This window comes from Copadichromis virginalis, linkage group LG9, assembly GCF_057382275.1.
Source record: "Copadichromis virginalis isolate Kocher_CV1m ecotype Utaka linkage group LG9, C_Virginalis_male_GT1.1, whole genome shotgun sequence".
NCBI classification, from domain to species: domain Eukaryota; kingdom Metazoa; phylum Chordata; class Actinopteri; order Cichliformes; family Cichlidae; genus Copadichromis; species Copadichromis virginalis.
In genome coordinates this window covers 23,986,725-24,129,717 of record NC_140626.1, presented here as the reverse complement: position 1 = coordinate 24,129,717, position 142,993 = coordinate 23,986,725, and the positions used below count along the sequence as shown (strand labels likewise).

At 40.7% G+C, this 142,993-nt stretch overlaps 8 protein-coding genes and 1 pseudogene across 16 annotated transcripts in view; 4 read left to right on the top strand and 5 right to left on the bottom strand.

Annotated features, from left to right (window-relative positions):
- Positions 1–3,656, top strand: part of csrnp1b (cysteine-serine-rich nuclear protein 1b) — a 12,495-nt gene extending 8,839 nt beyond the window's left edge. The window contains exons 4-6 of the mRNA XM_085468306.1: positions 1–91; positions 187–483; positions 588–3,656. The exon at positions 1–91 is cut by the window's left edge and continues 169 nt beyond it. Coding sequence (XP_085324432.1) covers positions 1–91; positions 187–483; positions 588–1,580 — 1,381 coding nt within the window. The 3' untranslated portion in view covers positions 1,581–3,656. The remainder of the gene's footprint in view (positions 92–186; positions 484–587) is intronic.
- A 2,119-nt stretch (positions 3,657–5,775) lies between these two features.
- LOC146701900 (chymotrypsin-like elastase family member 2A) lies at positions 5,776–7,474 on the bottom strand (annotated as a pseudogene). The gene is made up of 8 exons (XR_014922253.1): positions 7,399–7,474; positions 7,214–7,308; positions 6,966–7,072; positions 6,698–6,819; positions 6,439–6,575; positions 6,204–6,346; positions 5,944–6,093; positions 5,776–5,856 (listed from the first exon to the last, which is right to left on the bottom strand). The product of XR_014922253.1 is annotated as a chymotrypsin-like elastase family member 2A (transcript).
- Positions 7,475–8,817: 1,343 nt separating this feature from the next.
- On the top strand, positions 8,818–14,833 carry LOC146701899 (Golgi reassembly-stacking protein 1-like). 4 transcript variants are annotated; one of them, XM_085468304.1, is made up of 9 exons: positions 8,818–9,097; positions 9,639–9,719; positions 10,286–10,489; positions 11,253–11,339; positions 11,452–11,582; positions 11,682–11,826; positions 12,156–12,267; positions 12,359–12,481; positions 13,885–14,833. In XM_085468304.1, the coding sequence occupies exons 1-9, from the start codon at positions 9,032–9,034 to the stop codon at positions 14,115–14,117; spliced, it is 1,182 nt and encodes a 393-aa protein (XP_085324430.1). In that variant the 5' UTR covers positions 8,818–9,031; the 3' UTR covers positions 14,118–14,833. The 4 variants fall into 4 exon arrangements, with proteins under 4 accessions (XP_085324430.1, XP_085324429.1, XP_085324428.1 ...); XM_085468303.1 differs by having other exon boundaries at positions 8,820–9,097; positions 11,682–11,796; positions 13,849–14,833; XM_085468302.1 differs by having other exon boundaries at positions 8,820–9,097; positions 11,682–11,820; positions 13,849–14,833.
- Positions 14,834–47,227: 32,394 nt separating this feature from the next.
- slc35g2b (solute carrier family 35 member G2b) lies at positions 47,228–50,509 on the top strand. The gene is made up of 2 exons (XM_085468300.1): positions 47,228–47,915; positions 49,042–50,509. The coding sequence occupies exon 2, from the start codon at positions 49,068–49,070 to the stop codon at positions 50,316–50,318; it is 1,251 nt and encodes a 416-aa protein (XP_085324426.1). The 5' UTR covers positions 47,228–47,915; positions 49,042–49,067; the 3' UTR covers positions 50,319–50,509.
- A 2,010-nt stretch (positions 50,510–52,519) lies between these two features.
- LOC146701897 (SH2/SH3 adapter protein NCK1-like) lies at positions 52,520–75,797 on the top strand. 4 transcript variants are annotated; one of them, XM_085468296.1, is made up of 5 exons: positions 52,520–52,913; positions 63,913–63,963; positions 64,289–64,529; positions 73,716–74,467; positions 74,560–75,797. In XM_085468296.1, the coding sequence occupies exons 3-5, from the start codon at positions 64,304–64,306 to the stop codon at positions 74,758–74,760; spliced, it is 1,179 nt and encodes a 392-aa protein (XP_085324422.1). In that variant the 5' UTR covers positions 52,520–52,913; positions 63,913–63,963; positions 64,289–64,303; the 3' UTR covers positions 74,761–75,797. The 4 variants fall into 4 exon arrangements, with proteins under 4 accessions (XP_085324422.1, XP_085324424.1, XP_085324423.1 ...); XM_085468297.1 differs by lacking the exon at positions 52,520–52,913 and adding an exon at positions 52,988–53,236; XM_085468298.1 differs by lacking the exon at positions 63,913–63,963.
- Positions 75,798–79,617: 3,820 nt separating this feature from the next.
- Positions 79,618–82,964, bottom strand: bdh1 (3-hydroxybutyrate dehydrogenase, type 1). Its single transcript, XM_085468293.1, has 5 exons — positions 82,672–82,964; positions 82,248–82,358; positions 81,117–81,258; positions 80,876–81,028; positions 79,618–80,255 (listed from the first exon to the last, which is right to left on the bottom strand). Exons 1-5 carry the CDS (start codon positions 82,882–82,884, stop codon positions 79,789–79,791), a joined length of 1,086 nt encoding a protein of 361 aa, XP_085324419.1. The 5' UTR covers positions 82,885–82,964; the 3' UTR covers positions 79,618–79,788.
- Positions 82,965–86,704: 3,740 nt separating this feature from the next.
- LOC146701895 (glycogenin-1-like) lies at positions 86,705–100,152 on the bottom strand. Of its 2 annotated transcripts, XM_085468294.1 has the most exons (8): positions 99,923–100,151; positions 97,674–97,809; positions 97,380–97,554; positions 97,121–97,283; positions 89,934–90,060; positions 88,633–88,849; positions 87,944–87,982; positions 86,705–87,683 (listed from the first exon to the last, which is right to left on the bottom strand). In XM_085468294.1, the coding sequence occupies exons 1-8, from the start codon at positions 99,927–99,929 to the stop codon at positions 87,525–87,527; spliced, it is 1,023 nt and encodes a 340-aa protein (XP_085324420.1). In that variant the 5' UTR covers positions 99,930–100,151; the 3' UTR covers positions 86,705–87,524. The 2 variants fall into 2 exon arrangements, with proteins under 2 accessions (XP_085324420.1, XP_085324421.1); XM_085468295.1 differs by lacking the exon at positions 87,944–87,982 and having other exon boundaries at positions 99,923–100,152.
- A 1,707-nt stretch (positions 100,153–101,859) lies between these two features.
- cpb1 (carboxypeptidase B1 (tissue)) lies at positions 101,860–106,228 on the bottom strand. Its single transcript, XM_085468291.1, has 11 exons — positions 106,116–106,228; positions 105,796–105,871; positions 105,593–105,717; positions 105,381–105,480; positions 105,184–105,285; positions 104,432–104,536; positions 104,231–104,341; positions 104,024–104,114; positions 103,455–103,657; positions 102,535–102,619; positions 101,860–102,229 (listed from the first exon to the last, which is right to left on the bottom strand). Exons 1-11 carry the CDS (start codon positions 106,178–106,180, stop codon positions 102,042–102,044), a joined length of 1,251 nt encoding a protein of 416 aa, XP_085324417.1. The 5' UTR covers positions 106,181–106,228; the 3' UTR covers positions 101,860–102,041.
- A 1,181-nt stretch (positions 106,229–107,409) lies between these two features.
- agtr1b (angiotensin II receptor, type 1b) lies at positions 107,410–112,957 on the bottom strand. The gene is made up of 2 exons (XM_085469217.1): positions 112,645–112,957; positions 107,410–108,592 (listed from the first exon to the last, which is right to left on the bottom strand). Exon 2 carries the CDS (start codon positions 108,499–108,501, stop codon positions 107,410–107,412), a length of 1,092 nt encoding a protein of 363 aa, XP_085325343.1. The 5' UTR covers positions 108,502–108,592; positions 112,645–112,957.
- Positions 112,958–142,993: the final 30,036 nt, after the last annotated feature.

Sequence of the window (142,993 nt, the reverse complement as noted above, 5' to 3'; positions counted from 1 at the left end):
CGCAGAGTTTGCCGTGGAGCAGCGGCTCCTGCGTCGGGAAAAACTCCTCAACAGACTCAGGGAAGAGAAACTGGAAGCTCTCAAACTGAAGGTGTGCACCATAAAAGAAATGCAGTGGTTAAGGGATCTATGAAACTGTGCCTGTTCAACATGACAAATAAACTTTGTTCCTTTTGTTGTGTTCAGCTGACAAAAAATGGAACCCAGGAGAGCGAGGAGGCCGAAAAACTTACAGTGGATGACATCCCAGAGCAGGATATTGACATCAGTGGAGCCAACGTCGACGAGGGCTCTTTTCTCCAGCCTTACACGTCCAAGCGCCGCTATGCGCTGCTCAAAGCGGCTGGTGTGAAGAAGATCGACAAGGAGGAAAAGAGGCAGCTGCACGAGCTGAGGCTCTCCAGGGAGAACTGTGGTTGCGACTGTCAGGGGTTCTGCGAACCTGAGACTTGCAGCTGCAGCCTGGCTGGCATCAAATGTCAGGTAAGAGCCCCAACAATTTCATGCTATCAAGAGCACCCGGGCAAGACACAGCAACTTAGGAGTTTCTGTTGCATGATTTAAGAACTTTTCTTTACTTCTTGCAGATGGACCACTCCTCTTTTCCATGCGGATGTACCAAGGATGGATGCGGAAACATGGAGGGCCGCATTGAGTTCAACTCCACCAGGGTACAGACGCATTATATCCACACTATAATGAAGCTGGAGCTGGAGAAGAGGCTGGAGGAGCAGTCCAGCACAGAAGAGGATGAGGAGAACACAACCGGTGCCACCCCCTTACCAGCAGTGCCCTCCTTCCCCTTCAGCTCAGAGATGACAGCAGCTGGGGAGAACAGCTGCAGCAGCGATATGACAGACTTGTCGGACTCTCAGAGTGAGGACTCGGAGGCAGGCGAAGGTCCGTGTGAGCCCAGCGCCCAGCTGGATGTTGATGAGAAAGGCCTGAGCCGCATACTGTGTTTCAGTGACACAGAAAACTGTTCGAGAAGTAGCAAGGACAGCGGCGATAAGAGCGACAAAGACACTTGTTGCCCAGAGCAGCAGCAAGAGCAACAGCAGCCATCTACGGAGGCGTTTAGTAGCTTTAGTATGGTGGACTTTGCAGATGAGAATGACAATATAGACGCTGCACTGCTGGACTCTTCGGACGATCAAACAGACAATCGAGCAACAGCCATTTCAGAACTTTTGGATGAGAATGCCAACCAGGGAAACGCTCTCTTCCATAGCTGTAGTGTTCCACACACGCCCTCTCCCACAGTCGATCGCTCAGCTAGCTACGACATGGAGCTGAGCCTCTCGTCTGAGTCAGACCTGGAGTTTTTCGATGGCTTCCCCTGTTTGGGGCCCACCTCCCTCTACAACTCCCTCAAGGAGTACGAGCACATGGACAACTTTTTTCAGTTTCAGTTGCCTAGTTATCCCAGTTTCCCTGCAGCCAGTGACCCAGGGACCTGCCTCCTGGAGTCGCTGATTGGCCTTTCAGAGTCCGTCCCAGAACCCCCCGCCACTTTTACAGACAATCAGCTGTTGGAGGAAGCCATGAAATTGTCTGTGATGGAGTCTGTGAAAGTTTGACCCACGCAAGGCGAAAAATTTGTGGACAGTGCAAGAAAAACGCAGGTTTGAAAATGCACATAAGATGTCAAAGTGTTGGAGGAAGCTGTGATTGCGTTTGATTTTTTTTTTTTTTTTTTTTTTTCCCTCTCGCCTAATAAACGTTCAAAATTCCAGACTTGCCTTCAAAATTGTAAGCAAAGCAGTTTGGAATGATTGCTGTGTGAGACGGCAGCTAGTGTTGAAAGAGATACTAAACGTATATCAATTTGATCAGGCATATTAAAAATAATAATAAAAAAGATGTGGTGGCTCTCAATTCCTAAGAAAGCTTGTTTAACCAAACCAAGATCACCAACCATACGCTAAATGGGAATGAACCCTCTGGGGCCAGGTTGGGAATCTCAACACAGCTGAATGTGCACCTCAGGGATTTTTTTTCTAGCTTTTGGAGGCAATGTACCTTTGCTGTGATGGCCTTCATATGAAAACCAGAGTCAAATGGTAACCTGTTCGCGCCCTAGATTTTAGGCTAACACCCGGACGACTTGAGTAGAAGGGGTCCTCCTCGTGTTAAATCCTAAAGCTAGTGGACTCTTTCTCCTCAAGATCTCTCCCAAGGGTCTTTTATGGTACAAATAAAATCCCTCTAAAATCTCCTTGATCAGCACTTTATCTGTGAAAAAAAATAGTTATGTATGAATAGGCATTGTTTTGGTCGAACGGGATCGATTCAACAGTTAAACGCTAACATGACGGAGTTTCATATTTATGAGCAGGGTAACTAGATATAATGCTCATGCCATTTAAAAGCTGTAGCTGTATTGTCTTTTTACTTTTGTTTTAAATTATTTCCTTTTATGAATTCCTTTTATTTATTTCTGATGAAGCCTACTTTCACTCAAGCAGCACTGTGGTTTGATATTTCACCTGAAAGTGCAATCTTCCTTCCTGTTTTTTTTTTGTTTTTTTTTTGTTTTGTTTTCCTTGTCCATATCACATTTAGGCATTGTTATGGGAAATGGGATCACAAGTCCATCAGCAAGTATTTAATATCTATTCTCTTTTACAGTTTAACTATTTTCTTTTTTTTTTTTCTTTTTTTTGGATAACTTATTATGTCATTATTTCACTAGTTATTTAATTTAAGACGCCTGGCAATAAAATGGGGTGTTGTAAAGTTTACTGGATGTGCCTGCTTATCGGGGGGAGCCATGCATGCTAATAGAGTGTGCACAGCGCTTCCATTTAAGCTTAACTGAAAACTGTGGAATCTCCCTAATCACTGAAACTAAATTATGGTTCTGTTGTATTGCTGCCTATAATGTAAACATAGAAAATTACACTAATATTTTCTAACTAATTTATGTAGAATGACAAAAGAATTCTAATCACTGACAAATTGAATATTTTATTAAGCAAAAGCGAGTAATTTTCAATCTGGGTCGACCTTTGTAATATATGAATTATAGAGAAATGTATACTTATGAAGGTTATTGCTCTCCAGCATTCTGAAGTATTTTTCATAGGCAGCCTTATGGTTCGATATCTTAGAGACATGCCACTAAAACTAAGTAAATTGCGAAGATCAATTTGATTGTACTCTGAATTTCTTTGGAAGTCTGTGACTTGGCTTACGATATGTTATGACTTACACATGTAAAGGGTTTTTGTGCATAAAAACTGCATATATTATACAATTTTTATCGCACGCGCAAACCCTGAAAATTGAAGAGTTGCCTCATTAATTATTGAACGAGACCTTTCAAAGGTGATTGTGCTGTCACCTGTGTGAAGAGCCGAGGGACACTAGAGAGTCAATGTACATATCTCACCCTTTCTACAGCTGTTTCAACAGCCTTTCTGGACCCTTTAGAAATTATGCATGCAGGTCCTGTTTGTTAAAACTTGTTCTGATTAATTGTATACTTTGAAAAAGTGCCGAGTGCACATTTTGGAACTGTATTATTCGCTTTTTTGCCTTTTTTGATTACTTTGAAGTCCATCCAATATATGTTCTTATGCCATGAAGAGGGCACTCATTTTTTTTTTTTGCAAGCAGGCATTTGATTCTCTTGTATAAAACATCAAATCTCATGAAGAAATGGCAACAGTGAGTGTTCAATGTAATGTATTACAGTACAATTTATATTGTTTTCAAAGAAATTGTCTTACTTTTTTTGCCTTTTGTGTTGTACATATTTCTGCTTGAATGGTCCTGCAGAGCAAACAAAGCTGCTTTAATTTTTTTTATTTTTTTTTTACATACTCACACATTAACCTGCTGTTCAGAAACAGTGTCTTTCATCTACGCCATTTTGACAGCCTGTCCCTCCAAATAATAATAATAATAATAATAATAAAAAAAATGTTTTCTAAATCTTTGACTGTTTTTTGTCTTTGTAAAATGCTGAAAAGTAAACTTTTTGCATTGTTGGGGGAAAAAGCATGGACAAAAACTCCTAGGGGTATTATTTCTAGCTTTCTTTGGTGGGAGGGGGTATACTTGATATATTAATAATATATTTTAGCGAATAAGCCAAAAATATGTGTTATAATTGGTTTAACCCTTTCTAGACCAGCAAATAATTGCAAGAAGTGTAGCGGTTTGCACATCTGTTTGCCAAGCAAAGGGTTTCTGGTTCAATTCCAGCCAGAGACACAAACCCTTCCTGGGGTCAGGGTTTGCATTAAACATGTGAAGCTAAAAGTAGCAAAAGTAAAATAAGCACACTAATGTACTTTCAAATTATGTGTAGCTCAGGTAATCTACAGTACACTGCTACTTTACACCAGTGGTGGTGAAACCTCTAGCAAAGGAAAAAAACTAATTGTGCTCTCCATACTGCAGTTTTTACCACTCATTACAATAAAAACACAGGATCCAAGTTAATCTAGTTGTTCATTAGAAAAGAACAACGATTACATTACAATTGACAATTTGTTACTAGATCTGTCAAACAGGACGTATTTGGTGTTTTACACAAATGTGTAAACCCTGGGACGACCGTAACGTTTAGTAAAATGCTTCTGTGCGAAAGTTCAGGGGACAGACGCCATCTTTACTTTTAAGATTAGACTTAAAGCTAAATCTGAAAGGACTGTGATCCTGAAGTATCCCTTGGTTATGCTGAAGCAAGCTCAAACTGCTGGGGGACTTCCCACAGGTGCTTATATGCCACGGCTGCATGCCTTTACATTGTGTCATCTCTCTCCCATAGTTTGTGTTTTTTCCTGTCTTCCTCTTTCCCAATACAGCTGCTCTTCCCTGAGCCTGGTTGTGCTGGAGATTTTTGTCCTCTTAAAAGGGAGTTTTTCCTTCCTGGCGTCATGTAGTGCTTGTTCATAGAGAATCATATGACAATTGGGGTTTTCGGGTCTTTACGTTAGAGTAAAAAGAACCTTGAGGCCTTGTTATGTTGCCAAATGAATAAACTTGAACTGAATGAAAAATTCAGAGGGATCTAATTGCTTACTAAACTTTTTTTTTATATTAGTTTAGCTTCTATTTGGGAAACCATTAAGACCATTTTCTTCTACTGTATTAAAGAAAATTGACATTTCTCCTTAAATCTATTGAAACAACATTCCTGTTAGGTTCTAATGTAAACCACTGGAATGTATCTGTGGTTTTTGGTCTCCATGGTGTGGAGAAAAACACTTTATATGATGTCATGCAGAAGTCTCCTGACTACTACCACAAACATATGGCCAGAAATTCCAGACAAGAAGGAAATGTTGAGCCTATGACTACATATAGCATTTGGCCACAATTAAAAAGAGAGGGAAAAAAAGGTTTTCTGCTTGTTGGGACAGGGTGTTCAGGTACACCATGCAAGAATATTCCAGTTGTCCTTGTAATTCACTGCTACTTAAGCCTGTTTTTTTTAAAAAGAGGTTCTCAGTTTGAAACATCCTTAGAAATTTTCCATCAACTAAAACTGTGGTTCAGGAGGTCACAACCGTAGCCGCTGTGTTGGTATTCAAACAAAAACTGTGGCACATGTATGGACTGGTCGCAAAAGGAGTACACCAACAGCAAATGCATTCAGTAGAAAATGTGTTTCTGAAATTGTGGGAAAGTACCGGAATGCCATTAAAAGGATCTGATTCTGAGAGAAAAGCAGGACGTCGTTTGGTCAGAACATGAGGTGGTTTTGCCACCCTTTGGCAAATTCAAGAACTACAGGCAAATATCTGCTGCGCAGAACATGAATGAGATGCACATCAATTTTATTTTGCAGGTTGCATTTGAGAATTGTAAGGAATGCGGTGCCATTTAAGCAAGACCCATAACCTGAAAAAATAAATAGATAAAATAATGAGTCACGCTTTATAAGATTATAGTCGCCAAACAAAAGCACAGAGGCATCAAGAGACTCACTGAAAACATCCAGTCTTCAAAGGAAGAGACTCTGGTGAAGACCGTGGGTTTGAACACTTGGTTGCACATACCAGATGGGCCGTAACTGACAACACCGTGGACTCTCCAGGCTCCATCAGTAAAGCAGTTCAGAGGACCTCCAGAGTCGCCCTGGGACAGATAACAATAAGAACATAGCGTGCAATGACTGTGAGAATGTCTTAACACAGTATTGTTGTTAACAATATGATAGTTGCAGCATGAGGCGAAACCTCCTCTACCTGGCAGCCTGCTATGATCCCATCCCCTCCGGCACACACCATGGTTTCTAGAGCAATGCTGCCCCACCACTCGGGCTGGGAGCAGACCGAGTGCTCCACCACATTGATGGGAGCCACCTGTAGGATGGCAGGGCTACCTCCATCTGATTCAGTGGAGAAAGAATGCAGGAACCTTTTTATTACATCCACATATAGGGTGTGTATATGTGTACATTTAGCACCCAGGTGTACTCACAGTCTACTAATCCCCAGCCGGTGATGTAACAGGTGAAGCCATGAGGCAGTGTCTGGTCCGGGTAGGGGAGATTAGCTATAGCCACGTAACCACTGTCATAGATGGGACCAGCGAGTCTCAAGAGAGCAATGTCATTTCTAAGAAAAAATAACCAAAGATAGAGTTGTATAATTTTAATAGTTGCTTGTTTGCTGAGATTAACATTTCATATTTAAATGAGGCTTAATTGAGAGAGGTGATCTGACATGCTGCCACTTACCCATAACGAAGATCACCATTCCAGCCACTGTAATTTTTTCCACATGGATGAACTGCTCACTGCCTTCTAACTTATACAGGTCATACTCACCCACCACTACACGGTACTGACTAGCATCTGGGCTGAGAAGGACATGGAAAAAACATAAGTACAGTGCTTACTTACACTCTTTTGTTCAGCCCAGGAGACACCAAGATCGACTTTAAAATATTACAAAATGCACAAAGGAAATGGTGTCATTAAGAATAATCATGGTCAGAGCCCAAACCTGAGGATGCAGTGAGCTGCAGTCATGATGTGGAAGCTATCAACAACAGATCCTCCGCACATGTGGTAGAATGAGCCATCATAGAATTGATCATACTGCACAGAAACCTGTGAAATATTAAAGATATATGAAAATATGGTGGAGATGGAGTTTTTTTTCTAAATCTAGTATTTTAAAACTACAGTACAAAACCTATTTGCATCAAAAGATAGAAAAATAAAAATATCATTAGTGTTCAGAGGATTTACCTGCCATTTCCATGTGTTTGGTTGAGCATTACTGCCGCCTATCACCCTCTCATTGTCAACTTTGTAGTTGAGAGGTTCTTTGGCACAAATCAGCCCTTCAGCACACACATGGACAGATGTGGTAATATAGTTTTAACGTTCAGAAAATATAGGCACAGAAAATTATTTAAGTCAGGTGGGCTTACCAATACAGGACAGAAGAAGCACAAGCCGCATCATGTTGGAGCACTGATGACAAGCTGCAGTTTGCTTTTATACCCATTTGAGATTGGGAAACCGGGCAGATGTTAAGTTACCAGCCAGTATCAATAGTCCATGTGGATCAATTCACATTAAATGTACTGCTATGAAAAGCTGAAAGTTTGAGAAGTGTGAGACTTTGTGTGGCAATCCACCACTGTGTGAAACTCTTACAAATACAGACTTATGTACATTTGCATTTCATTCAACTCAGAAAACTTTAAGGACAAGAGAACTTTATTAATTAATTAATTAATTAATTTATTTTATCATGGTGGGAAAAGAACAGGTGCTGTCTAGTGATGGCAGAGTCGACCAAACCATCTGTGAAAGGTGTGCATTCAAGACAAATATTACAGCAGATAAAAGTCTGAAATGATCGACGGCCAAGGTAAAGAAGAAAATGTTCCGCTGCCTTCTGTCTGTACACTGTACACTCAACACAAAACAGACAAAAGCAGAATATTCAATGAAAAGTTAAATCATAATTCAATAAAAATACACACGTGTATTCATTATAATAAAAAATGTACAGTATAACTACCGTATACAAAAGTGTATACATGAGTTCTTTTTCTTCTGCTTATCTAATTCTCGGTCATAGGGGAATTAGAGCCTATCCCACTTGTTATGGAGCAAAAGGCACAGTACACCCTAAATGGATCAGTCTATCACAGAGATACAGACGTCCATTAACAGTCACATTCACATCTATGGATCTAACACATTCACACATGTATTTGGACTATGAAGCCAGAGTGCCCACAAGCATGCAACCTCACATGACCTTCTTGCTGTGAGATAACAATGTTGACCATCACGATGTTTTTATTTAAAGATAGAATAAATATATAAATGGCTTCTCCATCTTCAAAGGAAAGATGCCATACAAAGTTAATTGCATCGTTCATGAGGTTCACTGTAAAAATGTTTTTTTCTTTGTTTTAGACTTAAATAAAATACTCTCTCTCTCTCTCTCTCTCTCTCTCACACACACACACACACACACACACACACACACACACACACACACGTGTGTGTATTGAAGCTCCCAGGACCCGAACTTGAAGGACAGACGAGGGGCGAGAGGAATATGAATAAGAATAGTATTTCGTTTTCATAAATGTTGTCATCTTTAATTACTTTTCCCACAGACATGCGCAGTAAGGCAACAAACTGTCAAATCTATGTAATATTTATTTATTTATATATTCGGTAATTTATTGTTTTGTTTTTTTATTGCCTAAAATATCTAAATACTTAACAGGAAGTGGCATTTTTTTTATGAATGAGCATGGCGTTATGTTTTGCTAAGCAACCGCGTAGAACACCCTGTAAAGGACGGCTAATCGAACTCAGCTTGTTTGCTGCTGATATGAAAATCGGGAAGAAGAAACTCGATTTTTCTGTCATCATTATTTATAAGCTTTGTCTGGCTCTCCAGCGCCTGCTGTCAACCTATGTCAGCTGCTGGCTAGCTAGCTTGTATGCGGAGTGTATGTACCAGTAATGACTCCTGAAATAAGTCTGCTTTAGTGACATTTAGTCAGAACTAGTAAAACGTAACTGCTGAAGGCAATGGGGCTACCGCAGAGCTCGTTACTGTCGGACGGAGGAGCTAATTGTGGATATCATGTCCACGGGGTACGTTAGAAAGTAGTGCAAGGTTACACGTCACGCGGTTTGTTAGTCCCTATAGCTCACTTTTCATACATTTTTTGCTTAGTGACTTGTTAACTGTGCTTTGAACCATAATTGCTGCTTTATCTATCTACGCAGAGCCTGACTGTAATTGACAGGTTATCGTGTAACTGTAGTTACTCGTGAGCTCAGCTTGAATGGTGTCCGCCCATGATGATGTTGAAGATGAGGTGGCATTTGGCACACTTCCAACCCGCGTGCCTTTGTTGGGAAATGGAATAGTTTAACAGTCACTATAGAAACTTTCTTTAGTTATGGCACGTTTCAAAGTTGCATATAACATATTAACCGCGCGAGAAAGCGGGTACCTCGTCTCATTGAGAAGTCCCAAATTTTGGACACTGCAATATCTTAGGTTGACACACGGGGGGCGATAATATCACTGTGCTGTTTGTTAGTCAAACCAAATGTCAAGTTTTCTGTTCTGTGTTTTAAATTATTATTAATATTTTTAATTATTTAAGTAATTTTATTTTATTCTCAGGTTCAAGAGGACTCTCCTGCTCTGAAGGCTGGTCTGGAGCCTTTCTTTGACTTCATTCTCTCTATAGGAAACGCCCGACTTGTGAGTAGACTCCTGTGTCACTACACTCCTGGTTAAAATGAGTAACTAGGTGTCAAATATTGACTTCTTCTATCTTTATGACATTTCAGGTATGAATTGTAATTGAAAATGACGAGTTGAGGACAAAATGAAAATGCCAAAAAAGCCCTGCAACGTAGCTGTGAATGTGGCATATATTCAATTGTATTTGAAAGTATGCTAAAAACTAAAACATTTTTAAATTCTAAACTTATTTTAAAAGGCGTTATGAAGCTGAATAACATATTTATAGATCTCAATCAACTTAATAGGACAAAAGCAAGTTGTAGTCTGTTTTGAAACCATCTTCAAGACCCATTTTTCTGTATATAAAGCAAAGTACTCGGCAGGTAGGACACAGCAGGCAAACACCGATTTCCATAATTTTGAGGTACTGCCTTTATGAGATAATCCAGTGTTTTTCAGTGCTTTATTAATAACCTCATTTGGAAGAGTGGCAGTAATTACATTTCATGTTCTTTTTCATGAAAGAAAACGCATCTGCACAGTTGCAGCTGGAGTAGCCCTTTTTCCTTTTGTTTCTCCAGAATAAGGAAAACGACCTGCTGAAGGATCTTCTGAAGGCAAATGTGGAAAAAGCAGTCAAACTTGAAGTGTATAACTCCAAAACCCAGCGTGTGAGGGAGCTGGAGGTGACACCCAGTAACATGTGGGGCGGTCAGGGTTTGCTGGGGGCTAGTGTCCGCTTCTGCAGCTTTGAAGGAGCCAATGAGAATGTGTGGCATGTCTTGGTAAGTTAAATCTACCTGTCTTCGCTCAGGTTTCACCCTTTGCTGGTTACTGTAGGTTAAAGGCCTTTGCACACCGAATGTATGCGGAAAAATGGCTAAAATTCTGATTTTAGCCATTTTTTCTAAAAAAAAAAGCCTGTTTTGGATCCAAACCTGCCGTATAACAGATAAACACAACAAAAGTCTTGCTTTGTGTGAAAAAATGAAGTTGAAAGAAATGATGAGATGATTCTGATGTTTCTAAACAAGAAAAAGAAGAAAGTGAGAATCCGGGTTCATCCAATTCTCAGGCGAGGACAGCAGCAGGGAAAATTTCTTGGTTTGATCCAGGAGTTGAAGCTGTATCTCGACTGCTTTCTCTTTTTGGCAAAATTGCAACCACATCTGAGGACGTACAGAAATAATTTTAGAGAGCTGATTTAGCCGGAGCAGTGTCTGGCTGTCTGTCTGAGGTAAAATAGTATTATTTTTACTATTTCCATATCATTGCACATTCAGTACTGGTGCATACGCTGAGCAATGAGCACACTTGTTGCCAAATGTAGTGGTCTGATTGGTCAGATCTGTTTATTCCTATGTGGAAAAATATGAAAAATCGAGCTTGATCCGAACTATAAAAAAAATAAATCCTGCAAATTTGAATTGAACAGTTGCCTTAAGAATAAGTGAGTCTGAAAAATCATTGCATTCTGTGTTCAAAGGCCTTAAAATTGCAAATGTTAATAATTTTGGTAGATTTTAGAATTTTTAAAAAAACTTTTAGGAAGTGGAACCAAATTCTCCCGCCGCTCTCGCAGGCCTGGATGCATACAATGACTTCATAGTTGGAGCTGACCAAGTGTTACAAGATGTAAGATTTCTTGTCTTTTGACTTTTATTCCAAATAAGAAATAATTGTTTTAACTAGCAGACATTATTAAAAGAAATAACAAAAACCTTATTTTTGTGTGAAACGTCTGCAGTCCGAGGATTTCTTTTCTTTGATTGAAGCCAACGAGGGGAAACCTTTGAAGCTTTTGGTGTACAACACTAAGACGGATCAGTGCCGAGAGGTAGTGGTGACTCCTAACGGAGCGTGGGGAGGCGAGGGAAGGTTGGCATTGATTTTTTTTTTTTAATCTTTATTTAAATCAAAGCATGTAGATAAATATTGCCATGTCAACACCCGTGGGTTTTTTTCCCTATTTTTTAGCTTAGGCTGTGGGATCGGCTATGGATACTTGCACAGAATTCCAACTCGTCCAGTTCAGCCTAACGCCCAGAATAAAAATGTTCTTCAACCAGTGCTCACTGGCAGCAGTGAAGAGGTAGTTGCAACCGAGCACACTGAGGTGAAGGTTGTTGTATCTTATTCTTGCTTATTTATTAAGCTGTGCAGGATGTAATGGCATCTATTGGTAGCAAGGGATCATGTTGAGAAGTACAAAAAGAATAATCTTTTTTATGGCTTAAAATGAGATCCACCTTCTACACTAGCTCAGTTTTTTTTCAGTCGGGGGTGACGACCTAGTATTCACTTACATTTTTAGAAGCGGAAGGTGAGGCCAGGTGTATTGACTTTGTTGTAATCTGCAACCTCACCACTGGATGCCACTGTATCCCACAAACTGCTCCTTTAACTGTAACTTGCTAGAGGTATTTGTGACCTCCAGTTTTCTCTCCTTAGGTGCCTTCTACCGATGAATGTAGCCCATCTACCGAAGCAGCACTGAATCAAAGTGAGAAAAGCATGCAAGATCAGTCTTTAATCTCACCCACTCAGCAGCCACCAGACCGAGGTAACAGGATCACTTCAGGACATTTTCATCCATTTGACACATTATGCATTTTCACACGGAATAATGGGCATTTGCTTTGTACTTATTTCAGATGCTTTCACCATACTCGATGCACCGACTTCAGATTTATCAGCCACTGTTTCCACTAACGAGGAAGGCAGCAGCTCCATGTTTGCTAATTATGGAGATGACTCAGGTGATCAGAGTAGCTTGGGTAAGTACTTCATACGTGATTAAATTGTGTGGCTAAATAGAGCAATTACGTGTTTATGATGGCATCCCGATTGAGAAGAAAAATAAGCACGATTAAAACCAGCTATTGTTGATACGCCTCTCAGTTAAGGAGTCATTTAATGCAGTGGTTTTGTATTAGTCTCTTTTACTGCAGAATAAAACTACTCCAGCCAAATGTGTTAAGTGTTTTTTCACAGATATACGTTTTACAGCAGGTAAAGTGGTCTATACTGAACACTTCATTAGGTAATGGATTGGACCCCATTTTACCTTGAGAACATTTTTAATTCTTCATGGCAGAGATTCAACAAGGAGATGGAAACATTTGTCAGAGGTTTTGGTCCATATTGAGATGACAGCGTCACACAGTTGTTGCAGAGTTGTGAAGTCCATTCGACTAAGATCTGGTGACTGGGGAGGCCATTTCAGTAAAATAAACTTATTGTCATGTTCAAGAAGGGAGTTTAAGATGACTGGAATGGCGCGTTATTGTCTCAGAAGCAGCCATCAGAAGGCGGGGTACTGTACTGATACTAACGAGCCCAAAGCGTGCCAAGAAATTTCCCCCACCGTCACAACACCACCACCACCAGCAGCATGAACAAGGCAAAATGGATCCAAGCTTTCATGTTGTTTGCCCCAGATTCTGACCCAACCAGCCGAATGTCACAGCAGAAGTGGAAACTCATCAGACCAGACAATATTTTTCAAAACCTCTATTGTACAGTTTTGATGAGCCTGTGTGAATTGTAGGTTCAGTTTCCCATTCTTAGCTGACAAGAGTGGCCTTCGAAGTTTGACACGTTGTACGTTCACAGATGCTCTTCTGCATACGATGGTTGTAAAAAGTTGTTATTTGAGTTGCTGTTGCCTTCCTGTCACCATGAAGCACTTTAAATATTCTCATCTGGCATCAACAAGGCATTTTCAGCCAGAGAAGTGATGCTCACTGGGTATTTTCCCTTTTACAGAGAGTCATTTAAATCACCTTTCTTCTTCATTCTGATGCAGAGCTTGAACTTGAGCATATTGACCATGTCTATGGGTCTACATGCACTGATTTCCATGTGCCATGTGATATCAGTTATCAAGAACTCAGTTAGCATTTTAAACAGTAGGTGCAGGTCAGTCCTTTCCATCAGTGGTCACGGTCTGAAATGCAGCAGTCTGAGCTTTGGTTATGTAATCTATTGAAGTACAAAAGTCATAAAAGGATGCTCAGGAGATTTGATCTTAATTATTGTTAAATATCTCCTTACAGACCAAGGAAGTTGAGCAATTTCCCATGGTTTCACCATCCATAACCTTAACAATATTGTATTATTCTTTCTTTTTTTTTATTATTAGATTATTCATCTTTTGACCAAAGACCTTCATTTCCAGAGAAGCAAGGAGAACCAGACATCCAGGAACCTGAGCAGAAGCTCGGTATAGACCTGACTGCCAGCACTTCTCCTATCAGAGAGACTGCTGAAGACATGGCTGGCCTCAAAATTACCACCGAAAACCCGAGTATCACAACAATCCCCAAGGTACCAGATGCTAACTCTGAGCCCTTAAGCTCAGTTGAGGTTGTGAGCGAAGAGATGTTTGAGCCTGCTGGGCCAGGCAGTTAGCTGACTTTCATAAAGAATATTCAAGAGCACACCATGTTACAGAAAAGCTGCCGTTAATGATTGTAAGCTGTTATCACTGGGGCTGTTTTTTTTGTTTGTTTTTGTAAAAGAATTGCATTTGCATACCAGTGCCACTGCTGCATGCTAAATTGCACATTTATGTTGACTTGAAATTCTAGGAATGCATACAGTTAATACACATGAATGTATTCTGTAGTTTAGGCGTACTGTATGTTTCAACATCAAACAAGATGAAGCCTTAGTTAAGATGTCATGCTGCTTAAAACCATCCTGGTGTGCACATTAAAAGCCCAAGGTAAAAAAATAATAATTACCCTTACCTTGTTGCTCTTACAATAACCACTGTAACACAGTACACACACTGTAGATTAATGATGTTTGACTTAAGTGTCACACCTGGACTTCTTTTCCCTTTTTTAAAAAAGAGGTTTTAATTAAAGTTTGTTTTTACTTTCTCATGGTTACTCATACAGAAGGATTTAATCGCAGGCGTTTCCTATTTAAGCCTTTTTGCCTTTAATCTTGGTCAAAATCTTCTGTCTAATGTGAATGAGTGGGCCGTGTGTGACGCAGCTCTCTGATTGTTTTCTGTTTCTTCTCTTTTAATCGATTTTAGTTAGATCATGTCTCTGATTTGTATGGAAGAATTGAAAATATACAGCTATTTATAAATATATGTTCAAGATGAACCTCCATGAGTCTGTTTTGGTTTCTGTTCTTTCTTTTTTTGGGTGGGGAGGTCCATGCTGTTGTTAAATCAAAATGTCATTAGACATATTTCCTGTGTCTAATATGAGTCATGTCCACCCAGCGGAGTTCATATTTTGAGGCAGCAGATGTCAGCAAACACCTCACGATACTTCTCCACTGAGCTGGCGCCAGTTTATCTCCCCTTGCAGCTCCTAAAATTCTGTCCAATCAGATTGCACATTTTCATATATTCAATGAGTCATAAGATGTTTCTGAACTTTTATTTTAATAAATCACATCTCATTCTTAAAATTATGCAGGAATTATTTATATTTGTTGTTTGATCCGGCTGCTTTCCTCTTCCTATTGACTTTGGATAATCCAGTCTTGCCATGAACAAATACTTGGTCAGTTTCAGGAACCTATTTAGCTGGAAAAGAAATAGTTTGAGGTTTCAGATATTAAACAATAGAAATTTACTGATGGGAACTTGAATGGTTATGTAGTCCATTATTTACATTTCTTTAAACTGATCCTATATCCAGCAATCCGTGTGTGATCATACGTGGGCTCCAGAAGCTATTGATCAGAAAACAAAGCACAATTTATTTTCATCACTTTTTATTGCTAGATCAGGACAACCAAATATTCTTTGGAAGTATGCCAAAAGAAAAAATGTAAATAAATAAGCATTAGGGGGAAGCTACAGTAGCAGACAGGGAATATGCCTCAATTATTTACCAGGGCACTCCAATCCTCCGCTGAAGAGGGGGATGGGCATGAAGGGAAAGAAAAGACTGTGCGTGGGGGGAAGAAAGACGAGAAGGAGATGGATTTGTCTTTTTTTTTTTTCTCCCCAGAATGAGAGCTGGAATGGTGTTCCTAAGGAAGCTTTCCTCTGGCACACCTGTGAATCTGTTGTATTTCTTATATAAATAGGAATTAACTTGGTGGCTTTGGGTCCACTCGCTGTTGGAGATTTAATAGCAGCAATGTGGACATCTCCCAGAAATGTCAGGCTTGTCAAATCAGCACGTTTTAAGTGCAGGGTTGGATGGTGTTTGCGGGTGTCCATTGTAAGTCTCACTCAGGAGGGGGAGATATGCTATTTCTTCTCTTCTATGTGAGGTTAGATGAAGCAGCCCAAGGCAAAAGCTAGCAGCTGCATGCCAGGAGGAGTGTAAGGAGGTGCCACCTCTGGAGGAACATGCCTTGCCTTCCTTTTTTCCTTTTTTTTTTTTTTTTTTCTCCCTGAGACTGTTTCAAAGGACGCTGTGACGCAGCTGAACCCACACGTCAGCTTAACTTTATCTCAACCCCTAAGAGGCTCGGCTCACAGGCACCAGCATAGTGCCCGTTGCCTCAGCCTATCGTTGCAGCATGACAAATTGTGAAACAGAATAACTACAGGGAAGGATGGATGGAAGGAAAGGATGAAAAAGGTATAAATACAAGGGGGAAGAGAGTGAACATACAATTGGTGCATGCACGTTAGTCACACGTCTCCACATAATGCTGTTCCTGTGGCTCGGTTAATGTGCGGCGCTGTCACATGAAGTAGGTCAGATTTGGATGTGTGGATGTTCAAGGGATATAAAATAAAGTGTTATAGTGACTTCTTAATGTAAAAAATAAAGATTAAATACTAAAAACTGCTGCTTTTCTGTTCACGTGTGGTCACAAATCCACACCACGAACACGCTCGTCAACTTCTATTTTCTGCTTTCAGCACCTTCCCACCCTAATCACAAATATTTTGTCGGGATGGAGACTATATTTGGAAGTGCTGCGAGGTGTATTTGCATACATGCATCACGCGGTGTTCTTCACAGTGTGTTCTCTCAGAGCCTGGGAATAATCCTGGAAAGTGCCTGTGTGTCAGACCACCAATGTACAGGCTGTAATTACATTCATTCATGCAAGGGGACTGTCACTCTGAGGGGTTTGAATTCATTAGGAAGTTGTTTCCACCTCTTGCCGTCATTATCAACTGGCTTTATGCTTCTAATTGAGCAGGAGATTAGAATTGCTTCCAGTAAACATTACCGTAGATTTGCTTGTAAATTGTTGTTCCACACATACTTTAGCCCTTTGGACTGAAAGCAATCTTCTATAAACAAGTGGGTTATATTTCTTTAGTCTGCACTGTGTATATACCAGTCTTTGATGTGTACTGTAGAAAACTGACTAAGAGGCAATACTTTTTGGGGAGAAGTGGAAAGTAGTTTGGTTAAATCAAGGTACAATAACTACATGCAGAAGAAAATCCAGTATACTGCCCCAGTTAGGTGTCATGTCACACCAAATCTCCTTTAATGCACTTTGGAATTGATTTTTCAAATCCCTGGAATTTTACTAGAAGGGTTAAACACCTTTCTTCTACACAATCCCCTCATTATATGCTGGTGATGGAAAATGCCATCTATCACATTGGTCCAAACTCTCTTAAAGGTGTTTAATTGCGGGGCTACAAAAGCCGTACCATATTAGCCGCACCATTTGCATTCTGATCGAACCATTCAGTCAACCCATTGAAGAGACCACTCCCCTCAGGGCAGAAATGCTTCATCACTGGGTAAACATGATCAATTATAACAACTTCAAACTGATTCACAGTGGCTCTTTCCTTCAAGGAAACAAGACGTCCATATACGCTAAACTGTACGTGAGCTTGAATTCTTCCCTTTAAAACTGCTGATCGTCCCACGATATGTTCCCATCCCTTTTCTCTCTGTTATTGTAGGGTGACTTCAGGTGACTGTTGCTATGATTTGGCTCTGTATAAACAAAAGGGAATTGGACTTAACTGAATCCTAAGGCATTATCTGCTGCCACTGGTATCTCAGAGATGCACATGAGGCGATGTAGAGGAGCCCTCGTTCTTATTGGAAAGGGAGAAAGACTGTTTGTTGGTGGTTGTTGGAGAAAGTCACAGGTTTTTCGGTCAGGTACCAGTGATATGTGCCCTGTTTGTTTTCACTTGTATTCCACTTTCACTCGCTAATTAGATGTAGGCACTATTTAGATAAGCCTGGGCACTGAAAACTACAAGATTGGTTTAGGAACACAATATTATCTGGCCTATAGAAAAATAACATTTACCCAGTTTTAAAAATTATTTATATCAATTTTTGTAAATACTTTTTAAAATGTATTTTTTTATTATATATTTTATTTTTGTATATTATTTTTAAATACTTTTTACAGTTTTATTTTTATTATTTATTTTATTGATTTATTTATTTTTAATGATGATGATTATTTTTGGGTTTTTTTTACCCAGGGGGTTTAAATGTGAGGGGGGTTTAGCTGGGAGTGAGAAACCTGTGAGAATTCGTCCTAACACCATTGCCACAGGAAACCACGTGTGGAATAATTTTGAGACACTGGTGGTTTTGACAATCGGCAGCATTTCACACCTTTTGAATGAGACCAGGGTGATTACAAAGAGATGTGTGTGCAAATTTAAAAAAAGCTGCCATATTGCACCAAAAGTCAAAATATTTCACTTGTGATATTTTCCCAGTTTATGTGCACTAGATTTAGCTCAACATGAGTCTTTGCTGCTCTGAAACACAAGCAAAGGAAAGTAGGACAAAAGCAACTGACTTATTGTTGCATATTACAGCATATAATGCTAGTGAAAATGAAAACAGTGAGTGTTAGAGAGAAAAATCATGTCAGCAATAAGAAACCCTAACATCCCTTATGTATGACTCATAACATCCCCTATGTTTTTGGTTTTAAGAACTTTTGTGGAATTTTACCACCAGCCCCGTACTTCTACCTTGTTTCTGAGAAATGACAGTTATTGGTCACATGAACACAGGAAGTTGTTAGTCAGAAAAAAATAAAATAGCTGTTTAAAGAATTGTCAGTTTCACTGTTTTTCTGCTGAATTCCACAGACATGCTCACAGCTCTGTGTAGCTGCACGAAGCTCAAATCAAAAGTGCAGGTGTAATAGTACGGTCGCCATCTTCATTCAGTGCATTAGAGTGCTAACCATTCCTGCAAAATGAAAGCAAATTTAAAAAATGAGCTTAGAAATGATTATAATATTATAGCCAAGAAGCACTACGAGAGCACAAACCTCCTCCAAGACAGTTCACTGTAAAACTCTGTATATGTTAATTTTTCATTCATTTTCTTCTTTGTTATTGTAACACGTAGTTTTTAGAAGTTCGAGGTGGTGATAGTGCAGTAAAAACAAGCAAAAATGCAGGTTTGTGTAATTTTCCCTGTTGAAACCAGTTTTTAACATGCTCGACATAATTATTATTATTTATACACATGGATATGCTACGTGTGTAGCATTCCTTTCATTGTTTAGTACAGTTCATTTAAATGCTTAATTAAAAAAAAAAAACTTTTTGAAAAAGTTTGTTTTGTTTTCCCAAAAAAAAGCTTATTCAGAAACATACATGTTATAACCTGTTACTGTAATTCACACCACAAAATGGATAATAGGCATGTATTTGTGAATAACAATAAGCTTTTTACATAATAATTTTATACCACAGTATATTTTTAAGTAACTAGGCAAACAATGACAAGAAGAGTGGACACACAAGACAATATAGATGACAATAACAGAAACACATCAATTATATTGCACAAACCCTAGTATTGCACATGCCCTGACTGTCCTGAAATTGCACTGACCCATTATACTAATAGTTGTTTCCCTTTTTTTAATACACTAACTCTTTTTCACCTTCAATATAAAGCATGATTATTAAATATGATCACATGTTTGTGTGCCCCTCAGCCACCCTTTTAAGTGACTCTTAAAGATGGGGAGACTTGTACTTTCCCTCATTGACAGTAGAAGACTATTCCAGAAGCTCACTCCCTGATATGACAGAGCATTCTGTGAAAAGGTGGTCTGTCTAAATGCCAATTCACAATCACCTCTAACAGTGGCCCGGCAACACTGCTAGACTTTTGTTTAACAAAATCACTCATTGGTGGAGGCGCCAGACCATGTATAACTTTGTATATTAGACAGGCAGATTTAAATAATTTGAAATTAGTAAAATTTAGAAACTTGTATTTATCGAAAATATGACAATGGTGATATGAAAAAGGTTTCTTATCTAATATTTTCAATGCTCTTTTGTAGCATACCTCGATTGGCTCAATAGCAGCAAAGCTCTTATAGGACCAACTTGTAATACAATATTCAATATGAGCCAGTAATCGCTGCTGTGTCTGTTAATGATGTGCAGATATGTCTAAAGTTCTGTTTAGGAAACATTCTTATTTCCTATTGTAAATTTTTAAGCATAATTTTAAAGATGAATTTTTTTTTTTATCAAAGTCTAAAGTAACAGGATACTTAACCTCTCCATATATCATTCCCTACATGCCTTATATGGATTATTTCTATGTAGGACTTTTCCACTTGAAGCACTGCTTTCATTTTTTTTTAATCATCTAATATGCACAGTGATGATGATGAATGCAACTTGGTGTTCAGGATCTTGCCCAAATATCCTTAGGTCCAAGGATATTTGGGCAAAATACTGGCATGGAGCTGGGAGCAGCCAGGGATCGAACCGATCTTCTCCGATTTGTAAATGACCAGCTATACCTCCTCTTTTAAAAAACTTTTTTAACAAACAAAACACTACTAAAAAAACCCTTCTCGGTTAGAGAGGGAATGATAAAATGACATGCAATCATACCACTCCATAGTGATGCCCAGTGAAAAGTTGGGGGCCTTCTGAGTGTTTATCAAAAACCTTCTGGACACCATAAAATTCTGCAGCAGTCCTTTTGGGAGTAAACAGATATTTAATCTTGTACAATTTCCAATGGTTTCCTGATGACAGCAGAACTAGAGATAAGGCAAAAAGGATGCCACAGCCATTAGGAAGATAAGTGAGGATGCCCTGCTTTATTTCCATTCTAATTGCCACTCAGCAGGGGTGAGGAGCTGGCCACACAAGACAGCACATGTTGTTCTTCCGCCAGGATGACCCCGCTGATACCAGGCCTAGACCCATCTGCTAGTGTGCCCGTCTCTGAACCTGGAGAGGAGATGCCACCGTTTTTGTTAGTCCTGCGTAAATATCAAAGACAAGACAATTTTTCAGTGCTTGACTTTTTAAATCACTACCAAATGTCTCCCTCAGGTGCATTAATTAGTTTTTCAACGTACTGAAAGTCCAGCTAATTTGATGTTAAGCCATAAGTCGTTCTCTAGCGGATGCTCATTCCATTTCTTTTTTAAATGCAAATTTAGATTTTTCATTACGTTGTAATGATGTAACGTTCTGGGGGCACATCTTCAAAATTACTGCATCTGTTTTCATCATGTCAGAACATTTATATTTATAAAAATAGAGATTTCAGAGTCTGCAGCTTTTCTTGCTCCCGGTTTTCTCCCTTTCTTGTCTGACTGATCAGGAAGCCCATTTGTTCTGGTGAGCAGCAGATGAGGCAGAGGGATAAAGGTTTAGCTCAGCCTCTCACTCTGAATATGATCAGATGAAGAAACACGCCTTAGCGCGTTCCCTGCTGCTTTCCTGTGCCTGTGACATATTTGCTGTGACATCCCCACCACCACCCAGGCTTATTTTTGACCCGATGGGGAGATGTCTCTTAGTGTTACGCTCATTTACTAGTTAACTATGACCCCACATGGTAATGCACGTAGAGTTTTGGCCTCCTCAGTCACAGTATATAAACGTGGACATGCACACAGTATAACATACCATTTACAAATGCATGCATAGCCTGAAAAGCTATTTTCCGAGAATTAACCGGAATGTCAGAAACATAGGACAATGTTTTTATCATTCAGAAAATATAATATATCATCATAGTATTGTTAGGTAAGGGTGTGACACAACGGCACAACACAGCCTTTATCTAAGTGGCCTGCAGAGCTACAGACATATTAAAATCTCCTATTTATGTAAAACATAACACCTTCAATAGCATGATTTATCACCCTCTAACGCAAACATCCGTTTTGGCCCTGCTCAGCATGTATGTGTGTGTTCACACATGTAAAAACACCACAGCCTGAGTATGACAGCAGCAGCATTTGTGAAAAACATAAAAGCATCAATCTACCTGATAAAATGGGGTATGGGAAAAATAAGTATGTTCCTGCAGGGAAGAGCTGGCAGTATGATAGAGAGGAATGAAGTGTGTCAGCTTTTCGTCGCAAAATAGAAGCACCATCTTACTACGCCAGGGAGTGGGGGGATTAGAGGGAATGGTGACGCATACAGATTAAAAAATGTGGAAAAATGATTCTGTAGCTCTGTCAGAGGTGTGACGCTGAGTGAGGGCAAGCGAAGAACTGCCTATCTGCCTCTTCAATTCTAAATCTTTCATGTTGGAAAATAAACCAATTTAAATAATTCACTTTGCACATAAAATATGAAACATTCAGCACATTTATTCTGTTAAAAAAGAACATTGCTCGGAATCTGGTAGACATACATTATGTTGAATGTGTCATAAATACACATAAAAAAACCAAAAAAAAAACCTGTCTTGAGTTCTCTGATCTCTTGGCTCGTTCAGTAGCACAGGATCAAACAGCAGAATATCTGAGAAATCCCTTCAAAGCTTTATGATTATTTTTGGAGTAACTGTTGTTCAGTAATGCTGGGTTTTGCTTGCTGTGGTTCTGTGTGCCACATTATTTTCACAAAACCTGAGCCCACAGATACAGAGGGTGTAATAACATTCATACAGAGCGGGGAGGGGGTGAGAATTGACAGGGGACGTGCAGAGGAGCATTTGAAAACAATGGCAAAAAGTGGAAAATCGTTTGAGGGAGTGTGTGTGTGTGTCTGTGTACTAAAGTGAAAATGTGCTGTTATCAGGTTAGGCCAGAGCCACATTCCCCAATAGCAGCTGAGCTGCACAAACACTCGGCACCCCCTTGAGATTCCCTTTTTTGTAATCACTTTGCAGAGCAGGGCGATGCTGCATGTGCTTTTCTCCCGCTCTCTGAAAGCTTTACGTCCATCTTCCTCCTGCGTTTAAATGGTCCGACTTCTCTCAAGAGCTTTTCCATTAAACGTTTGTTCGGGTTACTAATGTAACCATGAATTTCATTTGTTATGCATCTCATTAAGCTGCTGTTAGAAGAGCTATCAGTTGATGACATTAACCATCTGTCATAATAATAGTCTCTATGAATGGGTAGGTTTTGCATTGGCAGATAGCATTATTCAGCTTTCCAGAGTCCATGGGGGACAGGAAGAGGCCCATATACACCAAAGGCTATATTTACCCAGTGAAATGCAAACAGAAATGGCAGTGGGTTCAGGTTGCTGCCTCCACCTGTGACTGCAATTACTGTGGAAGATAGAGATCAGTGCACTCAGGTGACTCAAAAACAGCTGGACAATCACTTATCTGGTTGTGAGTCATCAGGAGCCCAGGCTGTCAACACCAGTCCATCAGCTGGAAGGAACATTGCGTTTATGTTTGTGGCTTCTGGATGCGCATGAATCTGTGTTTGCTTGTGTGCACATATGTGTGGGATGTTTCGAAAGTGCTGATGGCAAGTTAGCACAATGGTTATCTAGTGTCCTTTGACAATGTGACTGTGGTCTTTTTAGTGTTTTCGCCCTACCTGGAGATGCATGTGTCTCACAAAAATGAAGATGAAGACACAAAGCTCTGGCAGGAGTGTTACATTGATTTAGAGGTGAATATCTACTTAGTACATTGTGTTCTCTGCGTGCACTTTAGTAGACAGGACTCCATCATATATAGTGAAAAGGTTAATTAATACCTTAGCATTACCTTAATCACTCTTTGTCATCTTAATTAGTCTTTCTGTCTTTAAAAGCCAGGAAACTCAGACAAGCTTATATAATTATTCAAAATTTATAAAAGAAAGAATGCATGGTTCATGCATAAGTTCAATATTTTGAATTAAGTGGAGCTTCCCAGTGCAAAAACACTGTAACAAGCCCTCTCTATAGCATAGCAATACTGTGTTCTGTCTTTATTCTTTTGAATAATTACTTAAACATTACTGCTTCCAGCAGACCAAAATGCGTGCTTTAATTGATTACCTTGTCCCTGTCCCCATGGCAACTAGAAATTACCAGAAGGACATAATCATAGGCTTCTGCAAGATATCTTGAAATCTATGGAACTGCTACTTTTTTTAACCTTCCCTTGTTATATCCAGTTACACTGGTTGAGCAGTTGCTTTGTTTTTAAGGTTTGACCTGTACTGCGCTATATCAGCAAAGTACACAACCTCCTGAAAGCAGAAGAAAAAGATGGAGATATAGGTGTTGATGGGGTGTCGCAAGTTTTTTTCTTTCCAACCATAATGTAGCTCATTTGGTAGGCGTGACTTCAGCACTTTCCCCTGAAGTTAGCCAGCTGGCAGCTGCTGATTTTTCTCTTCCTTTCCACTGCTAAATTGCTGCCCTAGATTCCCACCCTGACATTTCAAGCAGCATAGAATTCCAGTTTGATATGTGAAACCAAACCCATACTCATGTATGCAGTCTTTACCAGCACTTACAGTGTAATGATGTCTGATGATACATTTAAATTCATAAAGTGAGGGTAGAGCACTTACACAAAAGAAAGCCTCACAAAGTAGCATTCTTCTGTCCACAAAAGCTGACAGAATAATTGAAGACCTTGTCTTCCCAATATCTGAAAAATTAACTATTTTGCTTTTTGTCTTGTGTGTCATAAATTGATGTTAAGGCATTAATAGCTCCAAAATGCCGCATTTTTCCAGACTTAAGCTTTGAAAATCTGAAACAGTAGAAAAGTATTTAATATACACAACATAAACTGCTACTTTATTAAAAATTAATTATATTCAGCATTACATTTCTAATTCCATCCTTGACCACATTTCCCATTGCACTCTGGTTGCATCCAACTCCCTTCCTCTCCTGACCCACTGGTAACCTCTGAAGGCTGTTCTTGTCTGAAACAATCAACTGATCGAAAAGGATAAGTAGGATCCATTTACGTTCAAGTAATGGCCTTTGGCAGATTAAAGTGGTCTTACTTACTGCATGCTCTACAGTGGTGAGAGGCTTTTGGACAAGACAAGTGAACAATCATGTGGCTAAAAATGGAGCATAATGAGCTGGATGAGAAATCAGAGGGTTCGAAGCTTCTTAAATGAGGTGCTAAAGATTCTCTATATTTTATAATACAAATGTAAATGCCATATATCTGCCACACATTTCACATTTGGTTTCCTTTACAAGAATCAGATGAATGAAAATATTACTATCAATACACTAAAATCCAACATATAGACTAAAGACCAGCTAGTTAGTTTAATTTAGCACATGCATCAAAAATAGTTCCTGGTATCAAAGTGTCTTATGTAATTCATGTGCTTTAAAAGAAATTAATCAACATTTTGGGAAGATTTTTAATATGAATCATAGTGTTAGACCAGGGGTGTCGAACTTCAGACCTTGAGGGCCGGTGTCTGGTAGGTTTTAGATAACACCCTGAGTCAACACACCTGAATCAAATGATTCGTTCATTAATAGGCCTCTGGAGAACTTCAAAACATGTTGAGGAGGTCATTTAGCCATTTAAATCAGCTGTGATGGATCAAGGACACATCTAAAACCTGCAGGACACCAGCCCTCGACACCTGTGTGTTAGACCATAAGATAAAAACAACTCTCATACACAGCTAGCAGTGTCTTATATATAGCTAGCAGTTGACCAGCTTGGCTTGCTCTGGGTGACTTTTACAGAAAAGTAAGGCACCTGTCTGCTTGCACAGCTACAGCCTTTTTTTACAGAAGCATGGGCACACCCATGAAAACAGCAAACCATCTTCAGTGGTTTGTCAAACAGACAAAAACAGGGAAAGCCCAGAGACGATAGCCAACTACAGCCATGAGATGGCAGTTATTTAATGGATGGATACAAACAGGCAATACATTTCATAACAGAGCTTTTTCTGGCATGTGTGGAGAGAGATTGTGTTCACTTTATTAGTTTTGTACTGATGTTTATTTTTATATTTCACTGGGCAAGCACTGCCTGCCTTGCTTGCCCTAAAAGAATGCCACCTGCACAGCAGGAAAACACAATTAAAGACATTACAAACTCTGTTTTTTCACCTCCATCATACAATTCGATAAACTGTTTCTTCATGCAGATAAATAGATCAAGTCACTTGTGCTCATACATTAAATGACAAGCCATTAACTTCAGTTCTGTCATGTGTAGGTATATGAGAAGTAATTAAGCATTAATAAGAGGTTTGCAAACTCAGGCAGAAATAGATCCAGGTGTAGAAAAAGGTTCAAAACAGATGCTTTCAAAGTTGTATTCCAGTAAAAAAACAAAACAAAACAAAAAAAGCAAACAGTCAGTTTCCTTTTATGATGCAAAAAGACCTCAGCTGGCTTTCATGTAGTTAATTATGCAAATTATGATGTTGTTTATTTACCTTGGGAATTTGTTTGTAATGTGTCTAAAACATGTAAGATCTTTTTGACATTTCATCTTTATACTCATAGCAACCAAACTAATTAAACTAAAAAAACGAAACTAATTAAATTCATATATGGAAGTTATGCTCTATGAAAACATCTGGGTTATTTACCCCCTGCTTATTTGCCCCTATGATTGGATTTGTCTTCTTTGATAATGTTGCTTTCAGACTGCTGCCAGGAGCTTTTATCTATCTGCAATTCAGTGTGGACTAAAGGATCCTTTTATCTTCCCTGCTGATTTAATAATAACATGACTGTAATGTCTACTCATCACCACACACATGAGAACACTGACATGGAAAAGTTAATCCATATCTTTGGCTCAAACGTGTGTAGTGTATTATATTGTAAGTATTGTTTGGGACAAGAAGCCAAAGATATGGTCTTACTATGAAGCAGCAAAAGACAAACAATCTGAATACACTCTTCCTTTAAAAATGCTGGGATAGCTGAATATGTTTCTGCAGAGCTTGGCATTTTAACTCATGTTTTAAGCAATGTCTCAGCAGATGTATATCTAGTGTCCAATGATATCCCTCAAGCCACGTTTTCCCATTTTTTCCAGTCCTCATTGTCAGTTTTATGTCTTTGTCAAATGCAGAATTTATTTAAAATCGATATTATTTTTTAAATGAGCATGTAGCAGTGTAGCATTATGGGTAACACTGTACAATAATGCCTCTTCCAATTCAGATATTAATATCTGACTCACAGTCAAGACAGAAACACCCAAACAAATAGAAATAACAGAGGAAGTATACATGAATTTATAGACTCCATCTGCCACGATGCTTTGCTCTGCGTGACAAGTCCTGTGCCAAGAATTAAAAAGCTATCATAACACCGCTGCAGAAGAACATATAATTAAGCTCTTCTTTTCCTCTGATTCGGTACATTAGATTCAGTGCGTTTGTCAGCTCCATTAAAAACCTAAATTCTTTTCCCATTTTCACACATTCACTTTTTGTTTCCTTCATCCCTGAAGATCAGGCAAGGATAATTGAAAGTGAGTGGAGGCTATACTCTGTTGTAAGCATTTCTTTTACTAAAAAAAGACAAACAAACAAACAAACAAAAAAAAAAACAATTTTAATAATGTTCTAGGCTTCTTTGCCTTTACTTTTGTTTTAATTAAACAGGGGTCCTCACAGGTGTTCTTCTAGTTTGAGTTACAGCAAGGTGGAAACATAGTTGTGTAATGGTGTAGGGTCTAGTTTCTTGGCACACTTTGGGCCTATTAATACTAAGCACCAAACTCTACCTGTGTGTTGTTCTTGAGTCATTATGACTACACTGTACCCATCTTCTGAAGGCTGCTTCGAGCAGGATAACACACCGTGTCAGAAAGAGACAATGAGTTCGTTGTACTCAAATGACCTCCACAGTCCGCAGATCTCAATCCAGTACAGTCCCTTTTCGATGTGGCGGTGCAGGAGATTCTCATCATGGATGATGGATGTGCAGTACCTGTGCAACGCAATCATGTCAGTATCAACTGAATCTTCTGAGCAATGTTTCCAGCACCTCCCTGAATATGGGTCATAAAGAATCAAGGCCGGATCCAACCCAGCACTAACAAGGTGTACCTAATGAAGTCTCCAGACAGTGTACACTGTCACCTTATAAAGTCGATCTGGTAAACATTTTTGGACAAATGGCTGTTTACGCTTTATTTTTTTAGCTCAATTTTTGCTCCTGACATTAATCACTTAAATGTCTTTGGAGGCACTAAAAGCTACAATTATTAAGTAGTCATTAATTCCATTGCTCTATCTTTTGGTGCTAAGCAAGTAGCCCACAATGGATTCAGGAAGGATTTTTACTTTATTTTATTTTTGTTATAAATCACAGCTGAGATGGCTGACAAGAGCTTTGAGACAATAAAACAGTAACATAAAAGATGCAAAACACTCCATAAAACTGAAGGCAGCTGCAGTGTTAGAGATAATTCTCTATGGATCAACGTAAGCTGCTTTTTCACAGTACATCAGTCATTTGATTCACTGTTGCTGCTAATTGAAGCTGTTTTAAACACACGAAACATTTTCAAGTTACAGTGTGTTTCTATCTTAATACTATACTACACTCCAAGTAGGTCTAACATGAATTTTTAGGCTTCAAATAATTTCTGATTGGGGATAATGCCACATCAAGCAGCAGCAAATATACCATAATGCAACAAAAGGAGGAGAGTTACAGCACTCACTGATTGGAGAGTCTTGCTTCACCTTATTGTTCAGATAATGTGACGAATCTCCTTTTTGCCTGCTGCCTGTGGCTTCTTGTTTACATGGCATGGGTGCTGCTTACCTGACCCGTCCATCTGCGTCACCGTCACCATGACTCATGTCTCATTTTGTGTGACTATTCTGCCTCCTTCAACCCCCTCCTCTTCATTGCTCTCTCCCTCCCCTTCTCTCCTCACTCAGTCCCCATGCCTCACAAACACATTATTTGCAGGCACAATGCTGCACGTGTTGACACGACCTTTGTTTTTCATTGTATGTCTTTGATAAGGTCTAATAAGGAAAGATGAAGACACAACTGTGAATTTGAGGAAAAATAGATGCACTGAAATGAGACTATAATAATATTTGATGACATTTTTAGAGGGTGGGTTGTTGCCTTATTAGTGAAAACACAATAAAGCAGCATGACCTGATTACACATCCACTGAGCATATGCTGTTCAGTACAGTGGCATGATTTACTCCCTCCTGAGCTTCAATTTTTTATTCTGTAGAGTCCTAGAAATAGCTTTTTTACATTTCAGGGTGCTTTGCAGTCTGCCAGGCTGTCCTGTTGACAGCTGCCTGGTCACATAAATAGGATCATTCAAGCCAGACCCACACAAGAGCAAGCGAATAACAGACAGAGAAAGAGGATGGTAACTTTTGGTTGGGTATACATCTGTCTTATTTTCACATGCACTCGGGTCACTTCATGATGCAAAGAGGACACGGGCTGGAAATGACAGCAGGCAGTACTTCAAAAACATTTTTTAATAGAGCACAACACCTCTCTGTGTTTGAGTCTGCATCAGGAGAAATGTCTCTGCCAAAGATCTATCCTCTCTAATGAAGCTATCTTGGGATAAAGTAACAGATGAATCAAAATCCCTTCACAACCAGCAAATACTGTTATGTTGGATCCAACAGGAACTTCAGCAACAGTGTGTCTTTTGTAATATTCCATGTGTCATTGTGAAATACCCTAAATTTCTTCTTTTTCGAGCATATTCTAAAGTATTTTTTCCAGCGATAACAGCACCAGGCAGGAGTCCAGACATGGTTTTCTGTGACTAACATTTTCAATTAGTGACAGGTTTTATGTGAATGAGTGGGAAGGAGCTAATCCATTACACAGACACTGAGACCTACAGACTGTCCTTTGGTGAGTAGACTCAAGCCTGTGAACAAGACTTCTTAAAAACCAGAAGATGAAAAAAGCAGCAGAAAGATACTAATAGGAATAGAAGCAAATAGATATTTATTCCGTAAGTATGTTTTGTTACAGCATAAGTGGAAACCTAAAGCTCCTGGCAGTAGTTACTGACTTTTCTTTTTCTTTTTTTAAAAGCCAAAATCTACAGCATCCTGGTAATGGCAATTATAGGCACAGTTACACTGTGAGCTAGCATCAGCTCATCACATTATACTGCATTAAATCTAAACACATTAGAGGAGGATTTCACAAAGGTCCTAAATCAGGTGATAAGTATGGTTATTTCACGGGCATATATATATATACTGATCAGGTATAACAGATGACCATTAATTATTCACTGAAGTGAATAATACTGATTATCTCTTCATCATGGCACATATCAGTAGGTGGACTATACTGGCGAGCAAGTGAACATTTTGTACTCAAAGTTGATTTTAGAAGCAGGAAAAATGGTCAGGGATAAGGATCTGACCAGGTTAGACAGAACAAGAGTCAGAGCATCTCCAAAACTGCAGATCTTGTGAGGTGCAGTGGTCAGTATCTATCAAAAGTGGTCCAAGGAAAGAACTGTGGTGAACCAGTTCCAGGGTCATAGGTGTCTAAACCTCACTGATATTCATGTGGAATGAAGGCTGGCCTGTGTGATCCAATCCAATAGATGCACTACTGTAGTTAAAATTTCAGGAGTTCCTGCTGGTGCAATGCAAAGTGCATTGCAGTTTGTTGCATGTGGGGCTGGATGGCTGCAGGACCAATCAGGGTGTGCATGCTGACCCCTGTCCACTGCCGAAAGTGCCAAGAATGGACATGAGCATCAGAACTGGATCACAGAGCATTGTAAGAAGGTGGTCTAAATAGCTATGCAATCTTTTAACTCACGTGGATGGCCGGGCGTGTTTACATGGGGAACATCTGGCACCAGGAATGCATCTGGCCATGATGGTCCGGCCATCCATGTGAATGTTACTTTAAGACTGGTAGGCTTTGCACATCTTTTATATAAAGTTTATGTAATTAATGCTCAACACTGAGCGGAAACTGATAGGAGTGTCAGTATCAATTTGGATATATTGGAAAATTGTATTGGAAATATATAAACTGTGGTGAAAGGTCGGCCAGTTCAGGTCCTCCTGGAGAATACAAATGACTGCACCAAATTCCACCTTCCCAGCATGTAGCCTTATCCTATCAGTCCTCATTTGAACAGGTGATTGCAGCACATCTATTCTCTCCTTTTCTCATTGTGCTGCCTAGTTACAGCCAACAAGCCTTCCTCTGTAATTTGTGCATCCTTGCAGCATGTGATGCCACCCATCTGTTCACACCAAGGCAGTCTATGTTTTTCTTTCTTTTTTTTGTGAACACTGGCTCCATCTGGTAACCATGCAGTGAAGCTATTGGCCAGCAAGAAAGGTAGCCAGTCAATAGGGCTTGTAGCTCGTTCTATGGGTCGATGAAGGTTTTTGGCTCTTTCTTTCTCTCGCTTGGGAAGATGGCGCATGAGCAGTGACACATATTTAGTTAGTGGGGTGGCTCTCAAGTGATTGATGGCAAAACTGCAGAAAAATGAATTGCTGGAGGACATAAGTGGCAGTTTATTCAGACTCACATAATGTACAGATACTATTGAAACAAATCTTGGGTGATATCTTTATTTCGGTGTCGAATTGACTTGACAAATTCCCAACAAAGCTAAGAAGGAATCAATTAGGCATGTGAAAAGTGCTGCTGAGACTCTTTAATAACACCTATTTTTAGTCTCATTAAAACATAGAAACAGTCTCATGCTAGCAGACTACCTCAGAGCGTTTTTCACATTTTTTCCAGTCCATTATCTTGTGGCGTATGCATGGAAACCCTGCTATTATAAAGCACTAACATTTACTCAGTATGATTTATATCCTTGCCCCATGCCATTATTCACTGATTAAAATGCATCGGTGCACAAAGCTATTGTGATCCGTTTCAGTTTGACATACTCATAGCATATTTTGGCAGTATTTTATTCCCATATATTATGCCAGAAGCATCCCTGAAAACAACAGATGCTACATATTCTTGCCACGCCTGACTAAAATATCGAAGTTTTATGCTGGTTGGGTTATTTCACATCGTTATCTGATTCTTGTCAACCCTTGTAGCGCAGATACAAAAATTAGCTCTGCAGTGGCTTTTACGCCATGGCAACTGTGTTTGCAGAGATAAATGTAATGGGTTGAGCTGCTTAGATCAATATTCACCAAAATCAAAATAGAGTGTCCCTGGCCAAGGTCTAATACACGGAGAGAACATCTTCATGGGTGTTTCAAGCAGGCGGTCCAAGGACAAGAAGTTTTGCTCAATTTAAGAGCTTGATTGAAAATGAGTGTAGTCAGGGGTAATGACAAAAAGCCCATATTACAACTTTATCTTTATTTTTCTTGAAAACCAAATAGCCTGTAAAATGGCAGATAATTGGGTTCTTCTGTTACACATTTAATTACTAAGTGTTGAGTTATTTTGTGCTGTCTTTAAATCTCGTGAAAAAACAAAAAAAGCTGCACTCTTTTTGTCTGTTTCTCTGTATTTTGTGACTCCCGAACTCATCTCTGACCATCTCAGCCCAAATCCTCATTCACTGCTTCAAAACCAGCCACAAAAGACAAACAATACAAATAGTTATTTTTTTAAAGGTCAGCGCCAGAGGACAATCTTTGTTTTAAACTAAACCGTAAGGCAGAATATAAACTGCAGCATCCATGCCAGTATCCATAGTAATAAAGAAAAGTGTTACTCCTTTCAAGCCTGTGGCTCATTTGTGTATTACTGTGAGGTGGTAACACAGTGCAGTTTTCAGACTGAAAATTGATCTTCGTGACATTTATGTTCCTCGGAAAAAGATGCTAAGTGACATTTTTAATCTCCTCGTGAGATTCGCATTTGTAGTTTTGAGTGATGTCAGTCCCTTTTAGATTAAATAGCAATAATTGAGGTGGCATGTAGTGTCATCATCGGGTCAAAACCAGTTTCTACAAAAGTGGTTTATCATTTATTTCATGTCATCATCCATCCATCCAACCTTCTTCACAGCTACCTCCTTCAGCTCTATCAGTGGAGAGCTATCCAAGGGTGCTCTGCATTCCCAAGCCATCCAAGAGCTCACCATTTTTGGGGGGGGTCTATCCTAGGGCCTCCTCCAAGAACATGCCCAGAACACCTCACCTAGGAGGTGCCCAGGAGGTTCCTTTCAATGAGCAGCGGCAGCTTTACTCTGAACCCCTCTGGATTTATCCAAGCTCTTCACTTTATCTCCAAGTACGCACTTTAGAAGAAGTTCTTCCACTTGTATCCCAATTCTTTCAGTCACTGCTCATAACTCGAGGCCATAGATGAGAGTGGGACCACAGATAGACAGCAATCTCTTCATCAACATCACAGCAGGCACTGCATCAGTACGACTGGCTATACATACATATATATTCTTATAGTTTTACATGTCAACTATTTGCATAGTAACCTCCTAAATTAAGATGATCAACAATCTTTTGGTCTACTTCCTGTGAGGGTTGGTAACATATTGATATCAGCATTTGAATGAAAAATCTATATTACTCTTTCAGAGCCCCTGGCTATTCAGGCAGTGCTTTTTAAAAGGACTAATTATTGTTTTATTTTGGCCATTTCATTAAGATACATAGCAGAAGAGCTGATCTTAAAATAAACTGGTTACCAGGAATCTAAACCACTTTCTGAAAGCAAGCTTCACTGCCAATCCAAGTTTGGCTTTCCCATTTTGAGCTATTGTGAACATATTGTATATTCTCTATTTATAGAGTGGCAATATCAGTGAGCGAGCATGCACTGACGAATGGAAGGATTTTTGTGTCTGTTCCACTGTTTGGCTCTGGCCTTGGGTATCACACTTCTCCTTACCAGCCACCTTGTTTTCTAAACAACACTGCTGTGATGCAGAAGACGATTAATTCCCTATCAAATAACGGAGTGTGGTTCTGTGATATTTGCCTCCAGATTAAGCCATAATTGCTATTGTGTCTCTCGGCACTGTCACAGCAGTTATATGAAGGGAGCTATCATGTAAATCATCTTTCTTTCATTGCTGTTCTGTCTGCCGAAAAAGTGAGCACAGCAGATACTGAACTTGTTAAATGTAATCTGTGATGTAAAACTGTTGTTTTTCCTAGCAGACTTCTGGCTTCACAAAGGACTTTGAGGGAAACATTTGTTCTCAGGTGCTGCAGTCAATCTAATTTCCATTTGCTGTTGTTTGACATCGATTTTACGCAGGCCCTCGGCAGTGGTGTTGTACGCCTCAGTGGACTTTTCTGTGAAACCACTGAGGTGTAAAACAAAATATCCTATTGATTGAGTTCCTTTTTAGAATAGTGATACTGCTTGATACCACATAGCACCAGTAGATTATAAGCAATTTCTGCGAATCTGACTCTGACTGCTGGTCTCCCAAGTGGCAGCCTTTTCACTTTTTAAATCCACCTCTTCAACCCAAAAAGATTCATCCAGTGTCAGTCTGCAGCCATTAATGTGCTGAATTTTATCCCTCGTTGTAGGGATTTGTAACAACAGTAGAAATCTCTCAGGCTTTTGCCCATACCATTGAAACTAAATGTTTTATAATAGGTATATTTTCCACTGCTGCCTTTGATGTCAGGCTCAGGTGAAAACTGTTGGACCTGTTAACGAGATTCAAAAGGAAAATGTTAACAGTCTTTGGTGTTCTCACCTTTACATAAAGCAGTAAGGCAGAAGTGTTTCAGATAAAACCAGAGATCTTGATGTCTCTGACTAAGGAACTGGATGCTGTCTGGTGTGTGAAGTGTTCTTGCCAAAGGCATTTGCATACCACTCACGTCAATTTCACAGTTTCTTTCCAAGTCAAAAAACCCAAAATGAAAGTGAGTGAAGCTTTCTAACAGAGGAATGTTTTGAATTCAAATGTCGTAAGGGTAAAATATTAATGTTATGGATTAATTACATTTTTACTAATGTGAGAATCCTATCAGCCTGCTTATCAGTGGGTGGGTGGGGGTTCTGGGTGGTGGGGGGTTGAGCCTAACTTTGGTTATAACTAGCTTGTGATGTCGTAGCTTTCCCTTTGTCTGGGTGTATAATCGGCTGACCGCTGCAACAATCTCAGGAACACATAAGCATGTTTATACATGTTTATACATGTTTATGCAGCCACCTCATCTCCTGTCTGGTGAGGAGGAAGATGATGAGGTGGAGACAAGGGTGGAAAGGGAAGTGCTGGAAGATGAAGATAAAGATAAGCAGGAGAAAGCAATGATGAAAATATAATGTACAAATATTAATTATATGTTATGGCCATTTGTGATCTTTCAATTAACTCATAATTGACACCTTTCAACAGTTTTTTAACCCTTTAAGACCTACCATAGAACCAAGTCCGCCAGAGCTTATACTATATTTTTACATGCTGTGGAGCCATTTTTGGGAGCATTTCAAGTTGCTATCAATACAACCATTGTAGCCCAGATTTTAATAATATGTATGCATTAAGTGCATAGTAATTACATAAATTGCAAAAATATGCAATAAACAACAAAAAACTTGAAAATCGTTTTTGTTTTTTTTAACATATAATTCTAGTTAGAGAAATTTAAGAGGCTTATCCCTCAAAACTGTAAATACAAAAAAGTTGCACCACAGGAAATTTATTTTGAGTGTCTTCATAGTTTTGTTTTTGAAATACACCAATTTTTATATACTGCAGGAGAAACGAAAATAAATATTATAATGCAAATCTGCAAAAAAAAGCAGCATATGCATCAAAATAAACTATTTCCAGCAGTGCAATATGAGTCCTCAGCATCCCAGAAACAACACAGAAAGTCATAAAGTCAAACATAACTTTTAAAAACACCAGTATAGGCTTATAAGGCCCTGATGGTAAAAAACAAAACAAAACTACATTTCCGCGAAAATGATGTCACTTCCGGTTTTGGGCAGGTAATGGCGGGCATGCGATAGTTCGCGCTGATGTCTATTCCCACTAGGAAGTGTTACCAACAGCTGATCGGATCGGCAAAGCTTGTTTCTGGAATATTGTGTTTTTGTTGCTGCAAGTGCTTTATATGCAATTTTTGCAAAGCTATATGTGGAAGGAAACCGTGACCTAGGACAAGCTGATGGCATAAGATGTAAGTACAACTCCTCCAGTTTCATATACAAAAAAACTATCGTGCTAGTTTACGTGGTTGCAGTTCTACAGGGATTTAAAAATAGTTATGCAAAACGGAGCGTGTCCGCTCCGATCGGCTCTAAAGGGTTAAACTAAATTTAGGTTTTTAGCGAGTTCATCAGATTTCCCATTTTTTTTCTAGAAGACTTCGTAGAATTCCGTTGGGGTATAGAGACTTAAATAGGACTTGCTTGTAGTAATTAAGAAAATATAATTAATAGGAAAGTGTTTCCCAAGGTCACATATCACGTGAGCAAGATTGTTTTCTCACAGATGTCTATACAGTTTGTCATCTTTTTTTGCAAGCGGAGGAGGCATCCCTTAGTGGAAATGAAAATGGATGCTAGTTTATAGTGCGTCTGCATTGGCATTACCTTTCCAACCCAAAGGAGTGTCCATCCTTTACATACAGTCTACAGCTATTGCCACACATGCACTAACTCATGAGAGATGAAGCTGGATTAGACACTAAATGGTCTTTATCCTGGCAGCTCCTTAGTACAAAGTCCATCTGATGCTCATTGTTCTCCCTGTGAGAATACTGAGGGTAATTATCTAGAAATTCACAATGACCAAGTCCCACTATGTGTCCTGCCTCCTGCACGCTCTACGCAGAAAGCTCACTCATCTAAACCGAACAGAGTATTTCCAGCAGTGACAATGTGTCTGACACAGAATATCTCCTGCTGTGTGCTGTATGAGTGAAATGGACAGTGTCCCAATCTGAGAATCCCAGCACTGCGTGGAGTTCATGCGTGAAAATGACTTAAGATATAAAGATATCTTAGAGCAATGAAAATGCCCCTAGACATGGTTTGTTTTTGTGTCTGGAAATGAGCCCCAGATCCAAAGATATTAAGCTCTCTAAGTGGTACTTGATCTACGGAGCTTCACGAATTCCTTCTGGCATCAGATTTATATTTTGGATATAAATACTGTTTTTTAGGCTCGTAATCAATACCACTGTTGATTTAGTTTAATCTAGTTTGAACTTAAGGTGCAACTTGCTAATTTACAGCATCACACTAGAGCAGCACCACTGTTGCAAAACACGTTAATCAGTGGTGTTATTGTTCTACCGCCTGTAGTGCTCTCTCACACAGCATGTGTGATTTGTGCTGTCACAGTTTGCTTCATTTTGCACTTCATAATTTGACTGAAGCGTGTTCACCATAACTCAGTGGATGCACTCTAAAAGTTGCTGTAGTTCCTGCACGACGATGAAAATAAACACAAAACAGCATCCTGTAATCATCTATTGTGTTACTCTCTCTCTCTTGTTTGCTTTGAAATACGCTGGGAAACAGACAGAGTTTTAAATAAAACAGCATCTCTGGCAGTGCAATCCATTTACACATTTTCATAATTGTTAATCTAATAAATTCAGTTGAGCATTCGCTTTTGATATGGGATCAGAGGAGATGTAGCTTTCTATTGGGTAGACAGATGCAAAGAAAAGGGCTTTCTCCAAAAATCACCGCATGCATTATGGATCAGTGCACACACACACTGGTACACACAAAGGCTGCTGCATCAGGCCTTGTGGGACAGTGTGTGGCAGCAATCCAGGGGGTTTGAGGCACAGGCTAATCAAAACCAGAAATGACCATGTCTTAATCACAGACTCTGACGTAAGGTCGAGCCATCTGGGGTTAAAAAATAAAATAAAATAATGTTTCTGTTCTAGTCAGGCTTTCCAATTATATTTTTTTCAATGAACTTTTCCTTTTGGATGCGGTTGTTCTTCTGTGATGCTTTATTTTATTCTATGATTAAACTGATTTGATTCTGTTGATCGTAATTAAGGGTCCTCTGTGCAGCCAGACATAAATATTCACTGCGCTGCACGAGCACAGAGGCCACACGCTTAGTCATTCATATGCTTGACTTGACTTAACTATTTCTGTCCGTGATGAAAACTGAAGATGTCTCATGCACCAAGATAGTGCAAAATGATGCTTCTTCGTGTGTAGTCAGGTCCGCCACCGCTGGACACTCTGTCTCACCTTAAAAATCTCTCTAAGCACCTCTCATAAGATTCCTTTCAGCTTGAATCCAAGATGACAGGTGCTCGAGAGATTGCGTCATTTTAGCTAGTTGATCAGTGTGTTGCATATTTGGTTTCTGAATGAGAAAGTTTTCTGTATTGCCTTTAAACTTTTATGTTTCCCTTGCAGAAACATTATCTCATAAATTCCAACTTAGAAACTGTATAACTTGAAGCCATTTACAGCTTGGAAACCAATTTCCTCTCATGCCTGCAAATGAAGGTGTTTCAAAAAATGAAAACTGTGTAGTAAAGTTGAAAGATGTGTTCATTTTTTTTGTCTCGTGTACTATGGGAATAAAAAAAAACTTGTTGACTTATGAATTTATTATTATAGCAGACATGCATAGCAGGGAACCATTCAAATATGTAATGCGTGTGTTGGGAACTGGAAAGCAAATTCCTCTGAACAAGAGTAATGGGGGAGAAACAGCAAAATGTCTCCCAAAAGGTTTGTATAGTAGTCTAACTTTGATGGAAACAATGTCCCAACACCATTTGGTTGCATCCAGAGTTTATGGTCTCAAAGTTTTGAAATGGCTATTTTTTATTTATACCAGTTGTAAATTAATTTCACAACAGCCACTGTTGGACAAAAGATTAATAGAAGCTAAATAATCCTTGACTTGTTTGGATTAGACTGCCTGCATAGAAAATACTGTTTATTAAATGTATAAAAGAACAATTTGTTAAAGCTCAAGTTCACTTGGGTTTGGGTAGAGGTAATATCATGTGATATTCTTGGCACAGCCTGTATTAGCACCACATTTTAGTCAGAAAAACATGGTCAGCTTAACCACTTACCACAAGGGTGGTAAGTTGTGAGTGCTGGATGTCGGGGCATATCAGGAGTACATGAAACACACACAAGAATACATGAGGCACTTATATTATGCACTCAGCAGAGAAAAGCATGCAAACAAATGATAATAATAATAAAAATAATAATAAACATAAAGTGTACATGAACTTGAAGATTCTGATCCGTCATTGTTTGCATGAGGAGTTCTACTCTGAGAATTAAAAATGTGAAGATGTTCGCCTGCCAATTTATTAGGTACATGTTGCTAGTTCTAGGTTTGGATCCTGTTTTGCCTTCTGAGCTCCTTTCATTTTTCATGACATCTGTTACGACTGTGACCGTAATTGTGTGTGGATTTGAGTGTCTAGGTGCTCCTCCGGGGTATGTTACGATTTGGCGTTGGTATTGTATTGTTTTTGCGTGACTGTTATGTGTTTCCTACTTTATTTTGAAAGTCTATGTTATTTTAGTGTGTTCAGTTTACGTTTCCCTGTCTCGTCAGTTCTGATTTGCCCCAGCTGTGTTTCCCTCCTGTTGTCCATTCCCTGATTGCTCCCTCCATGTATTTAAGCCCTGTGTTTCTGTATGTCATGGTCGCGATCTTCTTCCCCCCCGTTGTAAATAGTTTGGCGCCTTGTGTGTGATGTAAATAAATATTGTGTTTTGCTTTAAAGAAATTAGTTGTTGATACTTTCGTTTTGGGATGATTTTGGCGGAAACCCGTATTAGTTTTTTCTCGTGTGTTTTTCCTTATTCTTATTTTCCTTATTTTTATTTTTCTACGTTGCACCCCGGTTGCCTAGGCCGGGGTGTAACATGTGGGGGCTCGTCCAATCACTGTGGGGTCCGAGGGCCGCTTCAGCCGTTCGCCGTTGCTGGAGGGTCCGGGGGAGGGACCGCTTCAGCCTCCGTCTGTCTTCGCTGGAGGGCCCGGGGACCGCTCCAGCCTTCATCCGCCTTCGCTGGAGGGTCCGTGGGACCACTCCAGCCTTCGTCGTCTGCTGGAGGGTCAGGGGGACCGCTCCAGCCTCCATCAGTTTCATCTGCCTCCGCTGGAGGGTCCGTGGGACCGCTTCAGTCTTCATTTGCCTTCGCTGGGGGGTCCGAGGGACCGCCTCAGCCTTCGTCGTCTGCTGGAGGGTCGGGGGGACCGCTCCAGCCTCCATCAGTTTCATCTGCCTCCGCTGGTGGGTCCGTGGGACCACTCCAGCCTTCGTCGTCTGCTGGAGGGTCAGGGGGACCGCTCCAGCCTCCATCAGTTTCATCTGCCTCCGCTGGAGGGTCCGTGGGACCGCTCCAGCCTTCATCAGCTTCGTCTGCCTTCGCTGGAGGGTCCGAGGCACCGCTCCAGCCTTCGTCTGCCTTCGCTGGAGGGTCCGAGGCACCGCTTCGGCCTTCGTCTGCCTTCGCTGGAGGGTCCGAGGCACCGCTTCGGTCTTCGTCCGCCTTCGCTGGAGGGTCCGAGGCACCGCTTCAGTCTTCGTCCGCCTTCGCTGGAGGGTCCGAGGCACCGCTCCAGCCTTCGTCCGCCTTCGCTGGAGGGTCCGAGGCACCGCTTCAGCCTTCGTCTGCCTTCGCTGGAGGGTCCGAGGCACCGCTCCAGCCTTCGTCTGCCTTCGCTGGAGGGTCCGAGGCACCGCTTCAGCCTTCGTCTGCCTTCGCTGGAGGGTCCGAGGCACCGCTTCGGTCTTCGTCCGCCTTCGCTGGAGGGTCCGAGGCACCGCTTCAGTCTTCGTCCGCCTTCGCTGGAGGGCCCGGGGACCGCTCCAGCCTTCATCCGCCTTCGCTGGAGCGTCCGAGGGACCGCTCCAGCCTTCATCCGCCTTCGCTGGAGGGTCCGAGGGACCGCTCCAGCCTTCGTCGTCTGCTGGAGGGTCAGTGGGACCGCTCCAGCCTTCATCAGCCTTCGTCCGTCTTCGCTGGAGGGTCCGTTGGAGGGACCGCTTCAGCCTTCGTCCGCCTTCGCTGGAGGGTCCGTTGGGGGGACCGCTTCAGCCTTCGTCTGCCTTCGCTGGAGGGTCCGAGGCACCGCTTCAGCCTTCGTCTGCCTTCGCTGGAGGGTCCGAGGCACCGCTCCAGCCTTCGTCTGCCTTCGCTGGAGGGTCCGAGGGACCGCTCCAGCCTTCGTCGTCTGCTGGAGGGTCAGTGGGACCGCTCCAGCCTTCATCAGCCTTCGTCCGTCTTCGCTGGAGGGTCCGTTGGAGGGACCGCTTCAGCCTTCGTCCGCCTTCGCTGGAGGGTCCGAGGCACCGCTCCAGCCTTCGTCTGCCTTTGCTGGAGGGTCCGAGGCACCGCTTCAGTCTTCGTTTGTCTTCGCTGGAGGGTCCGAGGCACCGCTCCAGCCTTCGTCTGCCTTCGCTGGAGGGTCCGTGGGACCGCTCCAGACTTCATCCGTCTTCGCTGGAGGGTCCGTGGGACCGCTCCAGACTTCATCCGTCTTCGCTGGAGGGTCCGTGGGACCGCTCCAGACTTCATCCGTCTTCGCTGGAGGGTCCGGGGGACCGCTCCAGCCTTCGTCGTCTGCTGGAGGGTCCGTGGGACCGCTCCAGCCTCCACCAGCCTTCATCCGCTTTTGATCAAAACATTTCACTTGGGGTTAAATGTTTGATTTTTGGGTAAGGGGGTGTTACGACTGTGACCGTAATTGTGTGTGGATTTGAGTGTCTAGGTGCTCCTCCGGGGTATGTTACGATTTGGCGTTGGTATTGTATTGTTTTTGCGTGACCGTTATGTGTTTCCTACTTTATTTTGAAAGTCTATGTTATTTTAGTGTGTTCAGTTTACGTTTCCCTGTCTCGTCAGTTCTGATTTGCCCCAGCTGTGTTTCCCTCCTGTTGTCCATTCCCTGATTGCTCCCTCCATGTATTTAAGCCCTGTGTTTCTGTATGTCATGGTCGCGATCTTCTTCCCCCCCGTTGTAAATAGTTTGGCGCCTTGTGTGTGATGTAAATAAATATTGTGTTTTGCTTTAAAGAAATTAGTTGTTGATACTTTCGTTTTGGGATGATTTTGGCGGAAACCCGTATTAGTTTTTTCTCGTGTGTTTTTCCTTATTCTTATTTTCCTTATTTTTATTTTTCTACGTTGCACCCCGGTTGCCTAGGCCGGGGTGTAACACATCGATTCAACAAGTTGCTGCAAACATTCCTTAGAGATCTTGGTCCAAACTGACACGATAGAATCACACATTTGCTGCAGATTTGTTGGATATCCATGAGTTCCACCTGATTACGAAGTCCTCTGTTGGATTGAGCTCTAGTGACTGTGGAGGCCATTTGAGTACAATGAATTACCATTGTCTAAAAGCTAGTTTTAGGCTGTGGTGTTTAAACGATGCTCAGTTGGTAATAAGAGGCACAAAGTGTGCCAAGAAAATCTGCCCCACATCATTACACCACCACTGGCAGCCTGAACTGGTGATACAAGATGGAGCCATGCTGTCATAGTTTAGTTTCCTGCTGCTCTAACTCATCTTAAAAGTGGTTATGTGAGTTACTGTTGCCTTCTTATCAGCTAGAAACAGTCTGCCCATTCTCCTTTATTTTCACCCTGATGCTCACTGGATGTTTTACAGAGAATGGTTCAAAAAAGCAAAAGTATTTCAGAAACTGCTGATGCCAGTAGAAAAGTAGTTTCTCACATACTTTCTCTCAGCCTGACACCAGCAACTGTGCCACGTTCAAAGTTACTTAAATCAACGTTATTCCCCTTTCTAATACTCAATTTGTCTTTACTATTTCTACATGCCTAAATACACTGAGTTGCTCTCATGCGACTGTCTAATTAGATAATTTGGTTTACATGCAGATGAACAGGTGTACCTGATAAATGTGTTTGACGCAGCTTTCCACATGACAAATACTCACAGAAAATAAACTTGTGAACTTTAAACTTACCCATCTGCGTCTCACACACATCAACTCTAATCAAAGTCTCAACCTACAGCCACACAGTGTACTAGCTATGACGTAAGCTGGCTGCAAAACATCTGAAAGTAACGACAGGCCACAGCATCCTCCACCCAAATTATGCAGAGATTAAAAATTCCCATAAGAAAGTCATCACAGCTTTCTTTACTGGCTATTTACTTAGTAGGTACTCGCACTGAGGGATGAACTCTTAAAAAAAAAAAACAGCTGCTGGAGCTTAAGGACCCAATTATTCTCAGCCTCAACTGCTCTGAGGATCTAATAATAACAGAGCATCCAAAAATAAATAAATTTAATGTGTTAAGTCTCATCATCTGCTACAGTACATACAAGAAGTGTAGAAGACATGTGGAAAAAGTCCAAAAAGGTTCATTATCAAGCTGATGGTTTGAATAATATTGCAGGCTATTATCACATGAATAATTGCTGGAATATCTGCAGTGATGAGTGCAGCTGATTAAGTAGTGCATCATTGTATCTGATCTCTGGCAGATATGAAAAGAATAATCTTCAAAGGTACAGTATGAGCTCATTGTGGTGACAGATTCAAATGAATGAAGTTAACTCCTCCATGCGCCGTCTTCCCCCGGTGTATGTTTGGCTTCCAGGTGAAATTATACCTTTCTGAGATGAATAAGCTTTCCATCCCATTTTGTTACAAGAGCTGATGGCCTTTGGATGAGCGTATGGCAATCTTTTCTTCTAAAAGCATATATGAATGTTCATGAATAAAGATATTATTTTAATACATATCAGATCAGGGATAACTCATTCATAGTTGAGGTGTGTGATTAGATAATTATTACATCATTTGACTCAGAAAAAAATCATAATTTCTCTCTTGTTTTCTTTCGTTTCACGAAGGGAAACCTCTCCTGCTCATGCATAATTTAAAAGGCTTGATTTAGAACAAGCTGCTGAGTTGCCCTATTTGTGATTCATGAAAGTATGGGGCACTATTTGATTTTGGGTTCAGTACATAGACAGAAAACAAAACCTGCAGGAATCTCGCTGAGCTATTCTCAGAGCAATGTCTGCAGGTATCATTATGCTGGTAACAGTTTGGCTTGGTCCTTGACAGCTGGCTACACATTACCAGTGCGTTCTCACAGTCAAAGTGAATTAGGAGCAAACAACACCGAACCACAATTTGCAACATTCAAAATGTGTTTCTAGCAACAAATGGATGAACTAAAATTGCTGTTAATGTGGTCATAAATTAGTGCATCATTATGCATGTAGATAATTAGCATTAGTCTGGCCAGTTAATGCAAAACGTTTGGGCCGAGCATATAGTCTTTACTGCTTGGTTTGCACAATCCTAAAAGATCCTAAAAGGACTACACATACACCAACTTCAGCTCATTTCATTGGATGTCAGTGACAGGCCAGCTGTTACATTCCCCATAACAACTAAAGGGATTGCTTGTCACCATCTTCTCCTGGTCTCGGGAAACAGAGATATAATTGCTTAATCAATAAGAAATTGCTAAAGCCCAAAATAGAAGATGAATGAGAAACACGTCCTTTGTTGATTTTTTGTGAAATACCAAACGAGGAAGGTGGAGGGAGGGGGGTCCAGTTGGTGATCAACACAAAAACACCTCGAGGCTCTCATTTTTTCTCCACTATGTTCAACAACAAGCAAGCAGGGGTAATACAAGGCTCCAGTTTCAGTAGAGAACACTTCTCTGAAGGAAATAAAAGAAAGATGGATATGAGGTGACAGCTGTGGAGTCAGGTAACATATAACAGCTTGTGCAACTGTTGCCAGCACTGAAATACTATATGTGAAATCATTTTTGATATTTTTTTAGCAAATCTTGCCACATTTCAGTAAAACACAATTTTTGCAATGTCTGTAAGACTTCCAGTCACTGTTCATTTGCATATCTCGTACCTGGCTGGGTTTCTATGGACCAACGCAAGCACAAGGCAAATCTAGTTAAACAACTGCTTAAAATTAACTTTAAAAAAATGTAAACAACTTCTTATGTGTATCTCTTGAGATTTTTGCATTGATTAACTGCATGTGGTGCCGGCCGAATATATCATTTTTTATGTTGTCTTGAAATGTTTGTGTGCATGCAAAGACATTGGACTGAAAACTGCTGCTTCACAGCAAATAATAACAAACATGATTTGCTATCGCCACCGAGGTCTTGTCATTACGTGCCCATTGTTGCCTAAGAGTCTGATTCATTTACAGAATGTTCTCCGCTCAGGGCATCAGAGGAATAGGAATTACATGAAAAGACCTTACAGAGGGCCAGTGCTTTCTGTAGGTGGTATAATGCAATCAATAGGCTTTTATTTTAAAGATACCTCTGCTTGTGAGCTGCCTCTTCAAAATGCCAGACATAAAATTGGTGCAGTCAGGATTAGTGGAGCTTAACATGTTGCTATCTCCCTGGAGATATTTGATAGAACAAAGCCATTCCCCGGTTAAATGAGACAATAAAAAATCCTCCAGGATTTCACTTCTTTCAACGCCTCCCAGTAGTCCAAATGTTCCATCTCATCAATGTTTTTGTTATAAAATAATGCATCGCTAATAATAAAATGAGAGGACGTGGCAAAATTAGCTGGGTGCAAACACATAATTAGCCTTTTTAAAGGGGTAGAAACACGCCTGTGTCGCCTTGTTTCATGCCTAAAAATTGCCTTAAAAAAGATTTTAAAGTAAACATATTTTGCTTCCAGTAAACATTATGCAGTAATGAATAATCTCCTGAGTGGCACTGCGTGATTTTACTTAGTTTGTTACTATTTTCGTGACTGTTTAAGATTTGGTTTAGCTTTAGGCAGACAAGCATCTTATTTAAGCTTAGAAAAAGATAACGATTTGGGACCCTTTACAGCAGCTGCCACATTAGAAGCTTCTCTTCCATTTTCTGGGTTACCACGGTGAGGAATCCAACCCTATTTAATACAGGACTGGTTGTCTGATAAGGAGCAATAATGGAAAAGCAAAGAAAAGATATGTTGATTAGCAAAGAATTTTTGATACACCACATGACACGTAATCTGGGAGAAAATAAGTTGCCTTTGTGAGATAATGAGTTTGCAGTTGCAGCCCTTCCTGAAGATGAATGTTTAACCATATGAGGTGGTAGGTAGGCTATAATGTGTACTCTTTATATATTAAATTATTTATCAGTGCAACAAATTTGGACTAGTTCTACCTCATCAAGAAACAAACTTTGTGACATTAGTGTTTATGTAGTGTTTATGTATGCAGCAATTTGACCTTTTATTCATATGATGGACAAACATATGAGCACTATTAGGTGACCTGTTCATTCATAATAATTGCTGCTTCTATACAGCGACCTTTATTGGCTCCCTTAATAGGTTAGTTATAACCCCTAAAATGACAGTTCCCTGCTGTCTGATTTACGGTGACTGTAAATAGCTTAATGTAAATGTTGACACAAAGTTAATTGCCACAGCTTCACAAATCACCTTCCTCTGTGCACGGTACCAATTAAAATCCGACATGTTACACAGGCAGTGGCAGCTAATGGCATTATGATCTATATTACCAGCTGAGGCTCCTGTAGCATTGCCTGTGGGAGTAAAGTCGACAGTCTAATTTAACAGCTTTCAACTTCCTTCATCTTGAGGTGACTATAAACTACAAATTTACTCTTACTTTTCATCAAGTTCCAGCCACCATATGTCACGCCTTAATTGTCCTTTCAGGATGTTTTACCTTTTTATATGGCATGTTTTTGGGGGCTTTGGTCTTTATTCCCACATAGGATTATCAAATCTTATTATGGTATCCCGTGGATATGGGATTATAGGGAATCTCAAGTCCGCTTATAATGTATATGCTGCATAGTAGCAGTTTGTAAGAGGAGCATGTACATTGAGAGGTACAACCAAGTGGCAACCTCTAGTCCATGCATCACAGATATTTCTAAACATAGTCCCATGTTTAGAAATATCTGTGATGCATGGACTAGAGGTTGCCAAGTCCTGATTGGAGACACCACCAAAGGTGGGTGAGAACAATAGGGCTAGGGTCTTCTTCAAGACAGGCAACCACCTGCTGGACAGGGACACATACTGATGGTTGATGAAGAGTAGAAGACCAACGTTTTGATAGAGGTGGCAATCACAGAGGACAGCAACATCAGGAAAAAACAGCATGAGAAAAGAGGCAAGTACCAGGAGCTGAGAGATGTGAAGTCCAATAGGACTCCAATAAGAATTGAGTGGTTCCAGCAGATTCCTGGCACAACATCAGAGGGTTAGGGTTAGGGGGTTAGTCTAGCAAAATATCCATCCAGCCATCCTCTTCTCCTTATCCTTTGTCAGGGCTGCTAGGGGGCTGGGCCTATCTCACCTACCATAGGGCGAGAGGTGGGGTACACCCCGGACAGGTTGTCATTCTGTGGCAGTGCTAACACAGAGAGACAGACAACCATTTGCACTCACATTCACACCTGTGGGCAATTTAGAATATACCAGGAGCTGAAAAGAGATAAAGAGATAAAGCACAGTGTGTGAAATATACTGTAATTACATAAATTGCTTTATATATTGTGCAGTAAAAGTGATACATGTTCAAAATGTCTGTAAAGAAGAGAATAAGAATAACCTGGTTGCACTTTAATATTTCTTGCATCTCTCCATAACTAAGTCGCATAGGAAATTCAAATGCTGCTCTTAAAGTGGATGGGGGTTTTAATCTAATGAAAATGATGATGATGAATGACAGACGCGCTTCTCTTTTCCCTGAGGGATGATGACTATGAGCGAGCCTAGGTGGGAAGGACTCTCGAGGAGGAGAATGAGGAAGAGTAACCGCTGGCTGTGACAGTGACAGTTGCTCCTCTCCTCCATCCCCTCCTTCAACTTCATCATCAGCACCAGCATCATCATCACCCGCCTCGGCAACAGCAGCTTCAGCTTCATCAGAGGCAGAAGGAGTGTCCGTCGAGAGAGTGGAGAACGAAAAACCTAAGCAGCACGCATCTTTTTTTAAAAAGAAAAAAAAAGAAAAAAGAAAAGGTGCTCCACTTGAGACGGAAGATGGAGAAATGGCAGTTGCAGATGAGCGAATGTAAGGACCAAGAAATTCGACAAAATCTTCTTTTATGACAAAAACCCGGATCCGTGCAACAGTAGGAACTATTTAAGGAACAAAAAGGTAAGACGTTCACCGATAACATGTTTTCCTCTCTCTACGCTAAGTTGGCGCTATAATGGCTCACATAGGAGCTTGTCAAAATACAGGTATCTAAATATACATTTAACCAGATTTCAACGAGATTGAATGACATGAAAAAAATGTGGCATTTAAGATAGTCTACTATCTTAAATAATTATCGGTTTGAAAACACGTTCTTATTAAATTTTTTCGTACATCGGTGGAAAATAAATCGCTTTAATTGGTTTGGCCAGCTAAAAATACGATGTTAAGTAATGAATGTCCTGTAGGTGTTAGAAAGCATTGTTTTAGGCTTTAGGCTTTTTAATACCTTATATACGTGTGACTTGTGTTAATTATCAGTAATGAAGTTATATTCATCTATATTTCAAAAAGGAGGAGCAAGAGGAAGAGAGACGACAAACAAGAGTACCTATCTGCCCCCTTGTGGTTTTGATGTGCTGTGTATTGCCCAAATGAATGCTGCAGTAGCCATAAATTTTAGAGTTAAGAAAAAACAAACAAACATCAGAGGCACTACTTCATACTCACAGTATATATAAATATATTTAGGCTTTACACTTTGAAAATTATATTTTATAATGAATATTAATAATCAGTAAGGCTACTGAAGCTAAATCCTTGCGCTGTATAAAACAAAGTAGAAAAGGTTCAAACTCTTCCCCTCCATTTAACCCTTTCACACACACCGACATAGCTACAGGATTTGCTTATTTATGGTGTGCAGTTCCATTCAGCTCATAAGTGGCCCACATTCATATATCATCCCCTGGTGGATCCCTGTTATGTAATTTCATCCCCATCAGACTGCATCAGCCTCACAATGTTTGCTGCTTGGCTTTTATGAGCTCACACGGGATATACACAGCCTATATACACAGAGGCAATGTAACACAAGTGTAAATCTAGGAAGGGTAAAAGGTAACAGCGACGAGGTAACGTGAGAGATTTTTGTTGTGTGTCAGCACATGTGTATTTTGGATACATGTGAGTGTGGCGGTTTGGATACTGAGAGATAAATTATGCAAACCTCTAAACTAAGTCCAAATATTTGACAGCACTTTGGTTGCTGTTACACTGTAATGGATTTCACTTCATTTTTCAGATTGCCCCATTTGACGCCCATACAACATGGATATATCTTCATCTTCGCTTCAGTACGGATCAAAAAAGCGGGTCAAGATTCACCCCAACACAGTGACGGTGAAATATGCCACTCACTTCCCTCAGCCTGGAGATGAGGGCTATGACGATGCACCCTCTTTTGAGGACTTTGGCGCCTTTGCTGAAGCCAATGTGGGGAAGAGACTGGTGTCAGATAGCAAAGGTGGCAGGACTTTCTTTGGAACCATGGAAACCCAACCTAAGCAGCCAAGTGTGCAAAGAGACAAGGGCGTTGAGGGGCAGCTGGCCAGCTTTGGCGAGGCGAATGTGTTGGCCTCCAGGGTGACCTGGATGGCCTTGTTTGGGGCAGCAGTAGCTCATGGCTGTGTGGCATTGATTACTCGTTTAGCAGCTGACCGTTCTAAAGTTCCTTCTCTTGAGCTACTATTCATCCGCTCGGTGATCCAAGTGCTGTCCATCCTGGTGGTCTTCTACTACCACGAAGCCCCCTTTGGCCCCAAGGGCTATCGACTGCGTCTCTTCTTTTACGGTGTCTGCAACGTAATCTCAATCACCTGCGCTTACACATCCTTTGCCATAGTACCACCTAGCAATGGCACTATCATGTGGCGTGCCTCCACCACAGTCTTCAGTGCAGTTCTAGCCTTCCTGCTGCTGGATGAGAGGCTGGGCTATACTGATGTAGTCACAGTGGTAGGAAGCGTGTTTGGCTTGTGCCTGGTTATGGTGCCAAATGTAGCAGATGAGGAGAAGTCCAGGCTGGGGTTTTGGAAGGAGGCCTTTGGCTACACAATGACAGTGATGGCCGGCATGACTGCTGCCCTCTCCATGATCGTCTACAGGGCCATTAAGGAGCGGGTCAGCATGTGGACCGCACTCTTTACCTTCGGCTGGACGGGCACAGTTTGGGGCGCCTCCACCATGTTTATCATGCAGGAGCCCATCATTCCTCTGGATGCGGAGACCTGGGGCTATTTAATTGGGATTTGTATCTGCTCCACTGTGGCATTTCTCGGAGTCTACTATGCTCTAAATAAGTTTCATCCAGCCTTAGTGAGCACCGTGCAGCACCTGGAGATTGTGGTTGCCATGTTTCTCCAGCTCATCGTTCTGAGGATGATCCCCTCTGTCTATGACGTCATCGGGGGCCTAGTCATCATGATTAGTGTGTTTACTCTGACTGGAGTCAAGCTGTACAGGGTGAGCAGAGCCATTCGGCAGGATTACCAAGAGATCCTGGACTCACCCATCAAATGAATTTAGATGTCAGTCTAATTGTTTACAATGTTGCTTGGTTGTACAATTCAAAGAATGTCTGGGTCGTCATCTGATGATTTTGTATTGTTGTGTTGTCAAATGAGTGCCAGTTGTGTAACTAATAAAAAAAATGGTGTCTTAATATTTGTGTGGGAAATAATAATAAAAAAAAGGCAGATATAACATGGTGACGACTTTGCCCCCAGTAGTATTGCTTTAATGTCTAATCAGTTGTGTGACTGGCCAAAATGTTGGGCATGAAAATGATCTGTTTAGTTTGTGTGCTTTACCACGCTCCAAGATTTGAAATCAAATTGACCCCGTGGGATCTGGTCTTGTGAATGTCAATGTAAAATCAGCAAAGATGTATCTCTGTAAATGTCAGCCCAGAGATGGGTCACGCTACATAAAAGGAATAAAATAAGAACTTTAGAAACAGCCCAACCTTTTATAAAAAACAAAACAAAAACAAAAAAACAACTGGTATTTATTTGTGTGGCTCCTAAGCTGTTGCTTTCCAAGACAGTATAATTTCTTCAAAGAAACAATTACAGATGAGCCAGCGAAGCTACAAAGTAGAATATAATGTCCTTTATGTGATAGGCTGCAGGCTGTGGCATTATGTGATATTGTTCTTATTAAATCTAAATTGAACACCACAAACAGACTCCAAATTTACTGGAGGCCAAATGTGACTTTGAAAAATAAAAGGTCTTGTCTATAATTCCTTATATTTTGTGCACAAACTGTTGTTTTGTTGTTGCTGCTCCCTATCACGTATGCTCTGGCCCCGTCGCCTAGTTGATACTTAACACTGGCGATTATAACCCTGGATTCTGCTTCTGTTTACTGTCAGATGCATATCAAACTAATGCCCAGAGGCAGGTGCACTGTATTGAATTAGAGTTGCCTTTTGACAGCGTGAGACCATTTGCTTTTTCTGTAGTGGGTGATTCAGTGTCTCACCAGTGACGTCTCCTTTTCTCTGTTGGGAAAAACCAAGACCACTTGAGCTCTACGTTTCCCCAAGGCAAAGCAAAAGCAATGGAATGAAATAAGAACAAAATGAGGATGCAGAGTGGATGAAAAGAGGGGATGATGCTTGCTCACAGCTGACACAAACGCATGATTCACTGATAGCCCAGCAGGTGGCATTCAGGATCCACTTCATTTAGACTGCTAGAGCTAGGAAATTATTTTACTTCAGAAAGCCAGGAAGCGAATGTTTTGTGTATGCAGTAGAAATGGAAGCATATTGATGGAGCAAATTGATCTGAGACTGTGCACAGCTGATGACAATCTATTGAATAATAACCTTATTTGCACACAAATAGGTAATAAATGTCATGGGACCAGTAATATACCCTTATTACAGCAACAATATAAGCAGTAAATCAAATCCGCCTGTGTAATGACAGTCTACTACTATTGAATAATACAAAATGACTAAAACAACAAGCTAGATCCATTTGCAGAGAAAATGTGGACAAAATCTTTCTCAAGCTAATAAGAAAGTGACTCAAAACACATTCCACCATGCCATATTTTATTTTAAACAGTCCAATTTATATTAAAAAGTGAATAGAAGTATTAGATGGAGTTTATAATCCACTATACATGCAGTATTATAGTCTAGTTTTGGGTGCAGATCACAGAATACATGTAGGGCAGGCCCATCTGTTTGAGCAGGAAACAGATTGCATCCTGCAGCGAGTTGCACAGCCTTCCAAATTACTCTGCAAGTATCTTCACCACAGAGACGTTTAATAGATGTATCATCATTTCACATGTGGAGCCCGAATGGGATTGGATGACGAGTTATTTTATGTAGATTCGTTTTGTGTATCGCACGGTTGGTGATGACTGGGCATTTCTTTGAAATGCTTATTAATGCTGAGAAAACTACAGTTGTCATATACTAAAAACACGTAGGCAGCATTTAACGCGATGCTTGCTGAAGGGCAAGCTTGCACTTTTTATGTATTTTATTTTAGCAAGTATAGTACAGAACATCAATTTCTTACTAGCCTAAATTATAGTTTGGGTCTTGTGCTAAAGTCCCACTCCCTACGTATCTTTCTTTTAGATACCAAAACATTAAACAGTACGTGATGCGATAACCAGACTCACTTTCATCTCTCTTTTCATACACACGTCTATCAATGGTAGAGATTCGATCGATTCTTTACCCTCACAGAGACGAAAACATGACGAATGCTTAGGGGAAAGCAAAGCACCAGCAGCTGCAGTGAGATTAACGGACAGTGTCTTTGTCCAATCACAAACTCCTGATTCTCTCTCAGCCAATCGTGTGGCAGCAGGCGGGACCCAGAGAGCGTCTGAACTGCTTGTGTAGCTGCTAGTTAGCTTAGCCATGCTGCTGAGCGATGACATGCATTGATGCAGAAATGCTATTCCAACGGGGCACGGCGTCTCGTCAGCTAGGCTAGCGTCTTGGAGTGGGGAAAAAAGAAAAAAAAAACTGGCTGCTTAGCTAGGATTCTGGATGCCGCTTCTGTGCATCTTTGGCTGCTGTGTGTAACCCTTTAACATATTTCCAAAAGGACATAAGAAGAGGTGGCCGTCAGGAATCAGGTAAGACCTGGTATGACTAGAGCAAGGTATGAATCTGAGCTGCCGCTGATGGTGAAGCTCTGTGATACAGACTGCAGCACTAACGGTTCTCCAGCGTTAAAGCTCACGCAAGCTAACAGCTAAACGTTAACCTAGACTGAAAAAGAAAAGGAGAGAGAGAGAGAAAAACACCTAGTGTCCATGCCAGCATGGCCAGCACACTGTTATCCAGCTGGCAGACGGTTAGTCTGGCTGTAACCACTAAAAGCAGATGGGGGAAATTTTCTTAGCCAGGTTAATGTTAGCCGTTTTAGCGTGACACGCTGTCAAGCTCAGGTTATAAGGTAAAAACTCCACCAAAACTGCTACACAGCTTTATCATCTTTATTCTTCTTTTCGTTCAAGCGGGCACCACGTAAACACTTCTATTTGTAAGACTGACAATTTAAATGAAGCCACAGTGATGTTAAACCGTTTGATCCAATTTACAGTTTATACTTAAATGCAGCTTTATTTTTTTCTTATTATATCTCAGGATTACGTTTTTTAATTGCGTACTGAGTTGAACTCGCTTGGTCGTGGTCTCGATGTGCATCACTGGTATTGGGGTTTGCTTCAAGTAGCCATAATTAGTCATAGCTGGTCCATCACCTCTATCTTCACCCAGTGATACCCAGTTGGCTTGGTATCTGTTTATTTGGATCAGTAGTGCTCAACCTAAAGACATTCTGTCCCAGAGATTTCAAATGCAGGAAAAATCTTCACCTTAGAGAACATACAACAATGAATTGTTTTTTTTGTTTGTTAAATAGTTTTTTTTTTTATTTATCTAAACTCAATTTGTGGATAAATACCTACCTGTATACTACGTGCAAAATGCATTTGAGCCTACATATTCCTAGTTGGATCGCTTAGATCTTGTTTTGGGCAAGATTTTGGGTAATTGCACACTTAGTTTATCCCGTAACATTGTTTCTACCTTACACAACCCAAGCCAGACTAAATGTCATTCTTAGAAGCACAATGGGGCAGTTCGTCTGTATAACTCCTGGCGAGCCCTTGCGGCTTTTGTTTGTGTGGCCTTCTACAAAATTTGGTGCAACACTCAACAGATTATTCCAGCTTGAGGTTTTTGTATTGCAGGTATTTATTTGATGATTTGTGGTTAATTATATCAGAGCGATTTATGCGAGTAGCCTGCACATCTCTGCAACCAAATACTAGCGACTGGTTAAGAATTACTCTGTAATTATTGTCACAAGTTAGTTTTCAAGGAGGTGAGAGGAGGAGGAGGAGGAAGAGAGAGGCATTTGCTCTGCTGTTGCTCTCTTCTCAGTTGGAGTCACAGAGAGGGTATCCACAGCTTGCAGGAGGAAATGGTGATGCCATTCTTATCAGCATTTCGTACTCGAAGGCTTACATTTGAAAATCAAATGTATGCATGGAAACTGCAATTAGGCAACCTATTTTAAAAAAAAAAAATTGCACCTGTCAGCTGCCATGTCATGAGCTTCTGTGCAGAAGTGAGGACTGTTCCTTCACTCTGATATACTCCTTGTGTACTCCTGTAATAGTCATACATCCCACACTATAATGGTGCTCTTGTTTGGATTTTATGACAGAATAATCGTATGCGTATGAAGGCGTTATCCTTTTTTTGTTTGGCTGTGCCCTTTCCTCTTTTCCGAGTGTCTGGCTACCAGTGGCTTCCAGCAGCCAAATCTGTCCTCGCAGCCCAGGGTAAAATACCAACTTTGCTTTTCTCGATAGTCAAAACGATGGCTAAAATTTCCCTCGTCAGGGCTCAGAAGCTAGTTCATAAAGTCACCTTTCTTTCTTTTTTTTTTTTTTTGGACTTTTTATGAAGTTGAGAAATGGGGATTTTTTTTTTCTTTTTTCCGCAATTGTCTCTTTGCATGTTATCGCCTTAATCTCTGTTATTGCATACATTCTCTTCCATTTCCTCTTTCATTTTTTTTCTTTTTTTGTGCCCGACTGCTCATGCATGTAGATGTTTGAAGAGTAAATAACAGACGTTCTCTGTATACATTAACTGTGACAGAATATGACGGAGCAACAGCTCCTGCTTTCTGTGCCCTGGCAAAGGGCAAAAAGGCGACTAATGAGCAAAACACTGAAACCAAAAAAAGGGGAGAAAAAGATAAGTTTCAGCTTAACTACTAAAGCAAAGTTGTAAGGAAGTGCACAGTTATTGTTTCTTGTTTGGACTAAGTTTTCCAACTTTTGTAAAAGTGTACTGTCCCGGCTGTATTTGCCATCTTTTTGTTTTCTTTTGAAGTGATTTGACTTCCTCGTGTCGAGTAGGAGAAGTGTGCAGTTTCAGTGTTTCTTCTCTTAGTCCATTATGGTTCGGGGTTTTCTTTCAGTGGGTTTGGCAAAGTGATAATGAGGATGTGCGTACTCGTGCAACTACGACTGTCATTGTTGTGACAGCAGTTGTGTAGCACTGAATTACAAAAAAAAGCAATACTGTCATAATGAAAGAACTGTGCGTGTCTTTAATGATGAAAGCAGGCTTTTTAGGCACAAGCTTAGGTCATTTCTGTGAATTTGTTAAACCAATAGTAAGTCCTGTCCACAAACCTTCCTCAGTCTGCTACAGTACTTTCAGTAGGAGCAAGAAAATGATGGTTCATGGGTGGCTTCCACACCACCCGTTTTTCTTGTCATGTTCTTTATGAACATGTTATGCAAAAAAACCCCCAAAAAAACAGTTAGACCTTCATATAGCTCCAGTATATGAGACTGTTCTAATTAAAACCTCTTGTGTACCAGATTTTTGGATCTATAATCTCACCTCTCAGTGTTGTCTGTGGTCCACTGGTAGCAAATAGAGATCAGTGACTAGATGGAAATTTTCCTGTGACTATTTTATAACACCCAAACCTAGGAGCAAAGTTCAATTTTATGGCATAACGCTCTTGGCTGTAACGACAACATGGAAAATATTTGAATTAAAGCAAGCTAGATCTTGAATGCAATCACGCGGGAAATCAAACAGCAAGAATGAAATAATTAAACAGTCCGGCAACCTAGGAATCTCATCAGTCATTTGAGAATCAGTTTGTTTTTCTTATCGCATTTCTGATCGCCTTGAAACTGACCTTCAAGCAACTGCTGAGATATTGGCTTTGTTGCAGACTTAAGCATCTTAATCAGATTATTTTGATTTCTTTAGTTTTTGTGTGTAGAAAAAAAGCTGACCATCCCTATAAAAATCTGTTGTTGCCTCTGAAATGAATGTGCTGGATCTTTTGAAGGGGTTAGCAATAGGGCTGCCACGATTAGTCGACTAGTCACGATTACGTTGACTATTAAAATCGTCAACGACTAATTTAATAGTCGACGCGTCGTTTGAAGCTTTGTAAGATCGCAAAAGACGCAGGAATAAGTACCGGTAGTAGTATTTAAGAGTGTAATAACGGACTGAAACAGAAGATGGCAGCACTGCATGTACAAGGATGCCAGCTGCCGTTAAACCCCGAAGAAGAAGAAGAAGCTGTGTCCCAGAATTCATAGCGCGGCCCAGCGCATTTGTCAACAATGGCGGCAGCTAGTTAGTTTTAATATTACTCTTATTATTCTTTTTGGGTCACAAAATAAAGTTTAACATATTTTCAGGCGAGAATGTAGCTGTGGAAACCTCAAATATCTGCTCAGTTTATCAAGACACCGCATATTTTCAAAAGCGCTCCAACGTTTTCTGAGACGTCTGTTACCCACTAGCTCGATAGCTAGCCGGGTTCAAGGCTCACTCGAGCCTGTGAGAACACCGGACTCCCAGCAAATCGTTTTCAAACCCACCGCCGTCTTTCGCTACTCAGGTTAAACATTTAATATAAGTCACTTAGATAACTTAAAAATGTTATTGTTTGGCTTTTTTAAAAAAAAAAATTTTTTTTAGTATTTTATTTGTTCCTGAGTAAATCTGTTTGGCTGAGATTAAAGTTATAGTTTTTACACAGCTGAATAAATTTCAAGCAGACGACTGATTATCAGAAGTGTGAGATGCTCGAGAATATACTCCGGTGTCCTGTTATATTTTAGATAGCAAGGAGCAGACGGCTGAGTTTATTAAACTTCACCGAAACAATCTGCAGATGTCATTCAAATTTAATAAACTATCATCTTGTCTTTTTTTTTTAGTTAGCACATACCTTAAACACTTCAAGCTGTAAGCTAATGATAGTTATATAAGAGCAGATGCATGCTGGTGCAATAAGCTGTAGTTTTACGTCCAGTGGATGCATGATCTGATTAGTTGACTAATCGCAGAAATAATCGGTGACTAGTCGACTGTCAAAATAATCGTTCGTGGCAGCCCTAGTTAGCAACATGTATAACAAGTGCTGTTTCACACCATTTCCCTGGGTATGGAAAAGTTGCCAAACAATCTCCAGCTTTCATTAAAAATGCATGAGAACATTGATTTTACTCTCAGATAATACCCTAAAGAAATAAAATGAACTGAAATGTGTGTAGGCTGACTGATTTGGGGAGTACAGAGATGAGCGTTTCTGTGGAAAATGTTCTTTCCCCCCCTCTCTCCTATCAGAGAATGTAAGGATGGGAATTTTTGCAGATCCTAGATTTTTGATTTTTCCAACTTGTGGCAGACATTTGAGAAGGACACAAGTAGCTTGTTTAGTTCTATTGTGATGGCATTTTTGAGGATGTAGGAAGAGTTCAAATGAAGCCTTTATCTATTTTATATCTACTACTGTCCAGTTTACAAATAATCTGTGGTTTTTACTGAAACAATAACAAGGTCTTCTGCTTCATGGCAGTACTTCCCCATATTTAGATTTTGTTCATACTGACTCCTAGCAGGTTTAGGAACCATGACAGTACACAAAACCAAACCAAGAGCAGCTTTATTAAACTGCACTGCTGTGTGTTGGAGTTCCTTCTGCTTTGTAAACTTAGATTAGTCATTGGGAAATCCCCTGGAGCTCCAGAATCACAGATGCACTGTTGCTTTAAACCCAAGATTTCTTGGATGTGGCCATCATTTTACCTGGTGGGTAGGCCAGCTAGAACAAGAGCTGCCAATTTCAGGGTGTACATGAAGAGGTGTAGGCTGCTAAATTAGGTTGAGTCTAAGGAAATGGATCCTTTCTTCCACAGAGGTATTAAGCTCTGACAGATATCTGCTTATGGATGGAATAAAAGCATGCTTCTGGTGAATCACCTCGTGCTGCCAGCTGCAGAGTGTGCATTCACTATAAATAATTAATTATAATTAGATAAAGCATGACTTGTGTGCAGTCTTGCAAGTGGCTTTACAGTAACATTTTTTTCTATGTTTTGCCTTTTTTGCAACATCATAGGCTTTCTACAAACTCTTTGGTTATGTAACTTGCTGTGATTTCTGATAAGGAAGCTTTGATCAGGTTTTCAGGGCTGATACAGATCAACTTATTTCATTTTGACAATCTCGGTTTCAGCATTTTTTTTTCTTAAGTTTTATTAGCAAACGCCTACTTGTAAGGACCCATGAAAACCGTCTTGGTTTCACATTTCTTGTCTTCTCTTTTCATTTGAGCAACGTTAGTGTGAGCCTCTGAAGCAATGCTTGGTAGATTGCTCTCTTCTGGGGCAGTGATTTAGACTTTGTGAAAAATCAAAATTCAGCAATCAAAACTGACTTTATTACAGGTGAATCTCTGTGCAGCTTAGACACAGACATTGGCATTCTGTTTAACATCTCGTCCCCCTCTTCCAGCCACAGAAAAGGAGTCACTTCACCAGTACCGTCTTTCTGTGGGCTAGACAGTTCACAACCAGACTGAGGGTGAATATGCAGTTGTAATAATAAACTGTGAAGTGAAATAAGGAAGTGAAAACATTTTTAGCGTAATGTTTGTTAATTTGAATTTTATGAACAGATACTCAGACACAACAATGGATATCCTCTAATATGGATGGATGCCTATATGAGAATATGTTTGTTTGTTTGTCTGCTATAGATTTGAAAAGGTCATGGGCTATGATTTAATTTCTTTATTGTGGTGTTTGAGACATTAAGTTTGCCAAAATTACATAAATACTGCCTTTTATGAAAATGGCACTACTCCTTTTTTTTTTTTTTTGCATGGGATTTTCAGGCTAAATTGCTAAGCAACATATTTCAAACAGTGGCGTTTATGTGGGCCTTTCACATATTTGTTTAGAGTGTAGAGTGGGGCTTTTGATGTGAAGTTAGTCTAAAAGAAAGCTTGAAACTTTTGCTGTTGGTCGTTGCTATGAGAGTAAATCTCTGACAGTTCTCAAAGGACATGAGCCACGGTCTATTTTAGGCCATTCCCAACTGCTGAGGGTGATCCCGAGGGGTGGATAACCAACTGCTTTCACACAGTCATGAATGTAGCTTAGCCTATATGCTTAACCCAAAACACTAGAGGCCCACTAATTCAATTTTAATGTGATGCTGGAACAATACAGTTTTCTAAAGTGGGAAATCATGTGATCTGTCTTGGTGCTAAAGTTTAAAATAGTCCAGCAGTTCATCTTTGATCTCTTTAACAAGGTACATTACAAGCATCAGTGCAAAGATAAGTTATCTGAACTCATCTAAACTCGAAGAGGGTCAAGCCTGCGCTCTGTCAGCTTGCATCACTTTCCCATCATCCGGTCACCCTTGTGTCCACACTTCCTGTCTCACAGCTGGCCTGCCAAGTCTCCCATGACCCTTTGCTGCTGTGCTTCTGTTTTGTTTAGAGAGAAACTGGGACATCTGGGATGAGCTGCAGTCTCATGGGATTTCAACTGCTGTGGTTCAGTGTGAAGAGAAGCGCAAACATGTCTTAATCGGCCCATCGCCATCCTGTGCTGTCAGTTTGTGAATCAGACCTTCCCTGTATCTAAAATGCACATTTTGGTGGAAGGAGGAAGTGTAGCAGTGCCAGAGGGGCTGAGTGAGCAGCGAGCAGAAAGAGCACATTCCAGAAGGCAGCAGAGCCCTGTGATTTTAGCAGGCTGTCACAGGGATTAGGTTACTCTGTCTGCCTCTGTGAGCTCATGCTGCTGCTGTCTCAGTGCCTCAGCAGTCTTGCCGAGCAGTGATACACTGTATGCCCACACAGTGAAGATAGACAAGGATCCATAGTTGTTCTTTTTGGTTTGTTTAGCTGATACAATATCCAACTGTTGTGAGGTTTTCTTGTTTGTTTGTTCATTTTGTTTAACAAATAACTTCTCATATGACTTGTAAAAGGACAAAAATTGACGTCAGTGCAGCTCTGGCTATTTTCTACTCATGCTTGTCTCCAGGACAGCGTCTCTATAAAATGCATTCCACTAAGAGTCCACTAGGAGTGCTCTTTGACTGGCTCTTCACTTGTGTGCTTTTTTTTCTCCCCCTTTTTCTCATGCATAGACTCGAGAGGTTATGGCAGTAGCTGTAGATTGCAGGATGTGGTGAATTCATGTCAGTGTTGTTTTATTGTAATACAAGAACTGACAAAGTTGCACTGTGCATCTTCATTACACTGCTAATTTGCAGTTATTGCGGTTTGTGGTTTACTTGAGCCTCGTCAAATTTTGTGTAACAGAAAGGTATTTTCTGATGACTCTAAATAAAGGATCGCTGACCTGTGTTCAATACCCCAGTGATGCCATTTGGGTTAGTTTTACATTGCTGATGGGAAACAGTTGTGACTAGAGTTGGTACTCTTGAGAACATGAGTGGTTGACTTGTATTAACACTGCTTGACCTGTCACTAGCCTGGCGTGACATTAGATGACGTTGAGCCAGACTAACCGCTTGGTTTATAATTCTGCACATTAGCATGACACAAATAGGCCCACTTTTTTTATAAACACACATTCCACTTGTGGTAATACCCCCACACCGAGTTCAATCTTGAGCTGTTAGCTGTGAAGTGACAGCGTTTCAGCGTACACTCAGCTGGCTGTTTTGTGTAAAAACTGCCCCGGTATGTTTCTAATATTTTCCGATACTTTGTCAGATATTACTTGATTAATCTAAATTATAATTCAGCCTTTAAAGCAGATGATACTGATAATAACGTGTTGGAAAAGCTCTCAGTAAAGAAGCTACTAGAACACAGGTTTTTATTCTGTTTCAAGGCAGAATATTAGAGATGTTTTGTTTTTTTGTTGTTTTTTTTTTGCTTTATTGACAGCAGACTGGTTTTGAATGTTACGAGGGAGGAATAGTAGAGCTGCCACGAGCAGGGAAAACCCTGCACTTACCACAGACCACCAGATCTGGCTACTTCTCCAACCATTTCATGCAGTCTCGGTGCCCTCATTGATGACCACAAAGCTTGTCTGTAAAGATCGTGTTTTTGCTTTATGTTTGGCACCCACGTTATTTTTCCCAGTGCTTGGTTTCTTCAAAACATCTATACTTCTACTACTTACTCATTATAAAGGTCACAGGCTATTTGTCTGGGAACATTGAGTTATGACATCATCGCATTTGATAATCTTGTCCACTGAACATTTCCACATCAGCAGCCCTTGCCCTCGTAGTGGTTTTTGTTGTTGCTGTTGTTATTGGTTGGCCTCTTTTCTTCTCCACATCACTGCGAATCATCAGTGAATATGTTTTTTTGTTTTGTTTTTTATTTTTACTTGTCTTGCAATATTCTCCAACTACAGGTGATTCTGCATATGTTAATTCATCTCAATTCTAAATGGAAAGACAGTTTTTTTTTTTCACGTTTTTGGTTAGTTAACCTAATTTTTGTCTCACAAATGCAAGATGGCGGCAAATATGAACGTATACAGCAGCACAGTGCTCCCGAACTACAATTTTGTTGTACATGTATGATGACAATAAAGGGCTATTCTACTGTATTTTATAATTTAAGAGGAGTCCTTTTTTGTTGTTTTGTTTTTAAAGCTGTGAGTTAGAAAGATAAATGTGAAAACATTTAGTCACAAAGTCAATAAGATCGATGTGTGCTATGTGCTGCTGGCGGATTGGGCTTACCTGTTAATTCTGCCTGGCAGCAGGGTAAGTGGAGATCCACAGTTGATGTTAATGCGAGACCGTTTGAGCAGTTTGACCCGTCTGACCTCTCGCGTAGCGCTTTGGGGCAAGGCGACTGGTCTCGGCTCAGTATGCAGCTGCATGATTAGCTCAGGGCATCTGTCGCTTAACTTTTTGATCCTCCCTCACATTCGCATCGCAAGTCACTGTGGTGTTAATGTGCACTTAGTGCTTAGCCATCTTAGATGTGGGGGGTGATGGGTTGCAGCGTGTTTTCTGAAAATGGGAGGAATAGCTGTGCACTTGCGATTTGGTCATGAAATACTAGGGAGAGTGTAAAATGGAAAAACTATAGTAAGGGTGGGATGTTGTAAATGCAGGAGGAGCGCATATACACACTTGTATTCCTGTTTTGGCAGACAGTTATCCAGCCCAGCCCAGGGAGTGGAGAGATTGTTGCTTTTGTCTTGGGTGAAGGAGGCTCTCGAGAAGAGTAAATCAGCTCTTTGTTTTTTTTTTGTGCCACTCCCTAACATGTCTCGCAGTGTTCATTAATTTAATTAAGGATGGAAAAGGAGCATGCAATAACAAGCCATGAGATAAAACCACATTATACACCCAAATGATTTTTTTCATTTATTTATTAGTTTTTTTGCAAATTAAGACAACACCCCATATGTGGAAAGCTTAAACCACAGGTGCCCCCCACCCACCCAGCATTTTATGGAAGCTATGTTACACAAATAATTTTTTTTTTAATCACACCTCTTAGTTTCTGACTCTAAACTTGTTGTAGTCTTAATGTGGCAGCATCATCTCATGTTGCTTTAACTGTCTTCTGTTCTTTCTTTTTTTTTAGTCCGCTAAGATCTCCCCAGACCTCCTTTTTTTTTTTATTAATTAATTAATTTTTTTATAAATTTGTTCTTTTTGTGTTTTGTTTCGTTTTTTTTCCCCGCCTCCTCTTGCTTAACCATGCTGAAACTTAGCTCTGCAGCTTCTGCTTGTGTTTGCCTAAGATCAGGTTTAGGCGTATCTCAAGGCCAGCTATAGAAGGAAACTTAGACACTGCTGCTGCTTCAAATAAAAACCAAGAGCTCTCTATCAACGAGGTCAGTGTCTGGTCCCTGGAGTCAGTCGGGAGTTTTTGGGGCGGGGGGGGGGGTGAAGGTGAAACTCCATCCACTCTCGTGACATCAGAGCAGCTAAGCAGATGCTTCAGTGGTGCCCCACTCCCTCACTGTTGACCCAAGTATCTGCTGTATTAATCTAGCATATTCTGATTGTGCTGATGGCTGCAGGGGTCATGAGACCAGCTGTTGTGAATGTGCTCATTGTTGAACATGAAGTCTTCACAGTGGATCACAGTCTTCCAAAATCATAATTTTAGATAGCTCAGGGAACCTATGAATGATCGCAAACATCGCTGTTCATATAAGCTGAACATTTGCATTGGCGCTGCGCACAGTTTTGAATATTTATAGGCCAGTGCTAAATTTAAAATAATATCCTTCATCACTGGTCGCTGAGAGCCTCGCTCACTGACGTACCCACATTTCTGACGCACAGTGCCTCTCTCTTTTTTTGCTTCCCCGTTGCAGTAATCTTTACCATCGTTCTGATTTCTCGCTTCACATTTGATGCCTAAAAGAAAAGAGAGTTTGGTAGTTTAGCATTGCTCCTAACCACCTGTGTAAATGTATGAAGGCTTCGTTTGTACACTGTCATTGTGGATAGTCAGTTATGACTGTTATTAAAAGAATACAATTAGTGGAAGGAAATTATATCTGAAGAGACTAAACTGTGGAAATGTTGGCTGGCCTTCTGCTAATATAGTTTAATGACATCATCTGTATCTTGGCATTGGTGCACTACAAAGACAATGTTGTAAACACACTGGGTTCGTTTTATTTAAAAATCAAGAGCCAACACTGTATAAAAGAGGAAGTTTCCTGGTAATATCGACAAATCTGCAGAGAAGAGTTTTAAGAAGAAGCAAGTAGTAATTATCTCGCATCGTTCTTGTTCTTTTTCTAGGTCAGCAGAATTGTCAGAGCCCTTGAAGTTCTCAGCTTTGATGCAGTACAGGTACGGCTGCCTGTTTCTAAACGGCTTCTAAATTTACGTCTGCTGTGTCTTCTAAATAATCATTCTACATGAGCAAACACCACAGTCTGGACATGCGTCTCAAGTGTTAGCAGACACAGGAAACAGATGCTCATAATCCATACTTGGGAAAGATATGAAGGCTCGGTATAAGTGTAAATAAGTAACTGCTACTGCTGCTCATGAGATAACACTATTCTCGATGACACTATTTTGAAAATGTTTTAATGTTTAAAAGGATTCAAAGAGTTTGTGAGGTAGAATATACCCTTTGGTCACTCTCATGTCTCTCCTTGCTCTCTCTCAGTGTTCCTAGTGCAAGATGACGGAAGAGGTGATTGTCATCGCCAAATTTGACTACATGGCCCAGCAGGACCAGGAGCTGGACATCAAGAAAAACGAGCGTCTCTGGCTTCTCGATGACTCAAAGTCCTGGTGGAGGGTTCGAAATGCCACCAACAAAACAGGCTTTGTGCCGTCCAACTATGTGGAAAGAAAAAACAGTGCCAGGAAAGCATCTATAGTCAAGAATCTCAAAGACACACTAGGTAAAAAGTAGTTATGATTTCCTGACTTTGACTTGAAGCTTTATCAAAGTTAACACTCTTCTCCACAAATTTGTTTAGTGTTATGGAGGATCTCACCATTTCCCGGTAAAGCTTTGAGGATGTTTTATGAAATATTTGCGCATGTTTGATGCCTTGCAGCATCTTTGACTGTTGGTTGATGTGCTTTGTGTTTTGCATGCTTTAAAAAAGAAAAAGAAGAGTGGCATTACAGAGCACGTTTATCTAGGCCAGCTACAATACATTGTTGTGGCGTGTGATGAATCTTGTGAAAGTCACCACAGGAGAATGGTCGCAGGCTGATATGTGATTGGTTGAAATGCAGAGAGCGATTTTCATCTCACTGTGCACTTTAGTTTGAAACTTTAGTTTCTTGGAGCGTTGTCTGATGCACGATTGTGTATTTTGAAGCATTTATTCTGGTAAGGCGGTGATCTCTATTTTTAAATGCCAATACAATTGATGTTTTCTCCTGTTGATGTGTGTTAGGTGGAGGTAAATTGGACAATTTCTAGTTTCTGTTTCTGTATGAGCAGCACCTAATCCTTTTATCTTGTCTTGAATTGATACAGCACAGGTGTTTTCTCCTCTATCTGCACCATAGTAACACAGTTTGTTTGTGATTTCTCTTTTCATAAATTACCTAGTTTGTTATGCCTTGTCTTTAGTGTCAGAAGCTTTTTTTTAAACATTGAACTCCAAACTGTTTGAACCACCATCACCGCCATCATTATCCTAATTAAAGCGTAATGGCATAGCTGTTGTCAGTTTACGCTAATCCATTAGGTGTACACTAGTCATCGTCTGCTATTTATCTGCATAACATCAAATTGCAGGGGGAAAAAGGGTACTTTTTAAGCAGTTTTGTTTATTGGTGATGTGGCAGTGTCTGCGTGCTGTTGAGTAGGAGGATCTCTGCGAGGAAACCCTTTGTCCGAAAGGTGTTTTTCCTCCCGAAAGTTTAGAAAAAAATGGGGCTATTCTCCGTCCTTCTAACCAGAAGTGTGTCATAAGTGTATACATTACAAATGTTTGCAAAACCCTTATCTGTTGGACACGTGAAATGTGTCTTCCTGTTAGTGTGTGCGTGAGTGCTGTGGTTAGATGAGCCTGTCAGCTCAAATGCTCTCGTAATGAAAAATCATGTAAGGGCAGGAAGCAGCCTCTCTAGTTTTTAATGTGCGGCTCATTTCTTTTCTGTTTTTGCTCACTTAAATAAGCAGGGATTTCCCTTTTTTCTCTTGTTGTTTTTCTGTTTATGGCATGTAAATTTTTATTTATTTATTTATTTATTTTTACTGCTGCAGTTTAGGTCTCCTCAGTCTTCATGTCCTAGGCTTTTATAGGTTTATTTGCCTGTCTGTTCTCTGTTGTCTGTAGTGTGTGTGTATGTGTTTGGTTGTCGTGCACCACAGCGACGAGCTTCCCCGTAACATCCCACCTGTCGGTGCATCCGTTGATCAAATGGTTCACATGAACAGCTGCAGCAATGGCAACTCCAGCTATTTCTCACTTACACATACAACTCAGTAAAACATGAGCAAATGTGGTCTAACCATAAACCAAACTTTATGAAACACAAATATAGCAATAGAAAGGTTGTAAATGTATAACTTTCACTTTTTCTTGTTTTTAATTATTTATTAAGTAGATTTAAAGCATTTTAGCTGTGAACTTTAGGGCTGACTCTTCAATAATATGTGGGAGGGAAAACCTTGGGTTTTTTTTCCTTTTCCCTTCTTCTTTTCTTAGCCAGGTCCGTTGCTGGGTGTGGAGCAGTGTCATCGTTCGAAAGAATGTGTGATGGTATGATCCGTGTGTGTGTGTGTGTGTTTTAGTACTCATGTTTCCTGTGTTTGTTGTAAAGTTATGAGTGTTTCTCCCAACAACTGCAGTCATGTGACACTGAGTGTTCACTGACTCACTCAGCTGCTGCCATGTCCTCACAGATCCTTATATAATTTTTTTTTAAGGACACTACCCTCCTGCTTCTATATGTTGAGGAAATTACTCCTTCACTTTCTTTATACCTTGTCTTTCCCTTTTCTTTCTCTGCGCGTATAAGTGTCAACCCCCCCCCCCCCTTCTTCTTCTCCTCTCCATGAGGCCTCTGTGCTCTGCCTTCCATAGCTGGACTGAAGGCCTCTATATCCCACACTCTCATTGGCTAAGCCTGACCACATGGTCACAAGTAGGCTGCCCTGCTCTGAAATCCTCCCAGCTCTCTGGGTGTTCACATGGAATAACTCTACAGCTGCAGTGGGAAGAGAGCGGGGGCCGGGAAGGAGACAGAGAGAGGGAGAGACGGCAAGCCCAAAATGGACATGGCTAACCTATTCAAACATTTCTTTCGTGAGTTTTCTACATTTCTAGTCTTCTTAAGCTGCTTTTAAAGCAAGTATGACTCATTTGTTGTTTTACAAGTTGTCCGGAAATGTTTTGTCTGAAGTTTGAGTGGCTTTTTTTTTTTTCCTCCTCTCACTCTCGCGCTCTCTTTCTCTCTCTAGCTGTGCAGCGGCAATTGTCAAATCTTCTTTCTTTTTCATCTTCCCTTCGTGATTTCTCACACTGGTTAGTTTTATCTTAGTTAACCAAGTAAATGTGTCATAATTGGAGCTGGCGGAAACTGATTTCTGTGCTAACATGTTGTGCTGGTAAAGAGAGGGTGAAAGGGTGTCTTAACAGCTTTTGTGTGTGTGTGTGTGTGTGTGAGTGTGAGCAGCTGCAAAGACTGGGTGGATATGCTTTTGAAAAGCCTTCTGCTGAGCCGAAGCCTGTAATTGCCTCAGCAATCGTTCTCTGCCTCTTTCTGTTGAACACACATGCATACACACAGTAATCCCACTCCAGTTCTTTCTACTATTAGTCCCAGTGAGCTAGGTGTATTACTTTATCATGCTTGAAGACCCCTACCCTGTTTAGGAATATCTTAATATATAGCCAGTGTGTGTTTTCTCTTATGCTAACCTAAGGGTGCCCCCACTCATTCTAGGAGGGTCTCTTCCCCCACCGTCCACCCCACCTCCTGTCATGGGCTACAGTTGAAGGGACGCAGGGTGCTTATGTAGAACACTGTAGTCATTGTAGTCAAGAGGAGGAAGGGGTCTTTGCTGATTGATGGGACCCGGGTTCCCATCTCCCGCACCTCACTCGGTTATCAGAGGAATGTCGCTACATGGACAGCTCTGTGGGATGAGGATATTTTACAGCCACGCTGACACTCGTTTTCAAAAGGCTTCGGCACACACGCTTGCTGTAATCTCACCTTGTAACTGCTGAGTGATATCGCCTGTCTCTGTCTATCTTTGTGTGTGTGTGTGTGTGTCCGTGTCCACTGACTAGTCTGCTTGCTGTCTGAAGGATCCAGAGTATGGTGATGAAACCAACACAGAGATGAGCTAACAAATGTTTTGCTTGTGTAAACTGAGAGCTGTTAGTCTTTCTCTCTGTCTCTCTCCCCTCCCTCCGTTTTCCTGTTTCTCAGCCTCCCCAGCGAGCGGAAACTCTAATTTGAGGCACATTTCTCTCTGAGCATTTGGAGAAGTGAAGCCAGAGAGGAAGCAAGAAGTTAGAAGGAAGTTGAATCATATGGGGGGGGGGGATCTATCTGTCGCACGCTCCCTCATTTCAAAGTCCGGCTTTTCTCCAAAACCACTGATCGCTCTTCCCTGACCAAAAAGGCAAAAGACGTAATCATAATTAGAAGTTTGGCAGGGGAGTTGTCAAGTTTACTCAGGCCTTCAGATGTTGTTCTCCTGTGAAAAGACATTTACTCGTCTTTGTTTTCCTGTATATTCTTCCATTAAGAATTGCTTAAGAGGAAGTGAGCAAGGGTCTGGACCTGTTGAACCATTGCCGACATTAACAACGCCCTCCCCCGCCTTGTCAATTGAATTATATTGTCTACTATAGATGATTGCTTTTATTATAGAATAATATACCGATTATTTTCCCAGTGAATAACCACAATTTGGTCTGTAGAGTACAGTCAAAAGATCACTTAAAGTGTTTGTTTATGATAATCCAAAACTCAGAAATCCAAAAGGAACAAGTAAACCAGACTGTATATCTATTGTGAGTTACTTATTTGGTTTAGTTAAAATGCAAGGGGGAGGGGGGGGCTGGCACATAGAAAAAGTTTTGTTTTAGACTTTGTTGTTATTCAGCATCATTTTGACAAACTGGTGGCTGAAGGAATATAAATATTAGCTCTCAGTAGAGCGTCTCTTTGCCCCCCTGCTTGCTGCCCACAATTGAATATCTATTGTTTGTTTGTGCAGCATGCCAGTATCATGACACTCGTTGCTTTATTGGCGTGTCCAAATAGCAATCATGTAAAAGACAGTGGTTATGGAAATCTTTTTCTTTTTAATTGAACTGACGTGTTTGTATTTGGGGGGGAGCACACATGATTTACAGCATCAGCAAAATGCAATTTAAATTTAGGTCACCTGAGTAAAGGTGAAGAGAAAGTGAAAACGAGTTTTAAAGTTACTGTGCAGTTTTCTGTTTTGTTTTGGGGTTTTTTGTGATTACATATGTTAACCAAATAATTTTCCTGTAGCGCCTGACTGTAGCGGTGTGCTGTCCAGATGCGTAAAGAACAGAGGAGTATTTCTCTCCGAGCGCTGCTCCGTCACAGAGATCGATGGCTGCCTGCTTGCTTTTGATGTCTCGAACAGCTGAAGTTGAAAGAAGTTTGCACGTTTCCTGCGTTTCAACCGCGTTGGCAGCTTTATTGAAGCTGTAGTCTTAAAAGGTAGCCCCGGTCGTCTCCACTGAAGAACAGCCAACTCACTCTTGTGTGTCTTTCCTTTAGCTTGTTTGATTTTTGAACTACACATGGCTGTCATTATATTTGGCACATAAACCATACGACTGAGTGTGGCTTTTTTGCGGTACATATATTGTCTGAGTTTGCATTGCTGTGAATCTATAGAGCACTTTCTGAGGCTCTGTGTTGTCACCACACGACATAAGTGTAGTTTGCGTGATAATTTAGGGAACATGAGAAGAAGTGCAGTTGAGAATATGACTGTGATTAGAGCAGGAGGACTCAAAATGCCAAAGCAGGAGTGTGTTCAGGCACTGTCAGACAGCCTGACGCGGGGTGTTGTCGTCCGCAGAGGAAGAGTCGTGAAATGGAGGGAAGCCAGGAGGTCGAAAGGGTCCTAGCAGACAATGGGACAGCCAGCCAGTGTAGGGAGGCCACAGTTGAAAAACAAAACTAGTTCCTGTCTACCACTGGTAGCTGAGCAAACTCCCCAGCACTTTCTTCTCCTCCTGCTGAGTGTACCTCATCTATAAACCCCCAAAAAAGCAACTGTTTCAGAGGTGGTTACCAACTAAGTCATGGTCTTAATCATTGTTATTTACTGCCATCTGTTGCAATATGAGTTCCTTCCTCTGTGTCCTCCTCTAAGGAAATACACAGGAAAGAGCATGTGACGTCAAATGAGAGAAAAATTTCCAAAGCAAAGTTCTTTTTCATTTCTCTTGTTATCCTTTTTCTGGTAGCAATAGAGTAACGGGGGGGTTTGTGGGTTTTTGGGGAAGCTGAAAATCCCACACTGCATGTACACATGCACCGTGAGGGCAGAATTTTAGGTTAAGTTCAGGTGTCAGCAATGAGCGGAAACTACTCTGTAGGTGGTGAGATGGTGTTTATTTTTAGCTTTCTACATTTAAATCTGCTTTTTTTCAGAGTACATGTATCTGTAGCCAAAAACACCGTTTTCTTTTTGTAGGCCAGCTTGGACGTTGTCCCACGAGAAATAAAACCAGTAGGTGTTTCAATAGGTTTGTTGGATTATTGCATAAAATATGGAGAATTAGTTTGTTTTCTTTGGCAAAATGGCATTTGTGTAAATGCTGTCACTAGAAAGAAAATCCAAATTTGAGGTCATAAACTCCACTGCAGCTGAATGACGGCACAATCGGTGAGGTCTTGTGTTCGATTGTGATTGTGTTAAATGGCTTTGAGACTTTCTGTAACCTCAATTAGCGACTCGTGAGTTCTAAAATATTTCCTATAGTAAAACGTTTGTCTGAAGCTTGCGGTAAACACAAGCCGTATTTCAGCAGTCATTGATTTTTCACAGGGAACCAGAGGTGAAAGCACTGACTTGTTTTGGGGTTTTAAGATTCATCGCTGCTTTACTCTGTCTCATGTCTGCAGTTGAAGGATTCTGCTTCTCGTCGTGTGGGGCATTTTGTGGCAAAGGTTTCATTACTAGTTGTTGCAGTGGGCTGTTGGTCAGATGAAAGATTTCCAGCTTCAGCCCTCATATAATCCAGCAGTGCTTAACCTCAGACTGTCCTGTTACTGCCCTAACGTACGTCACTTATGTAATGTGTTACCATTACTTCATAAAAAAGACACTAAGCCCAGCTACCTCTTATCTGTGCCATGATAATCTGGAATTTCTGCAGGTTTCAAAATGCCTCTACACACTTTGTTTGTTTGTTTGCTGTTACCACCTGTACGTGCTTGTTACTGTGCCTTTACTACTCTGCACATACCTTGTTGAGTTCGACATAATAAAAGGTCCAGAGATTGTGCTCAGAGCCCTATTCTGCACAGCCACGTACATTTTTGTAATCGACCTACAGCAGCATTACAGATGGGCCCTTAGAGAAGCAGGTGCCTTCAATTTTCTTTTCTTTTGTCTTCTGGTATTGTCTACCTGTAGCCATACAGGCAAATCTGAACATCCTACTACTACAGATTGAGCATCTAGTCAAATTTAGTGGCTCCGTTTTTTTTTTTGTTTTTTTTTTAATGCAAAGTGTTCATGTGAGCGGAGCAGGAAGTGCCAAATAAAAACTGTGACAGGGACACTGATAAGGACTGTTGGCTGGCCAAAGAGATAAAAACTCAAAAATAAGTTGTCTCCGGTGTCAGTCGGAGGTAAAAGACGCATTATTTATACAGAGTTCACCTTTAACCTTTGTATGGAGCTAACTAGGCCATTTCCAACTGTGCAAAGGCACACCCCGGAGCCTGCACCTGCATAATCACTCTTTGTTTGTTTGTTTGTTTCCAAGAATTGCAGATGCTTTGGCTGTTGGAAATCTAGATTTTGGTCTGTGATGTTTATGCATATTTAAAAACTTAGACTAGTGGATTTATGCTGTGGAAACATTTGTTTTTTGTAAGAAAAAACAATTTTTTTGTTGTTGTTTGACATTTTGCCTTCAAGTCCTAAAGACTGCACAGATGCATAACTAGCATCTGCGCAGCACTTAACCTCCACCTACAGACATCAGCTCTTAACACCCTGTCTGGAGTCTGTAGTTATGTACAGTGGTGTGACTAATAACAGGGTCTACCTGGAAGCAATTTGACGTTGGACTCTGAGCACTACCGTGAAATTTGTCTGCTCTCCTTGAGTCAGAGACACCTTTCAGTAGCAATTTATGTGTGGTAAAGGATATTCAGTATGGCGTTGTGACACATTAGTCACGTTCCCCACTCCGTCCTGGAGACTACACCCTGCCTTAGTATATAATTTCACCCAGCTGTCTTTTGATTGTGCAAGCAATAGCTTTGCAGACGTAATCAGGAATAGGGTCTCTCGTCTGCTTGCTCTATCTGATATCAGTGTCTGGTTAGTTTTAGCTTCAGTCCGGTTTACTGTCACATCATCGGTAAGAGCATAGATGTGTCATGATTACAGTAACGTCACGTGGGCTTTGTTTAAGTAGCAAAATGGCTGTCAGGTGGAAATTCTTGCTGATTGAAACAATTGCTGGGAAAAAGGTTCACGGGCATGGTGACTGTTCTACCGTTAGCCTCCGTTTGTTGCCCTTTTGCCAGTGGTCAACTATGGAAATGTGTGTGGGCTAGGTTGGCATCAAATACAGAAAGGAATAGCTAGTTTGCTGATAGCCCACAGTTGATAACACGTTGATGAATGTGCTCCTTATCATCGCACACCGGTCAGGTTGAGGGGGTGTTTGGAGAGTGATGGTGCTGGGTAGAGACTGGGAAGAGCACTCTAGAACAAGGAAGTCAAAAGCCTTTGATTGTATAGGTGAAATACAGCCCAGTTTAATCTCAGCTGGGCAGACTAGTAATATACATTGCAAAATGACCCATTAAAATATATATGACAGGTTGCTTTTATATACATGTAAACAAGTACCAGTACATTCTGAAGACGGTGACTTTCAGTTACACAAGATCACAAGTGGCCTACAGAGATTACTTTGGAAAAATAAGTACAATTTCTAACATGTTTTTAGTGCAAATGTATTCAAAGTGGATCCAGTGCAGTTGCAGTGTAGAAAGATCTTTAACTTTCTGTTCTATTGTTTATCTGTCCTCACATGACATACAGCATTGCATTCAATTTTTTTTTATTTTTACCTTCCTCATGAATTCTTTGCAGTGCTCACAGTTTGCAGAATTGTTACCTGCCCTGTGCGTCATATTTCTGATGCTCCTGCTGAGTTTTTATTTATTTATTTATTTTTGTAAGCTGCAGGTGATTAGTTCAATGTGATTAGCAGCAATGAAATGGTATTAGTTGTTGTTTTGTTTTTTAACCACTGTTGGGTAGCAGCAGTTTACTTTCTTTCTAGTTTCCACAGATTATAGGTCCATGCCAAAACAAGTTTCCATCCCACTCACTTTCTTCCCCCAGCACACCAGCATTGCATTTTTTTCCCTTGTTTCCTCAGCACCTAGGCCTAATCCCCAAGAATGTATTTGGATTTGGACTGTGGAGCGGGGGGTTAGGGGAATGTAATGTTGAAAAGGAATGATGTTTAGCCCTGCTTACCCACCCACTCACCCACCCAGCCCATAATGCTTATTATTGCTCCCTGGTATTTGTCTGGGATTTTTTTCTTCCTGCCTTAAATTTTCATGTTTATAATGGGAAGTGTGTGCAGTTTTGGTTTTTTGTGTTTGTTTTTTTTAAATTCCAGACTTGTTCCTCACCATTATGGGGAAAATAAAATTCCAAAGAACTGGCCTTTTTTTGTTTTAATTGAAATGATGACTTTTAAATTTGAATGTAGACAAATAAGCATGTCTCGGCTGCTTTTCAGATTCTGATCGAATTCACTGGGTTCAATTTTAATATGAATGATGATAATGATTCCCCTGCAAACGCCAACATCTTTACTATATTCGTCATATTTTTTTTTTTTTTTTTTTAGGAATTGGGAAAGTGAAGAGCAGAAAGGGGGGTATGAGAGATCCAGCCCCTAATGCTGACCCAGATATGAATGCAGATAACGGAGAGAGGCTGTATGACCTCAACCTTCCCGCCCTGGTCAAGTTCAGCTACACAGCAGAGCGTGAGGATGAGCTGTCTCTGGTGAAGGGAACACGTGTGGTGGTGATGGAGAAGTGCAGCGACGGCTGGTGGCGCGGTAGCTACAGCGGACGGTCAGGTTGGTTTCCGTCCAACTATGTGACGGAGGACGTGGATGGGACGGCGGGGGGAGGGGGTATGGGCGGACTCGACCCTGCCGGATCGCTGACAGAGAAACTGGCTGCGGTGGTGAACATCACAGCGAACGGAAACCGAGTGCTGCACACAGTTCAGGCGCTCTACCCGTTCAGCTCAGGCAACGACGAGGAACTGAACTTTGAGAAGGGCGAGGTAATGGAGGTGGTGGAGAAGCCCGAGAATGACCCGGAGTGGTGGAAGTGCCGCAAAGCGGATGGACAGCTGGGCTTGGTGCCCAAGAACTACGTCACTGTGCTGGACTCCACCTCCCATAAACCGCAAGCGGGGCTCGCTGGGCCGCCCACACCCGAGTGCGACTACATCTTGCCATCAGGCAGCGGGCGCTTTGCGGGGAAGGAGTGGTACTACGGAAAGGTGACGCGCCATCAGGCAGAGGTGGCGCTCAATCAAAGAGGCACAGAGGGAGACTTCCTCATCCGAGACAGCGAGTCATCGGTCAGTAGCCTCCACCTTCTCCTTGGTTTATCTTGTTATGTGTCGGTGCTTTGAAACACTGTTAGTAACCCCGGTTCTCTTTTCATTTTTAGCCAAACGATTTTTCCATCTCCCTGAAGGCGCAGAGCAAGAACAAGCATTTCAAAGTGCAGCTGAAGGACAACCTTTACTGCATCGGACAGCGCAAGTTCAACTCTATGGAAGAGCTTGTTGAACACTACAAAAAGGCTCCCATCTTCACCAGTGAGCAGGGAGACAAACTGTACCTGATTAAAGCCCTGGCTGCTTCCTGATCCATCTGTCTCACACAGTGATGCACGCACACACACACATACACACACACACACCTCTACACATTATTTTCATCAACATATAATACAGATACTTACACGAGAACACACACTAACATTTCAGCTCCAAGCCTGAAGACTTAACACATCATCAGGACTTAAATGATATGTGATTTGTCACAGATTTGTGAGCATTCCAAGAGGAGGTGTGGGGTAAAAAAGCATGGGAGAGACATTGAGGAGGGAGACGGCAAGAAGGTGGACTCCTGAGAGTAACTACAGACCTCTTGGTTGCCTATTTTAAATTATCCAGATGTGCTAGGTCATAGGCAATGCCATGGTTATTTCCACCTTGATATCTATTGCATTTAGTTTTCTTTTCCTTTTTTGTTGTTGTTGATGTTGTTGATAATATATAATCTTTTTAACGGTTTCTTTTAAAAATGTGATTTTTTTTTTTTTTAACTTTACACATTATACAACCAACACCTGACTGAGGCATTTTCTTTCAGATGTTAGCAAACTCGAGAGCCGAGCCTATAGCTTATTTCTTTTTGTCTGTCTTAAGGCGCTGTTTGTGGCTGTGGACAAACTAATACACAACTTCTGCTAATCCCGAATAAAAATGAAGTGACCAAAATATATTTATTGATACAATTCTGTAATGATCAATGTTGTAGAGATTGGAATATCACACTGTGCATTTTCTTTTTTTTTTTTTTTAAGGATTTCAAGGTTTCCTCTTATTGTAAAAGGTCAAACTCTCTATATAGTGGTCTTCCTTTGTACAACAGTATTGCTTGTCTCACATATTGCTGTATCTGTATCACGTGAATGTTACAAAACCAAGGCAGCGTAGATAGGGGTTTTAAATCCTCTAACTTTGCATGGACGCACACAAACCGAATAGTGTCCTAACACCTTCCGCCTAGCTCCGACAGGAGAGGGAGAGACAGTCCACAGGGGTGACGGGGAGTTTATCTTTGCATATAAAGGTCATGTGAAGACTCAAAGTATTTTTCCCTCCTGGGTCTCTCCTCCACCCCCAGCCCAGTGTGTGGGTGACAGCAGATGTGTCTTCAGTGTTGCCAAAGGGGATGGAGATGGACGGCAGTGAGGTGAGCCAGGGTGAACTGCGCGGCTTCCAAAAATATATACAGTGCTGGTTTGCCGGAGCTCTGAGGAAAAATGGAGGGCTGGGAGGGATGATGTCACTGCTCCCTGAATTGGTGATCACTGGAGGGAATGGAGGAGTTGAGGGTTACCCAGGGGTCGCGTTTGTGTGGTTGCAAAGCGTACACGTCGAGCTTAAGCCAGCACTGGGGTTGTCGGAGAACAATTCCTTATGCTGAAGAAATGATAAAGAAAGTGCTTGTTTTCTTTTGATTAATGTATCCTAAGAGCTGCTTTAAATGTACGTGCAGTCAAACTTTGGGACATTAAGCTGGTTTTACCAAATGTATGTTCAATGTCCGTATGTCTGAATGCTTTCAGCAGCACACATGGTTTATATTTACAGTGAAGGACTTCTAGTGAATGGCTGTTTTTGAGTGAAAGTGGACCAAGTAGTTGTTGAATGTTGTGCGGCAGCTAGTGCCGCTGCGTGCTGCCTGCAATCAAAGCTGCAGCAGTGTTGGCGGGGGGCCGCTTCAGCAGTGTGCTCCGGGAGACGCCGATCACGATGATGATGATCACGATGCCTGCGATGATGAGTTCTCCAGCTGTGGCCAGTTGGACCCGAGTACAGGGAGAGAGAGGAAGGAGGAGGAAAGGGAGAAAACGGACATTTAAAAGAAAAAAAGAGGTGAATCAGGAGCAAAGGAGGAGACTGAGACTTTTTTTCCATTGGATAAGAGTATCTGGAATCGCATACCCAGGCAGGGAAATTGTTGCTATATCATAGCAGAGACTAAAGGAGTTGAGATGGGAGGGTTCTGGAGGTCTAGTTAATCCAAGCATGAAAAAAAAAATTCAGTCATGCCACAAAGAACACAAAACATGGGTGTGAACCTTTTTTCCCCTCCCTCCATTCCCCAGGTGATTGACTGAGCTATTCATACAGAGAGCTGTGAGCAGACTTTCCTCTGTCCTGGACTTGTATAAGATGAATTCTAAACAGTGAAACAATCGGCTTTCAGTTCGGTTTATGATGGGTGAAAAGTGCAAGCGCCAATTTTAAACCTGCACTGCACCACTTGAAATCTGAATTGAAGTCGGATTATGTCTTATTTAAACGTTTAAGGCAGGAAAGGAAAACATTCCAGGAGTGCACGGCTTCTGGAGGGATCTCTGAATGTGTGGTTTAAAGTGTCAGCATGGCTTGAGTGATTTTGTTTTTTTGGGTCCCAAACTATTTTTATGTCACGATGTTAAAGGGACAATTAGTGCCTGTTTGTGCTTCATTTTCAGTCACTAGATCAGTATGTGGGTCATATGGATTCTGTCACATTTCCTTTATTATACCCAGATCAGTGGCTGTTTGTCGTACAGCTGCCGTTTTGCTCTACGTGAAACAGCATTTCCCTACACTTTGAATCACTCTTGGCAAAAATGCCCTCCCTAACTTTCAGTTCTGTAAGCATCCTGCAATATTACGCAACGCCAACGCAACGTGCCCCAGTTTGAAGAATTGAGGAAGGGATTTAAAAATGTGCCTTCACAATTTTTTTTTTTGGCTTTTTTTTTTTTTTGTCTACCAAAGGTTTAGTAACCGCTCCCCCCAAACCTTCTTTTATTCTTATGTCTTTATCCTGTGCTTCCCACTTCTCCGCTGCGACGTATTTGGTTAAAGCTTTGCATGCGCGTCAGTTAAGTGATTAGTGAGCGATGTTTTGGGATGTCCTTCCTTATAGGGAATAGCATTTCCTGGTGATGCAGGCTGAAAATGTCATTGTCTGACTTTTTTTTTTTTTTTCTTTTTAAATCTCCTGCATAAAATGCCCATTAGTTGATATTGTGTGTAGTTTCAAGTGACCTTACCGTAGCTGATTTTAATCAAGTATAACATAAGTGAATGCCTACATTGTACAGTATGAAACTATGTGCTGATGTTCATTCAGAAACGTAACACCAGGTGTGATGTAATCATGACCTGAATCTCCATGTATGAAGCACCTCAAGTAACGGTATCACATTATTGTTGGTTGTGAGAAACTGTCACGGTTTCTAAGGATATAGTTTGTTTTTTTTAATGTCTGTATGTAAAACTAGTGTTAAGACATCCACTTTTCCAGTTTAGCCACTTAAATATGGAAAAAAAAGCAAAAAAAATCCCGAGTACCTAAACGTTTTACTTGATATTCCAACGCAGAACTACAGTATCTCCATGCTTAGATATCGTTAATGGGATCTTTCTCACTTTACAAGAATGGAGGCCGCATGAGCAGAGCCTCGTAGCTGTACAGAAAATGGTTTGAAATCTGCAGAAAAAAAAAAAAAACCCGCGGAAGTCAGTTGTGACTGATATTATCAAGAGATTGTCTATCAAACTATTAAAGATGGAAAACTACAGCGCAGCAGAAGCTTCTTCCTGACTGCTCAACTAGCCTGAGATCTTTTTTTTTTTTTTTAAATTATTATTATTTTCATGGATTTCTTGATAATATTCAGAACAAGTGGCTCTGGTATTAAATCTTTGGTGCTTTGTGCTGCTTACATTTCTATGGTGGTCTTTAACTCACAATGCTTTTTTTTTTTTTTTTTCTCCCCTCTTTTTCTTTCCCTCCCCCTCCCTGTACGAGAGTGAAGAAAACGGATGATAAAGGCAGTGCTGTGAAAATTTAATGTCATGCTCTTAATACTGTTTTTATGGAGGGGAGATTGTCTTCAGGTGTAATAATTTAGAAGAGTCTATTAGAGTGTTCAAAAGACGTAATAAACAGCATAAAAATGGTCCCGTCTGTTTTTAATCTTGTCGTTTGCTCAGTCTGGGACAAAACAGGTGATGTATGAAGCCACAAACTGTATGACCCTAACCCAGCGCAGTGTGGTTACAGCTTAAACGGCAGTACACTATTGCATGAGGAAAGCTGTGGGATTTTTAAATGATTCATTCCTGCCACCTGGTGGCCTTTAGTAATATTACATTTACTAGTCCTAACAACCCAAACCAATATTAAAAGAAAGTCTTTCGTACTTATTTGGGTGGGAATAAAAGGACACCATGCTTGTAATATTTTAAAATATAATACTCTTTTTATTTGGATCATTCCATATACAAAATACTTTGTCATCAGAGAAGGGAGGGGAGGTTACAAGGGGGGGGGGGCTTTTTCAGTCCAGCGTACCCATTTATCACATCAAAAGACCTCGGTGCTGACGTGCTCCAAAACCCCTTCACGCAGGATGGTTTGGAGCACGAGAGACAAAGTGTGATTGTGCTGTTGTTACGCAACGTCGGACCAAGCCGGGCCAAAATCTCACCATGGTCCTACAGTAGCTGACCCTGGTTTTTTCCACTGTCTGCTATAGAAGAGCAGCAGGAGCTTTCTCCTGAGCCAGCGTTGGTCCTCGTGCCAATGGGGTGGCCCCACAAGATTCCCATAAGGAAAAACGTTACAAGGCTTTGGGAAAAAATATTTAGAGCTAGAAGGAGAAACTATTTTTTTTTTAAAAAGATTTTTACCACAGCACGGGATAAGGATGCAGTGCTTATAGCTATGAGTAGATTTTGGCTCTGCTGATACCAAACACAAAGTAGTTACTACTCAACAGAGAATATCTGTATAGATAAAGTTATGCTTCTTGCCAGACACATGAAAAGCAAAGTGCAATAATTTACTTACAATTTACAAAACCTTTTTTATATATATATATATATATATATATATATATATATATATATATATATATATATATATATATATATATATATATTGTTAAGGCTTGATTGATCATTAGATGATTTCAAGTGCTGAGGGCCAAATGGCAGGAACCCCACTTAGTCTGTAGATCTGTGTAACTGCTACTTAGTGTGATATTCTTCAGCTATCTGATTCTCAGGGTGAGCTAAACACAGGAACAGCTTCTCTTCTAGAAGTAAAGGAGGTCAGATATGGCACCCGGCAGGTGGGTCATCACCTGCATTCTGATCCACCAGTGCGGCTCCATGGGGCTGTAGCGCGTGTGAGGACGCTTGGACATGATGGCATCGGTAATGTCATCCAGCACGGAGACCGTATCCTTCTGCCCGCTGCTGCAGTAAGAGCGCATCAGAGCCATGTTCTGCTCGAAGTGGGTCTTCCCATAATCCTCCTTCACCTCCGAGGGCGCCTCGCTCCACAGCTTATTGGCCGTGGTAGCCACGATGTCGCGGGTCAAGATGCCAGTGGCCACAATAAAGTTGCCCGGTTCGATTACGGACACTTTTACGCCCCACGCTTTCATCTCGTAGCGGAGGCAGTCAGAAAAGGCTTCCACGGCGTATTTGGAAATGCAGTACGGTGACCTCATGATGTTGCCCATCCTTCCATACATGCTGGCCACGTTCACGACACGGCCTGTGGTCAAGAGATACAAGGGGACAGATTTTAGATTCTCCAAATAAATGCATCATAATTCAAAAGTGAATTAAGAGCCTTTAGTGCACTTTTAAAGCTGCTAGGCTTGCAGGTCCAGAGTTCAGATGTCTTTAGGAACATTTCTTGGCTATTTGCTTAGCTCAGCAAATAACGGCCTCTCACTGTTGAACAGTCACTCATAACACACTTGTTAACAGAGCTGCTGTTCTGTTAGCGTCTGCAAACTTTTCTTTTTTCTTCAGCACAACTTTGATAACACTGTTTTTTTGCTTTACTTCAAAACATAATTTATTCCTATTTTATAGTAATGTTTTTATATATTCATTTATAATTGTGGATCTTAATACTTGAAACCACTTTCAGGAATGTTCAGTGCAAATATGCTTATCAGCATTGAAGGGTTTATATAACAAAGGTTATATAATGTGTTAATATGTTCTTTCACTTCCAGCCTTGTTTGAATTGTTATAACTCTTCACAGCTCACTCAAAGGCGGATGTATCTTTCAAATTTTTGCACTTCGGCGCCGTTATTTTGGACACTGTGTAACTGATTCCTGTTTATATGTCACAGAGTGGAGGGAACAAAATGCAGCTTACCCTTCGCCCTGCGGATTAATGGCAAAACAGCTTTAGTAACCCTGATGGTGCCCCACAAGTTGACCTCTGACACGTGCTTGTAGGTGTCCATGGAGGTAAATTCGACCTCTCCAAACGTTGACACACCAGCATTATTCACTACAGCCCAGAGAACTGGGCAGGAGAAAGTCAGAGAGAATGAAATGTATGAGTAAAGTCGACTTCTTTTATGTGGGATCTATTTGATTACCGAGCGACCTACCCGCTTCAGATTCACCCAGGATCTCCCTGAAGTGGTCCACTGCCTTGTTGACCTGCTCTTCATTGCACACGTCCAGCTGCACGACCTTCATTCGATCTGAATGAAGTTCCTCAAGCTCCTTTGCACCGTCTCCACCTTTATCCTGTAAGCGGGGACATTAGTTAAACTCACGGCCTCGGCATAAGAGGTCTCAGTTCAATCAGCTTCAGTGCTTTTAACAAGAGCAAGAGCATCAAAACTTTTTTGTGCCTTCAGTATAAATGTTTTTTCCAGTTCTTGGCGGGCAGGAGTGGTACCTGGTTTGGCTTTCTGCTGCTGCAGCCCATCTGTTTCAAGGTATGACAAACTGTACAAGCAGAGATGCTCTTCTGCATACCTTGGTTGTGACAAGTGAATATCTGGGTTACTGTTGCCTGGGTTACTGCCAGCTCAAAGAATTATTATCTGTTTGTTAGGCACAAGTGAAAACTAAACGTGGCAAAGAGCCCTGAAGGTATGAAATGAGATCCTTAAGCAAAAATAAAGGTCAGCAGAGTCTTAAATCCCCTGTTCAGACATTTATTGAAGAGCCCATTACTGATCTGTTTTTAATTTTCTACTAGAACACTAACATGCTGTTGCTGACATTTTACACTGTACATCATTCTTGTGCTTGATGTTATCATCTGCTCGTTTGTTCCTTAAGTAAATCACTTTGTGCCACACATGTAAAACAATGCTCTGTGGATGGTTTATTATTATTATTATTATTTTACTCCTCCCACAAAAGTTCAGAGGTCACAACTAAAGAAGCGCCCATTTTTTTCAAAGGCTGAATTTGCCGACATCTGTTGCTGTGAAACAGCCGCTTTTACAGCTTTTGAGATAAGCTTAGGATATCTTATCTTAAAAGCACATGTTTCAAGGTGTATTTACAGTGTGAAAACAGGTCTCCCGAAGGACATAGGTAGGGAATGATCATTCTGATTTTCATGTGGGTGGGATTTGTGGCCATGTTGTTCTTGATTTCCAGCTAAGCTGTGCAATCGATACCACATCTTCCTTGGAATGGGAGATTTTTTGGAAAACGTTTTGCTCACTTCCTGTTTGCAAATCAGGGAAAAATGCAGACTCGATGAGCAACATCCTTACCTTGAGAAGACATCCGGCAAAGACTGTAAAGCCAAGTTTGTGCAGATGTTTGGCGAGAGCGTAACCAAATCCAGTGTCACAGCCTGTAATAAGCACGGCTTTCCCTTTCACCTACAGAGATGGGTACAGTACAGTTTCCCCCAAAACACACAATTAACATTATATGCAAATTAGAGAAAAAATGCTTACAAAAACACGCATATTTCCAAGTGAACGCAAACTCTCTGTACAGTTTGTTACAGTATAAACAAACTTATATTGCCCACCCCACATTACTGTAGCGTATCTTGTAAAGGATTTTCTGCGAGTTACAAGCCTTAATTTTGCATTTTACAACGTTTCACTGACATCTGTGTTCCATTTCAATGTTTTGCCTGATAAAATGCAAACCAGCGATTAATCCCCGTGTTTGTTGTGACATTACCTCCACCAGTCCTCTTGGAATTCGAGGCGTCGCCACGTACAGCACAAAAACTGCGTACAATGCAACTATGCACTCGGTGACGCTCGTCTCTGGCAACCCCAGCATCCTCATGAACGCGTTCAGCAGAGCAGGGAGTCCAAAACCCAGCACCACCGTGAGGAAAACCGAAAGAGCCACCAGGAGTACCGCTCGGAGCGCGGGCAGCGAGGCCATCTTGTCGGAATGGTGTGTTTGCTTTCCTGGCGTAGCGGTCCGCTTTACAGCCGTCACCACGGGCGGGCGGCACGCCCCCTGTATCACTGCAGCGACAAGCCACGGGATAGGGAAGTCCCCTATTGTAATGTGTAACCGCAAAAGTAGCCGCAAAGCATCCGGTTGCAGGTTAAAATCGTGTTTTCGGCTAACCGACGTCGCTAAGTAACCATTATACCGTGTGGTGTCGTGTGGCAAGCTGTTAAGTGTCGCTCGAACCAACTTCGGGCCGAGATCCACGAACAAGCCCCCGACTTAAGCACTGTCCAGCCATTATGTATCAGGAGTAAGCTCTCACTGCAAAGTCACCATGAGGTGTGTTTTTTTATGCTTTACGTTAATATTTTACATGTCAATGTTCCGTTTCTAAAAACAGGACACTGGCTATCATCGGGATTGAGACGGAACCGGAAGTAACACGGAGGGAAGTTTCTTGACATAAAGCATATTTGCTTTGAAGAGATTTCTCCCTCGCTTATATAAAAGGTATATAAAAAGACTCGTTTACAGTGGCGTGTCTAGAAAATTTTTGTTGGGGGGGCCAGGTAGGGGCACAGATTTGGAGAAGGGTGGCAGATTTAATTGGCAGATAATGTTTAAAAAAAAAATTCTACCAACCCTTAACCATAATTCAATAATCCTATAAACCTAATAACCAAATGCACTTTTAACTCTTATTAGAATGAGATTTTAACCACTACGGTGCAAAGTTTTTAGATACTGCGTTGATAAAGTACAAGAGATACAATCAGTGCTTTGTCAGTGTTTACTCAGCATTCAAGGACATCAATATTTGCATAGTATTTTTACTGACATATAGTGCACATATGTTTTGGGCAAAAACATTTTTGAAAATTAAAATACGAACATTTGTAACAAACAATTGACAAATTAGCCAATGCCAATGCAAAACTTTATCTGCCTGTTAAAAAAAGAAGATAATCTTCTCACAAACTGGTGTTTGATTTTGAAACAGGAAAAAAGTGGGGAAACAAATGAAAAGACTAACATTTGAATGAAACCTGAAAGCAAGTAAATACTTTCTATGCTGCCTTATGGTAAACTTTGGTAATATTGATAAAGAACAACACTGGCTGATGATGAAATACAGTCAGCTGGCATGGTGACACTGCCAGTATTAACCTGCAGGGCTGGACTGGGACAAAAAAATTGGGCATTTTTACTACAGACCGACCCACCAGGTATTAAAGCCATAAAGACTTTGAATGAAAACAAATGCTGTTGTGACAGTGATGTACAGTCTTGTTGGTATATGTAGGATTTCTATACATTTTACGTCAGATAAAAACTTTGGTTGTAAGATTTAGATAATTATTTAATAAAAACTAGGTATTTTAAATGAGAATAAGAAAGAAAAGTATTTCTTTGTGCCCCCCTTTCCCTGTTAATGCCCTACCTGGCCCCCTGGCAAAACTTTGCTAGACCCGCCCCTGCACAGTTACCAGCTGTCAGCTACATAAAAAAGGATCCTGGTGTTATTTATCTCTCAGAAACAGTTGATAACTTCAACTCATTCATGTCACCTAAAAGGTAAACCTGTTTCTCCATCACCTGTTCAGCTCTGATGATTCAGTAAGGACATCTCCTGGTTTCATCTTCATGTTTCCCTCTCACCACATATCCAAACCGACATCATGACCAGCAGCTTTACAGCTGTGGCTCCAGCAAACATCAGCTGATACTAGAAATTAATATTAAATACATTCTAACAACAGCTGATCAAGCTTAAACGTGCTGCTGTTGTTTAGCGCAATATCCGCTGGTTTCCTCTTTCTGGCGCAAAGTGGGCGATAAACAAACAAGAGAGAAAAGCCAATCAGCTGATCATTGATCAGTTTCATGATTGAAGTAGCAACAGGAGAGGGAGGGGGAGAGAATGAGAGAAGAAGAGGCAGCTGTGCAGCATAAAGACAGAATAAATCCAGCTTTGTGTCTTTTTTCCATTCTAGCTAAAGTCCGGGACAAACTGCGTCTCTTCTCAGCTCAATACGAAACGTGTAATATTTTCTCTGAATGAGGGACCATTCCATTTTTTTAAGGAGCCGTTGGCAACTCTACTAACCTTATGAATAAAATAAAGTTCACTATCAGTAACATCATAGCACCCACCCAGCTGTATAAAAACTCCGTCAAACTGGCTAGAACGCAGTATGAGTTATTGCAACTGACAGTAAAAAGTCAGCAACATGAAAATAAACTCCACCTAAACTTGGTTTATATCTGACCCAGATAGACTGCAGGTCATAACTTCTTACCTGAAGTTCAGTTCACCTGACACTCGGACTGGTGGCTGCTTCGGGGCTCTCCTCCTGCCTCCCCTTCCCTCATCCACCTGTTGCCTCTGTGGAAGCCCCGTCATAGCCACCACCAAACAACGGAGTTATTTCTACACATCGACCTGCATCTGGCCAATCCACCACCTCTCATTGTTCATGCCATTACAAAAAAAAAAAAAAATAAGTCACTGGGGATATGCCCGGTATGCCCGATGGCCAGTCCAGCTATGTTAACCTGCAACCAAATTTGCAGCTCCATACAGCAATGTTACGACTTAGATTATATCTTATAACTCATAACTCTTATGTTAGCTGCCCTCTGTAGCATACTGTCTGAAATATTCCACAGCTGCAATAATTCTTTAAGTGTTATTTTTTTCCTTGGTATTCTAATTTCACCGAAGTTTACTAAACTCAACAAACTTGATATTACTTACCGGGACATTTATTCTGTCCTCATTTTCTTTCACCGAAAAATTGTTTCCTGCAGTGCCGTCTTTCGCGCTTGGCTCTCCTACCTTTGCTAACGTGATGCGCATAGCAGAAGCGATGCTGCATTCACTTACACTCGGATATCTGAGCGTCACCGTGAAAACATAATCGGACATTTGATATTTGATTGAATTTTATTGTTTTGCCTTTGGGGTGGCACCTGGGGTGGCCAGTCTGGTTTGGGGGGTGGCCTGTGCCCCCCCAGGCCACCCCGCTGGACACGCCATTGCTCGTTTATCATTACACATTAATGAGCAAGCACACTTTGAAGCCTAGGTATATTCTCATTTAGCATGGCACAATATGCACAAAAAGGGGGGGGGCAGCCTTGCACTGGACTATTTTCGGGGGAATTTTTTTCATTCAAGAATGGAAACGGCACCTAACTCAAAGGATGAGGCAGTGATGTCTCTACAACTAAGAGACAACTTATCATAGAAGTATGCATGTATAAGTACTCAAAGCACTTTACACAACTTGCCCCATTCACCCACTTGCACAAGCACTCTTTTCTAAGTTTCGGTTTAAGTGCTTTTTATCTCTCATCCACACACTTTCAGCAACTTGGGGTTAGTATGTTGCCCAAGGATATTTAGCATGCAGCCTGGAGCAGACGGAGATTAAACCACCAACCTTCAGATTAGTAGGTGACCTGCGCTACAGCCACCCCATAAAAACAAATCCTTTATTCACATTTCTGTAGTTGGATCTATGAAGAATGTCAAAGATAAGAGTTTAACAGATATGAAATAGCATTTTTGCATAAACAAGATCATTCCCAAGTAGCCTTTGGCAAAAAAGGCAAATCTGAGCATGCTGTGCAGTGTGTCCTTAAAAAAATCTGAGGAAACTGGTGGAGGATAACAGAAGAAGAAAAAATTTACTGTATCTGCATTTACGTTTGCACATTTTAATAAATAGCTCCCATTTCCTAGGATAATATAAAGATAATATAAATTCCAACAAGAAAAAAAAGCACCTGAGCAACTCCACAGCTTGTAAGGATGTTTTATTGTTTCCAGATAAAAGATTTTCAGCCAACATCCAGGTCAAGTATAATGTGGTAAAATTACAAACCTGTTTCATCTACTAAAAAAAGCTGCTGGTCAAGAGTGAGATAACATAGGATGACAGCAGTAGAGAGAGCAAGGCATTAAGGCACTAAAGATCTAGTGTGCATGGCTCACTGACCATACTACGGCCTTGAGAAGTGCTGTAAACATATCTTCATATCCGTGTAAAACAGAGACTTCTAATTCAAAAACAATAGAATTAATTCTTTTGAGAAAAGAAAATATTAAGAAGACTGTCAGGTTACTGCAGAGTAAAAAAGGAAAGAATAAACTGAAAAATGACAATGTCAGTGACTACACATCTTAACCACACCGATACAAATGGCCCAGTTGATCTCTTGTTGCCATCTCCTTTTTTTTGTTTGTTTTTTTTACAAAAGAAGCATAAACATGAGAAAAAAAAAGATTTTAATATTCACCTTTAAACAAGCACACTTCGGTTATAAACCTTTTTTCACACTGTAGAAGAACATATATGAGTTTCAGGGTAAACTGAATGATAATAATCTTGCAGAGAGAATTAAAACCGCTCATAAAATTTCACATTACTTCCCCCCACTTAAATTGGGCTGTCTTTGGAGTATGGAGTTGGTAGTGCTGGTGGAAAGAGGGACTTGGCTCATTTATAGTTGAAATAAAGGTAGGAAGAAAAACTGCAATCTGATTTTTTCGGCAGTATTTTCTTGGCAACAAGTAGAACGCAAGTGCTCTTTTAAAAATATCCCGTGCCAATCCTTCTTTATTTGAGAAAAGTATCAAGCTTTCTCTGGATATTGTCAAATGAGTCCATTCCCAAGTAGTCTGCCTGACCTTGCTCCCATTTCTGCTTCCGTTCTTCTGAGGACATCTGCTGGGATTGGGATGCCTGTGCGTGCGTGTGCGAAGACCTGCTCTCGCCCTGAAGGAATATGGAACATAACAGCAGGGAAATGAATAAATGACAAGACACGCAGACTGCACACAACATGCTGTTTTTCCTTTTTTTGCTTTTTGGAAGCGGCAAACTGCCACACTTAGCCTTTCCAAATTAATGGCAGCAGGCAAACACGCGAAAGCTCTGATTTTAGAGGAAGGGCAGCAACAGCAATAAACCAGGCGCCAACGGATGCTTAATCACTGCTGAGCTATAAAAAACAAAACAAATCTTTGTCTCCATACCTGTTCACTCTCAAAAGTGACAGTTTCACTGTGCTGGAACTTTGTGAGATGAATAAGAAGACAGAAAAGAGGTTTAAATAGCTTTGCATCATTCAAAGTTCAAAATAATGGCTATAAATTTATACTGGAGCGTTTCAGCTCATAAACTGTCTGAAAGAGGATCTTTTAGCTCCCTTAAGTTAAATCTGTTGAGATTGGCTTCCCCATGCAGGCAAAGGATCTGAAAAAGATCAGCAGGTGGGAGGGACTGTATGTCTGAGATGACTAGATTAGGGATAGATCCTCTTGCTCACATCTAAGAGCATTTCGAGCAGTCTGAAGCCTCAACTTTTGGCTCTCAGGGATTACTTACACATACGCTGACCTTGCTATTTTAGCCATTTGTTATGAATTATCCAGTGACTCCATGGTTGTAGTTTTGTGCATTCGTTGCAAACGATCTTAGGTTCAAGACAGGGAGGACATACACACCCAGCCTCAGGGGTTCATCAAATGGTTGTCAGACTATGTGGTGTAAAATCTATGGTGACCCCTTTAGAAATACAGTATATAGCAACAAAAGTATGTCTTTTTCTTATGAACTATCCGCCTTTGTAACTATACAGAAAATAAGGAAACAGCTCTGTTTTAAAGATAATACCTGATGAGAAGTCGCAAATAGTGCAGGTTCAATTAAAATGTCGACTTACCTCCACACATCCTGAGTGGAAGGGCTGTTCTCCATACTCCTCGTGCAGCATGGGGACCACATCACCCGAGTATAGGGTCCACCAGTTGAGAAGGAAAGTAGGGTGTGTGGCAGCATCCTGCTCACTCCCTGAAATCTGTTTGGTTTTGGGATCAAATGTGTAATCCCATGGTTTGGTCTTCCCCAGGAAATGGACCACCTTGGCATTTCCACCATATCTGAAACCAGTATTACAGTAAATGAGAGGATGTACTGTAGATGTAGTGTGGTTATGGTTCGATTTACTAAATGAAGCTTTTCTGAATAGTTTTTAATATCAAATTGTAGCAATAAAGACATTTGTATTCATAGACATAAATAGTATAGAATATGCTTAAATAAAAAAAGTTTTAGAAATGTTTTAGGAGAAACCCTGTATGTTAGTGTCAAAAAACATATTATTAAATTGTTGTGTTTTTAATTGGTCATAATTATGAACTGGACACTAATATAAATTTTAATGCTCCAGGAAACATTTTTGGGTGTCTGTGTTTAAAAGCTGGGTTAGCATGAATGAAACAAAATCCTTTTGGAGAAATAAGAATGAGAAATATATTGATCCACCCCAGTTCTGACAAGCTTAGATGTCTTTGTAGCACTGGCAATCTGCTCAAGTACACAAATAAACCTGAACCCGACACTGTCGGGTATGTTTTGCTGTGTTTGTCAGACCTCTAAGCGTTATTGCTGACAACTACAAACAACTAAAGACATGTTTATCTTCCCTGTCCTCCTGATGGATGCCAGGAAATGCCAAACCAAAAAAAGCCTGCTGATGAGACCAGAGGTGAAGACACAGAGATGCAATGAGGATGAGAGGGTAGCTTTAGACACAGCACACAATGACCAGTCCTGGAGGCAAACATTAAAAGGTCTTTAAATAAAGTGCTCTATTTCAGGAGTGGGTATCAGCTGCTCTGAGCTCAGAGTGGGCATCCAACCCAGAGCTGAGGGCCTGCTGGGGCGACACTCTAACTGTGCTGCTGGAATCTCGCTGCTCATCTCACCCGTAACCTGATGTCATGTCACGATGTGAATACGCATTCATGTGACCAGGTATCTACTTACATCTTGGCTTTGTATCCAAGACACAAGATTTTAGTCACATGGACAGACTGCTGTTGCGTAATATGAATTTCCCAGGGTAGCAGGTAAATATAGTATCTTATAGAGTTTGGTCACATAATTTTTTTAAACCGCACCTGTGACTTTAAGCATTTCATAATTACTCCATGAGTTTAAGTGTGCTTAGCAGACACTTACTGTTTAAATGCTGGGAGGTAAGTGTAGATGGCTATGCTGCTGAGATTGTAAATGAAAGGGAGATGTTTTGATATGTCAGCTGTTGCCCAGTTGCTAAAGAAGCCATTCAAAATCCCTTGGTCTCCTCCTGCAACAGAGAAATACGAAGGTAAGTGTGACAGTATGATAAGTCGAGTCGCTTTATATGGCACATTTAAAAACAACAGCAGTTGATGCTTTCCAAATGAGGTAGAATAACAAGGCAAATCTCTAGAAACATACATATAAAGCCCTAAAGAGAGATACCCCCGGGAGATCCCGACAGGGGGGGAGAATGAGATCTCCAATTGGACGAACTCAAGGTTAATGACCAACGCAACGGAAAGGACTATGAGTAAGACATGCATCTGCGGCAAGGCGTGTAAGAACCAGCGTGGCCTAAAGGTCCATCAAGCCAGAATGTAATGTTTGGAGTGGGAAAGTGAGGTGCAACGCACAGGTCCTGAACCTGGTGAGATGCAGGAGGAGTCTGGCCAGGAGGCACCTCACAGAGCCCAGTCCCTCCACACACCAGAGTCTTCCAATCCAAGCAGTGTAGTTCCACAACAGCGGATTAAGCCAGCAGTTGGAGCAAGTGGCAGAAGTTTGATGAGGATCTCTCCAACATCATACAAGCTGTAGCCAAAAGAGATGCTGACAGCAGGCTTAAAACAATGACCACCATCATAGTCAGCTATGCCTCAGAAAGGTTCGCCCTGACCGAGAAGTGTAACAAGACCCCTTATACCATGAACCGCAGGGCCATGAAGATTCATTGACTGCGCCAGGAGCTTAGGAGCCTTAAGAAGCAGTTCAAGAACACCAATGCGGAGGATAAGCAAGCTTTAGAGGAACTGCAAAACATCTTGCGGAAGAAGCTGATTACCCTCCGTAGAGCAGAATGGCACAGGAGGCGGGGAAGAGCGAGAGCCAGGAAACATGCAGCTTTTATTGCTGATCCCTTTCGCTTTTCAAAACAATTGCTTGGGGTTAAGCGAAGCGGGCGGTTGGAGTGCTCAGCAGAGGAGGTGAATAACTTCCTTCATGAGACCATGTTGTTCCCTCATGAGACCTTGTTCCCTCAGTGGGTCACCATGAGTGACCCACTGAGGGAACAAGACTTGGGACCCAACGAAGCTCTCATCAACCTTGCCCCACCATCAGTAGAGTTTAAGTTGACGGAGCCAAGTTTGAAGGAGGTGTGTGAGGTCATCAAAGCAGCCCACTCAGCATCTTCTCCAGGTCCCAGTGGCGTACCCTACCTTGTCTATAAGCGCTGCCCAGAGCTGCTTCGTCACCTGTGGAAGATCTTAAAGGTGATATGGCGGAAAGGGAGAGTTGCTGATCAATGGAGGTGCGCAGAGGGAGTCTGGGTTCCCAAAGAGGAGGACTCTAAAAACATAAACCAGTTTCGGAGCATCTCACTATTGAGCGTGGAGGGGAAGGTGTTTTTTAGCATTGTCTCCCGGAGATTGACCGAGTTTCTCCTTAGAAACAATTATATTGATCCATCAGTTCAGAAGGGGGGGGATCCCAGGAGTTCCTGGTTGCCTAGAGCACACTGGCGTAGTTACGCACCTTATAAGAGAAGCCCACGAGAACAGAGGTGACCTAGCCGTATTGTGGCTGGACCTGACTAATACCTATGGGTCTATCCCACACAAAATGGTTGAGCATGCTTTACACCTCTACCATGTCCCCAGCAAGATTAAGGACCTGATCCTGGACTATACGCCAACTTCAGGCTTAGGGTCACTTCTGGGTCAGTTACTTCAGGCTGGCACTGCTTCAGGAAAGGTATAATAACAGGCTATACCATCTCAGTTACGCTCTTTGCCCTTCCAATGAACATGGTGGTAAAGGCTGCTGAGGTGGAGTGCAGAGGGCCGCTAACAAGGTCAGGTGTTCGTCAGCCCCCTATTAGAGCCTATATGGATGACCTCACCATCACAACATCATCGGTTCCAGGTGGATCTTGCAAGGACTTGAGATACTCATCTCATGGGCAAGGATGAGTTTTAAACCTTCCAAGTCAAGATCTATGGTACTGAAGAAGGGGAAGGTGATGGACAAGTTTCCGGTTCTCAATCTCAGGGACCATTAACGGAACAACCAGTTAAGAGCTTGGGGAAACTCTTTGACTCCAGCCTGAAATACTCTGCTGCCATTCAGAAGGCAAATGAGGAGCTGGGACCTGGGTAAACAGCTAAGGTTCCCACAGCACATTGCAAAAACATCCCTCCGGCCAGACATGATCATTATTTCTGAGGTCTCAAAACAGCTGATCATGCCGGAACTCACAGTGCCCTGGGAAGAGCGGATCGAGGAGGCCAATGAAAGGAAACGTGCAAAGTACCAGGAACTAGTGCAGGAGTGCAGGGGAAGGGGCTAGAAGACTTTCTATGAGCCCATAGAAGTGGGTTCTAGAGGCTTTGGAGGACGATCACTCTGCGAAGTCCTAGGCCAGCTGGGTGTGGCTGGGACAGCCAAGAAGACGGCCACCCAGGCTGTGAGCAAAGCGGCAAAGAAAGCCACAAGGTGGCTGTGGATTAAGAGTGCTGATCCGTGGGTAGCTACTGGTACGCAAGTCGGGGCCTGATCACCCCCGGCTGGGTCGCCTGGGCGAGGGTGTATGATGTTGTGAGACCAGAAACACCTGATGACCCCAGGATACATCACTGAAGATGAGTACCAGTGCATCCAGGAGATGTGTCTTGTATAGATAAAACTAATAGTCACATAAATAAAAAACCTAAATAAACTATAGTTTAAGCATATTTTTCAGTGATTAACAATTTGCTAGAATAACAAAATTACAATAATGAAATAACTGAATCTGATTTAATTAGGCTCTGAGGACCAGCTGCTGTGTAGTTCAAACATTGTAACATCTTTTCAAGACAAGTGGATTTGCAAATAGTGTACAGTGTCTTTTCCAGCGCTGACTTTTTAATAACATCAGTCATGAAAACAAAACAAGCCTCAGGTTTTAAAATTTATTAACAGTTTTGTAATTTCTTGTAAAAATGTTTGTCTTGAAGTAATTTGCCTTGGTGGCATTTGCATGCTGTGAAAATCTCTGATATGGTCACATAACAGCAAACTTGGCTTTAAAAATGTTTCTGGTCAGGTTTTGTTTGTTGGCTGAATGTCTTCACTGAAAGAGTGAGACGAATGAAAGGCACACCTGTGACAAACCACATTAGTTTTCACCTCAGCTCATCTGCTGAGATATAAGCCCAGACAAGCATTTAAAGAAATGTTCTCACATGTTTAGGACACACAACTGGATCTCATGTTCCCACTGCTACCTGAAAAAAGTAGATCTGATTTTCTAGAAACTGCAGGTAGTGCTTTACCTCAGTGGGTGCACACAGGTTGGGGCATGTGTTTAGCAGCCACAACATTAAACCCACCAAAGTTAATGTGAACAGTGTTGATTGTCTCATTAGAGGCACGACATTGCAAAAATGCTTCGGGAAACAGTTCAAAAAACAAAGAGCCCACAGCATTAACCAGGCCTCCAAACTTTGCAGATCCCAATCCAATCACCATCTATGGGATGCGCCTGAACAAGCCCATTCAAAGGAGGCTACACCCTGAAATCCACAGGACCCAAAGGATCTGCTGCCAAAGTCTGGTGCCAGATACCACAGGACACCCCCCTGAACTCTCATGTTCATTCCCAGACGGGTCAAAGCTGTTTTTTCTTTTCTTTTTTTGTGGCATGAGGGGGAGGGATATTATTGTCATTACGTTTATTTTTATTGCATAAAACATTTTATTTGTAAATAATCCTTTTTATTTTTTTCAGATTAAAAGGCAAAACAAAAAAATCCTAATCAAAGGATAATGTTGGTGTCAGTAGAAAAAATTGAGGTGCTGCCTCTGCAATTACATTGAATATTTCCAAACTTTACCCTACTCCATTCATGACCAGCCAACTTTAAATAATACAAACAGACAAAGAGATTTAAAGACTTTTGTCTCTCACTGTGCTGGTACGTGAATTAACACTGGCCTCTGGGTTTTAAGTAAATGGACTGCAAGTTTGCGTCTGAGTTGCCTCAGGTCCTGGAGTTCAATTGGAGGGCTGTTACAGCCATTTGCCCTCCCTCAAGTTTGGCTGCTTTAGAACTGGGGCAGCCCCTTCTCACAGCAGCAACTTACATAAATACACAACTTATAAAAGTTTGGGAGGCAGGGATCTATTTGATGTTATGTGAGGTGGGTGACAGGTAGACAACTAGACCAGACCCGAGCCTTAAATAAATGACAGCCCCCCCAAAATGTGATAAAAGTTCAGTGAATCTGTGAATGAGTCACTGAAATGACACTGACACAGGACGAGATGTTGGCTGTTAACAAAACTTTCACATGTCTCTCCTAAAAAAGCATAGGACTGTAAAGTCTGTGGCTTCGGTTTAAAATAACACACATAGCTGGCGTTTGTCTGAACCCACAGCCTCCACTGGAGAGTTCAAAACTTAATATGGAGCTGAGTATCTTCATTTTGAGGGGATGAGCAGAACACAGGAAGAATGTGCATCTAACCGGTGCCAGTTTGTTTTGGCAGCAGATAACACTGGAGCCACAGATGCAGAGATAGAGCCTCTGGGTTCAGTCACTTACTTTCTTTCCTCCTCTGCAATTTTTCTTTTCCAATACATCTTTCATGTTCTGCGGGGTAGAGAGGCGTACACGTGTATATCATGCATTCCTTGCAGGACAGCAGAACTGAAATGCTGAAGGTCAAAGCGGCTTCACCTCATGCCCCAGTGCACATGAAAAGACCATCCATGTCTATAAATAAGACAGCTTTACTTATTAGCATGCCATCAAGCATTTAGATAGTGGCATCACACTGAAACAGGGACTCTAAAATTATCCACAAAAAGACACTAAGGGATAAATGAGTTTCAGCTTCCAAAGGGACTCTTTCTCATAAAGAAATAAGAAAATGTCTTTTGTTTGTGGTTGAAATCATGATGTGAAAGATTGTTGTGACAGAATGAGTCGGCACTTGAAAGCAGTGGCCCATATTAAGCAAACTAATTGGTTTTTCCAGTGGCACCCCCCATCCCTGATGGAATCTGTCTCACAGCATCAAAAGGGAAACAGATTCAGTGACACTAACAAGTACATAGTTTGGCACTTCCTTTTGTCTTTTGTTTACTCCACAACTGTTTTCTTTGTTGGAATTTTTGAGGTCAGAGCAGCCCGAGTAAACAATGATTTTGTCTAGAGTCCGGCCCTTCTATCAGCAGGACTGACAGCTGAATGAAATCAAAAGCTTTTTCTCGGCATATCAGATACATAATAAATACTGTTCTTCACTTAAGCACTTAATTGAGATTTCATCACAATACATTCGATTTTTTGGTGTCAGAAGATATTTATAGTCCAAACCAGGGAGTTCAAACTCCTTTTAAATTGTGACCCACTTTAATTGGCCAAACCAATTCAGTTACATTCAATTTTATCTATAAAGTGCCAAATCACAACAACTGTCACCTCAATGCATGACCAGTGAAGCGTCTCTCTCTGTCAGTGTAAAGAAGTGTAACTTCATATTTAATCCCTGAAATATCTTAACATAAGAAGTGCAGTTTTAACGATACATGTCAGTTTTTCTATATAATAAAGACATTAAAGAAATTTCTCAGCACAACACTTTGGGTTTAAATTATGAGAAATAAATACAAGTTCTGGTAGATCATTGCCTGGACTCTGTTGTAATTATTAAACAAAAAGGTTTTTGTTAACTCATTCTTACTTAAATAAAACAGATAATAAGGTAGATCGTGAAAAAAATAGAAACATTTTTGCAATTTCATTTTTTTATAATATAGTGTGAAGATAAGAAAAGCTATAAAACTTGAGACAATATAGTTAACATCTGAAGTTTATGCCCACTTTCACATTTTCCAAAGACATGCAGTGGGCCGGATTGGAGTCTTTGCCCAGTCGTATGTTTGACACCCCTGGTCTAACCAGTACTGCCCAGTTGGCAGGCTTTGGCTACATTTAGGTAAACAGCCCCAGTGAAGAGGAAATGAAGGATTAAATTTCCTGTACAACTCAAAAGTATCTCCCGTCATCTGACAATGATTAAGTTATTTATTTGCTTTTAAAAATCCATCGTTATTTTTGAACAATGTAAACGCCACAGATAAGAAAGTCTTGGCCTAGATTTCTATGAGCTACACTAGTCTCCCCAAAACAAAGACTTGGCAATCAGAAATATACGATGGGTTTCCAGCATGCACATGACATTATTTTGGTCATGTGACGTAGCTGTCGCCTTAGCTGCATGGTCTTAGATGAACTGAGAAACTCTTTTTGCCACTTTAGACTATCACGTGGTCTTCTGGAAGAAAATCTAATAAGTGGACAACAACTTGAAATTATTTTTAAGTTACATGGCACAAATTTAATTAAAAATAAATTCAAAAGCAAATAGGCAACTTGGTCTGATGTCCACCAGACTCTCTTTGGATAGCTACAATATGTCAGACTCAGTTACTCAGCTACTTTCTAAAATGCAAGTGTTCATTTTTTCCCATTTAGATTATGTAATATTAAAAAAAAATTCTTGAGGAGCACCATGAAACTACGGATCGATGATGATTCTAGCCCTTCACTGAACCTGATATGGCCGGCATAGCTTTGACTACAATTCAGCAACAGTACGCTCCATGGAAAAGTGTTGCTTAATGTCAACTGGTGCTCTGTGCAAAACAGGGCCTCTCAAATTTAACCTTCACCCCACCCCGGTGAGCCCCTGAGAATAACTCAGCAGAGCTCGAAAGTCTCTTACAGGCGAGCCTTGTTTCCAGGCACCGAGCTTGATAAAGACCTTACTTAGAGCAAAAGATAAACAAGTCCAGTTAAACATCATGTTACCAAGAGCGTTTCCAAAACCATGTTTGACTCAAAAAAAAAAGGAATTTAAAAGGGCAGAAGTTCCTCCCTTGCTATATCATTGCCAATAACATGAAAAGTAGAGTAAAACATAAATTTTCACTCATTGCAACCCTGAATCTCAATAATAAACATGTTACATGTCATTAGTCATTGCATAGAACCAAGTGCATTCCTGAAAATGCTATAATAGCCCTTTAATAGACATTTTATAAAATGCATCCCGGCATTTTACAGCAGCTTACCGTCAAAGCTGCCATGTTCTGTACAATACTGAAGCAGTTTGCCATGAGTCTCCACAGAAGGACGAAAAACAAAAACGCCAGAGTTGAAGCAATCGGGCCAGCCAGGGTCAGGAGCAGCTGACAGTTCCTCTCTATCAAACAACTCATCTATATTTGAAAGAACCTGAGATGCACAAACAAAGCACATGTTTATACACACCAGTGATGTGCAGCATCTTCATTTTCTTTGTGCTGAAGCAAAATGACCTGTTAGCCTCACCATAGTGTCTGCATCCATGAAAACACATTTGGAGTAATGTGTGAGGGTCCAACAGTGGAGTTTGGTGAAGGTGACGCCCAGTTCGGGTCTCTTCATCATGGCCAGGTGTGCAGTGTCGCCACTGTCTAGCACATCCACCACCCTCACCTCATCGTAGATCCTCTTCAGCACAGACCTAATGATTTACAATACTATGAAATGAATCACTGTCAACCACCCATGTGGAAAACAAGAGTTCACAGGAACAGTAATGTGTATGAGTGAGAAAAAGTGAATGTAGGTAAAGTTTCTTACTGGCTAGGCTCTGATACATGTGGACCAATGAGTGCCACCAGCTTCTTGGTTGTATTGTGCTTACGGAGGGATTTGCCCAAAACCATTGCTCCCCGAGCATAGTTGTCATTGGTAGCCAATGTCACAAATGCCTGATCTGTAAAGAAAGAAAACTGAATTAAATTGGTTAAAGGTTGCTCCCACCCAAGTACTAACCACGCCCAACCCTGCTTCGCTTCCAATATGAGAAGAGATTGGGCGCACCCTGAGTTGCTTAACTTAAAGTTGCTTCTTAATATAGTACATACAATTTAAGAATGCTCTCAAACTCGTGTGTTAGTCAGATTCTGTTCTAAATGTTATGAAGTGGTTGAATTGGTTAGTTGTCTTAGTTGAATTGGTCACATAACTGCATCATATGACTTAAATGTGTCATATTTTTCGAAAGCCTCCGTTTTCGCAGTGTGGGGCTGCCCCACACAGTCCACACGCTGAAGAGTGCACTCATTTGTGAGCGGCTCAGAGTAGAGCCACTACTCCTGCACATCCAAAGGTGCCAGTTGAGGTAATTCGCACATTTGACAAGGATGCCTCCTGGGTAAGGTGTTCCAGGAATGTCCTACTAGGAGGTAGACCCATGGCACGCCCAAGAGATTGGGGTGTGTCATGGGAACACCGTGGTGTTCCCTTCGATAGGTAGAGGGAGGTCTGGGCTTCTCTGCTTGGACATCTTCCATAGATAAGGGAAGAAAATTGATGGATGGATGTGTTAGTCAATGAATTCATCCCATTTAAAAAATTTCCATAACTCTTCTGTGAATGACCAAATGATGGAAAGATGCTAGTCTATTTTCCCCCCAAGCCCTTCGACAGATTGGTGACCTCGCCACCTAAGACAGGTGGGATGGGCTCCAGCTTCCTGTGACTATGAATTGAAGAAGTGGAAAGATGGATAGGTAGATATTTTCCTCCAGTGTAACTGCATTGCATGTATTTTTAAAGTTTACTGCAGGAATATGAAACACACACCAACAACATTACACTGCAGTTGTAGCCTCTTGCCTTTTAGGTGATGCGTTTCTGTGTGGATTCTCTAAAGCATGAATGATCCAAATAATTCATATGTTGATTATTTCAAGTGTTTTTGAATGAGCAACACAATCTAACCTCACTAAAAGTTTTCTCACAAAGTACCCCATAAAGGTTTAAATGTCTCATTAAGGTGATTTTTATTTGCAGTGTGGCATCTACTCTGTACCACCACCTCAGGCTCCTGGGAGGAAAATCTGCCAAGTCAAGTCTTGAGAACAACGGCTTGCCTGTGAGAGGACATATAAACTGAGATGACGAAATCAGCATGGCAGCTGGGATAGTTCTGTGACTAGCAGTTAGGCCAACACCAATCCCATTTGGCCTATGCGCTAACCCTCTGGCAGTAAGATACCAATAATGGGCAAGGAGATCACAATAGATAGAGTATGTCTGACATGCTAGCAGCCCAGAGTTTCTATAAGTTTGGGCCAGTTGGAGAACAATGGTTCCAAATACCACAGCTTGCCAGGAAAATTTGTTCTGTCTCACTGCCTTTTCACAGTGCCACACCTCCTTTCTCTTACGCCCCCTTTTCAATTGGTAAAAACCCTTCTGCAATATGAATGTAACACTAAAAAACACATAAAAGATGAGAATTAGCTCTGCAACAACCCAAGGTACAGTGAAGTCACCGTCCAGGCAGCAGGGTCATTTCATTTTGAGTCAGGGGGACGGTTCCCAGTAAGCTTATACCACAAATTAAAAATTAATTATGGCGACTTAGGACACAGAGTAGTGTAGTAGGTCTCAAACTAAGGTCCAATGATAGTAAAGTAGTCTAAAAAGGTACCCTGTGAAATGATTTTATCGCACTGTGTCCACTGCACCTACTTTTGGCAGTTTCCTAATATATACATGACAAAATGGAACACAGTTATAAAAAGTAGTAACACTGTAATTATGTCACACCGGTAGCTGGTCACTGCGACAAATACAAGTTAATTATGTAAAGTAAGACTGTAACCACTTTAAGAATACTAAACTTCTTATTCAACAAGGGAACACAACTACCCAAAAACAAAGAGAACAGTGACAAAAGACTATATTAGCTACATAATGTCATTTAATGTCACCAAAGTTCGCGCCATTTGCTACTTTTAAAACTTTAGAGAAAAAAAAACAAAAAATTAACAAGAATTTTTTACTATCGACGCTGAGAGTGTTAAAATGTTACCTACCAGCCATGACTGACGAATAAGTCGCAGCTACTCTGTAGCCTGGACTTTGCAGAAGCCTTGCGTGGCGAAAAGGACCGACTAAATATACAGAGGTGGTTTAAATACCAAGATGACAGCAGCCAGACCGGCGTCACGTGACAGCCCCCAACACACCCACCTGCTGTTGACATGCTCCACCGCTACACAGCAGCACCTCAAGCAACACCGCTTTGAACAGGTTTACAGCCTACAGATGAAGAAAAATTGCAATTATTGAAAATATTGTGCATTGCTTCCTCCTCCTAACGTTACGGAAATTTCACAACTCTGAAAAAGTAAAGGGGGAAAAATTCTTTGAGTCAGAGATAACGTTGCACTCTCAGGACATAATTCTACAGCTCTGACCTTTCAAACAGCTGCCAGTGACAAATGAAAGACGGCGAAGATGTAATGCGTCCAGGAACAAGATGTCCTGTAGTAAACATTTGGCACTTTGTCGCCACCTTGTGGATTGAAGAGCGTATAGCAAGGCATTTATCAAACCGTAGTTTAGGAGGTCATTCAGTGCTCTTATTGTATTACACAACAGTGAATTATTTTTAGCTCAAGTAGTGTACTTTAAGAGGAGTGTCATAATTAAGCAAGAGGATGATATGTCATTTTACTGTCTTACATTTAAATCAAAATAATGACATCAAGTGGCAGAATTAAAAGCATACAAATGGCAATATTGACCACAATCTTACCAACCTGTTTAACATGCATGCAATGGACTGTTGCCTAAGTAGCTCAAGAATAATTTAGTGCAAAAAGCAAATATAATCTTCTTAAAGTGTTATTTTATTAATTAATCTAAAGAAAAAAGATGACTATTATTATTTTTGAAAATGTTACAGTTAATTTGCATATTTGTAAAACAGAAATCTAAACATTATTATGTAAAAGCCTGTTTATCATCTTTTGTCTGTTAATTTTCAGTAATTTAAAGTAAAAATCATTTGTGTTATCATTGAAATAAACGTGTAACTATCCAGCACAGAGGCATAATCTCCCCAGTGTGTCCTTGGTCTGGCCTTGAGCCTTCATACGATGTTGAAATTTCTTCTTTTAAATCACTGAAAGAGTGCCTTTTTAATTTAGGCCCATACCAAACTGCATGGACACTTGCATTTTTAAAAAGCACTAATCAAAGGAGAAATAGAAATCACTGAAATGACAATATTACGAACAAGCTGACTGACAAAGTCATAAAAAATTGGAACAATGAAAAAATATATAGTACATCCCACTTATTATATATATCAGTGGGATGAGGGTCAATACACTGCTTTTATTTGAATATAAAACTAGTCATATTTTTTCCCCTGCATTGTGATGCGTGAAAACCAGTCAGTGAAATTTACTTTTCCAATTTTACCCCAGAAATGTGAATGTGAAGTAAAATTTCCCGCTGGTCTTTGGCTCCCTTATTTTCTCCACCGAGGCAGATGCTTGGCAGAATGGAGATGCTGCCAAGAAGTGCTCTTTGCTTGTCACATACTGTGCCCTTGTTTAGAAAATCCCTAACAACAGATACCCACGCCCACCTAAGCGCTGCTACTGGAGCAGTGCCATCTGAACAAGAGGGATCACTGTGATCCAAAGGGGTGCAATAAATTTGTGGCTCTTTCTTTTGTTTTCTTAAATGTCTCCTTTATAGACACTTTATAGAAACTATAAGAACATTTGGTGTTTGGCACAGTTACATTATGGTTTCATTATGGTTACATTACACAATATTTTTTCTTAAAGGTTGTGGTATATGTTTCTAAAATGTTTCCCTCTTAATTTGCATTCATTGCAGCAGATGATGAGCCCTAAAGTGAAAGTGTTATTATTGCTGTTGTTCGTACGCAGTAAAGCCTCTGTGTACCAGACACAATATTATCGTATACACATAAAAAAATTGATTCAGCGTGTGGGGATGGATCATTGATTTTATTGTTTGCACTCATCTTGACATTCTGTCAAGCACAGTGAGGAAACATGGCGGGTGGTGCCCTGTATCCATGGATACGGGCAGGAGATGGCTGAGAGGTTGGAGGGGCTGGGGGCTGGTACAGAGGAGCCGAGTTGGCAGGGGTCCTGGCAGTTCCGCATTTTAATAGAGGTTCTTCTGCACGTGGGCCGCAATGTACTTGACGGCCAGCATGGTCTCCTCGCATGTGGGCTTGATCTGAGACTCGGGCAGCAGGAAGCCATATTGACCCTCGTCACGCAACTCGAAGGTGTAGGAATATTTCACTCCCAGGTCGTAGGCCCAGTCATCAGAGCCTCCAGCAGCGGGGTCTAAGGGCAGATGAGGAGAGAGTGAGGGAAATCACTGAGATGGTGACATTCTGACAACCTGGGACAGTCTACATGTGTTTTCATACACATTTTACTTGAGGGGGGGCAAAAAAAAGAATCCCTTGCTTGAAATAGCTGTGGCTCATGATTGCCTTTTGTGGTTTCAAGAGGCCACATTTCTCAATGGAGATGGGTGCGCTGAGAACACACCATAATGCATAATGACAGAGGTGGAAATAGGTTATCAAGCTATCACTGAATATGCAATCTTCCCACAATAAAGTGTGACTATTTGCTGTACTTACAGATAGTTGGAGCACCGGGGCCGCTGGTGTAGACTGTGCCATACAGGCTACGCAGAGCAGAAGAAGCTCCCTTAGCAACTGCCATCTACAATACAAAATACAAACAAAAGTCAAATGTGTTATAGAGTGAATTAATTATAAGGTTTAAACTATATACATATATATATATATCAACACAGTATCTGAGTATATCAGACTGAGCAAAGGTGTGTCATTGCCTGGAAATGCTTGAATTTGGAGGACTTTTTAATGTAAAATTTGTCACTTTAAACCAAACAAAGCACGCACACAAATGACACCACCTTTAAAATACAGCTGTTACACGTTATAAATACATGCTTTTCACCCTGCGGGTTTCCAGTAACATTTTTAGTGATATTATAGAAAGCAGTAAAAGCATCAGCGAGTTGCAAGAGGAAATGAAACCCCCAGAGAAACGCACAAGCAGGAAATGATATTTCTGGCCAGACTGATGAGTTATGACAGATCCCTGGAGTTCTTTTGTTCTGTAAAGTGTCAGAAGACAGTCTAAATTACAAGTGAGTAATAGAGAGGCAGAGACGTGTGATCTGCCTCAGTTAGTGTGAGAGCTGGAGCAGGGGTGTGAGTGTTAACTGTGCAGCACCACGGACACCCCAGTGAGAGGTAAAAGAGCCATGAGAATGAGCCATGTAAGCAGGGAGTAAATGATTTGCTGCAGCTAAGTGTGGCCCTTAGATAAGAGTAACACGGTAATGGGGTGGGTAGAGTTATATTTATATTATATGATCTATTGTAAAACTTTTTATTTGCTCGTATTCATGTATATCACACATACAGATCATTATTTGAATGAACCGAATTCATAATTATACATAGCCTGACTCAGAGGTAGGTTTTGTACACTCACTGCAATGCTAAGGCAGATAACAGTGACTTACCAGCTCGTCATGGTCTGCAGCTAACTCATAGGTGTAGGAGTAGGGGAAGAGCAGCAGCTGAGAATAGGAGTGGATAGTGATGTAGGCCTTGATGATGGATTTATTTTTGCGGATGAAGTCAGCAAGATTCTTGGATTCAATTTCAGATTCAGGAGCGGTGCCACAGTAAGTTTCGCTGCAGGGGTTGGTGGAAGCTCCAGTGGCTGCAATCACATAGAAAACCATGTATAAAAGTTTTCTTTTTCTTTTTAAAATTGTTAAATAAAATGACATAATAAATTACAAACTAAAAATGTTACCAAGCAGCCAAACTGTAACTAAACATATTATTGACTTGCCAGATTAAAATACATGGAAAATCTATATATAAAAAAAATACCGGTACAGTTCTATGTCCTGTCCTTAAACCTGATATTTTTGCTGAAGTTTTTTGTATTTTTTAAAAAAATAAATTTAGCTTTTTATGGAATGCCTATTAACTGACATTTAAAAATAACCAATGCAATTGCAAATTACCCCAATTTTTCTTTTATCAGTCTAAGATTTAACTGTTCATATGTCATACTTACTGCACCAGCCAGCATTGAAGTTTCTGTTTGGATCAGTCCCAAGGCAGCTGGATCCAGCGTTCCTGGAGCGAGTTTTTCTCCACATCCTGTTCTAAAGTTCCCAAAATGCATACAGATGTGCATTAAATGCATTCTTCGAGATATAGCACAAGGATGTCTTCTTTTAACTAAGGCAAACAACTTAAGTTTAAATGGATTGTAACGTACGTTTGTGTGGGTGAACACGTAACCATCGATGTTGAAGACGGGCAGAACAAAGACATCCATCTGGTCGAGCAGGCTAGTCATCTGAGAATCACTACCATAGGCGGTCACAGCCTGAGGAAGATTGCAAAAAAATTTGTGCTGTAATCAGTTATATTCCTTATTTGTAGGTGCTTGCCTCGGTCATCCTGGCATCTTCCTTACCTCATTGACAAACCACTGACAGAAAGCATGAGAGATCCACTCTCTGGCGTGGAATCCACAGTCCATGAAGATGGCAGGCTTGGTGGAACCAGACTTCTTACCAATCTGTGGTTGTTAAATGTAATCACAAAACAATTGTTGCATGTAGTTATAATATAAATTAAAAAATACATTCTTTAATGTCTGTGAAGGTTCTCAGTCATCCAGGTCATCATAGTCTAAGGAGCTTGGAAAGAGGATGCCAGTGTTCACATTTTGGCAGTGAGGACAGATGGTTTGAAAGAGAAGTGAAAGAAGCCATTTACGTCCACTGTGAGCGACCATCTTTGAAAAGAGGCGGGGGTTTACGACACCAACTGTCTGCCATTTCTAATCCAGTTTTGAGATCCCTTCCCAGACGCCTTAACGCCCACTCACATCCTGGGCCATCTGACCTCAGGAAATCACATGATAGGATGGGTCCAGGTTTCACAATGAGCTCACCCGAAACCCTGGCTGATTGTGACCCACACCTGTTTTCACACCTTGGCTCATGCGATTAGGTAGAGGATCATCAGGGGGTCCTTTTGTCCCTCTTTGGGGGGATACTCCCACTAGGTTTAAATCTGGGACTCTCCACCATTTGACCTTAGAACTGAAGAAGCTTCTCGGATGAGAGGTGAAACGTCTTCAAGCAACTTAAAGAAGTCCAGATGCTTTTCTTTGCAAGCTCCTTTGACTAAATTCTTTAATATTTATTTGGGTAAGCCTACCTTGAGAACTACCATGGGACGTCCCTCATAGGTGTTTCCAATCACCTCCTTGCTGATCATATCAGAATTGGCAGTAGCCATTGAGTTCATCCATGACTCAATCTAAAATAAACAGGACAAATATGGTAAGAAATTAATGAAAACCAGAAAAGAAAATCAGAATTGAGATCGGCGCTCTTAAGGGTTTCGACTCTTACATCGCTCCAGGTGTTGTACTTGGTGTAGCTGTGGGCTCTGGGAGAACCCTTGTTTTCAATCTGGCGATCAACAGCCTCCTGAACATCATCAATAAAGACCCTGAATAGGATTTAATTAAAATGTGTCACAGCATTGCGTGAAGAATGTAAATCTGGGGCACAAAATATCCAGATAAATATCCTTTAGTTTAATTGTTTGTCTAGCGACCTACTCTAGCTGCATGCCGCTCTGCTGCAGGACGGTGAACACCATGTCCAGGTACTGGGCAGGCACACGGATGTCCACGCTCATGCCCACAGTCACCTGCTCAGCATTTTCTGGGGTCCAAAAGTCGAGCTGCAGATGGCAGCAAAGTCAAACACTTGAGCAATGAAACATATGTGTGTGCCTGTATGTGTGAAAGCAGATGGGTACCTGAACACTGTTAGCCAGTTCCCTAATGACTTTCACATGTTCATTAAGGACAGGCTTCAGACGCAGAACTTTATCACTGTTTAAAAAAGGGGGGTGAGCGAAATCAACATTATAAAATAGCATCCACAAACACTTTGCCTTCACTCCTCAGCAGTTTCTTTGGAACACAGTAATACCCTTTGCATAAGCCACAAACTTAGGGAACGCAGGCTTATATAGTACTTCTATTATTAGAACTGCGTCATTATATTTTTAGTGTCATCACATGCTGTAGTTTACAGGAATGCAGTCCTTTTTTTAAAACAAAAGTGTAAATTTACCCCTCAAAGCGAGTGACGTCAGTGAGGGCAAAAGCCACCAATCCAAAAAACAGGAGGACCTTCATGTTGGCAATGAAGCTGGCTTTCCTTGTGTACGACACTTATACCTCGCAGCTTGCCGTACATCCACCAATCGGAGTCTTTTACGCAAAGATGTGTCATACGTCCTTTGCTGTGTCGCTGGTTTTTTTTAGGTGTTACGTGGAAAAACGAGAGCCTACATGATGTACTGTCAATGATTAATAGATTCAAGACGTGTTTGAGGCATTTTTAAACCAAGGTCATTTGATTTGGATAAGTCACAGTTATCAGAAGTGTTTTTTGTAATGTGTGACTTGCTTTCACGACTAATCAGGATGATTTGTCTCTTTTTACACTCAGCTATTAAAAAATAAGATCCACCTTGGACTGTATTTTATTTCTTTTTAATTATATTTTCGTATTCACAAAATGTACACCTACACGGTATAAAAAAAACACACCTGTCAAGTTTAAATACCACAAAGACAACCACCAAAGACACTGACAATGATCTCCCAGCCTGGATTATTTACATGGCACTCCATTTTTGATAGCATGTCACTCCCAGACTTGGTAGCATTTCAGTGTTGATATGCAAACAAATATACATTTTCACAAAGAGGACATAGTCTGACTATACTATATAACATACGGAAAATAGTTACTGAAGTCAGATATGCTGCAAATATACATTTACATGACATTTTGCAATACATTTCCAATTATTTCATGTATGTTGCCACTGGCAGAGCATTCACGAGTGGCTTAGCACTTTTTTTTAGCATTGTTCCAACTAGTGAACGACCTGCTGAGAGCAAAGGATAGTTTTCACTAGACACTATAGTACTGCACTGTATCATCGAGGCACAATGCTGACATAATTTTGCAGAACATGCATATCTTTTTATAAATAATGGGATAAGTGTTCAGTAATTCTGTATAATATTTTCTTGCAGAGCCATACTATATTAATATGGCTTTTTTGTGACACTCTCATTCATTTCACAGGGTTAGATGGGAAAATTTGCCAGCATGCTACGTGACATGGAATGGTATATGAATAAATATTCTGCAACTACAGAGGAACATGTGCACAACATTACAATCATTGTGGATGTTTCAGTGCTGGGTAATACAGTTGGGCATGGAGAAAAAAAAAGAATGGAATGTCTCCATCCCCAGGTCTTTGACCTCAAACTGAAAGAGTGAGGAGAGGTCAACTGTACCCTGTTTCTCTCTCCCCCCCCCCCCCCTTCCCCCCCCCCCCCCCCCTTTACTTCACGTCAGAGGAGGCATTACTTTTGACTGCAAGGCTCAGTGCCTCTGTGGCGCGAAAAGAGAGTGCACTCATCTTGGAGCTAATGCTCGGGTGAGGCCCGGGAACTGCACCTCGGGAGCAACGCAGCAGATGGAGTAAGTTTTTGCGAAAGTTGTGCCCCACGAAGCTGTACACGATAGGGTTCACGCAGCTATTGAAGTAGGCAATGCATATGGTGAAGGGTATGGCGGTGTCAATGAGTTCCACGATGGAGCAGTTGTTCACAAGTTTCAGTTGGGTGAGCACCTCCATGAAGTGGAATACCTGGTGTGGCGCCCAGCACAAGAAAAAGGCCAAGACAGCTGCTGCGAGCATGCGCAGTACCTCGTCGTCCCGCGAACGAGAGCTCTTCTGTATGTGCGTGGCCCCCAGCAGCGCCTGCCCAATAAGGCAATAACAAGTGAGGATGATGACAAAGGGCACCAGGAAGCCCAGCAGGATCTTCATGAGGCTGATGGCGAGGCGGAGCTCTTTCAACCACATTTCATTTTCTTCAGTCGGGTGCAGAATGCCGCACACTGTAGTGTTAAAGTGTGAGATGTCGTGGAGATCCCTGATCACCGCTGTGGGCACACTGAGCACGAAGGCAAAAAGCCAGATCACCACACAGGTGAGACGCGCATACACCACGGTGCGGAAGTGCCTCGATCGCATTGGATGCACAATAGCCAGGTAACGGTCTAGGCTGAGCGCTGTGAGGAAGAAGATGCTGGTGTAGATGTTAAAAATCACCAGCCCTGCACTGGCCTTGCACAGGAATCCTCCAAAGGGCCAACTATAGCCTGTGGCGGTGTAGGTGGCCCACATTGGTAGAGTGATGAGAAACGTGAGGTCAGACACGGCAAGATTCAGGACGAAAATGTTAGCCACCGTCTTAAGCTTCATATAGCAGTAGATGACAGCCACCACCATGCTGTTTCCGACAATGCCGATGACAAAAATACAGCCATAGACGATGGGTACCAGGGTGAAAATTATTTCATGGTGTCCAGACATACCACATGCCAGTTCTAAACCGTCTGTTGTTTCTGTCGTTAGATTTTGCATTTTGAGCACCAAATCCCAAATGGAGGGTCCCTGTAGGCAGGGTTGGTCTGTGGTGACTGATACAGGCCTTGGGAGAGGGCCTCAGCGAGTCCTATAAAAGAAACACACACACAAAAAAAGAAAATGTCACAGGCAGCCCAGGAGAGGAGCCATCATTACTGCTGGCACGGCCCATAAACGCTAATCCACACGAGCACCCATGAAAATGCTCACTCTACACCAGCTCATTAAAGACCTGCACATTAAAGCCATCCTGACGCTTTATGTTATTTCTGTAAAGTAAGAAGCCATGAAAAACAGATGTTGCATGTTATTCAATATTCCAAAAATGCCCTTTAAAAACGTCATTATTCAGACAGCCTGCATTCTGCCTTCGCCTTATAATCGTCCCTCGGCTAATGAAGGGCAACAGTAAAACTGTACAGTGTTTATCAAATGCTCGGTCCATCTGGGTTGGACTGTCAGCACCCGGAAGGAGAACATTTATGCCTCGTGTTATGACCTGAGTTAATGAAGGCCGCATGGCAAAGCGCGAGCTTGGATAACAACGCCATTAAACACTAAAGCGCTGAGGGAGCAGGGGAGGAGAGGAGAGGTTCGAGGCTCCAGTCACCGTAAAAGACATGTCACGTTTTAAACCCTCGGCGCGCCGAGATACATTGTACACAGCATGAGAACTTCTAATCAGCACACACCTAAACAAACAGGACAGCAGGGATTCAGCTCTGTGGAAACTTTGCTCTGTGAGAAAATCAAACCTGCGTGCTGCGGAAAATTGGCCTCGGGGCTATTTTTTTCTTTTTTCTTTTTCTCTTTTTTTTCATGCTTGATTTGCACAAGCTTAGAGTGAAATGGGAATATAAAAAACAAATTCTCTCCTTTGCTGAGCATCTTTATGTTTAATAGAATAGCTTTGTGGGTGTCATTAGTGGAGCTGATGTAATAATATTAGCATAAGCCTCATTTATATGACAATATAGCTGAAGAGATTACCCAAACTTGCACAAAAAACAAGAAATATTTGTGGTTACAGTAAATCCAATCTGATGCCAAAGAAAACATAACTCTGTCTTTAGAGATCATAAGTAGGCAAATACAATTTGAAGATAATGAACAACTGTTTAACTGATTTATGATTTCTTTTGGGAATGAGAAGTTAACCTTTTATTATTATACAGCTGTCACGACAGAAATGGAATTCCCTGGATTACCAGTCTGAGTAAACGGAGCAGGATTTTGCCACAAGATGGCATGCTAGCATTAGGATTTTACTCTTTACGTCTCACTGCTGACTCAGCAGGGACACAGCGCATTTTGACAGAAACACTACTGATATTTCAGCCAGGGTGTTTCTATACATTTAGATTTTTTTTTTTTAAAAAAGTAGCCATGTGCTCCTGTCACAATCTCATTGGAGTTTAAGCTACTCGAATCAACCTATTGCAGACACTTTACCTTCACATCTACTGAGCTCAGAGTCTGAGCTCCAGCAGCACAACTGTTTTATCTGAGAATAATAAAAAGATCCTAATTTTTCAGCAGATTTCAGTAGGTGAATTCTTTGAAAAAAACGAAATAAGAAAAAAAAAACCCTGCGTGCACTAAAGCAACGACCCTATCTGCTGCAGATGTGGGATTTATCGAGTGTGGAAGATGTGTGGATGCCAAGGGCAGCAGAATAATGGAATATCTCTGCGAGTTTCCTGCACAGGCCCCAGTGTAACAGGTAGGATAAAGCACCGACACAGATGTCGAAGCTCGGATTCAAAGTGCGGGTGTTTTGCTTCTTAATGTTTATAACGGTGGGTGACTGTAATATCAAACCATGCAAACAAGAGCATTAAAATGAATATCGGTTTCACAGTTTGGGGATTTTTAAACGATTAAAGGAAATCTCTTGATGCTCAGAAGATTTTTGATTGCCAGAAATGGAAATAGGAGAGAAAATGGACACTCTTTTACTATTATTAGTGCAGTGCAACGCCAGTGTTTTTCCATGAGGGAGATGAAGATAGTAAGGGAACGTGTGTTGAGTTAATACAAACAAGGCTCCATGTGCTGAATATCTATAATAAAGATAAGGTGGCACAGAAAGAAGGTGACTTAGAAGAAGGCTATTTAGGGTGGCTTTGTCCAGTGAGCTATAGCTTGAGTGAGATGGCACATTACTGAATGGCAGCTATAAACCCTGGGTGACCACAGACAGGAAGGCAAACAGCACCTTCACAAAGTCCGTGTGCAAGCTGCATCCTCTGAGACAAGACAAAAAGGCTGCAAAGGCCCAGAGTTGTTTGCAAACAAAGCTGCTTACACTGAATGATAAAATCAGGGTTAGGAGGAAGTTTGGGGACATTTCTGCCCTCCAGATCTCTGTGGCTGAATCCTGAGTGACATTATAGTAGCAACATTTGAGTCCTATTTTGGGGCATTTAAAAGTGGAATCGTTCTGGGAACATGGGATTTATTTACAAAAACTAAAACAAGGACAAATTAAATCACTTTTAGTTTAGAATAATAGGATTGTCTAAGTTGGGACAGCGAGAAAGTTCCCATCAACTGAGCTATCTGAGGCTACCCTTAGCTTGAGAACCCAGCTGCTCGGACATGAGCAGCACCATCTGGCTGTTCAAAGAGAAAACCACTAAAATCAGTGGCTGATCGAGTTAATGATTTATATCAGCCTATTACAAAGTGAGGTTCATCTTACTGGAAACAGGCCACTTCACCCCACCTTCCTGTTTCAGCCCTGTTTGGTCAACAGGATGCTCTGCAACAATGGGTGCCTCTGACTTTTGTGCATCCTGCATCTCTAAAGGTGTTAAAGAAATACAAATTCAGCATGAGTTAATTAACCAACAACAAGACCTGAACCTTAAATTTCCTCCTTTCCCTGAAGGTGAACAACAATGGTGTCTAATTGCATAGTGCATCTCAGCCGTAGCCTCCTACAACTCACTTCCTCCTCCGTCTCAGCTTGCATGGTGTTGCTTTAAATCATGAGCTTCTTGAAGTGAGGCAACCTCCCTAAACTGCTGAAGAATCTGCCACTGCATTAAAAAAGTGATACAGTAAAGCTCTCATTTTAACATGAATCCAGAAATAGAAAAACATCAAAGGGTTTAAATTAATAATACATGTGTGTATGACATTGTGACAGTGTCCATGAACTAATCAAAGACTTGACTTATGGCTTGCAGCTGGGCAGCTAATGGAAATATTGGCTCCAGAAGTTATGTCTGCATCTTTCTGTTTATAGAACTGTGCTTTCATGTGACGTACACAATCAAACAACACAAACCTGTGCCTGAGAGGCTTCCAATCATTTCTTGTACTACGACTTTGAATTACAATAACCTAGGAGACTGTAAATCCTGCTATCTTTTATTTTTTTCCAATTGTTTTGGTAATTCTGTTAAAAAAAGAAAACCTCGTATAACCTGAGAACAACAAGTCTCTTGAATATGGAAACACGAGAGGGGGGAATGAAACTCCTAAAAACTTTGACAGCAACTTTTACTCTGAAAAGTCTGCAGCACTTTATTTTGTCCCTTAACTTCTTCTTTCCTCATTATTACTTCAATAGTATGAATTTTGTCGCCTTCACTCACACAACTATAAATTAAATTCCATCAGTTCTTTTTACCCACTGGTTTGCTTTTCCTTCACCTTTTCACGTGTTTTTTTTGTGATTAAATTCTTCATAAGCGAGGATTTTCAAAGAGATACTGTTTATCAGGAAGTGGATCCAATTTTCTATGGAGATATAAGACCTGGGTTTGTATAGATGGCATGACTAGGTTCTGAATTCTTCTCATTCCTACCGCAGATTTACTGTAGTTGGTTTAAGGGTTTTAAACACAGAAGAATTTCATAGACAGAGTAAACAAACAGAAGGAATAAAACTGCGCTGATTTACTTCGTGAATAAAGCCAGTATGTTGTTGTGTTGTTTTATTTTCATTTGCAGGTTCTGAAAGTAATATTAGTCATTTTAGTAAATGAAAAAAAGTTTTTCAAACTGCACCAAGAATCAGCAGAAAACAGTTTCTCTAACTTATCCCTAAAATGCTAACGTTCATCAATGAAAGCAAAGATGAAAGTTGGTGAGAATCCTTCCTGAAAGCGAGGCAGTGTCAGTGCTTACCTGCAGTGCTGAACCAGGAGGCTGTTGATGCTTTCAGAGCAGGACGGGCTGAGAGATAGAGAGACCACCGCAGCGTGTCACTGACTGCTTCTGATTTAACTTAACCGCTGGAGCAGGACGAGGAGGAACACCGTCTGACACACAACCCCCTCCTCACCCCACCACTACTCTCTCTCTCTCTCTCTCTGACACACACACAAACACACAAACACACACTCTACAGTGATGAATGAGTTACACTGGAGCCAGTCAGCTACATATTGTCTTGACCCATCTTTCACTCTGGCCAACAGACTCTGCAGATACACAAACAACCACACATGAGCTCTTACACAATAGCACCTCTCCTCTCCTCCTCTCTCTCCTCCTCCTCTCTACTTTCCCCCTTGCACCTCAAGCACTATCTCCCCTCCTCTCCCTTAACGTCTGCTTTTAATCATCAACTTTTTTCTGTCTTATGAAATTGACTACTTCTGACAGCTTGAGATGATTAACATTCCAAATCTAGCCCTGTTGCATAATCCTTTAAGGGTGTTCAATTTGGCTCTGCATTTTAATTGACTATGCAAAATCATGCTCATAATCACAGACAGCACTTTGTTTAAGTCTTACTTCAATATTTTGGCCACCTCTCTCCTTCCACTTATGTCAGCTCCTCTGCACAGCATGAAAGGAACGGCCAGGGTCTGATTATGACTGAGCCTGTCAACACACTTTATTAATAGCTGCCACAAGAATCCCCTTGAATCACTATGCAACACGGGCTCAAAAAAGTGTGTGTATGTCGGGGGAGATCAGTTGGGTGGAGCCTGAGAGTTGGGACACTGTTATTTTTTCCCCACTTCTTGCTAGGGTTCCTCAAAGCGTTTCCTGCATTTCAGTATGCGATTCATCTGTCACTCATTTGCCACGCTTTTTTTTAAAACATATGGACCTTTTCTCGGCATTGTGTAAATCTATGTGCATGCATACCTCAGAGCTTACAACTCCCCCTTGGCCAAACTGTCTCTATTGAAGCTGTAAGTTTGATGAAAGTGACTTATTAAACCACTAAAACAGTTCATGTGTGATCAAAAAGAAAAGAAGGAAAAACCCAACTCAGGCACGAAAAGGAAAGAACTCGTCTGCGCGCTTGTGTAATCCAGCTGCATTAAGAAGGAATTTCTATTTTTAGGGATTGCACAGAACCGTCAGACACAGCTTGGTTGTTATTCGTCTCCCCCTATTCTTTCTCAAGGTCTGACAGGTGTTGAGAAGCAGGTCACATCCTCGCCTCTCTGCTGCAACCTATTGCAAATGTCGCTGACATGGATAAGATGAGGTGGCGTGGCAGCCATCCTGCAAATCCCCTCAGTTTCAGTGGCGGCTGTTGAAGAAAGCCGTCGCCTGGGCTAAAGACAAACAAGGAAAGAAAGGAAAAGCAAACACTTTGGGCTAAGTGGAAGTCCTGTTTGGTGACTTTTGCTCACTCAGGTGTGACCTGGTCATTTGAGAATGATCACATTTGCTGAGGTTTTTATGGCAGGCGGTTCTTCAAAGGTCACCGGGGGTCAAAAGGCAGCAGGTACAAAGGTCTGGAAAACATTTTGAAAATACGTGACGTGCAGCAAATAGCTCTTCGCTTTTTATACCTGTCATTTTTCAGGAAGGGCAGGTTGTGGAGGAGAGTAACTCACTTTGCTCAGCAACAGAGCCATTTACACCTCCAGGGGATTATGATCAAGCTCCATTATGTCTTCAATTACTGCAAATGATAAGAACCATCCATTAGGCGAATGTTATCTTATTACGTATCCTGTCACAGCACTGAGCATCTGTATGGTATCCCTTCGTCCTTACGGTCCTCGCTGCCACAAGAATTATCTTGTCTATATCTGACCCTTGAGCCCTCTCAGGAAGTGAGCAGAGAGTGCAGAATCACTACATGTATTTTCCACAAAGCAAATAATTCTCAGTGGGGACAGGATGTTGTTGCAACACCCCATACTACAACAATGATTTACACTCCTTGGGTACAAGCAGAACCAGATGTTGGTGATCTTAAAACAGAGATCAGAATCAGAATCAGAATCAGAATACTTTATTGATCCCTGGGGGAAATTATTTTTTGTTACAGTGCTCCATTTTAAACCAACATTAAGACAAGACAGACAATACGCTAACTAAGAATAGTACAATATATACATATATATACATACATACATACATAAGTCACTTATAAATAAATATTTGGAAAAGATATGCAAAAGATTAGAAGGGAAATGACATAGTTAATGTTCCTAAAGCTTTTTTTGTTTTCTTTTTATAGAAAGAATAGAGTTTATTTAATTGAAGTTGGTGCATTAAAAAGGTAAAATTACATATTCTGACAGTGTCCTCTTTAATGCACTCAATAAATGCATCAATGTTTAATCCAAGTTATAGTTGTGCAACTTTTATGAACCCATGCAACTATCATAAAATCCAAGTAAATCCATTTTTTCTTTTTTTTTTTTTTACAGAATAATTCATCAGTTGTGGCTGGATGAGGCCAGAAAGAGGCCAAGGCTTCATCTCAACTGCTCATACCCTGGAGGTGTGATCTTGGGCGATGTTCCTGCTAATCACATCACTCTAACAAGATTAGCCGTGTTAGCACTTAAGCTGTAGTAGAATAAATTGATGTCTGAGGTAATTACTGGTAGCAGACCACTGCGGGGAAATAGACTTTTTACACCACAGCAACACAGGCGGTAAAATGCCAAACCAGCACACAGCCACCTGCTGAAGAAAGACAATACTGTGTGAGTTCTGAAGTTGAGCTCGAGCTGTAAAATGAACACGGGTGACAAACTGGAGAGAAAAAAAATTAACAGCATAAAGTATTTAGTATTTATTTATTTATTTATTGTCATTGTCAAGAACAATGAAATTGCGTTTGGGGCTTCCATACAACCCCCCAAAAAAGAAGAAAATAATAAATACCCCTTAAAACCCAAGTGTACATATTTAACCCAGTGTGACTCCAATGCAATAAGACAATCCTTAGCAATAATGTTCGTAGAAATTCAGACAAAGACCTGAGAAACATGACAAAATACAACAATGCAACCCATTCAATATTATTGTACTGTGAGATATGATATCAGATATGATAGTTATCTATTTAAGAAAGGGGGGGGGGGGGGGGGGGGCAGGAGGGGGAAGAGAATAGAGATATGATGCACCAATGCAGTCTTAGCAAGAAAATGAACCACCACATACCGGCAGAACAGCTTAAATGCATCTTGGGATTGATTCTAAATGTTCTCTGGAAATGTACTGGAGGGATGGAAAAACATTATTTTAAAATCTGTTCCCTCATTTGGTGTTTTAAAGATGTTAATGGAGATCCACGTCCAACACATTGGGCCAAGTGTTAACATGGGCTGAAAACCTGAAAGCCACATGATTATTAAACCATTCAGTAATTCCAAGTTACTCTGGGGAACCTGGAAAAGGCTTCTCCCACAAGGATAGAAAATGTGTGAGCACAGGATAAAAATTATTACTCAGAACAAAGTTTTTATTGACTTCAACTGCTGAGTTGCAGCAGTTCCTGGATTCAAAATCACTTCTACTTGAGGTGCCATGAGCAAACCAGATCTGTTCTTGCTGTGTTTCACCAATAGAAAGCTTCCCACAAGGGTGAGGGTTCGAATATTCCACCAATAAAACCTAAAAAAAAAGGATATAAACACCAAGCCCAAAAGGATTCACCAAATTTAGTCCAAATCAGGCAAGACACACACAGCAGCATCAATTACAGACAACATGAAGGTCTATAAAAAAGAAAAGTTGCCAGTTAGAACAGAGTATTTAGTGGCCTGTAGATTATCCAGAAAACTTTCCTTTGTAAAAGGTTCCTCTGTCACCTGTTTGTGTTAAAATATGAATGTGGCCAATTCCAAAGGCTTGTAGTGTAGATGGGTTGCCATTATGGAAGTCCAGGAAGCATCTTAAGTTTGGATTAATTTGCACTGGTCCCTCACTAATGGAACTAAACCGCCACCGCTATAACCTGACTCAAGAGTTCAAGATTTCCTTTTAATTTGCCTATTTGTAGCTTCTAGATGTGTATAAATATTTAAAATTTCCGAAACAAAGTGTGCTGTGTCAGCTTTTGACAGGTTCGTGCTGCGTGTTTCTATCAAAGCCAATCTCTGAGAGAACCTATTGCATGTTTAACTTATTTATTTATTTATTTTTAGAAAGAGGGGCAATACATATTAATGAACATTTTAACAAATGTAAATATGCCAGATTATAACCTTGGGCTAGTTTCCATCTGCAGACTCTCTGCCGACACGGAGCCAGGTTAATGTGATCAAAAGAAATATATGCAGAACAAGAACTACATGTTTCTTTTCACACATGTTCCTCATAAGTTTGTATCCAAACTTTACCCCAAAATATCTTTTTTTAAATAACACAAAAAAAATATTCTCTATTAAAACAATATGTGCAGAGTGAAGCAGTTCTCTTTATGTTTGGGATTTGATGGACATGTTGTCTTAATAAGCCCAACCACATTTTCCCCCTTTGTTTTAAACAGTTCCATACTGTACCATTGCTTTAGATATTGTTGTGAAACTCACTTCCCCACCATTCCCTTAAGACTCGTAATCAAAAAATGCCCAGAGACATGTTTCTCAGCGTTTCTCTGGACATTTAGACCCCTCACAGTATGAGAATCACAGGTGGAACTAATATCACTAATGGCAGCTTTCCCCCCTCCCCCAGCAAACACTTCAATGCTAAGCAGCAAATAATGTTAGACACCCCTCTGACACGTGAGAAGTTGTACTTTACTTTTTAAGGCAACTTTGGTTTATCCACTGGGAATTATTATTATCATGTAATAGAAAAACAGCTGTTCTCTGACTCAAATGTAAAGACATGTAAAACAGCAACAAATTCTAGCTGGGCAATAATTATAAGTTGATATCAGGTTACAAAATAATGTAGAGAACCGCTGCACTAAAAACCACTTCTATGACTTACATTGAAAGCATTGTCTTCAAATAATAAGACCATTTCAACCACCAATAGTGTCAAGCAGTGATGCTCATTCTGCCCCCAAATCCACCAAAATGCATGCTGCTACTTTTCTTTTTAGCTATTAAGGCATTTCTAAGCTAAGCCATATTCCACATGATCTTCAAATCTTGGCGTGGAAGCTGCTGTGACTCTTCAAAAAGCCTGCTAAGATCACTGCTTCCTCTGTCAAAGTAAGAGCTTGCTGCTTGATATCTGCTTGGTGTTGAGTTGGTCTTTGACAGGTATGCTTGTGGCTTATATCTTGGCTTTTGTTACTGCTGTCTTTCATTCACTATATATCGAGTGTCCTTGGCTTCAATTCTTCTTTTTTGCCTGGTTATTATTGTTTGGCATGAGGATACATGTTGCATTGTGGATGCTTATATTGGAATGTGAGTGCGGCTGAAGTGGTATTGCACCATATTTTCCTTTTTTTGATGTTATTCCTGGATGATTTCATGCTGCAGTGCATGCTTCTCTGTAAGCCTAAGTAAGTGTGCACTGAACAGTTAAAAGTCTAATGTTTGGTTGGATGAATTGGCCACAAAACAAGCCCACCAGTTACACACATTTCAGCTACACTTCGGTCAGGATGTCTGCATTAATTTCTGGTTTTATTATTCAGCCGCTGACTTCATCTTGTATCTATGTACTGTCTGCTCTGATAGTTGTATCTGCTTTTACTTTGCAAAATCTACTTTTAAACTGCTTTTACTGTTCGACATCAATCACTCAATCAATCTTTATTTATAAAGCACTTTTCATACAGAAATGTAGCACAAAGTGCTTTACATGGTTAAAAGCAGCCCACCCCGCCCCGCCCTCCAACTCACTCCCCACACTCTCATTAACATGCAGACCAATTTTCCCTTCAGAGGTGAAGAAAGTTTATTTTTTGTTCTTTCCGATCCATGTTTTGCTGAACTTGGTGGATGCTGGCAGAGCCGAGGTCAGAGCTTAGATGCCAAATATGAACTCTGAATTCACATCATAAATCTCTTTTGTATCAGTTGGCTACAGAACCCTCCCACTTGTACCATCTTAATGTCCCCAAACTGTGGTATGCAGAACATTATGTAATCGTTGGGATATTTATCTCTCTGAGTGGATACATTCTTGGACAGCAATATTTTTTTGGAGTACCTTTCCATTTAACTTTTGGTGGTATTTATTAAAGAAGATATAGAGGGCAGTTTAATTACGCATCTAGTTAATGTAGGTGGTTACATTTAGAATATTGCCTTGGTTATAGTATTAAAAAGAATAATGTTCATGAGTGGGAGCTTAGTGAGCTTAACTTAGTACGATATCACAGGAATGGTGGTGGACTCCATCAAAACACATGCATGGCATATATTTTATCTAATGGAGGCTTGGCACTCTTATGCTTTGTATAGATATAAGAAACATCCATCTGTTCATAACTAACGTCTGAGCTCCTGACAGTCCTAAACATCCAGCACTACATACATCACCCCTGATGGGCCAAGAGGGGCCTGTCCAGTGTGACTTTAACAAGCTTTTTATTTTGTCAGTGTGCTGCGTAAGTGTCAAGGACAGCGCCAGCACCATCCCTCTGGGGCAGTCAAGGCTCAGAAAATATTTACTGCATCTCTCACACTCGATGGACCTGCCTTGTTAGTGCTGTTGCCCGCATGAGTCTGACTTAGAAGCTGTGTAGGAGGATGAAGGGAGGGGCGTGTACAGGGATTACGAGTAACAGTGCACAAAGTGTGTTTTGTCACATTACAATATACTTTTAAGGTGGTATGAAGAGTCAGGAATACATATACAACCTGTATCTGCCACGGTTTTACCACTAACCCTAAGTTTTAATTCCTTTAAAACATCATGGAAATCAGTGACTCAGTGGTTGACCTTGGATCTGTAAAATTGTATGGCCCGCACACTCCTCTAAATTGGAGCAAAAGAACAGATATGTAAAAAGCAACAAATCTTTTACACAAACAGGAAGCATCTGAGAGATTGGAGGGAAAGTGGTGGGAAGGCTTTTAAAAAGGCCTCTGAGAGTCACATTGTTTAGGTCGGGTCTCCCCAAGGTTGCCGTTTTGGATCTATGCAGGGATGGATGGGAAAATACTGAAGGGGTGCGCACCGAGGGAGGCTTGCTGGTACTCCTTGAGTGTAACCTCTCCCATGAATATTTTGGGCTCTTTATTAGATCTATGGAGGTTAAAAATGCATTAATACTTCCCTCTGGTCTGTTGAGATTTATCAGTTGGATGACATTTGAATTCAATAAAACAGTGAGCTGTAATGCAGACATGTTCTACTTTCTTAAAGTAGTATCTGTTCAGCCAAAGGAGCTTTATAGCTCAATCGAGGATAATGCACCGTTGCCTTCGAGCGAGGAAGTGAGTATCTTACTCTAAAGGTTTGTTTGTGTTTATTAAAGTGATTTTTTATTCCATTTAGGCATCTCAGACACAAATTGTAAGAGCGTAAACATATACATTTGTCTCCATGTTCCTTTATTCTTATGTCACCTAAATCTAAACTGAATAAAGTTCTGCGGCGTGTGTCCCTCTGAGGCTATGTTGCTTACTTTTAGGCTGCTTGTGTTAAGTTCATTGAGCGTGTGTGTGTGTGTTGAAAACACAAGGTTTCTGTGCGTCTTTTGTGTTTATGCATGTGATTGTGTGTGCACGGGTCAGAGAAGTTTCACAAGCGCATTGGCGCACTAGGGGTCTGGAACCTGTTCTTATCCCTAGCAGGCTTTCCTTATGTAAACAGCATGTTAACAGCTTTGAATTGTCTTTCTCATTCTTGTAAAAGAGTCATTAACCAAAAGAGAGTAAAATCCAAATTACACGCAAAACAATATAATAATATAAAAACAGAATATGTATAAAATGTATAAAAATATGATAATTAAAAAATATATATTAGTCATCCAGCTTTTGTAAGAGCCTATCGTGTGTGAATAGGAAGGTGAAGTATCTTATCTTGTGTCCACTTTTCCCCTGACCCCCCCACCCGCTGGGCCATACTGTACTCTCTGTAGCTGTTGGGAGTTTTGGGCTCAACTGAGTCAACAGCCTTGGGGCTCTTCCGACCGTATAAACACCCCCGTCCTCCAGGAAGAGGGTGACTCAAACCATGCTTGTAATGTTTTTGTCAAGTCCTCATCGCTGTAGTAACAAACAGACTCGTATGTGATGTTTTGACGAAAGAGCTCAGGCTTCAACGACTGTGTCGAATAAATATGTGAGCAGACATTTTGAGCAGTGTTTAAGGTATTTAAAAGCAAAGAACTGTGAATTTTGGATTTTTGTGGATGAGTCGACCCAAACATCACATGGCAAGGGAACAAACTACACGTGTACATAAAGCAGATTCTGTAAAGTGTAACTGAAATATGAAGGAGTTCAAACTGCAACAGAGCGCTACGCCAAACAGCTGTTCTTAGTTTTCAGCACACAGTGTGGGATTTTAGGTGGATACTCTTATATCTCCCCAGCAGTGCTGTCAAACAACTGTTCTGGTGGAGCTCAGCTTTCCATTCCCAACCACATGGGAGACAAGCAACCGCTGATAGTGCTGATTCTGTTTTTCCATAATCAAACATCCAATTTTCTAAAGTATTCGATTATATAATGACATTTGAATATTCTCCTTCCAAACGGTTATATTTCAAACAAAGTATTTTGTGTTGCAATCACCGTGTCACACTTGCAAGAGTCCTCAGTTGCGAGGCTAAAGAGTATCCCGCTGCTGAGAGCTGCTTTTTTTCTCCCCCATTGGTAATTTATTAAATACGTTCGAGACGCTACTGCTTTGAAATGTCAAGTGACCACTAACAACAACAACAAAAAAAGGAAAAACAAACAAACAGAAATGCACCCAAACGTGAGACGTGATGTTTGATTTCTACGTGGAACCATATTTTAGATTGTTTTATATTTTATTTTGTAAACTTCAGTTTCATTTTCACTCACTGTCAGAGTTGTGCATTAAAACTACTTGGACATATTTATGAAAATGAAATGGTTTGGGTAAAACATTTACGCTTTCACAATGCTTACCACATGATATAAAAAAGCCCCATCAGTAGGACAGTGCAAATGTGACACTTAGGACCGTTTAATCTCATTATTTCTGCATATAACTGACATTTGTGCCACAGGTGTGTGTGTTCGTGTGTATGTTCGTTCCATCATCGCACAGCAAGAAACCAGTATTTCTAGTGAGTGAGTGACCATAAGCGGTAACTCACTGTGGTTCAGGTTCAGGTTGCTTTATGTGCACCTGCAGGTAGATGTGAGTTTGTGACCAAACCATAACCAAGTAATGACATAAACGAAAGTGAAAACAGTGAAAAAAGGGACTTCATTAAAGTGTGATTAAAATAAAAAAAATCAATGAACTCAGAAGGTTGCCTCTAGCATGAATGATGCTGGTGCCCTTTAATGCCACACAGCTTCACAGTGCGAGGATGGTCTCATTGTCCTGAAGCCACCTAACAATAATAGAGTCATCTGCTTACTTTAAAATGGCTCTGTTTTCATACCTGCTCTGACATGTATTGGTGTACAGGATAAATAACAAGGGCGAGAGCATACATCCTTGTGGGGGAGCCAGTTGAGAAGCGACTTGAGCCGACAGAACTCAGTTTATCTCGACTCTTTGAGTCCTCTTACAATTAACAATCCAGGGCACAAGATTTGTATTCAGGTCCAATTGTTCTAAACGTCTGCTGACAAAAATACAAGGCTGAATTGTGTTGAATTCCAGCATTGTGTAAGTGCTGGAATACAGGAATCAAGCATAAGAACCGTTTCCTTCCAACTGTTTAACAATTAGGTTAAACAAGGTTTCTTTGGCATTTTCTGCTCCTATGTGGCCTGTTAGTAAACTGCAGGAGGTCGAAACCATGCTTGGTTTTTCTCAACATTTCTGACTTCACCAGTTTTCAAGCAGTTTCAACACAGGCAACCAGTCTGAAATCATTTAGGTGGTTGTGATAGCTGGATTTACAAACATGAAATACAGAGTCATCACATAATCTTTACATATATAATATATATTTATTGCTTTTTTTCTTTGTGTGTTTGAGCAACACAGTATGCATTACAAAGGGCGAAAATCACTATTTTAAGGAGTAGATGTTAACGCCACTCGTCAACCCAGCAGTGCTGATATCTATTATTGTTGATGCCACTGCAGGACTATAAGATGATAAGATTACTAAGGAGATTGCACAGACCTCAGCTGCTTAAAAAAACAAACAAACATATTGCTATGAGATAAGGTCAAAATGTTGATTTAATTAAATTGACTGTATTCCTCTCGAGGTCAGCCAAGAACCAGAACCTGAGGGTGCACAGGCCAATCAGAGTTGGACAGTTGAAAACTGGAAAATCGTGGTCTGAATCTCAGTTTGGGCTGAGGTATCAGATGGTAGGGTCAGAATTTGGCATTCATAGCATGAGATGAAGGACCACCAGTCCAAGGTACGGTTTGTGTAATATTGTCTTGCTTTGGGTCTCATGGTTTGAATGACGCCTGTGTGAACCACAAGTAAACCAGAAGATCTGAATTCATTAAAAGACCTTTGGGTACAATGAATTTGTGGCATGAATGTACAGTCGACAAAGAAGATGCAGACATGTCAGAAATAAAGAGAAGGTTTCCAGCATTGTGTGAGTCAATGCTGAGGTCCAAAGTTGTTTTGAAATCAAGGCAACAGTCTCCCCAGTATCCATATGGTGTTCTAGATAAAGTGCTCATGAGCGTGGAAGTCTGTTAAGATCATCCAATGATGGACTGTCCTTTGGGCAAACAGTAGCTAGAAGGTGAGAAAAGAGGGGATGGGAAGTATTAAAAAATCACAAACATACATCCAGAAAGCAATAACATGACATTACGAGCCCACTTTATTCTTTGCTTTTCGTACTTTGACAAACTCTATACAATTGTTACTGGTATATTTTCTCTTCACATCATTATCCCTCGTGCGCCTTAAGAGCCATGACTCAGTTAAGGAAGCAATAACCTTTTATGAGAACATACTGTTTAGCTGTAATATTGCTCTTAGCTCAGCTGTACCAGTAACACTTTATACCGACAACAGCTTAAAAATCTGAAAACCCGACTCTAAATAGCCTTAACTCGCATTTTTCGTCATCTCTGTTCGTCATCCTATTCCTGCAAGTCTGCTGCGCACTCTGGGACGCTGGGTTCATTTGACCTAAAGTAAACAACAGGTCAAGAATTTTGTTCCATTCATCTCTCCATCCCTCCAGTGCGCAGATAACAGGCACACTAGAAAATATCATATATATATATTTTGTGAGAAAATGTCTAAAGTCTAGCTAGTCCCTGGTGTGTCTGCTGACCTTTTTGTTTTGCAAGTTTTAAACGGCTTGTCTGGCTGCTTTTTTCTGCTGAGGTGGAATCACTTAGGGAGTTGTGTTGTAAAGGAGTGCCAGTCATCGGATGGCACCGAGGTCTTGCAATCAACACATAGTCCAAGGAAAGGAGGAGCTCATACAGGTTTTTTAATTTAGTCTTCTTTCCTGTTGGTTCTATGGCGTCCGGATGTAGAGACATAAATATCTGGAAATGGGAACATTGTTAGCTGCCATATTGTGACTCATTTCCTAGTATAGAAGAACGTGGAATGTGAGTATAATGTCCTGGAGAATTATGTTGAGTTTACCAGAAGTTGGACACAGAGGACACAAGTTTTTAAAGGCCAGTGTTGCTAATGCTTTATAAAGCTGATGATGGTGCACAGCTATTTTCTAAAGAGCAATACTAACATTTGGTTAATTAAATGTGATCAACATTTGTGCCCGACATAAACTTGTGAGTGCTTGCTCTCTTTGTGTGCATGCACTATTCCCTGGAGACTCTGTTTCTAAGTGACCTCCATCATATTTTTGGCATTTCTGTTGACAGCTCTACTTTTTGGCCAACAAAAACTCTACTATGATGCATGACTAACAAACCAAATTGCTACTGCAATCCACAAGATATACATTGATTAGAAGCACTTAACTGCATAAACTTTAGTGTTTAATGAAATATCTTCATGAAAAAAAGAGGCATTTTCTAATTGCTATTGAATAATTAATCTAGTGGCATGCCAGATAACAATCTTGCTGTGTTTTTATATGTCTCACCCCCAAACACTGTTCCAGATTACTTACTAGTGAGACAAGGATGTTTTGTGAATTTGCATTTTTCTCACATGTCGCACTGGAATTATTCTGTTTGGTTTAGTCGTGGGAGTCGCTCCCTTTGTGGAGCATACTGAGGCAGACTACGCCATGCCCATTCACTTGCTTGTGACTTACCTGCACAATTCATGCATGAGCCCTGGGGGAGCTGGAGTAAAGTCTCCAAAGATTCAGGGCTGCAGTGCATGTGTGAAATCATCTGTTGTTTAAGTTTAAAGAACATACTGCTGAGCATAACAGAGTAAATTACCTTCCCTCTGTGAATAACTAGCTCAGAATTTTGGGATTTAACCCTTTAAAGCCGGTGGGCGCGGGCACGCTCCGTTTTGCGTAACTATTTTTAAATCCTGGTAGCACTGCAACCACGTAAGCTAGCGCAATAATTTTTTTTGCATATGAAACCGGAGGAGTTGCACTTACATCTTATGCCATCAGCTTGTCCTAGGTCACAGTTTCCTTCCACATATAGCTTTGCAAAAACTGCATAAAAAGCGCTTGCAGCAACAAAAACATAATATTCCAGAAACACGCTTTGCCGATCCGATCAGCTGTTTGTAACACTTCCTACGTTGGAATAGACGTCAGCGTGAGCCATTGCATGTCCGCCATGACCTGCCCGAAACCGGAAGTGACGTCATTTTGCGGAAATGCAGTTTTTTACCATCAGGGCCTTATGAGCCTATACTGGTGTTTTTAAAAGTTATGTTTGACTTTATGACTTTCTGTGTCATTTCTGGGATGCTTAGAACTAAGATTGCACTGCTGGAAATAGTTTATTTTGATGCATATGCTGATTTGTTTTTGCAAATTTGCATTACAATATTTATTTTTGTTTTTCCTGCAGTATATAGAAATTGGTGTATTTCAAAAATAAAACTATGAAGACACTTAAAATAAATTTCCTGTGGTGGGAAACTAGTTTGTGCAACTTTTTTGTATTTACAGTTTTGAGGGATAAGCCTCTTAAATTTCTCTAACTAGAAATATATGTTAAAAAAACAAAAACTATTTTCAATTTTTTTGTAGTTTATTGCACTTTTTTGCAATTTATGTAATTACTATGCACTTAATGCAGACATATTATTAAAGTTTGGGCTATAATGGTTGTATTGATGTATATCAACTTGAAATGTATTTAGTATTTATTTAGTATTTATTTATTTATTGTCATTGTCAAGAACAATGAAATTGCGTTTGGGGCTTCCATACAACCCCAAAAAAAGAAGAAAATAATAAATACCCCTTAAAACCCAAGTGTACATATTTAACCCAGTGTGACTCCAATGCAATAAGACAATCCTTAGCAATAATGTTCGTAGAAATTCAGACAAAGACCTGAGAAACATGACAAAATACAACAATGCAACCCATTCAATATTATTGTACTGTGAGATATGATATCAGATATGATAGTTATCTATTTAAGAAAGAGGGGGGGGGGGGGGGCAGGAGGGGGAAGAGAATAAAGATATGATGCACCAATGCAGACCAGTTCATTGCTATTAAGAAGTTGGATATGGTTATTGTCCGTGAGAGGGGGGCAGAGAGTTCAGGAGCCTCACAGCCTGTGGATACAGGCTGTTGGCCAGTCTGGATGTTCTGGCCTGTATAGACCTGTACCTTCTCCCTGAGGGCAGCAGATGGAAAAGGTGGCGCGCAGGGTGATGTTGGTCCCGCAGGATACTGTGCACCCTCCTCAGACAGCGAGTGGGGAAGATATTACTGATCTCTGGCAGACTTGTTCCAATAATTCTGCCAGCTTCTTTCACCACCCGCTGGAGTGCTTGCTGATCGGCCTTGGTGCAGCTGGGGAACCACACTAGAAATCCATACGTCAGAACGCTGCTGATGGCACAGTTGTAGAAGTTCAACATCAGAGATCTGGGAATGTGTGCGCTCCGCAGTCTCCTCAGGTAGTAGAGGCGCTGTTGGGCCTTCCGTACAACTGAGGTGATATGGTTGCCCCAGGACAGGTCCTCGGTCACAGTTACCCCCAAGAATTTAAAACTGCTCACCCTCTCCACCGCCTCACTGCCAATGAAGAGAGGCAGATGGTTGTTATGACCCCTCTTCCGGAAATCTACAATGATCTCCTTGGTCTTTTTGGTGTTTAAGACCAAGTTATTGTCGTGGCACCATGACTCTAGTTGTTGCACCTCTGTCCTATAGTTTGTCTCATCATTGTTGGATATAAGTCCGAGCACTGTAGTGTCATCTGCAAACTTAACAATGAGATTGGACGCGCAGGAGGAAATACAGTCATGGGTGAAGAGAGTGTATAGCAGAGGGCTCAGAACACACCCCTGAGGGGCACCGGTGTTGACCACAAGGGTGGAAGAGGTGTTCTTACCCACTCTGACACTCTGTCTACGGTTAGTGAGGAAGTCCACAATCCAGTTGCACAGAGAGGAGTTAAGTCCCAGTTGGTGGAGTTTGGGACGGAGTTTGTATGGCCGGATGGTATTAAAAGCCGAGCTGTAGTCTACAAAGAGGAGCCGTGCATAGGTGTTCCTGTGTTCCAAGTGCTTCAGTAATGTGTGCAGCACTGTGGCGATCGCATCCTCGGTTGACCGGTTCTCCCTGTATGCAAACTGGTGCGAGTCCAGGGATGGTGGAAAAGCAGCTCTGATGTGTTTAATGACCAGTCTCTCCAGGCATTTGGCGGGAATGGGGGTGAGTGCCACAGGTCTGAAATCGTTCAGACATGTGACATTTGACTGTTTTGGGATGGGAACGATGGTTGCTGCTTTGAAACAGGATGGTACCAGTGAACAGGACAACGAGGTGTTATATATAGAGGTGAAGACGTCCGCCAGGCCCGCAGCACAGTCTTTTAGCACCCGGCCCAGCACTCCATCCGGCCCGGCCGCCTTCCTGGTGTTAATGCTCCGGAACACACGCCTCAGCTCATGAGTGCTCAGGACCGGAGCAGGGTCGGTTGAGGGGAGAGGGGACAGGACAGGGTCGGTGTTCTCCCTGTCAAAACGGGCATAAAAGAGATTTAGATCCTCAGCCAGAGTAGAACACAGGGTCATGCTCCCAAAAATGGCTCCACAGCATGTAAAAATATAACATAAGCTCTGGCAGGATTGGTTCTATGGTAGGCCTTAAAGGGTAAGCCAGGGAATCCCCCAACTGGAGCCAAAAATGATCCAGTATTTTATTTATTTTATTTTATTTTATTATTATTATTTTTTAATAATAGGCAAAAAGCACCCCACCTAAAATAAGAAGTAATTCAAGGCAACCGACTTTACCAAACGAATATAAATGCAGGAAAATGAAGACAACTGTTGTAATAACTTTTTATTTTACGGTACAGTGCAAGTGTTTAATAGATAAATTGTAACTTTCCTGCAGTTTTAGTGTTTCACATTGAATATCTCATTAAGCCCCAATGCCTCACTGACTGGCTTTATTGAATACCAGACAATCAAACTAGAATGTTATCTAAATAAATATTTTAAACCAAGGGTAACTAATAACCATAGATGCTAAAGCATTTTAAAAAATATGTTTGCAGTAGTATTTTAGGCCATTGTTTTCTTGGACCAAAGTCTAAGACTTCTAAATGCACGTTTTCCTCCTCCATGATAATCGGAGGCATTTAGCTGCCACAGTGGTGATTGTGCTGTGTGTTTCTGAGGTCAGTGGAGTGGATATAAGCAGAAGAGCTTGAGGAAATAAGACATCAGTGGGATATCTGACTCCAATCAACATACAGTAAAGTAAGAAACATCAGCCAAATGGATGAGGCTTACCAATTTCCCCAGACTGTGTGGGTGGATGGGTTTTTTTTCCCTTGAGAGGAGGGACTGGTTAATGTGCCTCCTGAAGCTTTAGTCGTTCTGTCTCAGTGGTTTCATGCTTTAGTGTTTTTAATATTTTAAGCTTTTTGTAGAGTGGTTTAGTCGTTTATGTTCTGAAGGAGTTCAGTTAGCATTTTTACTGTGTGCACTCTGTTTGATATTGTTATGTCTGTCGACATAAACTTGTAAGTAACTGAGTAATTGTATTTGTCATTGTGGCATTTAACACAGTTACCGAGCACTTGGACACACAGGGTCAAGTTTCAATGTACTCCCTCTCTGTGTCGGCATGAACAGAGAGGAGGCGACTCACCACGAGGCACGTCCTAATGAAATCCCCTTCCTGGGAGCTCTGTAAATATTTTCATCCTCTCCCTCAGCCTGCTGATAGACTAATTCCCCTCACTTTCCTAATTAATCACTGAGGAGTGGATGGGAGGAATTGGATAAGTGGACACACGGCTGTTGTTGGAAGCTGTCCACATCAACACCATGTATGCAGCCTATCCTGTCCTCTCCTCAGATACACATGTGAGTGAATGTGCACAGGCAAGTGAAAATAGACTCATATGAAATTAGTTAAGATACTTAGAAGCAAAGATTTAACATTTTCTCTGTATCAGCTCGTAGTAAATTGCAGCGTTTTGATCTGTTGGTGAGACAAGTGAGTATTTAAATCCTCGATTAGGTTTTTTTTATGAGTCAACAATGGACCATCTTCCTCCATCTCACCCTGTCTCAGCCTCTTTGGTCACACCAACCCTCTGCACGTCTTCCTTCACTAGACTCATGAATTTTCCCTGTGGTTTTCCTTTTTCCAACCATTTCACCCTCTAACTTTGCCTTCGAAACAGTCCACGGAGACTGCTGCCTGTCAGTTGGAATTGCAAACAAGAAGTATTCGTACCGCACACCTCACCACTGTTTCGCTGTCCTCATTCATGCCCTGCACCAACCTCACATACTTCTCTGCCACTCTTGATTTTTCCATTCTGTACTCCAGTTTCTCTCTTGGCACCCTATCACATGCTTTCTCTACCTTGAGAAAGCCACGGTGCAATATTCCTTCTGACCTTCTCTATACTCTCAAAGTAAACATCAGTGCTCTTTCTCGACAAGAAGTCACCCCGCTACTCACTGATCATCAACTCTTTTGTTGAACCTAGCTTCAACATCCCTTTCCCATAATTTCATGCAGTTGTTGATGATTATTAATCAATAGCTGGTAAATTACTGGATTAGAGAAAATATTTTTCAGTTGTAACTCAATGTTTTTTCAGAGCATCAGGAAAAAACTGAACATAATGTGTGGATCAGTTTATATATGATATTTTCAGAGGATTTATTGCAAACACATAAAGACAATATCGCTTGATCTTAAATGTACTCCTTTTACACCTGTGTATTACTTGGGATGAGGATAGACCCTGTTGGTTTTTGAGATACTAAACTTTATGATCTCAGCAACACGTGTTAAATGTCTATAAATGTCTGGGAAAGTCAACTTAGAAACTGTTAATATTAACACAGATGCCCACACATATATATCAGCTATCTTAGTTGCATAAGTGGATTTTGATATATTAAAATAGATGGTTCAATTGTTTTCAGTTTAGTTAATGAATTTAATACCTGGAATGTCAATATCTGCTACCAGACTTCTGCAGTCCTGATCCTTAAGTGGAATTATTACCATATATATGAGCTTCTTTCATGGTGTATGAAGGCTTACGGTAAACCTGATTTGTTTCACATGCAATCAGATGATTTAATTGTATGCATAATAATGTTTAATGTAAACATTTCCTTTCTCAGTCATTTAGCATTTAACTGCATCACTGCATCACACACAGGAAACTGTACTCTGTGTTCTAAGAGAGTCTGTTTTCTTTAATAAAGATTAATAAGGGGATATGGCAGGACTGAAGTATTGGAAGTGAAATGCAATACTTCAATTCATTTTTTTTCTGCAAAAAAAAGATTAATTATTGCATTCATTTTTTGAAATGATGTGCTGAGTTTGCTCAGGATATATACTTGGACTCATCTTCTGCACAGCAAATAAATATACACCCTCGCACATCTAATCCTTCACTGACAGGTGAAATGTACCACTCATGCTGAGAAAACAGTTGAATCTGTCTTTATTCCAGAGGCTAAACTCCTTCAGTCGTGCTGGTTATTTGAAAAGCATTACTTACCAATGGCAGTAATACTGATTGATTAAAGTTGAGTTTCCACACGAGCCTCTTGCCTTTTACTTGGTTTGGGCCCAACCGCAGATGGATATCATGTGGATCTTTGTCACACGTGGAGGAAAACATTCATCTCATTTTCAAACTTCCCATCTTCCTAATATTTTCTGTAATAAATTGAACAGCATCTATTTCATATCGTAAGGGTAAGTGGAAAGGAGTGAGTGAGGGTCACACCTTTGGAGACTGAATCCCTCAATTTGATGGAAAAGTCAATAGGATGGACGTGCATCCTATTGTTAAACAGACAGGACAGTTAATAGGTCCTCAGAAAACTGTCCATCATGTTTATTCAATCCCTCCTGATGGGCTTTGGTTGATACAGGCAGATATTGGTCTCTGAGCGACGGCACTGAAAATCAGGTTAGCTCTTACACTGAATGTGCAGGAGGCCTGCAAACCTGGCCCTATTTCCATTTCCCCTGGCTGTGTTACCCACTTCTTAACAAAGTTACAGCACACTTCTCATTTTTCATTAGATTAAAAGGGCCATATAGACATGAACACGAGACACCCTGGTACATCAATCCTAAGTGTGTCTGCCCTGCTGCTCAGATCATGCACACACCTCTACCCGACATCTCTCTTTCAGACATGCATACTTTAAAAAAAAGAACTTTTTCCAAATATCAGGGTTTAATTTGCAGCTGACCTCCCTCACAACAGCCGCTGCTCAATAGCCTTTTGTCTTATCGCCCGTTTAATTACATTAGAAAAAGGACAACAGCGCAAACCATGATTGCTTGCAATGACTCAGACCCGTTTAAAGCCATAACAAGGCAGAACATGGAAAGTAAGGCTGGTGATTACTCTGTAAATGATTTTTTTTTCTGGCATTGTTTTCTGTCTGGAGTGTGACCGAATTAGGTATGTGAATTAACCACTGACTGATTCTACTTATTGTACGTGTGTGACAAGCCTGGAACAGAATTTCAATGAACTATGAGATGATTCACTCATGCAGGTGGTTTCCTTAAGGTAGAAAGCCATTTTCTTTTTTGTTTGACATGCATTGTGATTTCTTAGTTTTTAATTTCTCAGAGGGATGGATTTAGAGCAACATGTTCACACAAGGAGTCGAGTTTTGTTGAAATGATTCATCCCTCTGTTATTTTTACGTGTCACACCCGTCTAATGCCAAGTTTTTATTCATGACCTGTTTTTGCTGTGAGGATATCTGTTGGATTGAAACATGGGTCGTCAAGTCAATTTGGGTGAAAAGGATTTGCAAACAGGATTGTATCGGCCCTTATGACCATATTCACTTATTCCAGAGCAGGAAAAACAATCTCCAGATGTAGACACTTAAAATAACGTGTTATTCTTCTTCTAATTTGTCATTTCCTTTAGTGTGTGTCTGTTTCATGTTGCATATAGCACCAGCTACGCTCCCTAGGGCAATTTACTTTAAGGAAACGCTCACTTCAAGTGACTTTTGAGGGACATCTTCACATATTCCCGCTAACAACCATCATATACATTTTCTTGTAATGATGTCTGCATTAAGTAAAGAACATATGTTATCCATTCAGGAGGAACCGTTTCCCCCATGGTAAAGTTGGCTTAGTTGGAAGAAGTTTCCCAGGCTTGTTTCTCATGGTGATTGTGCAATACAGCTCAAACAAAGGAAATGTCCAGAATTCAACCAGAGCTCTTAAACTCTGACCTGCAAAAAGTCAGTCACACGCTCACTTTCTCTAGGATTTACTATTTTAACTTTAGGTCACGTTCTCACCTCTGGCTAGTTCAGAAGCTGCAGTTTAGCATCGTACTGGTTTTAATAGAAATATCGTATAATTTTTACTGCATTTACATATTTTACTGATCAGTTAGAGGTCTTTGTCCATGCTACATAGCAGTATTGTTGACTCCACGCAAACCGATGTGCACCATTAGATCATCAGATAACCCTTCCTGCTATTTCACACTTTGTAGACATTTTTATGGTGTATTTTTTTATCCATCCATCTATCATCTTCCGCTTACCCTTATCATGATTACGGGGCTACTGGAACCTATCCAAGCTATCACAAGGTGAGAGGACAGGTAACCAGTCTGACGCAGGGCTAGCACAAAATAGACAGACACCAGTTAACCTAGCATAACTAACTGCATGTCTTTGGACTGTTGAGGAGCTGGAGTACCCAAAGAGAACCCACGTAAACACAAGTGAACACCACACAGAAATGCTGCAACCAGATGGTGGCGCAGAACTCAGGACCTTCTTGCTGTAAGGTAACAATGTTAACCACTGTTAGCACTGTTGCCTGTGTCTGCATCTCTTTGTATGTGGGATTCCTCCCTCAGCTCAAAGGCCTTCACATTAAATAAACTGATGACTGTAATTGGCTGTAAGTAAGAATGTGAGTCTTAATGATTGTTTTTCTTGGTATTAGCACTGCGATAGACTGGCGACTTGTCCAGAATGCACCAGCTTCACAACTTATGATGGCTAGGATAGCCCCCAGGCCAACACCACCCTGAACCGCATATGCCAAAGGAAATGGATGGATTTTGCATTTACCATTTTCCCATCTACTCTACTAGTTGTTTAAATTTTGTGTGTTATTTGCTTTCTGAGTACTGTCAACAGCAAGTACCAGTTTGTCTGTCAAAGCACTTTGTAAGTTTTGTTTTTAATGGCGCTGTTTTAGAGTTGTTGTTATCATTTTTTTTAGTATTAAGCTACAGCCGAATTCATTATTTTTATCCATATCTTTTGAGTCACACACAGTAATCTTGTGAAAATACTCTCCCATAATTGCCTAAAGATACAAGATATTACAAAATAGAAACACTAATACGCCAGACATGTTAGTGATTCATTTTAGGGATCACAGGCACTGGCCTGTGGAAAAAATGAGGAGGGTCACCACAGACAGCCACACACATTATCTTGTAGTGTGCCTTGGACCAGTCACGATAATGGCAAACAGGAGTTAAATAACAAGAATCTGACTCTGTAAATAAAAGAAGTCTATTGGTGAGATTAATAAAATGATCATGAGGCCTTTATATAGACAGGGTAGAGTTTCATATGTTCCAGACTTAAACGAACTCTTGGAAAATTAAGGACTGAGGGCTAAAGGAAGTTAGGAATAAAAGTATTCATGAAAAAAGGAATTTAGGGCTTAAGATAGAAATTGAGGAAGGAAGGGATTAAGAAATGGAGCCTATAGGAAGGAGAGAATAAAACAAATAAGGCACTGAAGCAGTGAGTCCAAAAACAATAAAGAGGTCAAACAAGAAGGAAGCGAGGGAGAGTGAAACTGAAGAAATAAGGTATTGGAATGGAAGGAATTTAAATTTCTTGGATTCCTCTGCAACGCCATGACTCGGTTTACAAACCTCTTTTTTTATAAACACATGTTTTCCACAAGGCCGTCCTATCTAGTGAATAAGTTCTGTTTTAATATGCTGACTAAATCAATGAGAGTTAATGTCTCAGCTTACATCATTCAGCTATTTTCGCAGTTATTTTATCATATGTCTGGTAAATTTAATGAAACAAAAAAACACCCTATCAGGCACTTTTGCAGTTCAGCATGTTTGCAATGACTTCTGTACCATAAATATAGCACCAGGGAAGCCAGCTGTTCTGACTGAGTAATGAATAAAACTTTGCTAACGTCATCTGAAGGCTTTCAAAATCAGGCACATACAATACTCTGCCTCTGAAGCTGTGCATCCATTAAGACAACAGACAGAGCCATCACCAAGCAGGCTGTCTGTAACCAAGGCACGATAACCGCACAGAGCTTGTACACTGCAGCTGACCGACGCAAATAGTACGAGCAGCTCTACTGTTTGACGTGTGGTTAGTAGGGCACCAGATCACTTCCAGGCACATCTGGCACTTTGTTGTACTCTTTTCCACTGATAGGATTTGTAATTTTCCACAATCTTATAGCATTTTTGCTACTGTAACAGAAATATAACTTGTGTGATTTCTGTCTGGACATCTTTGGTTTTAATTGCTCAGCCCTTTTGGATTTGATGAACGGGAAATGAAGCACTTCTATGCCTTTTTATTTATTTACCATATAAAAGTCTTTTTCACGTCTCCACTCTGCCACATAGTGGAGACATAAATGAACTGCTGAATGAAAGCTTCTTATTTTAATGCCTATACTGGTCTGAGATGTTTTTTCTTTCCTCCTTCTCATTAATATACTGTAATTAGGTCTCCTGTCTAGAAACAGGCTTTCTGGGGTTACTTCGGTATACCCAGTCATTTTTACTCAATACAGTATGGCTGTGTGTTATGGTTATTAAAGAATATTTAAATTTAGTGAAAGAAACGTTGAGACATAAACATTTAACTCAAGTAAATCTTTTTTTTTTTTTTTTTTTTACAATTTTTATTTACTACTCTGAAAGCATAAAATGAAAGGTAAGGGGCATTTTATGTTTTGGAGGGAATGATAACCTTTATCCAAAGTGTGGAAATCACAAATATTTTATTCAGTATGAGCCCGATGGGTTAAATTGGGAACTGTATGGGTGCCATCTTGTGGTTTGCTGTATCAATTGCACAAAAGCCTTGAAGTGAAAGGTCATTTTATTGATGGAGAACCAGAATTCAACATTAAAGATATTTTTGAGCCTTTGCGCTGGTTTAAAAGGGTTCCAGATGCAGTTTATTTCGCAGTTTACCTTAAATAATATTAACTTTTTTTCTTATTGGATCAGTAGCACAATAAATTAGCAAAGACAGAACACACAAGAGCCTGTGGGCCAGAATGTTTACCTAGAGTAGCAGGTATGCTGCTTGTCTGAACCAAGGACACCTTCACGTGTTTCCACAAGAGATACGCTGCAACGAGACTCTTCTCACTGATATTTTAACACTCTTTGACTTTATTGCTGTTGTTGTTTTTAGCCCTATCTCTCTTCCACTGTTGTTAGATACCAGCATGCAGGGTCTGCGTGTTTTTTTCCCATAGAATGAGAAAAAGAGTTTCCTCCCGTCTGTTCGTCACACCCAGTAAGCTACCTTCCATCTTTCCGCTTCATGAAATTTCTACGCAAATGTGAAATCTTGAAATTACTGTGACACTCAAATGACCTCCTTTATGTGTTCAGTTTAAGGTGTCAGCAATGAAACGGCAATTAAATCTTAGATGTGTACACAATGACGACTATTAAGTTTGACCACACCATTGGAGTTCAATTGACGTGTCGAAGCATGCAGTTAGCGGATGAATATGTGTGAGTTCCATGGTGAGAAGTTGGAGATGCTAACTCTGTGCCTGCACACCAAGCACATCAACCAGCTAGCCTTGGGCAAAGGAAGCAAACATGCTGGAGTATTTGAGTCAGTTTGCATCCCTAATGTCAGAACAAAACGGTAGCCCCGGCGGTAACACTCAACGCTTTACTTGTTTATTTATTTTCTGTATTTTTGCCCCCTTCTAATCTCCTGTTCCTGAATTAATTACTCAATTAGCATAGCAAATTAGCGAAACAATTATGATGCATGGAAAACTTCCAGCACACACCATCACAGCCAGTCTGGGTACATTTAGTGAAGTGAGGAGGAAAGAAAAGAAGGGGGGAAAAAATAAGAGGAACAAAAGCAAGCGGGGTGGCTTAGAACTTAAGCCAGAGAATTAGATAGTTTGTAATGAAATAAAACATTTTAACAAACAGTCCTGCCAAACGAAATGCGATACCGTTTCCTCAGTGTGAGATGTAATAAAAATAACAGTGCAGATATATTAGCAGCGTATAAACGTATCAATGAATTAATTCTTTGTGCTTCTTAGAAGGTTGCATGGAGTGAGCAGAGAATTAAATGCTTTCCTCAGTTTTTCAGCCATCCTCACACACATGAACTAACACACAGAGAGGAATGGTAAAGACTCTAGCAAAGAGAATAATGTTTAGTTTTTAAACCTTTCATGAAGCAGTTTAAATTTACTGAACCACGAAAGACATTGAGACACACTGTGGTCCTTGGATAAAGATTTTAGTGCAGCTGGACAGTTTGGTCTTTTGGCATCAGTGTGTCCAACTACATAACAGAGTAGTCGTTCACTTTGTGAGTTGACAGATAATAGGGATGCTATGGTACTGGAAATATAGTGGTCAGTTCCACTAATGGTAAAATTACATTATTCTTAATGCCCAATTTGAGACCACTGTAAAAAATAAAAATAAAATGATTATCCCATGTACTTAAACTACCTTATAAAATCTTATAAAATGTCATATCACTGACATATCTTTTATTTATAATGTTAACGTTATATTTTGTTGACAGGACAAAGTATTACATGACAGAGTATTACATGTCATTAGATTAAAGATTTACAGTTAGGTCCATAAATATTTGGAAGGAGAAAACTTTTTTTTCTAATTTTGGTTGTGTACATTACCACAATGAGTTTTGGATAAAACGTCTCAAATGCAGTTAAAGTGCAGACTTTCAGCATTAATTCAGTGGGTTGAACAAAAAAATTGTATAGAAATGTGAGAAACGAGAGCCTTTTTAACACGATCCCTTCATCTCACGTGCTCAAAAGTAATTGGACAGATTTAAAAACTGAAAATTGCTGTTTCTTTGTGGGCCTTTCTGTCCGAAGTTTAGTCAAGTGAAATGCATGCTCAATTGGGTTAATATCAGGTGACTGACTTGGCCATTGTGCATCTGTGTTATGAAACGCCGCCCAATCAATTTGACTGCATTTAGCTTGTTTAAATCCCAGCTGCGGCCTTACGGTGTGAAAAAATAAACAAGTAAGAATTTATTTCCAACTTTATAGAACTTTATATTAATAGAAATTGAGCAAACCGATATTAAACAAAGTGAGATTAAAATAGAGCTCATAGGAGGGGTTGAGGGGTCATAAGATTATAAAGGAAGCTTAGCTGCCATTTCGGTGAGTGTGGGAAACACATGTGCAAGTCCAACACATGGAAAAATGCCTAGAGCAGTGATGATAGTGTTTAATGGTTACAAGGGTTATATAATACATAATATAATACATACATTTAATAGTTTTTGAAGTAACTTGATACTGGCATAGTGATAGAAGCTACTGCACAATTTTTCTGGATACCAGAAACAAGGAGCTCCTGCCCTTAGTCTCTGTGAGAACATCAGGGAAATGACTTTATACTAACATCCTACAGGGAAATGTGCGGGTGGTTAGTTTCCAGGCCCAGTGTTTTTAGTTCAGATCAACCAAAGAGAATACATATAAGTTGTCCTGCTGCAGAACAGTTTGAAATCCTTTTGAAGCATCACATCCCACTGAAGGAAATACATTTCTCTTAAGAGTAAAGAAAAACATCCACATGATAGAAAGTAGGGTCAAATTTTATATCCTACTGATGTTTTCACTTGACTTCTGATTAGGTTACTAACGATACTTGGGTGTAGATGGTACGGTTTGTTCTGTTGAACACAACTAATCAATCCTCTGGTCTGTTAATTAAAAATCTTAGTTAAGTGTAAAAACTTGCAATACAAATAGTGTCATATGACAATATTCATATACTGACTGTTGAGGTGAAGAACATTTATCTGCTTACAATGCAAAGTTCTTCTGGAAAACCTAGGTCCTAGCATTACATCTGCCAAGTGTACCTTACTTTGACATGTACCAACCATCCAAGCAATGTTACACGCCAAGCACACGTCATCAGCATAGTCCCTGATCAGAGCTCAGCAATGATGTGAAGAAGCCAGCAACAAGGCCAAGCCATTGGATTTATTTACAAACAACACATATCTACAAATCAGCACATAAACCATGCGTAGAAATGTTTCAGAAACTAATGATTGTTTCACCAATATTTTTGTATTTCATTCTTTCAGAACAAACTTAGACGTGCGTCAGACCATTCGTACGAGCAAATTATGAATATCTGGCTGTGTTAGAATACGTGCTGTACTGTAATTACTACTAATACTTCTAATACCGCTACTGCTACTAATACTACTAATAATAATGATATATATTATTATGTTATTGCCTTTTTATAATTATTTACAGTTTTCTCAAACACCATAAGTGAAATGACTTCGTATTTAGACATTATTAATGAATTTTCTTCCGTCAAACTTTCTCCTGCTTTTTTGTCTAAAACTCGATTTAAACTTCTGTGGGAAATCTCTGTCTTGACTTACATAGAAACTCCTTTTATCCTTACACCACAACCTTGCACACCATTAAAGGTGTTGTGGTAGTGTAGTTACATTTATTGGGAGGTGCATGTCAGGTTAGCGTGGGGTTAAATTGAGATTCTGGTTATGGCGTAAGTTCAAAGACAGATCTGATGCAGAAGTATAATTCACATGTTAGTGATGCTGGCCAATAATACATGGCAGATGATATGCAGGCAGCAAACACAAGCCATGGATTTGGAATGAATCTGATTCACTAACATACAAATATTGGCAGGTGCACACAAATGTGACATGAATTTGACAACGACTTTGCGTGCAAACTCATTTTTGCACAGTGTAAAAAAGTTTCCCCACACATAGGGAACCCACTGAACTGCCCTCCAACCTCCCCAGATCACAATCTGATCAACAGCACAGTGCAACCAAACATGCAGAAACAGAAGTCCCACCTAGCAACCTACAAGATCCAAAGTATCCACTACCAACATCCAGACATCACAGAACACCCCTTGAGGTCCTATGTTCATACACTTTGTGCACTTTGATAGATTAGAGCTGTTTGTGCAGCACCAGGGGAACATGGACAAAATTAGGCAGCTGGTTGTAATATTTTGAAAGTATGATCCTCATTGTGTTTGCAGCTTTTACAGAGAGAATCTATAAGCTTATGGATTCTAAATGACTCAGTCCAGTCTCCCCTCTAGCACTCCAGATACTCCAAATTTCCAATTACTCCAATAGATTCCAGAAGCTATTATGTTTTCACTGATTGTGAGTATCAGGCAGGTGTGGAATGGTGGCATCATAAATTTCTATTGACATGTTCCCAGTGGCATAAGTTCCTTGTGAATATCACATACCTCATTACACTCCACCCAGTTTAGGTTCAATGTGTAATTAGTTTAATGAGTGCCGTCCACTGAGAGCACTGCGGAGGGACCCATCTCCTAAGCTAATGCATTTCCATGACAATATGAGAGGCGAGCAGATTGCACATCATAGTCTAACAGTGGGCTACTCTCCTATGTGTAATAAAAGATCAGAAAGTCACTGATGGTTAAAGTGAGTGGACTAACATTATGTACGCAACAGCTCTCTCCGTTTTAATTGCATTACATTGTTTGGCAGATATCAGCTCTAATTATTTTTTTTTATTTATTTTTTTGCCTTCTTTCATTTATCTCTTCCAAGGTCGGTGCAATCTGTTCAGTCTTGTCATGTAAATAAAAGCTGCATCTTGAATGGAGGAAATTAAATTCAAAGTATCCCACTGGCTGCCTGGCAGCCACATCAAATGGTGGAAACAAGACCCTCAGTTACACTTTCAGTGTTGTTGTGATTTCAGTTAAGAGCTTAAAGCCACTCCAGGGATAAAAGACAGCTCGGTAGAAGTCAGTGGCTGAACTGAAGGATGATAACGCAAATGATGTTGATGAAGCAAGACGATTAATGTGCCAAGTGCACTTCATTATGCACATTCTGGCATGAAGTCCGGTATAATCAAATCTTTGTAATGGCTTTAATGCACTGTAATGTGCAATATGTGATGAGACTGAGAGTAAGCGAGAGTTGAATTCATTATATAGAAGTTATCACAGTCTTTCCTTGTTTCTAGTTCAGGTGACCTTCGCATTCCTATGCAGACAGCAGAAGGACAACATGTATATATTCAAATACTTTACAAAGCTCAGAAGTTACTGCAGTAACTCATCTAGCCTTGAAGGGACAGGCTGTTACTACTCATCTATCTCTCTAAACAGTTTTCCACTCGAGATTACAAATTTACTGGTCTCGTCTCTCTCGCTTTTTTTTTTTTTTTTGTCGTGGGTGTGGGGGGCAGTCAGCAGTTGGAACGTCACCAGTCTTCGCCTGTCAAGGCTGTCGCAGCTGGACTCCGCTTGTGAGTTGATTAAAATAGGAGAGTCCATAGCTAATTAAAAAGCTCTTCCCTTTTAATGCGAGAGTGTTAAATAAAGGAGTGGGAGATGGGATATAAACAGCCTCCTGACAGATCGTTCATTTGCAGAAACTCCAGGCTCCCTGTTGGCTTGAGAGGAATGTGTGAGGAGAGTGTTGATTTGGAGTGGAAATGCAGTGTCAAAGGTCACCTTTATGGAGACACCGCATCGCCCTTTAATTGAGCATCTGTCCTTGCTGTCTGCAGTAAGCATAAAAAAAGTTATTTAATTTCAGATATTGATGATGTTTTGTTATTGGTCCAGACCCACCAACAGTGAAGATGGGAAAAGAAACAAAACCAGCCTCACTGTCGGTTCGTTTCCTGGCTCAAAGGGCAGGTAAAGTCTTCAGCCTGAGGTTTCAGCTTGTGTTTATTTTACAAGCAACCTCCTGCTGCTGGTGCTGCTGGTTAGAGCTCCCCCTGGAGGAGGGGGTGTAGATGAGGGAGAGGACATGAGGTAAGCTTTTAGACCCCCCCACCCCCACCCCCCGAGCCCACCTATGAAGTTCAATACATTTTAACCTTCCTTATATTGTGTTTCTTCTTTCTCTAATTCTGCACAGGCAATATAGACATGTGCTGCAGGTTGGTGGAATTTACAAGCACCTCTACCCATTAAAAAATAAATATGACATATGGTTTTTGTTGGGAGGTTTCAACACCTGCTGTAACAACCACCACTCACCCATAACATTGTAAGTCTGTAGCTTGTTGACCTTTACTTCTACAAAGACCAAGAAGCCTTTTATAAAAAAAACAAAAAAAACCTGCCCTCATTTCTACTCAAATATATAAAAAGAGAGTCTTGCATGAATCTCATAGTAGAACTCTGTAAGTACTGTATGTTTTTCAACTTATTGTGTCTTCTGGGCAATGCTGGCCTGCAGGAGCCATGCCATGTTGAGCACACTGTCCGTGTAGTTTTGTGGGACTGAGTTCCTACCAGTGGACCGAAAAAACAAACGAGAGACTGTCGGGAGAAAAATGGGTAAAACAAAACGCGAGCATTATTCAGCGAAGGCGATCGTAAATAAATACTTTCAGGTCGTAAATTTCACTGAGACGTCACAGCCACAAAGCGTTGCGAGAAAGGAAATATTGTTTTGAACGTAAGAAAAAGTTGCATAAATAAAGCCAGCCACACAAAACGGCAGTCCTTGAGAGTTTTTGTGTGGCCGCTGAGTTTTATGTTCCTAATTCTTTCGCCTATATTGCCAACATAAATATGGCACCTCGCTGTGGGATGCTCCGCCGAGGGTCATTAAAAACAAGACTCAGCAGCAACAGGTTCAGATACACAACTTTTACTGCAGAATCTATGATTTCTATTTTATTTTTTTGTATTTTTTTGGGATGTATGTATGTATGTGAGCCCACATACTATGAATCCTTTTTAAAATGTGGATATCTGTTAATGAAGGGAGATGATTTAGAGCAGAGGAAAATACCTGCTCATGCAAGAATATGTACCTGCAGAAGCTAAATGAAATTTCAAATCCTGCTCATGTTTTCTTTTAATGAACTATGTAACCAGGAATGAATATCTTACAGGAGATAAGAAGGTAGAAAATTCATTACGTTAAGACCTTCAATCATTGCACGCTATAAACTAGAAATATGGCATCATAAAAGCAGGAAGAAGCAACACTTTTGCAAAAAAAATAAAGATAAATAATATTCTTCATCCAGAATTTTTAAGGTCTTAGGCTTTGAGAAAACACAATATGAGAACCTCAAAGGCTATGATGCACAACAGGGAAAAAAAACAGTTGACTATATCATCATAACCCTTTGGCAATAACACTGTGGTGGGTGATTCAGAAACATGTGCTGCCATTTTATCATGCCGAGGGCCAAGTTTTGGAGCCTTAAACACCCCGCCAAGGCTTGATAAATCTGGCTTGAAAAATCTCATTTGCAGAAAG

Bases quoted from the DNA above. Each gene is read 5' to 3' on its own strand.
- bdh1 (XM_085468293.1), bottom strand. From the start codon at position 82,884: ATGGCCTCGCTGCCCGCGCTCCGAGCGGTACTCCTGGTGGCTCTTTCG. The intron at 81,259-82,247 runs GTAAGGATGTTG...CCCCGCTTACAG, and splicing joins TTGCCGGATGTCTTCTCAAG to GATAAAGGTGGAGACGGTGC. The intron at 80,256-80,875 runs GTAAGCTGCATT...TCTTGACCACAG, and splicing joins ATTAATCCGCAGGGCGAAGG to GCCGTGTCGTGAACGTGGCC.
- agtr1b (XM_085469217.1), bottom strand. From the start codon at position 108,501: ATGCAAAATCTAACGACAGAAACAACAGACGGTTTAGAACTGGCATGT.
- cpb1 (XM_085468291.1), bottom strand. From the start codon at position 106,180: ATGAAGGTCCTCCTGTTTTTTGGATTGGTGGCTTTTGCCCTCACTGAC. The intron at 105,872-106,115 runs GTAAATTTACAC...TTTTTTAAACAG, and splicing joins GACGTCACTCGCTTTGAGGG to TGATAAAGTTCTGCGTCTGA. The intron at 105,286-105,380 runs GTAAGAGTCGAA...TGTTTATTTTAG, and splicing joins AGTACAACACCTGGAGCGAT to ATTGAGTCATGGATGAACTC.
- LOC146701895 (XM_085468294.1), bottom strand. The intron at 88,850-89,933 runs GTAAGTGTCTGC...TACTGGTTTCAG, and splicing joins TACCTCCCAGCATTTAAACA to ATATGGTGGAAATGCCAAGG. The intron at 87,983-88,632 runs GTAAGTCGACAT...CATCTCACAAAG, and splicing joins TCCACTCAGGATGTGTGGAG to TTCCAGCACAGTGAAACTGT.
- LOC146701897 (XM_085468298.1), top strand. From the start codon at position 64,304: ATGACGGAAGAGGTGATTGTCATCGCCAAATTTGACTACATGGCCCAG. The intron at 64,530-73,715 runs GTAAAAAGTAGT...TTTTTTTTTTAG, and splicing joins GAATCTCAAAGACACACTAG to GAATTGGGAAAGTGAAGAGC. The intron at 74,468-74,559 runs GTCAGTAGCCTC...TTTCATTTTTAG, and splicing joins TCCGAGACAGCGAGTCATCG to CCAAACGATTTTTCCATCTC.
- LOC146701899 (XM_085468301.1), top strand. From the start codon at position 9,032: ATGGGGCTACCGCAGAGCTCGTTACTGTCGGACGGAGGAGCTAATTGT. The intron at 9,720-10,285 runs GTGAGTAGACTC...TTGTTTCTCCAG, and splicing joins CTATAGGAAACGCCCGACTT to AATAAGGAAAACGACCTGCT. The intron at 11,827-12,155 runs GTTGTTGTATCT...TTCTCTCCTTAG, and splicing joins CCGAGCACACTGAGGTGAAG to GTGCCTTCTACCGATGAATG.
- slc35g2b (XM_085468300.1), top strand. From the start codon at position 49,068: ATGGATATATCTTCATCTTCGCTTCAGTACGGATCAAAAAAGCGGGTC.